The 137,666-nt window shown below is 45.0% G+C and overlaps 5 protein-coding genes, 3 long non-coding RNA genes and 9 other non-coding genes across 34 annotated transcripts; 4 read left to right on the top strand and 13 right to left on the bottom strand.

Annotated features, from left to right (window-relative positions):
• Positions 1-14,033: 14,033 nt before the first annotated feature.
• LOC121016630 (uncharacterized) lies at positions 14,034-15,803 on the bottom strand. Its single transcript, XR_005784388.1, has 2 exons — positions 15,664-15,803; positions 14,034-14,243 (listed from the first exon to the last, which is right to left on the bottom strand). It is a non-coding gene; the product is annotated as an uncharacterized LOC121016630 (long non-coding RNA).
• A 30,887-nt stretch (positions 15,804-46,690) lies between these two features.
• TRNAP-UGG (transfer RNA proline (anticodon UGG)) lies at positions 46,691-46,762 on the bottom strand. The gene has a single exon. It is a non-coding gene; the product is annotated as a tRNA-Pro (tRNA).
• A 2,520-nt stretch (positions 46,763-49,282) lies between these two features.
• On the bottom strand, positions 49,283-49,355 carry TRNAT-UGU (transfer RNA threonine (anticodon UGU)). Its single transcript has one exon. It is a non-coding gene; the product is annotated as a tRNA-Thr (tRNA).
• A 1,913-nt stretch (positions 49,356-51,268) lies between these two features.
• On the bottom strand, positions 51,269-62,201 carry TRIM7 (tripartite motif containing 7). Of its 7 annotated transcripts, XM_040454345.1 has the most exons (8): positions 61,214-62,197; positions 60,196-60,291; positions 57,555-57,785; positions 56,325-56,347; positions 55,916-56,031; positions 55,399-55,434; positions 55,052-55,160; positions 53,815-53,995 (listed from the first exon to the last, which is right to left on the bottom strand). In XM_040454345.1, exons 1-8 carry the CDS (start codon positions 61,718-61,720, stop codon positions 53,935-53,937), a joined length of 1,179 nt encoding a protein of 392 aa, XP_040310279.1. In that variant the 5' UTR covers positions 61,721-62,197; the 3' UTR covers positions 53,815-53,934. The 7 variants fall into 7 exon arrangements, with proteins under 7 accessions (XP_040310278.1, XP_040310280.1, XP_040310281.1 ...); XM_040454344.1 differs by lacking the exon at positions 55,052-55,160 and having other exon boundaries at positions 51,269-53,995; positions 61,214-62,039; XM_040454346.1 differs by lacking the exon at positions 55,052-55,160 and having other exon boundaries at positions 51,269-53,995; positions 61,108-61,219.
• A 2,037-nt stretch (positions 62,202-64,238) lies between these two features.
• TRNAA-UGC (transfer RNA alanine (anticodon UGC)) lies at positions 64,239-64,310 on the top strand. The gene has a single exon. It is a non-coding gene; the product is annotated as a tRNA-Ala (tRNA).
• A 449-nt stretch (positions 64,311-64,759) lies between these two features.
• TRNAK-CUU (transfer RNA lysine (anticodon CUU)) lies at positions 64,760-64,832 on the top strand. Its single transcript has one exon. It is a non-coding gene; the product is annotated as a tRNA-Lys (tRNA).
• A 6,545-nt stretch (positions 64,833-71,377) lies between these two features.
• TRNAV-AAC (transfer RNA valine (anticodon AAC)) lies at positions 71,378-71,450 on the bottom strand. Its single transcript has one exon. It is a non-coding gene; the product is annotated as a tRNA-Val (tRNA).
• Positions 71,451-74,834: 3,384 nt separating this feature from the next.
• TRNAK-CUU (transfer RNA lysine (anticodon CUU)) lies at positions 74,835-74,907 on the bottom strand. The gene has a single exon. It is a non-coding gene; the product is annotated as a tRNA-Lys (tRNA).
• Positions 74,908-75,357: 450 nt separating this feature from the next.
• TRNAV-CAC (transfer RNA valine (anticodon CAC)) lies at positions 75,358-75,430 on the bottom strand. Its single transcript has one exon. It is a non-coding gene; the product is annotated as a tRNA-Val (tRNA).
• Positions 75,431-75,953: 523 nt separating this feature from the next.
• Positions 75,954-86,750, top strand: TRIM41 (tripartite motif containing 41). 6 transcript variants are annotated; one of them, XM_040454342.1, is made up of 7 exons: positions 75,954-78,149; positions 80,206-80,253; positions 82,405-82,500; positions 84,241-84,504; positions 85,068-85,090; positions 85,291-85,418; positions 85,830-85,989. In XM_040454342.1, exons 1-7 carry the CDS (start codon positions 77,340-77,342, stop codon positions 85,880-85,882), a joined length of 1,422 nt encoding a protein of 473 aa, XP_040310276.1. In that variant the 5' UTR covers positions 75,954-77,339; the 3' UTR covers positions 85,883-85,989. The 6 variants fall into 6 exon arrangements, with proteins under 6 accessions (XP_040310276.1, XP_040310277.1, XP_040310272.1 ...); XM_040454338.1 differs by having other exon boundaries at positions 75,991-78,149; positions 85,861-86,750; XM_040454339.1 differs by having other exon boundaries at positions 75,995-78,149; positions 84,274-84,504; positions 85,861-86,750.
• A 1,554-nt stretch (positions 86,751-88,304) lies between these two features.
• Positions 88,305-92,818, bottom strand: RACK1 (receptor for activated C kinase 1). Its single transcript, XM_040454352.1, has 8 exons — positions 92,590-92,818; positions 91,397-91,568; positions 90,711-90,858; positions 90,370-90,465; positions 89,863-89,973; positions 89,309-89,449; positions 88,811-88,921; positions 88,305-88,427 (listed from the first exon to the last, which is right to left on the bottom strand). The coding sequence occupies exons 1-8, from the start codon at positions 92,696-92,698 to the stop codon at positions 88,362-88,364; spliced, it is 954 nt and encodes a 317-aa protein (XP_040310286.1). The 5' UTR covers positions 92,699-92,818; the 3' UTR covers positions 88,305-88,361.
• On the bottom strand, positions 91,012-91,090 carry LOC121016710 (small nucleolar RNA SNORD96 family). Its single transcript, XR_005784410.1, has one exon. It is a non-coding gene; the product is annotated as a small nucleolar RNA SNORD96 family (small nucleolar RNA).
• Positions 92,228-92,295, bottom strand: LOC121016711 (small nucleolar RNA SNORD95). The gene has a single exon (XR_005784412.1). It is a non-coding gene; the product is annotated as a small nucleolar RNA SNORD95 (small nucleolar RNA).
• A 1,696-nt stretch (positions 92,819-94,514) lies between the features above and the next one.
• Positions 94,515-107,842, bottom strand: TRIM52 (tripartite motif containing 52). Of its 4 annotated transcripts, XR_005784393.1 has the most exons (3): positions 106,975-107,822; positions 101,368-101,553; positions 94,515-95,546 (listed from the first exon to the last, which is right to left on the bottom strand). XR_005784393.1 is itself a non-coding variant. In XM_040454354.1 (2 exons), exons 1-2 carry the CDS (start codon positions 107,791-107,793, stop codon positions 95,071-95,073), a joined length of 861 nt encoding a protein of 286 aa, XP_040310288.1. In that variant the 5' UTR covers positions 107,794-107,822; the 3' UTR covers positions 94,515-95,070. The 4 variants fall into 4 exon arrangements, 3 of the variants coding, with proteins under 3 accessions (XP_040310288.1, XP_040310287.1, XP_040310289.1); XM_040454354.1 differs by lacking the exon at positions 101,368-101,553 and having other exon boundaries at positions 94,515-95,112; XM_040454353.1 differs by lacking the exons at positions 94,515-95,546; positions 101,368-101,553 and adding an exon at positions 101,979-103,357 and having other exon boundaries at positions 106,975-107,842.
• LOC121016645 (uncharacterized) lies at positions 95,546-104,860 on the top strand. The gene is made up of 2 exons (XR_005784394.1): positions 95,546-96,257; positions 103,789-104,860. It is a non-coding gene; the product is annotated as an uncharacterized LOC121016645 (long non-coding RNA).
• Positions 107,843-113,251: 5,409 nt separating the features above from the next.
• LOC121016639 (uncharacterized) lies at positions 113,252-116,777 on the bottom strand. Its single transcript, XR_005784391.1, has 3 exons — positions 115,829-116,777; positions 114,095-114,226; positions 113,252-113,972 (listed from the first exon to the last, which is right to left on the bottom strand). It is a non-coding gene; the product is annotated as an uncharacterized LOC121016639 (long non-coding RNA).
• Positions 116,778-116,874: 97 nt separating this feature from the next.
• On the bottom strand, positions 116,875-131,252 carry LOC121016637 (H-2 class I histocompatibility antigen, Q10 alpha chain-like). 4 transcript variants are annotated; one of them, XR_005784390.1, is made up of 9 exons: positions 130,699-131,252; positions 130,191-130,362; positions 126,957-127,064; positions 121,752-122,012; positions 120,366-120,641; positions 118,311-118,586; positions 118,087-118,197; positions 117,715-117,997; positions 116,875-117,454 (listed from the first exon to the last, which is right to left on the bottom strand). XR_005784390.1 is itself a non-coding variant. In XM_040454335.1 (9 exons), the coding sequence occupies exons 1-9, from the start codon at positions 130,738-130,740 to the stop codon at positions 117,390-117,392; spliced, it is 1,344 nt and encodes a 447-aa protein (XP_040310269.1). In that variant the 5' UTR covers positions 130,741-131,252; the 3' UTR covers positions 116,875-117,389. The 4 variants fall into 4 exon arrangements, 3 of the variants coding, with proteins under 3 accessions (XP_040310269.1, XP_040310270.1, XP_040310271.1); XM_040454335.1 differs by having other exon boundaries at positions 117,715-117,747; XM_040454336.1 differs by lacking the exon at positions 117,715-117,997.
• Positions 131,253-137,666: the final 6,414 nt, after the last annotated feature.

Raw genomic sequence — 137,666 nt, 5'->3', positions numbered from 1 at the left:
ACTTTGCTGAATTCACGTATCATTTCTAGCAGGCTTTTGGTGGAGTGTATTGGCATTTCCATGTATAATATCATGTCATCTGCAAAAAGTGAATGCTTGACTTCATCTTTGCCAATTTTGATGTCTTTGATTTCCTTTTGTTGTCTGATTGCTGATGCTAGAACTTCCAACACTGTATTAAACAACATTGGTGAGAGTGTACATCCCTGTCATGTTCCTGATCTCAGGGGGAAGGCTCTCAGTTTCTCCCCATTGAGGATGATATTAGCTGCGGGCTTTTCATAAGTGGCTTTTATGATGTTTAAGTATGTTCCTTATATCCTGACTTTCTTGAGGGTTTTTATTGAGAAAGGATGTTGAATTTTGTCAAATTCTTTTTCTGCATCGAATGACAGGATCATATGGTTCTTGTCTTTTCTTTTATTAATGTGATGTATCACATACATTGATTTGCGAATGTTGAACAAGCCCTGCAGCCCAGGAATGAATGCCACTTGATCATGGTGAATAATTCTTTTTATATGCTGTTGATTTCGATTTGCTAGTATCTTGCTGAGAATTGTTGCATCTATATTCGTCAGGGATATTGGCCTGTAGTTCTCTTTTTTTTTGCTGGGTCTATGGTTTGGGAATCAAAGTAATGCTGGCTTCATAGGATGAGACTGGAAGTTTTCCTTCCCTTTTTATGTTTTGGAACAGCTTGAGAAGGTTAGGTATTATCTCTGCTTTAAATGTCTGGTAGAATTCCCCAGGGAAGCCATCTGGTCCTGGACTCTTATTTTGGGGGAGATTTTTGATGACTGATTCAATTTCTTCCCTGGTTATGGGTCTGTTCAAGCTTTCTATTTCCTCCTGATTGACTTTTGGTAGTGTGTGGGTGCTTAGGAATTTGTCCATTTCTTCCAGGTTGTCCAGTTTGTTGGCACATAATTTTTTATAGTATTCCCTGATACTTGCTTGTATTTCTGAAGGATTGCTTGTAATAATTCCATTTTCAATCATGATTTTATCTATTTGGGTCATCTCCCTTTTCTTTTTGAGAAGTAAGGGCCTTCCTTTCTGAATAATTTCATTTACCATTTCTGTCATCAGATGTTTAAAAATGTTTGCTTTTAATTCATGATTAAAAACTTTTATTTTTTTTTTAATTTTTTTTTCAACGTATTTATTTATTTTTGGGACAGAGAGAGACAGAGCATGAGCGGGGGAGGGGCAGAGGGAGAGGGAGACACAGAATCGGAAACAGGCTCCAGGCTCCGAGCCACCAGCCCAGAGCCTGACGCGGGGCTCGAACTCACGGACCGCGAGATCGTGACCTGGCTGAAGTCGGACGCTTAACCGACTGCGCCACCCAGGCGCCCCTAAAAACTTTTAAAATAAAGGGAAGATTGAATCATATATTTCTTTTCTGTATGGGGTTGTAAAAGTTTTGTTTTTTCATCATTAAAAACAATATTCACAGGGTGTCTGGGTGGCTCAGTTAAGCGGCCGACTTTGGCTCAGATCATGATTTCACAGTTTGTGGGTTCGAGCCCTGCGTCAGGCTCTGTGCTGACATCTCAGAGCCTGAAGCCTGCTTCAGATTCTGTGTCTCCTTCTTTCTATGCCTCTCCCCTGCTTGCATTCTGTCCCTCTCAGTATCTCTCAAAAGTAAATAAACATTAAAAAAATATTAGGGACACCTGGGTGGTTCAGTCAATTAAATGCCGGATTTCGACTCAGGTCATGATCTCATGGTTCATGGGTTCAAGCCCCGCTTCAGACTCTGTGTTGACAGCTAAGAGCCTGGAACCTGCTTGGAATTCTGTGTCTCCCTCTCTCTCTGCCCCTACTCCACTACACTCTGTCTCTCTGTCTCTCAAAAACAAACATTAAAAAGTGTTAAAAAACCCAATTCTCATTCAGTATCAAATGAACATGTGTCAGAGATTTTATGCAATTCATTAATTAATGGGAAACTCAAACAGGAAAGGTCGTTCCATGAGCAAAGGGGGTTTATACAGGCCATTAGAAATTTATTTTGAGAAATCAAAGAATGGATTGCTGGGAAGATGGTGGAGTAAGAGGACCCTAAGTTAACCTCGTCCCACGTATACAACTAGATAACACTCACATCAATGTAAATAACCCAGAAAATGACCCAAAGACTGGCAGAACAAACTCCACAACTAAATGTAGAGAAGAGGCCACATTGAAGGGGGTAGAAAGGCAAAGACAGAGTGGGAAGTTTAAATGTACCTATAGGATTTCCTGCTGGTATAGAGAAGGGAGAGAAACAGACTATCACATCAAGGAACCTACACAGAGAAGATAATCGACTTTGAAAAGGAGAGGGGCCAGATTTTGTAAGTTCTTACAAAGAGCGGGAATTAAAACCTGCAATTTTATTTATTTTTTTAATATAACTAATTGTCAAATTGGCTTCCATACAACACTCAGTGCTCATCCCAATAAGTGGCCTCCTCAATGCCCATCACCCACTTTCCCCTCTCCCCCACCCCCCATCAACTCTTAGTTTGTTCTTTGTATTGTTCTCTTATAGTTTGCCTCCCTCCCTCTCTGTTTGTAACTTTTTCCCCTCCCCCTCCCCCATGGACTTCTGTTAAGTTTCTCAAGATCCACATATGAGTGAAAACATATGGTATCTTTCTCTGACTGACTTATTTCACTTAGCATAATACCCTCCAGTTCCATCCACATTGCTGCAAATGGCCAGATTTCATTCTTTCTCGTTGTCATGTAGTATTCCATTGCATATATGAACCACATCTTATTTATCCATTCATTAGGCTCTTTCCATATTTTGGCTATTGTTAAAAGTGCTGCTATAAACATTGGGGTACATGTGCTCCTATGCATCAGCACTCTTGTATCCCATGGGTAAATTCCTAGCAGTGCTATTGCTGAGTCATAGGGTAGTTCTATTTTTAATTTTTTGAGGAACCTCCACACTGTTTGCCAGAGTGACTACACCAGTTTGCATTCCCACCAGCAGGGCAAGAGGGTTCCCCTTTTTCCACATCCTCGCCAGCATCTATAGTCTCCTGATTTGTTCATTTTAGCCACTCTGACCAGCGTGAGGTGGTATCTCAGTGTGGCTTTGATTTGTATATTGGGACCTCATGAAAATAAAAAGTTTCTGTACTGCAAAGGAAACAACCAACAAAACTAAAAGGCAACTCATAGAATGGGAAAAGATATTTGCAAATGACATATCGGATAAAGGGCTAGTATCCAAAATCTATAAAGAACTCACCAAATTCAACACCCCCCCCCAAAAAAATAATCCAGTGAAGAAATGGGCAGAAGACATGAATAGACACTTTTCCAAAGAAGACATCCAGATGGCCAACAGGCACATGAAATGCCGCTCATCATCAGGGAAAAACCTGCAATTTTAAAAATCAATGGGCTTGGCTCTGGAAGAAGCAAGAGGGTTAGAGAAAACAAGCACAAAAAACAGCCCATGGAGTTGCAGCAAAGAAGTCACAGTTTGAAAAACACCTGGGGCATATGGAAGGACATAGTTTACATATCTCAGAGCATGTTCTGGAAGGACAGAAATGGTGGGGAGACTCTTGCTGTGATTTTTAAAGAATGTTTATTTATTTTGGGGGAGGGGAGAGAGAAAAGAGAGAGAGCACATATGTATGAGTGGGGGAGGGACAGAGAAAGAGAATCCCAAGCAGGCTTCACACTGTCAGTGCAGAGCCCTATGTAGGGCTCACCTTGAACTCATGAACTGTGAGATCATGACCTGAGCTGAAATCAAGAGTTGGGCACTTAACTGACTGAGCCACCCAGGCACCCCTCTTGTTTGATTTTGTCTTGTTATTTCATTTGGTACATGTTCTTCTATCTCTTCATTTTGCCTGAGTCTCTCTGTCTGTTTCTGTGGGTTAGGAAAGTCAGCTAAGTCTCCTGCTCTTTAAAGTAGTGGCTTTATGAGGATGAGATCTTGTAATGCCCTGAAGTTCAATGCTCCCTGTTAGCCTGAATCTGGCACTTCAGGGATGTGTCCTATGTGTTGCATGCATCCTGCTGTTGTGGCTGAGCCACTTTTTCCTTCAGTCCAGTCATCTGCAATGGCTCTTTACCTCTTGTGGGCTGTGTGATCCCTGCGGTGTTAGTGGGCCAGTCTAGAACTGCCTTAGGGTTGGGGCGCCTGGGTGGCTCAGTCGGTTAAGCGGCCGACTTCGGCTCAGGTCATGATCTCGTGGTCCGTGAGTTGGAGCCCCGCGTCGGGCTCTGTGCTGACAGCTTGGAGCCTGGAGCCTGTTTCAGATTCTGTGTCTCCCTCTCTCTCTCTGACCCTCCCCCATTCATGCTCTGTCTCTCTCTGTCTCAAAAATAAATAAACGTTAAAAAAAATTTTTAAAAAAAGAACTGCCTTAGGCTTGAGTTGAGGCAGACCAGGTGTTTGCGAGGTATAGTAACACCAAATTGCAGGGGGCTTTCTGTGTATTGTCCACTGAGAAGCTTTCATTGGTGTACAAGGCCCTTGCTGGGGCCTCCATTTGACTGGTGTGTGGAGATTTTCCCCTCTCCCTGGAGCAGGAGTCTTTTTGGAGTGGTGTTGGCACATGTCAGGCCTACTTGCACATTGCCAAGCTTGTGGTTCACTTTGGATGGTCTCTGGTAAAGAGAGTATTGGAGGGGGACCCACAGCACCAGGAGTAAAGCAGGTCTGCTGGAGGAGGTAGATCCACCAAAGCACAGGGAGGGTATGTGGCTGTGTTAGCAAGTTAATGGGTCAGTGAGTGTTGGCACCTAGCTGGTACCCACAGATGGCATGTGTTTATGCTGGGTGGTTGGCGAGAAAAATGGTGCCTGCCAGCTCCTTTGTTACTCAAAAAATACAAAAATACTAATTCAAAGGGATACATGCCCCCCAATGTTTATAGTAGCATTGTCTATAATAGCCAAGATATGTAAATAGCCCAAGGTGTCTGTCAATTGATGAATGAATAAAGAAGACGTGGTTTATATATACAATGGAATACTACTTGGCAATGAGAAAGAATGAAATCTGGCCATTTGCAGCAGCGTGCATGGAACTGGAAGGTAATATGCTGAGTGAAATAAGTATGTCAGAGAAGGACAGATACCATATGTTTTCACTCATATGTGGATCTTGAGAAACTTAATGGAAGACCATGGGGGAATGGAAAGGGGGGAAAAAGTAGCTACAAACAGAGAGGGAGGGAGGCAAACCATAAGAGACTCTTAAGTACAGAGAACAAACTGAGGGTGGATGGGGAGTGGAGGAGAGGGGGAAACAGGTGATGGGCATTGAGGAGGGCACTTGTTGGGATAAGCACTGGGTGTTGTATGTAAGTGATGAACCATGGGAATCTACCCCAAAAACCAAGAGCACACTTTACACACTATATGTTAGCCAATTTGACAATAACACACACACACACACACAAATGGAATGCTCTGTGAGAGAGGCAAACCAAGAAACAGACTCTTAACTATAAAGAACAACTGATGGTTACCAGAGGGGAGGTGGGTGAAGGGGTTGGGTTAAGTAATGGGAATTAGGAGTGCACTTGTTGTTACCAGCACCAGGTGTTGTACAGAAGTGTTGAATCACTATATTGTATACCTGAAATAATATTACACTATATGTTAACTAACTGGGATTTATATAAAAACTTAAAAGAAAAAAGGGAGACTCTTTGAGTGGAAAGGAGAGACCAAAAGTGACAGTATACAGATAAGACACACAAAAACAGTAAAAATCAGTCAGGGAACTCACAGAAGAGGATGTAAAATATACTACATATACCTAAAACATGGGGAGAAGAGATAAGAATGGGTTCAAACTTAAATGACCATCAACTTAATATAGACTGCTAGTGCAAAAGAGGTTTTAGACAAACCTAATGGTAACCACATATCAAAAAACACTAATAAATATACAAAAAGTAAACAGAAAGGAATCCAAATATGTCACTAAAGAAAATCAGCAAGGGGGCACCTGGGTGACTCAGTTGGCTGAGCGTCCAATTCTTGATTTTTGGCTCAGCTCATGATCTCAGGGTTTGTGGGATCAAGTCCTGTGCTGGGCTCTGTGCTGACAGCATGCAGCTTGCTTGGGATTCTCTCTCTGCCCCTCCCCCACTCTCTCTATGTCTCTCAAAATGAATAAGCATTAAAAAAAAAAAAAAAGAAGATGGGGTGCCTGGGTGGCGCAGTCAGTTAAGCGTCCGACTTCAGCCAGGTCACGATCTCGCGGTCCGTGAGTTCGAGCCCCGCGTCGGGCTCTGGGCTGATGGCTCAGAGCCTGGAGCCTGTTTCCGATTCTGTGTCTCCCTCTCTCTCTGCCCCTCCCCCATTCATGCTCTGTCTCTCTCTGTCCCAAAAATAAATAAACGTTGAAAAAAAAATTAAAAAAAAAAAAGAAGATCAGCAAAATATGAAAGACAAGAAAGGGTCAGAGAAAATCTTCAGGAACAACCACAAAACAAGTAACAAAATGGCAATAAATACATATCTATAAATAATTAACTTGAATTTAAATGGACTAAATGCTCCAATCAAAAGACATAGGGTGACAGAATGGATAAAAATACAAAACTCAGGGGGCACGTAGGTGGTTCAGTTGGTTAAGCATCTGAGTCTTGATTTCAGCTCAGGTCATGATCTCACAGTTCATGGGATCAAGCCCCACGTTGGGCTCTGCACTGACAACATGGAACTTGCTTGGGATTCTCACTGTTCCTTTCTCTCTGTCCCTCCCCCATTCATGCTCTCTCTCACAATAAATACATAAATAATTTTTTAAAATACAAGACTTAGGGTGCCTGGGTGGCTCAGTCGGTAAAGCATCCAACTTCAGCTCAGATCATGATCTCACAGTATGTGAGTTCGAGCCCCACGTCAGGCTCTGTGCTGACTGCTCAGAGCTTGAAGCCTGCTTCAGATTCTGTGTTTCCCTCTCTCTCTGCCCCTCCCCTGCTCATGCTCTGTCTCTCTCTGTCTCAAAAATAAAATAAAAACATTTATAAATAAATAAATAAATAAATAAATAATTGAAATTTAAAAAAGAGAAAAAAGAAAGTGAGGGGATGAAGAAACATTTATCATGCAAATGGATGTCAAAGGAAAGCCAGGTTAAGAATCTTTATATCAGAAAAATAGACTTTAAAACAAACACTGTAATAAGAGACACTAAAGGACACTATATAATTATAAAGGGGACAATTCAACAGAAGATATAACAATTATAAATATTTATGAACCCAACATGGAAGCACCCAAATATATAAAACTGTTGATAACAAAAATAAAGGAACTAATCAATAATAATACAGAAGTAGTAAGGGATGTTTATGCCCCACTTACATCAATGGACAGATCATCTAAATAGAAAATCAACAAGGAAGCAAAGGCTTTAAATGACACACTGGACCAGATGGATTTAACAGATATATTCAGAAGATTCCATCCTAAAACAGCAGAATATGCATTCTTTTCAATTGCACATGGAACAGTCCCCAGAATAGATCACATACTAGGTCACAAACCAGGCCTCAACAAATTCATGACAATTGAATCATACCTTACTTCTTTTCTGACCACAATGCTATGAAACATGAAATCAACCACATGAAAAAATCTGGAAAGACACAAATACGTGGAGGTTAAATAACATTCAGGAAATCAAATAAAAAATTGTAAAAGTACATGGAAACAAATAAAAATGAAAACACAATGGTCAAAATCATTGGGATGCAGCAAAACCTGTTCTAAGGGGAAAGTTTATAGCAATACAGGCCTACCTCAAAAGCCACAAAAATTTCGAATAAACAATCTACCCTTACACCTGAAGAAGCTAGAAAAATAACAACAACAGCAAACCCAAAACTGATAGAAGGAAGGATATAATAAAGATTAGGGAAAAATAAATGAAATAGAAACTAAAACAACTATAGAACAGATCAATGAAATCAGGAGTTGATTCTTTGAAAAGATTAACAAAATTAGCCAGACTCATTTAAAAAGAAAGAACAAAAGAAAGAAAGAAAGAAAAAGAAAAGAAAGAGAGAGAGAGAGAGAGAAAGGACGCAAATACAAAGTTACAAATGAATGAGGAGAAATAACAACCAACACCACAGAAATACAAATAACTATAAGAAAATATTATGAAAAATGATATGCCAACAAACTGGATTACCTAGAAGAAATGGCTAAATTCTTAGAGAAATATACAGAACTGAATCAGGAAGAAATAGAAAATTTGAACAGACCAACTACCAGCAATGAAATTGAATCAGTAATAAACTCCCAAAAGACAAAAGTCCAGGGCCAGACACCTTAACAGGCAATTTCTACCAAGCATTTAAAGAATTAATACCTATTCTTCTCCTCAAACTATTTCAAAAATAGAAGAGGAAGTAAAGCTTCCAAAAATCATTCTATGAGGTAAGCATTACTCTGATACCAAAACCAGACAAAGACTCAAAAAAAACAAAAAAACAAAAAAACAAAAAAACTACAGGCCAGTATCTCTGATAAGCATAGGTGCAAAAATCCTCAAGAAAATATTAGCAAACCAAATCCAGCAATATTTAAAAAATCATTCACTGGGTGTTGTATGGAATTGTTGAATCACTGTGTTGTACACCTGAAACTAATATAACATTGTATGTTAACTATACTGGAATTTTAAAATATAATAAAATAAATAAAAATAAAATCATGTTCAAGTAAGATTCCATAATATAAAAGTGTTTAATGTCCTATCAGGCAATAAATCAGGCCTTTGCAATCATGTTTTTCACTGGACATAAACCCATAAATTAACATGGCCCTCCCCAGTGTTTGGGCTCAAACCAGGTAGTAAATTGCAAACTCAACAATAAATGCAGATGTCTGCATCTGACAGACATCATCACCACTCAAACCATGAATCCAGACTCAATAACTGCTGCCACCAAAGGGGAATAATTACTATGTCTGCACAGAGCCTGAACCAAACTTGACCAGTAACCAGAAATGAAAACAGGACACAAACACACAACACCAGAAAAGAAGAAGAGACACAGTAAAATAAATTTCTTATGCTTCAGGAAGCATTCTGGGTGCCCACATGACACATACTTGACATACTTGGGTTTAGACAGTCCATGAGGTGCACTTCTTCAGCAAAGTGTATCTGTTCTCTCAAGTGAGTTCACACAAGCAACAAAAATTTTTTAAAGGTAAAAACCTGAACCTTGTACAAATATAAAATAAATATGTGTCAAAGATTTTATTCAACTTATACTGATTAATGAAGCAAACAATAATATGGTAAAGATTCAAAAGCACTCGAGAAGTTGGGATTTATAAGCAATCTAATAAAGGAATGATCAAATAAAACTGCAAGGTTAGGTACAAAACTGGTTAATGTCCTCAGGGTAATTAATTAAATCTTTTCCATCAGACAGAAATTTAAAAGTTAATAATGTAAACTCACAGTGCTTGGGCTCTAATCAAATAGTAAATAGCAATGACAAACATGGGAATACTCCCCTACGGTATTTATAACTTGGGTGTGAGCCTGTGAAACAATAACGTTAAAAGAATATGTATTTATCCTCCAGATTATTTCCAAATTTGTGGTAATTTTAACTCAGAATATAGATGATACTTAAAGCCATGAGACTGAGTGAGATAGTTAATGAGCCTTGTGTTGCCTAAAAACAGGACAGTAGGGGCTCCTGGGTGGCTCAGTTGGTTAGACTCTTAATCAGACTCTTAATCTCAGATAAGATCTTGATCTCAGGATTGTGAGTTCAAGCCCTGTGGTGGAATACATAGATAGATAAAAACAGGAATGGTTAAGAAATCCCACCACCCTGGGGCGCCTGGGTGGCGCAGTCGGTTAAGCGTCTGGCTTCAGCTCAGGTCACGATCTCGCGGTCCGTGAGTTCGAGCCCCGCGTCTGGCTCTGGGCTGATGGCTCAGAGCCTGGAGCCTGTTTCCGATTCTGTGTCTCCCTCTCTCTCTGCCCCTCCCCCGTTCATGCTCTGTCTCTCTCTGTCTCAAAAATAAACGTGAAAAACAAAATTAAAAAAAAAAAAAAAAAGAAAGAAATCCCACCGCCCTTTGGGTTTCCAGAAATGGTTAAGGAGCTAATCACAAAAGACCAATCCTGCTCTCGCACAGTCTAAGATAAAACCTGCCCCTACCCTTCCTTGGTGAACTCCCTAGTTTTATAAACCTTAAGTTTCCCTCCTCTTCTTTGAGACTTCCCTCATCACCAAATGTTTTCCCTATTACAATAGCTTGAATAAAATCAACTCTTTAACTATTGAGTGCATTTTGTCTTTGATAATCATTTATGGATTAATTATAGTAAAAGAAGAGTCTTTGCTTTGTCTATGAAACACTCCATTCTTTGCCTATATTTCTCCAAATTAATTATTAAAGTAAATTACCATGTGCATTTTTAAAAGGTATCAAATCCAAAACATAGGAAAGTATACATAGTGAAAAGTGTGTCTCCTTTTTACTTCCTCCTGCCGCCTGGTTGACCTCCAAAATCAACCACTATTACAAGTTCCCTTCATACTTTTCAAGAGGTGCAATGTTTTTCACTGTGTGGATGGGCCATAATATATTTTACTGATCATCTACTGATAGCCACTTATATAGGGCCCAGGTACCAAATTAGTTTTAAGTTATATAATATTAAGTGTCTTTCTAGTTATACTCTTCATTTTTAGCCCTCTTTTTGCTTTGTCCAAATTTCAATTTGATCCAAAGTCTCCTCTTCCAGGAAGCATTCCCTGCTTAAACCCATGTCAACTCATATCTCTCCAGGATTTTACACCCCTCAATCATAAGTATCTTGGATGTGTCAACCAGACTATCTATAATCATAGGACCTCTAGACTGGAAGAAAATTCAGATAACAATTTAGCCAAATCCATTAAGGCAGGAATTTGCACTACAATCACCCAAATACATGTTTTACAGTCTTTGCCTCTGCTGGTGATAAGAGATTTCTATTTCATTTTACTTGCATTTCTTGGCATAGGTTTTGTGTCTTTAATTCATTTCCTTGGACAAGGATCAGGTTTTCAATTGAAAAATACCTACTAAATACTTAGGACCCAGAAATGTGGTGAGTTCTAGGTTACAAAACGTTCCCATAGGATTGCCCTCATGTTCAGACACATGATTCAATTAACTAACTGAAATTAGTTGTAATAATCTCATAACTAGTCTCACTGTGCACAACTCCAAACTTAGAAGTTTGTTAAAATAAGGAAATGAGGGAGAGGGAGAGAGAAAGAAAATATGCATGAAAATAGGAGAACAAAGGAACAATCTGGCTTAGGAGGACAAACATCAGAGTTTGAGATAATTTTTGTGTATGCTTGAAATTTTCTTAATAAACAGTTAAAAAGAATCATAGGCCACTGGGGTTTGCCTTTATCAATACCTTTCCCACCAAGTTTCCAGTTCAGCTCACTGGGGGACTTTGGGGCACATGTATAGCAAATCTTCATCATAACCAGATCAATTTTTTTAATGAATATAAAAATTATTTTACACGTGAAGTTGCAGACTGTTTGTGTTTTAGTTTATTAAAGTATTTCATTAAAAATTAAAAACCAGGATCGTATCTGTCATATTCACACTTTACCCCATAATCTGACCCTTGGAAAACAAACATCTGCCCTTGTGCACTAGTTGGGATCAGAGATTTCCCTTCCCTGCTCAGGAAAACAAGCAGCCAACAGAGGGCAGCAGAGAGCCAAGAATCCAAACAGGCCAGACAATAAATCGTGGGTACCGGTTTGGGGGGAGGGTGGGGTGGGGGGGGAGTTGTTTTTGTTTTCGTGAATAAACGCAAATCATGGGTCATTTCATCAAAAAAGTAAAGGTGAGATTAGACACAAGAAATAGGATTGTTGGGTTTTTTGTAAAGCGTTATTATTCACATTAGCCTGCTAGCTAGAGAGGCTTTCGTAGCCATTGGAACTAGGCCTAGAAAAATAAATCTAGTCTTTGGTGAAAGAAAGAGGAAAAGGGAGTCCAGAATATACCATCTTTCCTGTCTTCTTCCCTGGACAAGCTTCCTAGCCTCTCTGTAAATCAGTGTTCTCCTCTGTAAAATGGGGATAGTAGTACCTACTTCAGAAGGTTGCTCTAGCAGTAATATGAGTGAAGTCTGTGAAGCACGGGCCCAGTACATAGCAAGACTAGGTGTTAGTTCTTGCCTATTGTTATTAATCTTAGCAAAGGCATGCTGGTAAAGATGGGTGTGGTGGGACTTGGTGGAATGGGCACTTTGAAGGGTAGTAGGAAACATGCAGGCAGAGAGGATGAGTCACAATTGTTGGAATCTCAAAAGCCAAACCAAGGATCCTGGCCAGGGTAAGCTGGTGAGCAAGGGGCTGGAATGGAGAAACTTCCAAATGCTGCTGAGAGTTCCTAATGGGATGACCTCTCCTCTCCCCACCCAACAGCCACCATTATTCCTGAGTTTCTTGGGACTACAGTATGTCCATGTACCTCCTGAAGACCTACTGTGGTAGCTATCAGAAGTCCACAGGGCTGAAGACCTACTATACCTAGGACAACCTGGTAGGACAATTCTGGGCCTTTCTATGGAGCAGGCATATTTACTCCCAGCACCCCCCTTCCAGGGCCATTCAGAAAAGTCTAGTCTATTTGGTTCTTTCTGTGTGTGGTCCTGAGCTAGTACCTAAGAGTTACATACAACCCTTCACATACTATAAAACAAAGCAAAATAAATATCATCCTGCCATTAGCAGCTCAAATTCACCATCCCACAAAGACAACTGCAGGAAGGAAATGGTGTGAGTCACCCACAAATACTTTAGCCTGTCAGAGTCCCCAAGCTCAGAAGGTTGTAGAGGCTTTGGATAACCCCACATAAGGGGCACAGAATGGAGAGGCCATTCTAGAAGGAAGGGAAAGTGCTCAGGGGAATAGTGAGGCAAATGGCCAGTCAGCTGAGGTTCCAAATGTGTGAGAAAAGTAGCCAGCTGGGACTGTGGTGTCAACCTTAAAAGTAAGCATCCAGTCATTTTTCCAGGAAAAAAAAAAAAAGGATTTATTCAGGAATAGCAGAAGAATTGTGATTTAGGGCAAGCAAGCTATAGAAAAAGCCATAGTTAAGTCCCAAGATCAAAGGAGAGAAATCTTACTGTAGAGAGTAATGAGAAGTTGGGAGGGACTGCTTTGAATGAAAATCCATTGGAAGAAAACAAGAGTTCAGGGTGGTAATGGTTTCTCATTGGCTGAGTTGTGGTATTTTCCTATTGTCTGAGCTTGTTGCTGGACAAGGAGAAATTTTTCCTTCCCCCTACGTGAGTGGTAAAGTAGGCTTCTTGCTGGGAATGCAAAGTACTTATCTTCCTGTTGGAGTCTATGGACCAGGACTGGTGGCACGTGAGAGCGCCCCCTTCTGGCCTCCCCACTCCATTTTATTTATTTGGGTTTTTTTTTTCTTTTGATGTTATAATTTTAGTTTTAATTTTTTAAAATTTTTAACTATTTTTTAAATTTATATTTGAGTTAGTTAGCCTATAGCGCAACAATGATTTCAGGAGTAGATTCCTTAATGCCCCTTACCCATTTAGCCCATCCTCCCTCCCACAACCCCTCCAGTAACCCTCTGTTTGTTCTCCATATTTAAGAGTCTCTCATGTTTTCCCCCTCCCTGTTTTTTATATTTGTGCTTCCCTTGCCTTATGTTCATCTGTTTTGTATCTAAAAGTCCTCATATATGTGAAGTCATATGATATTTGTCTTTCTGACTAATTATTGTTTGTTTTTTGTTTATTACTTTTAATGTTTATTTTTTTTTTTTGAGAGAGAGAGTGTGAGCAGGGGAGGGGCAGTGAGGTGGGGGGGGGCGGGGACAGAGGATCCAAAGCGGACTCTGTGTTGAACACAGTTAGAGCGATGCAGGGCTTGAACTCGTGAACTGTGAGATCATAACCTGAGACAAATTTAGACACTCAACCCACTGAGCCACCTAGGCGCCTCTCCCCACTCCATTTTAAATTAAGTTTCTTTTATTCAGTTTCACAATGGGCTGGAACAAGACTGGCACGTCAGGTCTGAAAAAATGAGCACGAGCTGAGGCTTCATGGTAGACAGTGACTGCTCAAACTCTCTCCTTGGCACATGCCACCAAGAAATCCTCCAGGGTGGGGTGGGAACCAGGATCTTCAGCATCACTGGGGGTGGGCAGCCATGTGGAAAAGCTGAAAGACACACACAGGAAAGGGGAGAAATGGGAAAAGATTGAAGGCACATGCCATTTGCACATGTTACAAATCCAGGCACCCCAGATTAACCTACAAACATGCTAACATGTCAGAAATGTCAGGGGAGGGAAGTGGGTGGGCCATGAGCATAACAGAGAATAAATAACTGAATTTGAAGAAGTGAATAAATTTAAAAACTAGAGAAAGGGCTTGCACAGATGAAGCTGGAACAGAAATGAACTGAGGAGTCTAATCAGCTTTGGGCATGAAGTCCCAAACAGGTGTTTTTAAATCAGGTCCTAGAGGCAGGTGATCAGGAAGGAAAGAGGTCAGTTATGACCCAGATAAGAAACATTCCCACGACCTCATCCTTGTAAAGGCTGGAGGATAGAGGTGGCCCATGATTAGCCTAGTATTTTCCTGGTCTCCTCACTTGTGAAAACTGGAAGCAGGGTACGCTGTAAGCATTTGACAAAATAACCTCTACATGTTATTCTCTCCTGTTCACCAGGGCACTTTACACCATTCATTTTCTTTCCTTGAATTCTTGCCTTTGAGGACTGGCTGATGAGAAGGACTTTTCTGGCAAACTCACCCTGACTCTCTCATAATGGGAATGAGTGGGAGCCCAGTCTCCTCATGTTCTCCCTGTCTTCAAGGATACCCCTATGGGTCCTCCTGAGACAATTACCAGCTTTGTCCAAACCCAGGGCAGGGAAGCCAGTGGTTGGAAGAGCTCTGAGGACAAACAGCTCTTTCTCTGAACTCCTACTATGTCCCAGGTCCAGGCCAAGAGCTCCAGGGATCAATTAGATAGGAAGAACAATCCCAGGAAGGGGTACTTGGGAAACATTTGGGGATGGGTGCCCTATCATATGTCACATGGGTCACCTTATCTAACTGTAATAAAAGCAGTCCAGAAAATATACTCTTTATCTTGGCCTTAACCCACCCTGATAATGGGCAGGATATTCAGCAAAGATGTTGGAAACAGGACAAATCGAAATTCCATGAAAGTGAGGTATTTCGGAGTCAGAAGAGACCTTTTGAGATCACCCCATTCTACCTTCTTATTTTACAGATGTGAAAACAGACTCAGATAGGTGTGACAGGCTCATGTCTCAGAGCAGGTCCTCCCTCCATGCTCAAGGCTCTGTCTATGGTCTCTCAGAACCATGCATTCCTGGAACTGAATCCTCATGGATTTCCGTATGGTCAGTGACCAAGCCAATCTGGTTTCACCCTGGATGCTGGACTTATGATGGGTCCCTCCAAGTCTGGACTCTGCCTCTGTGCTGAGCTAGAGTACTGGTGAACAAAAGTCACTTTCACAAGAGACCTCAGTACTTTCAGGTACAGTCCTAGAGTATGGCAAGGCCCAAGGGAAACTTTGAGGAACCCTGAGCCCAGCACCCACCTTCAGGTCAGATGAAGTGAGTACATAGGGAGTTGGTCTGAAGCCTTCTCCAGAAAGCTGCCTGGAGTCCCCAGGTGGAAGATGTCACTCCCCCCACTCCTTCAGTATCTTCTCTGTCCCTCTTTTGGCATCTGCTTCATTCTATCCTGTACTTACACAGTAAGTAAGACACAGTACTTACATTCAGTTAAGTTTTGGAAACCAATGAACACACCAAACTCCCTCTCATCCCTAGAACAACACCAAGAGTGGATGACCAAGGTTATGCCCCCATTAAAGAGCCCATCCAGGAGAGAAGTAAGGGCTGTGGGGTCTGGGCCAAGTAAGGAATGCTGAGGGATCATTCTGGCCAGCAAAGGAAGGATCTAGCAGAAAAGGGCAGTTCCTGTTCCTGCAGTGGGCACAGTAATGCTTCACTTCACCTTTGGAGCCCTGGCAGGTCTCCCTGGAGCTGTTGCCAAAGACATCTGGCTTCACGCCAGCTGGAGGCTCTGGGTCCTCTCCCACCGGAGACACAGCTGACACACTTGCTTACATCTACTCCCTCTAGCAGACTTGCAGGCCCAGTAAGTTTCTTGGCATAACCAAGGGCCTTGTTATGGTTCCTGAGAGATGCTTGCCTCCCTGGCAGCACACCTGTTAGCAACTTTGGCATTAATGAGCCCTGGAGGGAGGCAGGATGCAGAAGGAACTGGGGGGGAGAGGGTGGTGGGTAGGGATTTGAGGCCTGAGGAACAGGTGACCTCAACCCTCTTGGGCGTCATATGCCACTTCGGAAGCTCCTAAAACAGCTTCAAGAATGCCAGGCTCTGAGCCACCTGCTTTACATATGCTCTCTCAGTTAAGAGAAAAACAGTTTAGGCTGCAAGAAATGGGCCAACTCCCAACACTTTTATTTTTTTCTTACTATCATTATTGTTGTTGATAATCACACTAGCCTCAGCCCAGCACCCCCAGCCTCTCTACCTTTTGTCTTACCCTACCCTTCTGATCTGGTCAGACCTTAGATGTCCCCCTCCTACCCGCCGCGCCATCACTGAGCACTCTTCATTCTTTTTGGTCTGTATATTGTATCTTCCATTGTTCCTCCTCCCAGCCTATAAATGCTGGTCAGCAGGTTCCTTCTGCCTCCTTTCCTCCCTGCTGTATCCCGTGGGCCTAAACAGTGTCTTCCTTGACACACCTGATGATTCAGTAAGCATTTCTCAGTCCTGACTTGTGCTTTGCACACACTAACTCCTTTAACCCTCCTCACCACCCTATAAGAAAGGTGCTACTATCATCCTTTCTCTAGATGAGGAACCCAGGACCTCCAAATGAAGCCTTACTTGCCCTGGACCACCCTGACACTGAGAGATCTCACATACTCAACACCACAACTGCTCCACACCCCTGAGTGCTCATAAACAAATCTTTTTTATTATTTATTTTTAAAATTTTTTTAATGTTTATTTATTATTGAGAGACAGAGACAGAGCATGAGCATGGGAGGGGCAGAGGAGGCACAGAATCAGAAGCAGGCTCCAGGCTCTGAACTGTTAGCACAGAGCCCGACATGGGGCTCGAACTCACAAACCACGAGATCATGACCTGAGCCGAAGTCGGGCACTTAACCAACTGAGGCACCCCAACCTTTTTTTTTTTTTTATTTAAAAAGACAGATACAGGAAATAAAGGTGAAAGCCCCCCCTCCACCCTCACCCTCATTCTGACACACCACGGGGTGGACTTATTGTCACCATAAATTCATTCATTTTAGGGGCAGCTGGGTGGCTCAGTCAGTTGATCATTGGACTCTTGATTTCAGCTCAGGTTACAATCCCAGGTTCATGGGATCCAGCCCTGCATTGGGCTCTGTGCCAAGTGTGGAGCCCGCTTAAGATTCTCTCTCTCTCTCTCTCTCTCTCTCTCTCTCTCCCCTTCTGCCTTGCTCTCACACACTCTCATAAATAAATAAATAAATAAACAAATAAATAAATTTGATCACTTTATGCATCCACACTTCATTTCTATGACATGCATTTTCCTTTCGTAAATTTATCCCATGGCAAATTTTCCATTTTGGCAATTTTGGATTGGGTGATTTCTATCACCCCCATTCAACTTCTCTGGTCTTGCAATGGCCACTCACCTCCTTCATTTAATTGGGATTTCTTTAAATTTACTTATATCTTTATCACTTCCATAACTACTTTAGCTTCAGCACAAGCAGTATTATCAATAAGTTCAATTTTCAAGACATAAGCTACATGTCTTCTAAACTACATTAAAGCATTACATAAACAGTAAGGATGTCTCTGCATCACTGAAATCATTTTGAACACTACAATTGTCACCTGTGCCATTCCCTGGGAAACAACTGCTTCCTTGTAGTTTAGTTTTTCTGTTTTGTTTTAGCATTTCATAACAGTTTTATTGAGGTATAATTTTCATGCAGTAAAATTTACTCATTGTTGGGGTACCTGGCTGGCTCAGTTGGTGGAGCATGTTGACTCTTGATCTCAGGGTTGTAGGTCTGAGCTCCACATTGGGTGTAGAGATTACTTTATAACTAAAAAAAAAAAAAACACTCATTGTTAAGTGTACAGTTTAATGATTTTTTTAGTCAATGTTCAGAGTTCCACGACCATTATTTGAATCCATTTTTACAACAGTTCTATTACCATAAACATTTCCTGCATGTCCATTTTCAGTCAATCCTGGCTTGCACCCTCAGGCCCAGACCCTACTTATCTGCTATCTGTCTCTATGAATGTGCCTTTTCTGGAAATCTCACATAAATAAATGGTAGGAGTGGAATTGCTAGATTGTAAGCTTAACTTTGCTATACCAAAATGTCAAACATAGAGTTTATACTATGCTAAACTATACTATAGCCAGCAATTCCACATCTAGGTATATACCCCCCAAAATGGAAAACATATATTCACTTAAAAACTTATACACAAATTTTCATAGTAGTATTATTCATAATAGTCAAAAAGTGAAAGGATAAACAAAATGTGGTATATCCATACAGTGAAATATTATGCAGCCATGAAAAGAACTGATACATAATACAATATGAATAATCCTCAAAATCATTATGCCAAGCGAAACAAGCCAGACATAAAGGCTGCATATTTCATGACTCTACTTATATGACATATCTAGAAGAGGCAAATCCATAGAAACAGAAAGTAGATTAGTGGTTGCCAGGGACTTGGGGAGGGGGGGTTGAGAATGGGGAGTGTCTGCTAATGGGAAGGATGACAGATAGTATCTTTTTGGAGTGATGAAAATATTCTGGAATTTAATGGTGATGGTTGTGCAATGTTATGAATATACTAAAAACAAATTATACATGAAATATACTAAAAACAACTGAATTGTACCCTTTTAAAAGGTGAATTTTATGATCCATGAAATTTTCTCTCAATAAAAAAGATGCAGCAAAGAAAACAGACTATTGCATGTAAAAACATGAATAAAGCCCAAAAAATATATAAAATTAAGAGAAGTAATTCTAACACCAAGGGATACATACTAGATCATTCTATTTATGTAAAGCTCAAAAACTATTCAAGGTGTTAGAAATCAGGATTGTGATCACATTTGAGGATAGCAGGGTATTGACTGAGAAGGAACACAAGGGGAACCTCTGGGCTGCTGGTAATGATCTATTTGTTAATATTGATTTGTCACATAAACTTAAAAATTATATTAAAATATCAAGAGAAAAAAAATCAATTGACCATAAATGTAAGGTCTGCTTCTGGACTTTCTATTATATGTCTTTTTTTATGCCAGTACTGCCTATCTTGATTACTAAGCTTCATGAAAAATGTTGAAATTGCCATACTCTTTGTTCTTTTTCAAAGTTGTTTTGGCTAATCTCAGTCTATTGCATTTATATATCATTTTTCAAATGAGCTGTTCAATTTCTATGGTAAAGTCTTCTGGGATTTTGATAGCAGTTTTGATGAATCTCTGGAACAATTTGGGCAGAATTGCCTTCATAAAAATAGACTCTTCCATTCCATGAACATGGACTGTCTCTCCATTTTATAGACCTTTATCTCAATAATGTTTTATAGTTCTAGGAGCACAAGGATTGCAATCCTTTGTTTATATTTTCTATTTCTCCTTTTTTTACTGTTTTATTTATTTTTGAGAGAGAGACAGAGACAGAGCATGAGCAGGGGAGGTGCAGAAAGAGAGGGAGACATAGAATCTGAAGCAGGCTCCAGGTTATGAGCTGTCAGCACAGAGCCCAATGCAGGGCTTGAACTCATGGACTGCAAGATCATGACCTGAGCCAAAATTGGACCCTTAACCAACTGAGCCACCCAGGAACCCCTGTTTATATTTATTCTTAAGTACTTTTTTTTCTTTTTGATGTTATTGTGAATTGGATTGATTCTCCAATTTCATTCTTGAATTATTTATTGCTAGTATAAAGAAATCCAATTGATTTTGTATATTGATCTTATATTCTGAAATCTTGCCAAACTCATTTATTATTTCTAATACAGGTTTTTGTATGTGTGTTTTAAAAAAATATTCCTTAGGATTTAATACTTGCAAGAGCATACTGTCTGCTAATAAAGACTGTTTTATAAATGCCAGGGTGCATGTATCCCTTTGAATTAGTATTTGGGTAAATATCGACAGTGCAATTGCTGGATCATAGGGTAGTTTATAGCAGCGTTATCAACAATAACCAAGTTATGGAAATAGCTCATTTCCATTGACCCATTGACTGATGAATGGATAAAGAAGTGAGATAGATGATAGATAGGTAGATAGATAGATAGACAGACAGATATAATGGAATATTACTCAGCCACTAAGAAGAATGAAAGCTTATGGAACAGAATAGAGAATCCAGAAATGGACCCACAAATGTATGGCCAACTTATCTTTGACAAAGCTGGAAAGAATATCCAATGGAATAAACACAGTCTCTTCAGCAACTGGTGCTGGGAAAACTGGACAGAGACATGCTGAAAAATGAACCTGGACCACTTTCTTATATCATAGACAAAAATAAACTCAAACTGGATGAAAGACCTAAAGGTAAGACAGGAAGGCATCAAAATCCTCGAGGAGAAAATAGGCAAAAACCTCTTTGATCTTGGCCGCAGCAACTTCTTACTCAACACGTCTCCGGAGGCAAAGGAAACAAAAGCAAAAATGAACTACTGGGACCTCATCAAAATAAAAACCTCCTGCACAGCAAAGGAAACAATCAGCAAAACTAAAAGGCAACCGACAGAATAGGAGAAGATATTTGCAAATGACATATCAGATAAAGGGTTAGTATCCAAAATCTATAAAGAACTTATCAGACTCAACACCCAAAAAACAAATAATCCAGTGAAGAAATGGGCAAAAGACATGGCTGGACACTTCTCCAAAGAAGACATCCAGATGGCCAACTGACACATGAAAAAATTCTCATCATCAGGGAAATACAAATCAAAACCACCATGAGATACCACCTTACTCCTGTCAGAATGGTTAACATGAACAACTCAGGCAACAAGAGATGTTGGTGAGGATGCGGGGAAAGAGGATCTCTTTTGCATTGTTGGTGGCAATGCAAGCTGGTGCAGCCACTCTGGAAAACAGTATGGAGGTTCCTCAAAAAACTAAAAATAGAACTACCCTACAACCCAGCAATTGCACTACTAGGTATTTATCCAAGGGATACAGGTGTGCTGTTTTGAAGGGACACATGCACTCCCATATTTATAGCAGCACTATCAACAATAGCCAAAGTATGGAAAGAGCCCAAATGTCCATCGATGGATGAATGGATAAAGAAAATGTGGTATATATATACAATGGAGTACTACTCAGCAATCAAAAAGAATGAAATCTTGCCATTTGCAACTACGTGGATGGAACTGGAGGGTGTTATGCTAATTGAAATTAGAGAAAGACAAAAATCATATGACTTCACTCATATGAGGACTTTAAGAGACAAAACAGATGAACATAAGGGAAGGGAAACAAAAATAATGTAAAAACAGGGAGGGGGACAAAACAGAAGAGACTCATAAATATGGAGAACAAACAGGGGGTTAATGGAGGGGGTGTAGGAGGGAGGATGAGCTAAGTGGGTAAGGGGCATTAAGGAATCTACTCCTGAAATCATTGTTGCACTATATGCTAACTAATTTGAATGTAAATTTAAAATAAAAATTGAAAAAAAGAAGAATGAAATCTTGACATTTGCAATGACATAGAAGGAGCTAGAGAGTATAATGCCTAATGACAAGCAAAATAAGTCAGAGAAAGACAAATGCCATATCACTTCACTCATATGTGGAATTTAAGAAACAAAATAAATGAGCAAAGGGGAAAAAAAAACCAGAGAGAGAGAGGCAAACCAAGAAACAGACTCTTAACCATGGAGAATAAACTAACAGTTACCAGAGGTGAGGTGGGTGGGGGGATGGGTGAAATAGGTGATGGGGATTAAGGAGTGCACTTGTCCTAATGAGCACTGGGTGATGTATGGAAATGTTGAGTAACTACATCGTACACCTGAAACTAATGTAACACTGTATGTTAACTAACAAATTTAAATAAAAACTTTTTTTAAACGATTTTTATTTCTTCATTTCCAGTCTGTGTTGCGACCGGCGCAACAAACACCGAGGTCAGGGTCCTGAGGGTAGGGGAATGCAAGAAAAAAGAGAGAAGAGAAAGTTTGGGAACAGGAGGGTCCCCTGGGCTGATGGCCCAAGTGACGGCCTTATTGTTGCTGTACACAATCTTTTATAATATAAGACTCTATGGATCAGGTCATTCTAAGAATAAACAGGTTTCACATGATCACTGCCAGCCAAAACATTTAGTTCTGTATATCTTGTGAACCTTGTGAACGGGTCACAAGACCTTGTTGATAGATTGCTAGCAAAACACAGTTCCCATGTTTGTGTCTATCTGACTAGGGGTAGAAAAAGGGAGGTAGCATTACTGCCAACACCTGCAGACCACAGGCTTCAGGAATTAACTCTCTCAGCCTTGACAAGGCTTTCGTATGCTCTTGAAAGTGGGGGAATGGGAGGGGGAACCACCGGGTTGGCTTGAGTCAACAGGGAACGTTGCTCGACCCGGTCTCAGCCTGGCACCGGGGCCCGGCCCCCCACAAGTCTGATACCTTCAAACTTCTTTTTCTTACCTCAGGTACTATGTTGAAAAAAAAAATGTTGAAGATATCCTTGTCTTATTCCAAAATTTAGAGGGAAACATTTGGTCTTTCACCATAAGCATGAAGTTTGCTGTAGATCTTTTGTAGCTGCACTTCATCAGACTGAGGAATTGTCCTTCACCTCCTACTTTGTTGAGGGTTCTTCTTTCGTAGGCAGGAGTAGATAAGACTAGATAGAACTGGGAATGAGGTGGGAGCTGGAGGATGAGCACTGAGGAGGTGCTGGGTATGGGGGTGGGATGAGTTGACACAATAAAACAGTTCATAAGGGGATGTTGGTTCTGGGGAAGGGCCATTTCAATGTTTGCACAAGGGTGGTCAAGGTCTGGGGGCCTTTGGGGAGGGGGAAACCTGACTAAAGTTTACTCAACTCAATTTAACAGGCATTTTGTACAGATTGGTCAGTTCAGCTAGTCGTTTCTGAATCTGGGTCAGCCTTGTTCACAGATACATAAGATCATCTCAAGTGACATGGGGAAGGCTGGTTTTTGGAGAGGATTTCCTAACTGTTGTTGTTTTCCAGGAACACTGCATCAGGTAAAATTCAGTGTCAGAGACACTGGAGACCTTCCTTTTTTGCGCCCCCCCCCCCCCCCGCCGCCAGCCAGGCCTGCAGCACTGAGGAGGTCTCTCCCCAACCCCAAACATATTTGAGGATGGTTTTTATGTCTCCCTGGGCCACCTGTCCTGCTTTCCCCTACTCTGTCTCTCTCAAATGAAATGTTCTTCCCCTAGTTGTGGCCAAAGGCCATGCCCTCCTCAAATGGAATAAGAGTTGCTCATGCCTGCTCCCAGGTGACAGTTACACAGAACAGTTCTCTCTCCCCTAGCAGTTCTGAGACACAAGGACAAGGTTATCTACCTGTGTGCCCAGCACACAGTGGATTAAATGGTCATTTGTCTTTTGTTCATTGTTTATAAACTTTTATTGAAGCCTAAACGTATTCAGAAAAGTACACAAATCCTAACTGTACAGCTCAGTGAATTTTCACAAAGAGAATGCATGATGTAACCAAAACCTATATGAATAAATAACATTACTAATATCACAGAAGACCCCTCATGCCTATTCTACCCTGTCTATACCCGATTGTAACCCCAGCTTGAATTCCTGTACCATAGATGAGTTTTTTTCTAAGCTTTAGGTGTAGATTGTGGTATTTTCATGTGACTGACATCTCTCTCTCAACATTATGCTTGTGAGACCCATCCATGTTGTGGTGTGCAGTTTGTAGTAGTTTTTCACTGTTAATACTGTATCATACTACATTGTACAAATTTACTGTCAAATAAAACACATCTTGATTTAGGTAAGGAGAGGCTTTCTTCAAAAGAACCATTGCAACAAAGGGAGGAACTATTGCAGGAGAGGGAAGGCTCAGACAGGTGAGATCTCAGAGTTCTCAAAGATTAGGCAGAAGGAAGTTACTCTGATAAAAAAAGCTCAAGAGAACTGCCTGTTAGTGGGTCACCTGGTTCTTGTCCCAGGTGCACCAAAGAATCGGAGGCCTGAGACCAGAATGGGGAGAGTTTATTGAGTAGATTAGTACACTTTCAAAAATGAAAGTGGGCCATTGCCAGAGCAAGAGTGGCAATGGCCCCAAGAAACTCTAGTTTCATTCTTTTAAGCCTGCTTTATGTGCATGGAAATGTGGCTTTGATTGACAGCTGGTGGTTATATAACATTTTGGCCTGCACATGCACCTACCCATGATGCATTCTGTTATAATTGTATTTATTTATATATTGCATATTTATAGACTTTTAATGAGTTTTGTGGTGACCTTAAAGGTATTTAAGGGCAAGTTGCAGTTGCACCCTTTGTGCACCTGCTCAGCTCTTAGAAGTCCCCTTGTGGCTTTTGAGCCAGCTCTGTGGCTAGGCCTTTCCTGTTATGTTAGCACTTAGAGGTGATTCTGAAGGTGTGGCTGTATCCCTCGGGGGTGGCTCAGAGGGTGTGGCCAGCACCTGTTTTATATTTCCTTGCTCAGATCTAACTATCACTGCCTGTGGGCTGGTGGGATGAGAGGGTGAGTGATCAAGTCACTGAACACATGTTTTTCTTTGTGGTCAGCCATTGTCTATAGCTGAGGCCCTCTGCAGGAGTTGCCGAGGGGGGAAGGGAGCTGCCTCACCCACGGTTACCCAGAATCCAAAGATGGATTGGGCCTGGCCCACTCACCTCAGCCTCACCTCAACTGGGACATTTCTGCAGGTTCCTCCCAGTTCCACAGCTCCTCATGAAACAGCTGAGACCTCAGTAGTAACTTCCTTGCAGTTCAGCTTCTCCCTCTGCACATTCCTGCCTGCCTGCCACCCTTACTGCTGTTGATCTTACAACTTACTGTTGATCTCGGGAGCACTCCCCAACAGACTTCCTGCGCGCAAATCTTTGCCTCATGACCTGTTTGCTTGGGGCACAAACTTTGAGTCAAGTGTGAGTTTCCATGGGGTACATTCCAGGTGTGGCACTGGGGCATCAGCCTGAGGTCTGGCTTGGGTCCAAAACACACCCTGAGGCTCAAGCAGAATTACATAACTGCTCTGAGCTTGGGTATCTTCACAGTAAAGCATAGTACAACCGCCTAGCTAATGACTGATGATTCCAGTAATGATGCCTGATAATCAGCACTGTGAATGCTGTTGTTACACAGTTAACACTGCCATCCAGAGTGTGTGCTGTTGAGGGGCTCTGGTGCCTGGCATCTGCTGGTCAGATCCTCTCACCACTTCCTACATGACCATAAACTCTTCCTGACTCACTCTGCTCATCTATAAACTGGAGCTAATAGAATTTACTTCCTAACGCCGTTGTGAGAGTTAAGTGGGTTTGATGCCAGCAGTGGGTTTGATGTAGAGTGGGGCCCTACAGGACTAGCCAAGAGGGTCCTTGCCTTTGCAAAGGATGGGAATCAGATGCGAGCCAGCAGGAGGTGAAAGCAGAGTTTATTCAAGATATACATAGAAAGAGAAAGAGAACAAAAAGAAAAAAAATATCTGGATAGAGTGTCTGGAAGACTTGGAAAGGAAAAGAACATGCTTGGGGTCTGGGGTTTTTATTGGGGATTGTGGTGTGGTGCACATGTTCTCTTAGGCATCCAGGAACTGGTCAGAACAAGGACAGAGTCCAGGTGTGCTTCATAAACCATTAATTCCCGGGGCTCCTGGGTGGCTCAGTCAATTGTATTCAACTCCTGATTTCAGCTCAGGTCATGATCTCATGGTTCATGAGTTCAACCCAAGTTGGGCTCTGCACTGACAGTGCAGAACCTGCTTGGGATTCTCTGTCTCTGCCCCTCCCCTGCACACACACACACACACACACACACACACACACACACACACACACACTTTTTCTCTCTAAACAAACTTAAATAAATAAATAAATAAATAAATAAATAAATAAATAAAATACTCATTTCCTGAAGCCAGAGGTCTCGTTAGGGTGTTTGGACTCACAGTCTTGGAGAATGTTTATGAACACCTTGCCCCATCACTCCTTAGATGTTATCTATGTGCTGGAAGATTCCAAAGACATCATCTCTGTCTCTTATAAAGAGGACATATGCTATTTGCATCACAAGACATATGTAGAGTAATAGTGGGGTGGGGGTACAGGCCCTAGCAAGAATAGAAACTGAAAAGCAGTGAAGGAAAAAATGGCTTTTTCCCCCCATGGGGTCCCTTCAATTTCCCTGTCCCAGATTGAACCAAGTCAATGAGTTGAGGAAAACGGATGGGTCTCTTGAGTGCTTGGCAAAGGGTGGCCTTTATTAAGTGTGATCAAAAACAAAATTCAAGATTTTATTTGCTTAAAGATCTTATTGGCTTTATTCATCAAAGATTCATGAGTTGGGTAGCATTCAATCTAGTGAATGAAAAGGAGCTCTGAGGAGTCATCCAAAGTGAAAGACATTTGTAGGCAAAGGAGAGAGGGAACAAGGAAGCTATGCTAAGCAAAAAAAAGTGAATTGGTTATGGCAAGATCACCTTTCTTTAGGAGATGGCAGGGGGGTCTATCAGGCAGATTACTTAACTAGTGCTGATCAAGCAATTCCCGACTGGCTGGTTAAAATTCTATTTCTGGGAGAGTCAAAACTATAAATAAATCTCAGTTCAGTGACTGAGGCTTAGCATAAGTGACTCCATTTGGGGCCTGTTGTTCTGTTTTTAACAAGGGCAAGGGTGTTTCCCAGGATTGGAAGGACCTCAGAAGTGCAAAGTACTCATTTAAATCAGGCTGTGTCTAGGGACACCTGGGTGTCTCAGTCGGTTAAGCGACTGACTTTGGCTCAGGTCATGTTCTCATGGTCCGTGAGTTTGAGCCCTGCGTTGGGCGCTGTGCTGACAGCTCAGGACCTGGAGCTTGTTTCAGATTCTGTGTCTCCCTCTCTCTCTGATCCTCCCCTGTTCATGCTCTGTCTCTCTCTGTCTCAAAAATAAAAATGAAAAAATGTTAAAATTTTTATAAATCAGGCTGTGTCTAGATGGACACTGGATGCACCTAGTATCCTATCCAGCCTGGATCCACTAGGAGAAGGTGATGGAAGTTGGTGGGACTCCACGTGGCAGTTGCGAAATTTCTTTTTTTTTTTTTAATGTTTGTTTCTGAGAGAGAGAGAGACAGAGCACAATCAGGGGAGAAACAGAGAGAGAGGGAGACACAGAATCTTAAGCAGGCTCCAGGCTCTGAACTGTCAGCACAGAGCCCAACATGGGGCTCAAACCACAAACCATGAGATCATGACCTGAGCTGAAGTCAGATACTTAACTGACTGAGCCACCCAGGTGCCCTTAGAGGTGAGAAATTTCTGATTTGTCAGCAGTCTTTGGGGCTCAAGCCCTCAGAAAAGCTAATGGTGAAAAACCCTTGAGTTTTGGAGTCAGAACACTAGGGCTTGAATCCTAGTCCAGTTATGTCACTTCTTAGCTATTATGAAGTTACTTAATCCTTCTATCAAGAGTACAATAAGGAAACTATGCCTACTAATGGGGTTTTAGTTAAGATTAGAGTTTAACTATTTATTGTGAATATCTGACATGTAGCAGCGACTTAAATAAATAGCAGCTAGTGTTAAAAATCATCAGGAATTTTCTATAGGATAAAAATCTTTAGACCCAAGTGCTGTCTCCAGCTAGAACCCAAGATTTGACCTTTACCTCTCACCTGCTTGTACTTACCAGCCTTTGTCCCACATTTTCTCTTAAGCTCTTCTTTCTAGCTTACCTCTCAACTCAGGCAAATGGAAAGTGAAACCACCCCTCAAGCAATAGTGACTGCCCTGGCCCAGACCACCCAGACTAGTTTGAGCTTAACCCCTGACTCTTGCCTGCACAGATGGACCATGGAGTGACCTCGAGGGTGACCAACAATTACCTGTACCTCATTAATATAATACTAAAATCTCCACCCAAGGAGGAGCTCAAGCCTCATTTACATAACATACAATGTATGTATAGGTATGTTTCCTTAAGGCGCACACACGACCTTATGCCTGCCTCTACATAGGATGACAAGGCTTCCCTATCTAAACATTCACCTAACCCTAAATAAAAGGAGCCCATCCACCCTTGCTCAGGGAGTCCTGGCTTTGGAAGCTATTCCCTGTGATGTCCTTATTTGCTGCAAATAGTTTCTTTTGTATGACAACTCAACCTGGCACAGTGTCTGACTCATCAAGGAGCAAACTCAGTTGGTTTGGTTATAATACCAGCATATTCATTCTGGTCTATGGGACAAAGAGGAAAATATTTCACATTAAGGCTATCCCAGGAAATCTAGGACACTTGACACAGAGAGTAAAAAGAGACCACGACAGCTTCTGAGAAGTTACATGCACACACACACACACACACACACACACACACACACACATACACATACACACCAGAAGCCCCGACTTTCAAAAGCTAGCCAGGTACTCACAGGTAGGTCATGTTGCTCGCCTATTTGACATAAGTCTACAGAATACCAATCTTAGGCGAGATTATTCTGAGACTGTGATAAAATGAAACAAAGCAAGGCCATTTTTCATTATGTCTAAGCACAGACAAAAACAAGGTCCCAGTGCCACTCACATAAGACCAAACACCCCCTCTCTTGGCCAAAGTGAGTGACTGTTCCCTCTTTGCGTTATCTTCACTCTAGTCTACCTTCTCTACACATAAGATTTATTGAGATACCCAATGTTAAAAAACAAAGTACAACATAGTAAATTTGAAAATATATTGGCTTTATTCAACAATTCATGAAATGGCAGCACTCCATCTTCGTGTACAGAAAGAAGTTCTGAGGAGCTGTACAAAATGGAAAGCTTTTATTGGCATAAGGGGGTAGAAAAAAGGAAGTTTCTATCAAAAAAAGTCTTGTCTCAGGCAGAGTCACCTTCCTTTGAAGGAAGGCAGGGGTCTATCAGGCAAATTTTCTCACTAGCGCTGACCAGCTAATTCCAGATTACTGGTTAAAGGTTACATTCCTGAGGGGCTGGAACTGCAGTTAGGTTAAATATTAAGTCTTCAGGGGTGCCTGGGTGGCGCAGTCGGTTAAGCGTCCGACTTCAGCCAGGTCATGATCTCGCAGTCCTTGAGTTCGAGCCCTGCGTCAGGCTTTGGGCTGATGGCTTGGAGCCTGGAGCCTGTTTCCGATTCTGTGTCTCTCTCTCTCTCTGCCCCTCCCCCATTCATGCTCTGTCTCTCTCTGTCCCAAAAATAAATAAAAACGTTGAAAAAAAATTTTTTTAAATAAATATTAAGTCTTCATTTGCTGATGGAGGGCTTAGGGCAAGTGACTCTTATTATTTCTTTTTTAACACTTATCGCAGAATTGCCCTGGATTTTTGACAATATCTAATCCAGAGCACCTGGGCCTGGAGTCTGGCGTGCTATCCCACTGCTGCACTCTGACCTTCCCATGTTCCTGAGATCTCGTCCTTCTCCCTTTGCAGCTGCCTGCCTCTCCAGCCTCTGCTTACTTGTTTTGCAATCTGAACAGATGTCTTGCCCATGAGTCCATGAGTTAACTCCCTGAGGGCAGGAATCTTTGTACCCTTAGGATCTAGACTAGGACATGCCAGAGACAGGAGCAGATCATATAAATGTTTGCTGAATAAATGAATAAGTGAAAAGTTAATACTAATAATAATAATAGGCAGTAATAATCCTTTATTCAACAAGCAAAACTTTTGGGGCCAGGGACCCCTTGGGAAGTCTGGTGAAAGTTATGAACGTCTTCTCAGAATGTTTTTATATGTACAAAATACATAAGATTACAAAGGAGTTCAATTCTATGGAAAAGTAATCAAAAATGTTTTTAAGAATCAATTTGCAATATAGAAATAAATGTGCTGATTTATTGACACACTTAGTAACAAGATATAGAAGCTTATCTAATAATTTCCATAATTTTCTAAATACTAAGGAGCATAAAGGGTAATTCAAGGTATCTACATCAACTATGATGTGATATGAAAACTTCTGACGTTTCTACCGGCAATGAAGTTACAAGTCCTGTTAATCTTACAGGGATCTGTAGCTTGAACTCATAATAAAAGACTGAATTTCAGTTAGTGATTAGGAAAAATATGAGTTCTGCTATTTTTTCCCCCATCCAGGTTCACAGACCCAATGACTGTTACTGACCACCGCCAGAATAAGCAAACCTCTCTACCCGTAACAGGTGTTTTTCACTTCCAATGCTGCCACCACTGCCTGTCCACAGTAGAGGGAGCCAACAGCAAGGCTCTCCCCCTGCACATCGGAAATCGAATCCCAAATAACTGGAAGCATTAGTTAGAGCCTGCAAGCTGTGACTGAAGAGCTTGCAGTGATTAGGAATGTCATTATAAGTATAACTAAGAATTTTTTCTCTAGATGATTGGTTGTATTTTACAAAATATGTGCATTGAGATAGTAAATTATTCACAAGGTTGGGAGGGATTAAGTCTGTCCACACAGCTGCCCCCTGCTCTGTCCAGGCAAGAGGGTGTGCAGTGCCTGCTCTTTGCTTACTTATTACCTTCTGGTTTCCCCTTGTTTCCTAGCACTCATCATGAGTGTCTATTCTGTTTTATTTCTCACTAAAAATTCTTGGGTTTGCTCATGCATCCCTTTGAGCTTAGTTAATGGAGTGAGCACAGAAGAAATGACACCTTTCTGATGTGCTGGTGGTAGGGGGTGTGAGGGTCCTGACTATAGGGTGTGTCAATAATCCTGGAGGGAGATGATTGTGGCAGTGGAGTTGTCCAGAGCTACCTAGTGGACATGAAAAGCCAGGAGCATGCTGGCATCATTTCCAGAAGGGGGGAAGGTGCAGAAGCTGCTGTTTGGAGAATGGAGAGGGCATGTGTTTGTTCTGGTGTGAATCTGGAGCTTGTGGGGTGGGAGAGACTTGGAGTGGAAGTGAAAGAGGAAGCCAGGTGACAGATCTGAGCTAGAGTTAAAAATCAAGAGCTGTTGATCCTACTGACAGGCATGGAAGGGGACATGAGAAAGAGGCCCAGACCCTTGTCCTGCAGAATCCCAACATGGAGGAGGAGAGTCAGACACAGAGGCTCAGGAGGTGGGACAAAACTAGATGTGGTATCATATTACAAACACAGTGTGTTGATGCTTCAGAGAACTGAAAAGGATGGTAACTGAATAGTGTTCATGGCTCTTACTATACGGAGGTCACTGGCAACCATTGTGAAAGGTGTAATGTGTGTTGGGTGATTCCCTCATCAACCAACAGGGATGCTGTTACTTCCACCCTGCCTGAACTTGGGGTTACAAGATGATCCAGTAATCCCACTTCTAGAAATATAACCAAAGGCAATATAATCAGTATTTTGAAAGATATCTGCACCCCCAAGTTTATTGCAGCATTATTTGTAGAGGCTACTTTTCGGCAAACAGGCTTGAGCAATGAAATTCAGACAGGCCCATCAGGCAACCCACCTCAAGATATCAATAGGCCCTAACTAATCAGTGGGCTACTTACAACTAGGCACAGTACCAAAAAAGGGAAAATTCTTTAGGTCACCATACTGCCTCACCTTCCAGCTTTAAGAATGGTCCCCACCCACTGCCTCTTTGCAGACCGCCTCTCCTCTGCTGTCCTGCCCTTGCGGGACCCCATTTCCTTGCAGTGTGTCCAATAAACTTCTATCTCCTTTGTTCTGCCTCAGGTGAATTCTTTCACCTCCATGCCATTTGTTTCCACCTGATCATCACTCCACATTTGGGTGGACTCCACAGTTATCCAACTGAGACACCATAATTGGTGGCTAGCACAGGGAGACTTTGTGGCCACCCTCCCCCTGCCACATCTGGGGGAACCCCACATGAGGAGCCTTTGCCAGAATGGGACTCTCCCCAGTTCTCCGGGAATTTCCCTGGACTTTTCCTCTAGTATTCCTTGGGGAACTGATGACTACCCGCCAATGTTACTTTTGGGTAAGAATTCCAAGCCCCACAGGGGAACCAGCCAGACCTCCCTTGCCCTAAAGGGTGAGAGATCTCCCTTTTGCCCTTGCAGGGACCCCTCCTTCACTCTCTTTTCTCTTTCTGGCCCTTCAGCAGTCTAACCCTAGTACCTCGCAGACAACGAAGGCCTTCAGCTAGGGCGGCTTCCAGTGTGGTTTAAAGGTCAGAGAGTGAACAGGACCGACACTACCTTCAGATGAGGGTGAAAAACCCCTTTCCTCTGCTTTCTCACTCCGTCCACTGAAGTCTGCTCCCAGAGTCTAGGGCAACTGACAGCTCGCCCAAGGTGACTTCACACACGTTACACACTTTGTTAGGACGCTTTCTTGATGCTAGCTGCTCTCAGCTGCCTCACTTCTTTGGGCCTCTGTCTCTTTCCCTCTGTTCCCACAGATCAAGCCACCATTTTGATCTGCAGGCAAGCACGTTCCCACCCATCTGAGTGGTGAGTCCTCTGCCTCCTTTTTCTGACCGGGTTGGCCAAACCCCTATCTGGCTCTCCCTGGTGCCACAGGACGCCCCAATAGGAAGTGTCATGCCATTTGCCGTGACCTTCTTTTGGTGGGACACCCCCCCCCTCGCTCCCAACTGGATGAGATGCCCCAAGAGTCAGTTGCTCCGTATTTGCTGTGACCCTCTTGGTGGGACGCCCAAAAAGAGTCAGTCCCCTCATATAGGTCCAGTCCTTTTCCAGGTCAGCGGGACGCCCTGAGCGAAATCATGACCACCAGTAAGAGCTCCATTCCCTTTGGCAATCAACAAGCGGGTCTTACCATGGAACCCCTCTTCTTCCTTCCACCTCACCCTTGGACTGTGTTCTTAAAAGGTGGAACAAATTTGACAAACTCCCAGATCAAGAGGTATCGCCCTCCCTGGGAACTCTCTTTTCTAAGAGTAATTTCCAGCTTGCCCTCCTTTTCTGGAACTCCTCCAGCAAAGTGGAAAGTCCCATAACTGTTTTGCTCTGTTTCATGGCCCTAAATCAGGACCCTAAGAGCCTATTAGGGAATGTGGTTGGCCACTAATCAGGCTAAATAAACTTCCTTCTGACATATTGGAGGCTCTCTCACTGTTCCTTCTCCTAACAGACCCAGGTTACTCTTGCTGTATTGTAGGGGCTTCTTCCTCATTCATTTCCTGGGTTAATATGCTATGATTGGAGCCAACTGTCTCTGGTTAATTCTACCTCAGGAAAGGGACTCTATGGGATAATCCCAAGCAGCTGCACAGAGCCTGGCATGGGGCTCAAACCCACCAACCAGAGATCATGACCTGAGTTGAAGTCGGAGGCTTAACCAACTGAGCCACAAGGCACCCCTAAACTGATTGACTTTTGAGTGGACCCAAGTGGAACATAATTCAATATTTAAACTAACTGAAACTTTTACTCTACCAAAGTTTACTAAAGGTGAAAAATAAGATTGTGTTATCTCTGTTGCAATTTGTCAGCAAAAAGATGACCTGGAGCACCTGGGTGTCTCAGTGGATTAACCGTCCAACTCTTGATTTCGCCTCAGGCCATGATCTTATGGTTCATGAGATTGAACCCTATATTCAGCTCCTCTCTGAGAACAAGGAGCCTGCTTGGGATTCTGTCTCTCTCTCTCTCTCTCTCTCTCTCTCTCTCTCTCTCTCTCTGCCCCTACCATGCTCAAACATACACACTCTCTCTCTCAAAATAAATAAACATTAAAAAAAAAAAAGATGACCTAAAATGATGGTTAGTTTTATCTGTCTCAAATTTTTCATGGGTATTGTTAAGATAGTCTTTGCTAACCTGAAACTTTAAACTTTTGCTGGATGATAAATTGAGGTTGAATTCATTGGACATCTAAGTCTTTTCCAAATGAGATAAAATACAAAATCATTGATTACTGAACATAGGTTTGTGCTTTTGACTTCTTATTGCAGAGAAAGTAATGATATTTGAGTCTGTTGTTAATCATACTTTGTGCTTAGTTGATTCACAAATTTGCCATCTAACGAATTCTGGTGTAACAGTTCACAACTGGTTACTACTTAGAAACCTTAGTCTCCAGTGAAAACTAAGAGTTAAGACTGAAGGAAATAAGGGAAGCAATACTGTATGTAGGAAAGTGGGAGATATGTAAGAAAGTCATAAGGAATGGGATTACATTTTTGTTGAAGGTAAGTAATTTTGTCCTAAAATGAGACTGATGGCTTGGAGAGAAATGGCTTGGGATAAAATCTGCAAAGGGAAGTTGTAGACGGTCTTTGTGAAGGGAAATCTTTGGAAAGGAATTTTATGCTGTCAGGACAGACTAAGGTTAAAATGAATGGATTTTAGAAGTACACTGGTGTAAGATTAAAATTCTGCTTTTCTCTCTGTGAAAAAGGCAAAGTTTTCTTGCATCATTGGTTTGCTTTTAATAAGAAAATGTAAACAAAGTTGTTTTCTCTTTTTTTGTCTGCCCAGAAAAAACAGTTTCTATGTTTTGTGCTTATCAGGTCTTTGATTTTATCGGTAATCCTATTCAGGCATGTGCTTCAAAACTTTCTAAGGTTTATAACAAATTTCCCTGAGATTTAAATAGTGAACGAAGTCTGAAATCTCTTTGAACAGCTAGGCTTGTTTATTTGGTATTTTAGTTTCAGGTATAAGGTCATCACTTGATATTCTGGGTTTTTAAGTGTTATGGGGCACAGAAATAACCAAATTCCCTTGTCAGCTACTTCATAATGAACTCTCATATCAGATCATTAACAATGTCTGGTTCTGAGTTTTTGTCATTTATAGTTATTGTTCTGATGCTCTTACAAAAGGAATTTTGTCTTCAAGGAGATTCATGAAAAATATTTTTTTAAGTCTTAATATCTTTAAGATAGTAAAAGTGAAATGGGTAAAAATTTCCAGACCTAACTAAAAAGCTGCATTCAAACTGACCAAGAATTAGTAAATGGTACTAAATGAACTGAAGACGATGATTATAGTTTTGTGACTCTTGTTTGAAATGTTGCTGGTTTCTAATGTTCTTCCAGATTAAGGAAATTTTCTCATAAGATATCTATGACTTATAAAAATGTGGTAAGTATTCATTTGTGAATTGAAACATTTAACTTTTCTCTACCTGAACTCTCTAAAATTCAAACAGTCTCTAAGTATTTCTTCTTCCATGGCAATCATATCATTTGCATAAGTTCAATAAGAATCTGTTCTCCTTGTAACAGGGCACCATTGGAAACATTGGTTATTTTACCCAGGCTTTGACTGGAATGTCCTATTTGAGAGAGACATCCATAGACTCAGATATGACCAGACAGCTTTAAGGAACTGAAGTTAACTTTATGAAACATGGGGTCATAAAGCCTCTTGGAAATGTTGGCCTGATACCTTGTTGACAGAGTTCCTAGCAGCCTTACCAGGTGAGTAAATAATGTCACTTCCGGGGCGCCTGGGTGGCGCAGTCGGTTAAGCGTCCGACTTCAGCCAGGTCACGATCTCGCGGTCCGGGAGTTCGAGCCCCGCGTCGGGCTCTGGGCTGATGGTTCGGAGCCTGGAGCCTGTTTCCGATTCTGTGTCTCCCTCTCTCTCTGCCCCTCCCCCGTTCATGCTCTGTCTCTCTCTATCCCAAAAATAAATAAACGTTGAAAAAAAAATTAAAAAAAAAATAATGTCACTTCCTGGCAGGTGCAGGAAACTCAGGATGTTTGGGGAACCTCGAGAAGAGAAATTCACCCAAATCTGAAGGTATTGCAGGCATGTCTAATGTCAGGTGTTTGGTTAGGCTTCTGGTCTAGAGAGACTACTAAAAGTTCAATTGAAATTCCTTATAAAGAGTTCCAGTAAAGCAAATTTTCTTTTTAAGTTTATTTTTTATTGTTATTTATTGAGAGAGAGAGCAGGGGAGGGGCAGACAGAGGGAGAGAGAGAGGATCCCAAGCAGGCTTCATGCTGACTGTGCAAGGAACCCAAGTTGGGGCTTGAACTCACTAACCGTGAGATCATGACCTGAGCCAAAACCAAGACTCAGACACTTAACTGACTGAACCACCAGGTGCCCCTCTAGCAAAGCAAATTTTAAAAGATCTATATGGCTAATCACTGTTCTTGCTGAGCTTATGTAAATAATTAAGCCAAGTTTATTAAAATTGGATTGTTTTAAAAGTGTCTTGATTTGGCTATCTCTGGAATAAGGGTGATTTTAGAGAGAAAAAATATGTTTTGGGGCACATAGATGGCTCAGTGGGTTAAGCTTCTGACTCTTGGTTTCAGCTCAGGTCATGATCTCACAGGTTGGGAGTTTAAGCCCTGCATTGGGCTCCGTGCTGATAGCTACAGAACCTGCTTGGGATTCTGTCTCCTTCTCTTTCCCCCTCCCTGACTCGCTCGCTCTCGCTCTCTCTCCCTCTCTCAAACTAAACATTAAAAATAAATAAATAATATGTTTCAATAACACACCTTTGTGGATGTTAAGTTCTAGTTCTGATTATCTTTAAACGTTTCTTGCCTCAGCTGGACAACTTTGAAGTAAATTGCCACAATAGCCCTTGTATGGACATTCTTCATGCTGGTTATTCTGTGGGGATAATAACGGGACCTGATGGCATATGATTATTTAAAGAGCTGGAAAATGAAATGGATTCCCCAACAATTGTACAATTTAGCTAGCACTTTGACCATTTCCATGTAGCTAGAATAACAAAATTTCTCCTTAAAAGTCAGCATATACCCCACTTGATAGGATTAACTATGGGTTTGTGAAAATAATGGGTGGCCGGCCCCACTTTCCTTATGACTAGATTGGGTGATGCACTGGGGGATGCCCATATCCCCAGACAATTCTTCTTCTATTTGCCAATGATTCTCACAGTTAGGACATTGTTACACCTAGACATCAGAGAGCTTCTTGATGGTTTTATCCCTTAGCCATATTTGTCCCAGAAGCCACCTCTATTGATATAAAATTGTAAATAGAGGATTTAGCCAAGCATTCAGCAGCCACCTTTAACTAAACTCAACATGCAGTTATGGACAAATTCAAACAATGGCCCTTAAATCCTGACTGCAGCTCAAGGAGGAACCTATGCTTTATTGAAACAGAGTATTATGTATATACTCCAAATTACCACAAAAATGTGACTGAGTTACTAACTGACAAGAATACTCAATTGGTGCTTTAAACAATCCCTCTCTTTCCTTTAATTATTGGTTGGTGTTCTGGTTTTTGTCAACTATCAAAGGACCCTTAGTTGGGCTTCTTTTTCTTTTTGTTTTCTAATTAGTGTGTTATATCCCTAGGGCAAACTGTCTCCACCTTTAATGACCACCAAAACCAGCACAATTCAAAACCTAAATCCTCTTTCTCAGGTAACATACATCCAAAGTTTACATCCTGGGATTGGGTATACCTTAAGACTGTTTCACAGGACAAAAAGCCTATCTGCACCAGGCCTGATCAGGTCCTCTTGACCACTCCAACAGTAGAAAAACTTCACAGCTTCTCCTCGTGGATCCATCTTTCCAAAATCAAGACCTCTCTGGCCCCAGATAAGGAGCCCTTTGCTAAGCGAAGCTGCGAGCAGGTGGGAGATCTATGCCTATTATTCAGAGGAGACCCTGGTGATACACACCCAGAGGCCTAGAGGCCCATGAGTCTGGCCCATGGCCAATCTCTACTCTCACATTCAATCATTCTATGATATTCTCTTAGAAAAACGCCCCTCGATACTTTCCTCCCAAAACTCTTACAATTTCTCCTTCCCAATTCCAAGACTTCATTCTCCACCTTTTTCTTCAGGGTGACCTCTCTGAATTCACTTGGTCAGAAATCATAACTTACCTGGAGCTATTCCTCTCCCCAATCCCTTGATGTCTTGCTCTCACAATACAATCATCACCCCTTTGGGGGCTAAGTTTTGTCTTTCTCACATCATAACCTTCTTTTGGTTTCCTCCTTCCTGGACCATGCAACACAAGGATGGTTTTCCTGGAAAGGAACCCTGTTCATGACTATCCTAATTCCTTCCCTTCTTAGGACCCCTGGCCTCAATACTCATACTTGTAATTATTGGTCCTCCCCCCTTCTTTAATCTCTTTGTTAAATCCGTCTCTTCCAGAATCCAACAATTCCATATATGAATGATGGTTCAACAGGGATTCCAGCCCATACCATCAGAGGGCCCGTTCTCACAAGTCCCATGGACCTGGCCACCAAAGAATTTCACTCAAGTTGCCTCTCAGCACGTTAACATAATACCATGCTCTGGTCTATAGCTGCACAGAACCCTTGATGAACCAACAAGTTTAGGTAGGGACATCTCTACACCCCTTATTAAGCAGGAAGAAGCTACTGGGGAGGAGACCTCCACCCAAATGCCATAGATTCTCCTTGTTGATCTATCGGGGCGGAGGGTGGGGGGGAATGTAGAGACTGCTTTTTGGCAAACAGGCTTGAGCAATGCAATATAGACAGGCATATCAGGCAACTCACCTCAAAAATATCCATAGGCCATGGGGCACCTGGGAGGCTCAGTTGGTTGAGTGTCCAACTTTGGCTCAGGTCATGATCTCACAGCTTATGAGCTCAAGCCCTGCATGGGGCTCTGTGCTGACAGCTCGGAGCCTGGATGGAGCCTGCTTCAGATTCTGTGTTCCCTCTCTTTCTGCCCCTACCCCTCTCACGCGCTGTCTCTGTCTCTCTCTCAAAGATAAATCAGCGTTAAAAAAAAAAAATTTTTTTTTAAATATCCATGGACCTTAACTAACCAATGGGCTACTTACAACTAGGCACACTTACTAAAAAAGGGAGAATTCTGTAGGTCACCATGCCTCCTCACCTTTCCTTTTAAAGAATGGTCCATACCCACTGCCTTGTTGCAGACAGCTTCTCTGCTTTCCTGCCCACTATTCCCTTGTGGTGTATTCAGTAAACTATCTCCTTTGTCCTGCCTCAAGTGAATTCTTTCACCTTCCATGCCATTGACTTCCATCTGATCATTGCCCCACATTTGAAGGTCCCTGTCTGACCGAGAGACACCCCACTTAGACACCACATTATTCACAATAGCTAAGATGTGGGAACAACCTAAGTGTCCACTGATGGATGAATGAATAAAGAAAATATGATATATTTTTAATGGAATATTATTCAGCCTTAAAATATAAGGAAATCCTGCCATTTGTGACAGCATGGATGAACCTGGGAAACATTATGCCAAGGAAAATAAGCCAGACACACAGAAAATAAGTGCTGTATAATCTCACTAATATGTGGAATCTAAAAAAGTCAAAATCAAAGAAACAGAGTAGAATTGTGATTACCTGGGACTGGGAGTTGGCAAAATAGGATACATTGGTCAAATTTTCAGTTATAAGATGAGTAAGTTCTTGAAACTTAATGTACAGCATAATGACTATAGTTAATATACTGTAGGGGTGCCTGGGTGGTCAGTTGGTTAAGCATCTGATTCTTGATTTCAGCTCAGGTCCTGATCTCATGGTTCAAGAGATAGAGCCCCACATCAGATCTGGTATCAGGCTTCACGCTGTCCTTGCAGAGCCTGCTTGGGATTCTCTCTCTACCCCTCCACCGTGCTTTCTCTGTCTCTTTCTCAAATAAATAAACTTTAAAAAAATATGTATATAGTATACTTAAAATTTGCTGACAGTAGATCTTACATGTTGTCACCACACAAAAAAATTATGTAAGGTGATAGAGGTGTTAATTAGTTTGTGATTATTTCACAATGTTTGTGTACAAACATTGTATTGTACACATTAAATATGTACAATTTCTATTTGTCAACCATACCTCAATAAAGCTGAGGGGAAAAGATGGGTTATGGAACAGCACTGTCAGCAGGGTCTAGGGATACAGGAGCTTACACACACAGGAGAGCCAGACAATAAAACAACAACAACAACAACAACAACAACAAGTGACCCAGATGATTTCAGCTACTGATAAAGGCCAGGTTAACATTTGAAAAATCAATCAATATAATTCACCATATTAACTAAAAAAGAAAAACCATCTTATTATCCTAGTAAATGCAGAAGAAGCATTTGACAAAATCTAATATTATTTTTTTAGGGACATTTAATAACAGGCTTTACTTATTCTCCAGTAGAAACTTACATAATGTTTATGGCTAAACAACAAGATATAAAGACTACACAAAACATTTTCTGGATTCATAACTTTTTTATTGAGGTATAATTGACTTATATTCGTTTCAGGTGTATAACATAATGATTTGATAGTTGTATATTTGATAATGTAGTATATACTACATTAGTACCTGTTTTCATTAACCAAAAGAAATCCAAAGATTTCATTTTTAAGGGAAAAGCTGTGACCATACTGTTATGCCCAGAATTCGTGATCCCCAAAGACCACTAGGGAGCCGAGTCCGATGCAAAAGCAAAGAGCCTTTATTCGAGCTAGCTCGAGCTCAATCCCCTACCTGCACCGACGCAGCGGTGAGATACCAGGGAAAGAGAGCGAGTTTCAAAAGGACAAAGGTTTTATTGGGGCCTGGGGGCAGTTGGTGAGGTAATGGCTATGGCCTCAACCGATTGGCTGGGAAAGGGTCCTGGGGAAGTGTCCGAGTCCTGTTAGGCAGGTGAGGGGGGGTTACTCAAGGGGAGGAGGTGTGGTCAAGGTGAAGGACACAGAACAAGATGGAGTCGGCTGGCGTAGGCCCGCCCTTTCACATACAAATCCAGGTCTTTTGTAAAATCAAAGTAGTGTAACTTGAACTTTCAGAAAGTGGGCAATACTCCTCACTTTATGCCAGTTTGGTTTACCAAAGGTCTCATAGGAACATTCTATTTTCTTTTTTTTTTTTTTTAATGTTTATTTATTTATTTTGACAGAGAGCAAGCTGGGCAGGGGCAGAGGGAAAGAGAATCCCAAGCTGGGTCCTCACTGTCAACACAGAGCCCGAAGTGGGGCTCTATCCCACAAACCGTAAGATGGTGACCTGAGCTAAAATCAATAATCTGACGCTTAACCAATTGAGCCACCCAGACACCTCTACAACATTCTATTTTTGGAGAGCAGGGAAATCTATACTGCAAAAAGTCTAGTTAACATCTGTCACCATACATAGTTCTATTTCTTTTTTCTTGTGTCTAATGTCCATTTTTGATAAAACTCAGCAAACCAGGAGAATTGACTCTCAACCCTAGAAAGGGCTATCATACTCAATGTTGAAAGTCTGAGAGCCTTCCCCCAAAGAAGAACAAGGATTTACACTCTCACCACTTCTATTTAGGATTGCTTTAGACATTCTAGCCAGTACAACAAGGTGAGAAAAGTAATTAAAGGCAACCAGATTGGAAAGGAAGAGGTACAATTTTCATTCGTCACAATGATGTAATATCTATGGGGAAAATCCACCACAATCTCCCCCCCACACACACACACACACAAATACTAGAAGTAAACGTGTTTAGCAAAGTTACAAGATACATCATCGATAGCTAAAATAAATTGTGTTTCTATATACTAGACATAAATAATTGGAAATCGTTTTGTTTTAAAAAATAAAAGAAACTGCTGAATTCCATTGTGTTACTTTTAGACATGACTGAGAAACAACAAGTTGTGCGTAATTTCTGAAGTATTATAATGAGGAAAATGGTGCAGACACAATCTGCATTTTGCAAGCATTACAGAGTTACAGCATGCCTCAACAGCTGAGTACTCACGGTTTGGTTTTGTTTTTTGGAAAAACCTAAATAAATGAATCATTTCCCCATGAGCTCAGCTGGCCCATTCACCACAGGCTCTAGACTTTGGATAGCCTCCAGCTAAGCAGGTTACCTGTGAGAAAAAAGACTCACTCTCAAGACTGGCTGTGATGTTTCTCTCCTTTCTCCTCTCTTTCTCTTATAAATCCTACATGTGCCTTTATTTGAGAAAATCAACCAGTTGATTGGTCTCTGTCATATTCCTGTGCAAGGGGATCTCAACAATCTCAACAAGTGAGTTTTGGAGCTATTTCCTGACTCTTCACACAGCCCCTCCTAATAGGTTGCAGTAATTCCTTAAACTGGCCACTGGGTAAAAGGTGAAAGGCTTATTTTAAAACCATCTGAAGCTTCTTAGAAGGAGCTGTGGACAAATACCAAATAACGTGTTTATTTTTTTAAAGTTTTTATTTAAACTACAGTTGGTTTACAGTGTAGTATTAGCTTTAGGTATGCAATATAGTGATTCAGTGCTTCCATACAACACCTACCAGGTGCTCATCACAGCAAGTGGAGTCCTTAATCCCATGACCTATTTAACCCATCCCCTTTTCCACCCATCTCCTTTCTGGTAACCATCTGTTTGTTCTCTATAGTTAAGAGTCTGTTTCTTGGCTTGCCTCTTGCTCTTTTTTCCTTTGCTTATTTGTTTTTTTTTTTCCTTAAATTCCACATATGAGTGAAAATATATAAATAAATAAATAAACTTAAAAAAAAATCCCACATGAATGAAATCACATGGTATTTGTCTTTCTCTAACTGACTTACCAAAAAAAATGTGTAAATGAGCTTCTTTGGTTTAGTTCCTAAGGGCTACACCTGACCCACCTCCTTGGCCTATTGCTTTCTGTTTAAAATTTCATAAAAGTAGGGTGAAATGATGTAGAAGGAATTTATGGCATGAAAGTATAATAATCACACTTCTTGAATATTTTTACAAACCAAGTTACAAGACAGTGCAAAGTATTTTTGTTAAAATAGTGTGTGTATTAAAATATGCATGAAAAGAATCTGAAAAGCTCTAAGCAAAATATTAACAATTGGGTGGCATTGTTGAAGGTGATTTTCATTTTCTTTATGCTAATTATTCTTATGCCTGTCTAATTTTTCTATACTGTGCACATATTGATAGAATAATCCTTACGTTTCTAAAAATACAAATGGAAGTCCTAAGGAACTAAAAGAACTGGAGGAAGTTGACCACCCACATGACACAAGCAGCAGGGAGAGCACCAGGGTGCACGTTGGCCAAGGGTGCCTCTGTTTCTGCCCACTTTGGTGCAGTGTAACAGCAAGCCCATTTAGTCTCATGTTGCCAAATAAAAACAGAAAGTTAGCATTGACACACAGGAAGAAGGGAAAGCCAGAACTCCCTCTCACCTCACTGCAGGGTCACATTTTTTTTTTAATTTTTTTTTTCAACGTTTATTTATTTTTGGGACAGAGAGAGACAGAGCATGGACGGGGGAGGGGCAGAGAAAGAGGGAGACACAGAATCGGAAACAGGCTCCAGGCTCTGAGCCATCAGCCCAGAGCCTGACGTGGGACTCGAACTCACGGAGCGTGAGATCGTGACCTGGCTGAAGTCGGACGCTTAACCGACTGCGCCACTCAGGCGCCCCTAACAAGTTACTAAAACAAAAAGACTGAAGGAACTTGGAAAGGCTCTTATGCTGGGAGATGCTTCCATATCTGGTTCTTGTGTCTGTAACTGCAGTAGGCAGAATTCAAAGATGGGTCCCAAGTTTCCCATGCTGGTGTACATACCCTGTATACTCCCCTTCCCTTGAGTAAATACGAAGGGATATCATACCCATGATCATGATACATTTTATGGAAGAAGCAATTTTGCAGATATAATTAAGTTCACTGGCCAGTTGACTTTGAATAAATCCATTTTGGGTGGGCCTGATTTAATCAGGTGAAACCTCAGACAAAAGTGAAGTACCAGAGGAGGTTGCACTCTTGGCCTCAAGGGAGAAGTAAAGTGTCCTATTGTGAAAGGGTCAATGAGCCAGCAAGAGGGCTCTGAGAACAGCATCCAACAAACAGCCAGCAAAGCAATGGGGATTTTAGTCCACAACCACAAGGAACTGGAGTCTGCCTACAGCTAATAAGGTTGGGAGAGAATCCCGAGCCTCAGAGAATATGGCAGCAATGGCCAAAACCATGATTCCACCTGGTGAAACATGAGGAAAGGACCTTGCTAACTTGTCCCCAGACTCTTGACCCACCAAAACTGTATGATAATAAATTTGTGTTGTTTCAAGCCACTAAATTTGTGGCAATTTGTTATGCAGTAATAAAAATAAAAAATGGCCTTTTGAATTAAGGAACCCCTCTTTTTTAAAAAATTGTTATTGTGAAAAATATCTTTGTTGTGCAAATATTTTTACATGTGCAAAGATCTTAAGCACACAACTAAGTGAATACACACACACACGTGCCCATCACCCAGATCAAGGTAGTATGTTTCCAGCACCCGAAACTGTTACCTCCTGTCTCTCTGCCATCAGTACCTGCACTTCTTTCCCCGAAGTAACAGTATTTCTAACTTCTATCAGCAGAGATTAGTTTTGTTCATGCTTGAATATCTTATGTATGCAATCAACAGAAAATAGGATCTTTTATGCCTGACTTCTTTGTTCAGTATTAATGTGAGTGAAATCTATTGATGTTTGTAACAGTAGACTTATCTACTTCTGTTTGAGCTGCCGTAACAAAATACATGACTCAAATCTGTATCTATAGGAGGTAGACCTACTGGTGCAAGAAAAAGTTAACGGAGAATATTGATACTGATCACTAAATATTGATAGTTGTTCCTGAGTTGTGGGTTTTCTGGTGAATTTTTTTCTATTTTTTTTCCCGGATTTGCCGAGTTGATTTTACTTTTTTAATGGATTTTTATAATGGGGAGGGAAGGGAGGATACCCTGTATAGGATTCAATCTAGCGTGTTTTTTCAAGACCCGATACCTCCAGCTGAAACACTTGTTTAAAGGGCGGAAATCAGGGCATTCACTTTCGAATGTCCCCTCTCTGTAAACAGAGCTTTACTACTATTCTTACTTTCTAATCTTATACTCTAATAAACTTTTGCTTGCTGTTAGGAAGGAAGGAAGGAAGGAAGGAAGGAAGGAAGGAAGGAAGGAAGGGAAAGAGAAAAAGAAAAGAAAAAGAAAAAGAAAAGAAAAAGAAAGAAAAGGAGGGAAATCTTAGGTAGCAGAGTTGCACGGGTGGAGGCCTCTGAGATCTCAGCCACTTCTGAAAGTGCTGGTGCTATTGCCAACAAAAAACGTTATGGTTTTTTTTTTGTTTGTTTTTTTTTTTTTTTTTAATTGAGAGGGGGAGCAAGATTCCTACGCATTAATTTCTGAAAATAATATACACTCACAGTTTAATTTGAAAAAAAAATTAAAAACAAGGTGAGATTATAGAAGGCTTCCTCTGCGTTCAGGCCCATTCCCCAAAGTGAGAGGTGGGAGTGACTTGAGTGTCTTTCCCAAAACCAAGGCGTGGGGTGTGCGCTTCGCGTACCCTTCTCTGACAGCGCTCGTGGAGCTCAGGTTCCCTGCCTGTGACTCTGGTTAAACTAATCTTTCCGGTCGGGATACGGTTCTGTTTTAACCTGTAAATTTTCCTCAATGCTTCCTTTTCCTGAAAAACCCTTGAAAAGTTATCAGCAGTGAAGACACCCAAAGGGACTTTGCAGCAGGGTAGTGTGGCTGAGCGGTCTAAGGCGCTGGATTAAGGCTCCAGACTCTTTGGAGGCGTGGGTATGAATTCCACCGCTGCTAGTTCCTTGACGTGCTTTATGCTATTTTGCTTTGGGTCACAAAAGAGGAATGAGGCAGAATTGGGAGCGCTCCGACCTCAGTGTCTGGGATTCCGTTTTAGCAGTGTGAGTCTGCTATGGATTGTCGGATGCTCTGTGCGGTCTCCGTGCGCTCTGGTGTCCTAGACAGTGAGTGGGTTGGGATGAGGTATTTAACAGGCGTACGTGGCTGAGGCGGAAAAACGGCTGTGTAGATACCGTTTCTCTCCAATCTGGAAGATCGCGCGTCTCTGTACAAGCAGAAGTGATGTGGAAGTCCTGAACTGGACCCTGGTATGTCCCATAGAGTCTCCAAGTGTACCCCAATGTAGTAAATTGCAAGTAGTAGATGATGGTGGATGTTCTAAATCAGGACCAAGTTTGATTTACAGAGTCTCCAAATGTTAAGTAGTAAGAAGAAAAATGGCAGGGGAAGCCCCACACATTGCTTTGGCCCAGCTTTGAACCGAGAACTTCCACGCGTATTAAGCGAACGTGATAACCACTACACTACAGAAACTTTTGGCTGGGGAATCCCTGTAAGACCTTTGATGATTAAGAGAGCCTCCCTGGGTACACTAGATGCAAAGTTCTACGACTGAGAAAAGATGGGTCCAGGTCCCATGCTGGCGGAAAACAAAGGCGAACGGCTCTGCACCCAACCCTTCACCTGCGACCCTCAGCTCTGGAACGGCTCACTCACTCTCCTACCTGCTCTTCTTACTAAACCCCAGGACACTCAGAGCTCCGGGGTATGCCAACTCTGTTCAAGGACAAAACCATCCACATATGGGACCTAGCTAGAAAGTTAGTAGAATTGAAAAAGCGGGCTCGTCCGGGATTTGAACCCGGGACCTCTCGCACCCAAAGCGAGAATCATACCCCTAGACCAACGAGCCACCTTGTACTGAGCTCTTTTTTGCTCAGCTTATAATCAGATTCTCCAAGAAGTAATTTTTATCACCGACGGAGATTTTTATTTTTGACATATTGAAATTGCTCTCTGGATCTGAGTCTCCCACACCCAACGCATCCCTACTCCACAGTCTGGGCATCTGCCATTAATCTCATCCGTAGATAGCTCGCCCAGCGTAAACGGTCCGTGTCCCTTGGTCCCTCTGTATGTAATCTGGAATCCGAAGGAGTGCCTCACTAGCAGCAGGTAGGAGCAGCAGGCAGGGGCAACTTTCCGCTTTGGGGACCGGGAGCCCCTGCCCAAGGGAGCCCAAGCAAGGCGCAAGTCTGGAGGCCCAGGGTCTGGGCTCAGAGGCCGGGAGAAGCCCAGGGCTCCTGGAGAGAACCGCGCCCGGGATTTGGAGGGGACGCGGGACTGACTGGGTCCTGAGCCGCCACAAGCGAAATGAAGTCGAGGTAGTAGTCCCTTCAGGTGGGGCGCCTGGTAAAAGGGCGAGAGCTTTTCTTTTATTGTTTTATGAAAACATGAAAAGCAACACACCCTTATTTGCAAAAGCTTCACAAAATGTAGGGAAGTGTAAGGCAGAAACAAGATGACCGGAAACCCCGTTCCCTTGGGGTGGCTGGCTGAAGTGGTGGTTGCGCAGCCCTGGAGGCTCGCACTAGAGCGCGCGCGCACACTGGGCACGCAGGCTGAATGCCCCGGCTCTTCGTCCCCGAAGCTTTGTCCCGAGATTGCACTGGAGCAGCCATCCGCTCCCGCCAAACCAGGGTCCTGGGCTGTGCGGGCGCTGTCCTCCCTCGTCTCAGCCTTGCTTTCCCTAAAAAGACTTTAACTGCGCTGGATTATTCAGTAGTAAAAAAACAAAAACCAGTGATTCTGATTTCCTGCTGTAAAATTCACGAAAATCCACTCAGAGCTGGTCCAAAGGTTTATTTTTGTGCAGCCAGCAAAGAATTTCCTACACAACGGCAGTTATAAAAAATGAGTGGGAGACGAATGGTGGTTAACCTCCTCCAAGGAAAAAAGTGCTAATTTATCTACTGCCACTCCACGATCTTGCTCATCCCTCTGCATTGACCGCTCCATTCGCTGCTCCTCTCGGACTTTTCCTTGGAAAACACAATGCTAACCCGCCTCTTCGCCACAAGGCGTTGGCGTTGTCCTCGTCTCTTTTCGAGACGCACAAAGCGTTAGATGGGCTCTCTTCTGCCCTAGGCCACCGTGTGTCCTCGGCCTCCGTTACTACCACCTCCATGTCGTAACCATTTGCTTCTCTTCTCTATGGAATTATATAACGAAAAGTACAAACTTCCACAATTAGTAACACCTGCCCTAAAGACTATAATTGTCCCATTTACTTCCGGCCTTTTTTTAACCATTTAGTTTTTCTTTTAAACAAAACAATAAAAACACAACTGCTGACCTTCTGACTTTATTTATTTATGCTGTTAAAGGAAGTCAAGTGTACAAAATGAAACTAAATCCCCAGTGAATAACTGGGGCGCTGCCAGATAGGCAGAGCCAGGCTCACGGAGGGTCTAGGGCACCATCCCGCCACGGCTTTCGCCCGCACTACCCTACTAGGCAGCCGTGGCTCAGGCAGAGGCGTGACCATGCCCCGCCGCGCTATCCCAGCCCGCAGGAGTCCTCTCTCCAAGTCAAACGGGACCTTCAGAAAAGTCCCCACGTGGGGACGCGGCTGACTCCTGGCAGCACTCTATCGCGATTCGGGTTTCGAAAACAACCCCGGCCTGGGGCAACAGAGTGGAGAAAACCGCTTGCGGAAACCTGGGTAGACGCCGGAGAAGAGGCAAAGGGAGTAAGCTGGTAGGGAGCGTGGTGGATGGGGGCCACAGGCTTTTGCACCGGCCGGCTCCCATCCAAAGAGCCTAGAGTGTTTCAAGACCCGAACAGACACGCCCAGGATAGGCCAGGAGCGTACCGGCACCTTCCGGCACCTGCGCGTCCCGGGCTCCTGGAATTCGTTGACCCTATGTTCCTGCCCCACTGGACAACCACCTCACTATGGAAGCTAGATTGTGGAGAGCAATGGCGAGCCAAGGGTAAGGCTTAAACCTAGTCCCCCTCCAGACTAAAATAGATTCCCAGGGTGCGTTGTTAAGAGGTGGGCACAGACAGGTGGTCCCCACTTAACGAAGAAGACAGAGACCAGGGCGACTCCCTGGCCTGAGTGGGTGAGAGGAGGGGAACGGAAAGACCTTCCACGAACTTGCAGAGAGCCTGCGAAGGATACCAGCGAAGGACCGCTGTGGAGAAGATGCGCGGAGCCAGCGGAGCCTGTGATCGAAAGGTCACGGACGCAGTGGGTTTGGTTCTTGAAAAAGTAAAGCCACTTTTAGTCGGTGGGCATCTAAGTGTCAAGGAACAGGCAGCTCCGCCTAAGGCCTGGTCTCTAAGAAAAGCGGAAATTCGTGTTGGCTCAAGCATCTTCTGCTTTTCCACCTTTGAGGAAAGGGTGGGGAAAAAAAGATGCGCAAGCAGGCCCCAGCGAGATTTGAACTCGCGACCCCTGGTTTACAAGACCAGTGCTCTAACCCCTGAGCTATGGAGCCAACCGTAAGCTTTGTCTCTGCGCAAGAATACTTGATGCTGTCATCGTCTGCCGCGCAGCCGCAATGAACCACAGGAAGGAGCTAAGCAGTAACAAGCCGGCCGGCGTCTCTCCACGAACTAGGGCCCAGTTGGGCCCTCGCTGCCTCTCCGGGGACTTCAATAAGTGTCAGTGAGGCAGGCCAAACCGCAAATCCTGGGAGACAGGGCAGATCGTGTGAGAGATAGGGTGAGAGCACTACCCGACGTGGGAGGGGGCGGGGCCTCCAGTGGGCGGAGCTGTAGGAAGACCCGAGGTCCTTCTCCGGCTTGGGAGTCGGGGGCAAAGACGGTTTGGATAGATAAATCCAAGGCTTATTCTGTATGAGAATGAGTCCAAGGTCAGGGCTGCGAGGGAGGAGTTAGGGTAAGGGTGTCAGTAGGCCTGTTCCGAAGGAATCCAGGTCCGGGCTGGTAAGGTGGGCTGTCAGTGGGCAGTGAGTGAGAGGCTGAGAGAGGGTGTTGGAGAAATCGGAAGGTCAGAGCGTGAGGAGGTGCTGGTGGGAAAAGGACTGGATCAGGGGTGGGGTTCCCTAGCCCCTGAGGCACCTTTAGGCAAGTTAGGAAAAGGCAACCTTTTGTAGCAACCTGGATGGAACTGGAAAGTGTTATGCTAAGTGAAATAAGCCATACAGAGAAAGACAGATACCATATGTTTTCACTCTTATGTGGATCCTGAGAAACTTAATAGAAAACCATGGAGGAGGGGAAGAAAAAAAAAAAAAAAGAGGTTAGAGAGGGAGGGAGCCAAAACATAAGAGACTCTTAAAAACTGAAAACAAACTGAGGGTTGATGGGGGTGGGTGATGGGTATTGATGAAGGCACCTGTTGGGATGAGTACTGGGTGTTCTATAGAAACCAATTTGATAATAAATTTCATATTAAAAAAAAAATAAAATAAAAAATAAAAAAATAAAAACTTTCAAATAGTTAAAAAAAAAATAAAGGAAAAGGCAACCTTTGGGGCCCACCTCAACTTTGGAGGTGCTGGTTCTGTAAAAGTTCCTAAAAGCCCAGGGGATAGAGAGCAGGGTGAGAGCCCAGGTGAGAGACAGGAGCCCTAGCCCTGCAACAGTCAGGAAGTTGCGGCTGTACAAGATATGGAAGCAGCCCAAGTGTCCATCATTGATGAATGGGTAAAGAAGTGGTATATATATACAATGGAATGTTATTCAGCCATAGAAAGGAATGAAATTTTGCCATTTGCAAGCACATGGATGGAGCTAGAGAGTATAATGTTAAGTGAAATAAGTCAGAGAAAGGCAAATACCATATGATTTCACTCGTGTGTGGAATTTAAGAAACAAATCAAGTGAGCAAAGGGAAAAAAATAAGATCAAGAAACAGACTCTTAACTATAGAGAATTAACTCATGGTGATCAGAGGGGAGGGGAGGGGAGGATGGGTTAAACAGGTGATGGGGATTAAATAATACACCTGTCATGATGAGTACAGGGTGATGTATGGTGTTGAATTAACTATACTGTACACCTGAAACTAATATAACACTTTATGTTAACCAACTCAAATTAAAGTAAAATTTTAAATTAAAAAAAAGAAAGTGACTGCTGTAAGTGATGGACCTTGCCCTGGTGGCCCAACCTGCTTTATGGTCCCTGCAAGGCCAGGTGACTTAGATCCATGGGCACCCTCAAGTCTGTATGCTGAGGAACCATTTAAGGGTCTGTTGTCAGGGAACTAGCTCATGCAATTCACAAGCATCTGGGACTAATGGGTGAGGTCAGAAGGACCCAAGCTAAGCCAGTCATTGCTTTCAGAGACCTGAACACCTAACAGATCTTAGGATCCCAAAGGATGGAAGAGAAAATTGCATACAATCACACATACCCTCACACCAGCATTGTGACATCCAAAGTCACTACATTGCCTTGTTGACCAAAAGAGAACATCTCAATGTGTGATTGTTACTGTAATGTTACTGTAACTGTTGTTATATTTCTTCAGATATATAGATGTCTATGTAGTTATTAACTCTGCAAACACATACTTCGACAGACACACAATCACATTCACAAACACAAAAGCTGAAAATATACACACAGACAGCCACTCGTACAGTCCCCAGACCTGGCCCTACAGGCACCTCCACCAGACACCCACCTTCTGTGACCTGTAATATGTGTTGCAATACTTCAGCACAGTTGTTATGTGACCTTAAAGGTAACTGTGATACTCAGTCCAAAAGCCATATAAGCCCAGATAATATCAGGGCTTGACGATAACATTAGGCGATTTAATTAGCAAGTGAGTGTTAAAATAAAGCGGGGGGGGGGGGGGGGCCCCGGGTGGAAATGAGTAGTATTCAAATACATGGATTGGCTGCAGCGTTCTAGAACTTCTCCATATTTGAACACAACATAGGATTCACCCTCTGGAATGATACAATTATACTGTAGGCTGGACACTTATATGATCCTGACCCAGGCCCATAGGACATTGGATTCAGATTTCCTGGTGCTATGTCTGCTGTGTCTGCCTCTAGAACAGTGTCATGCCTCCCCTGTAAGACCCCTGTATTCAAAGTGTGCTTGGAGCATCTCAGGGACAGAGCACAGAAACCCCATGACACTTGCAGACCAGGTTATTCAATTGTCACTGTCCCTACATGCCAACATATCTGTCTAAACAGATTCATCTAGCCAGTTAGCTAGGTAGTGGGGGAGGAAAACCATGACCCTCACCTAAATGTGGAGTGGCTAATATTTAACAACAAATGAAAAATAGGGTATTACCAAATTGACCTAGGTCTGTTTGCAATACCTAAACCTATGCATGTGCTGATAAAACTGCTCTCCAAAATCCACACAAACCCCTGCCCCCTCAATCTGAGATATAAACATACATGCACACATTCCTCACACATTTAAACACACCTGATCACCCAGTCTAGCAGAAACCTTCACTACTACTTGTGCTCTTGCACTCAGACTGGAGGAGTCAAGAATGAGCTAAGCCATCCTACAAATGAGCTCAGAGTTTGTATTTCCATCTCCTCATCCCCTTTCCCTGGGTAGCACTAAACAGGAAACTGCCCAAAACCCCCTCCCAGAAGCCCACCCAAACAGAAGCTTGGGAACAATTAGCCAAGGGAATAACACCCCACCAGGGCACAGGCTGAGCAGACCTTGGCACCAGGGTCCTCTGCTGTTGGCACACATTTGACAAGTTCCAGGAAGGGTATATCAGGGGCATGTTTGTGCTCTGTGCATTCCCATGCTGATATTAGTTGCATCTGTAAAATCATAAGTGTTGTTTTGTGTTTCAAAATCCCATAGCCTTTGGTCTCCTTACTCAAGGGAGACTATACTTTGGCGTTTAAAAGGGGTTTAGGCATGTGTGAGAACACATGGCTGTCACTGTGGCAGAGGATGTACATATCACTCTGTATCATCATTAAGGGGTATTGGAAGGTAGCCATGATAAATGCCATTGTCCTGGGCTTTCCTCTCATGTACAGGTCAAGAATCTCCTTTCAGTTCTGTCCCAAGCTGTTCTCTGACCTGGGAGTGCAGTGCTCCTCCCTGAGTAAATGACCTCAGGCCAGGTGGATCCAGGCGTCTGAAGGCAGAGCTAGAAGCTGACAAGAAGGCAAAGCAGAAGTGGTCATGAACTTGGCTGGCTGGGCCTGAACCTGCCCCCTTGCACCTGAGGACAGCACTGTACTTGCTATTGCTCCAGAACCAGAGGCCCTGCTAAGTCCAGGTAGAAAGTCCCAGTGATGGGAAACACCTCTGTCAATAGCTGGGCTCCTGTCCTCACCCACCTCCAAGTCCTCACAGCTCAGGCTAAATCCACATGTCGACAACAGGCAGAGGACAGGCGCCAAGGGTCCAAGGCATCTTCTCTTCTACTCAGTTGACCACAGAACCCTTTTCCACAATCGCCCGTTTTCTGTCTCCAATGTTGTGATCTGCAGGAGCCCCTCCAAGGCAGCCAGGGGCCAATCTGGAAGGCAGGCCCACAGTAACCAGGAGGCTCCGATAGAGGGCAGCATTGCTTCCCATGGGCAGCCCGGATGAGGAGGTATTCACCCTGGACTGATTCACCCTCTCTGGGAGGTCAAAGACTCTCAAGGCCAGATTCGCAAGTAGGTGCCGGTGGAGCAGACAGAGAAAAGGGGGAACACTCGCTCGTGGAAGTTGACGCGGAAGGTGTAGAGGTGGCGCATGTCCTCCACAGCGTAGAAGGACACGGCACCCACCTCTAGATCCAGGGCCACCCGCACGCGGGACAGGTGGCCACAGCTGAGGGGCGTCCGTTCAGGGCTAGTCACTGCCCAGTACTTCCCGCTGTTGAGCTGCAGTGCCCAGACGCCCTCCTCAGGGGTGAAGGGCGTGAGGCCCTTGCGGCGCACGCTCTCTCGCGCCACGCCGAAGGCCCAGCCGTCCTTGGAGCCCACTTCCACCTCCCAGTGGTGCCGCCCGGAGGAGAAACCACAGGACGCCAAGACTCGCGTGTTGGTGTCAAAGCGGCGTGGGTGGCAGGGCAAGTCCTGCGCCCGCTGTCCAAGGCGCACGCTCTTAAGATCCAGAGAGAGGATGAGGCGGGGGTTGGCAGTGTCGGGGTCCAAGGTCAGCTCCACTGAAGGCAGAGACAGGGAGAGATGTCCCATGCAAGCCCTCTCCCCAGCTCCCGTCAGTTACTTCTCCTCCACCATCCCCCCAAAACATGTACAAGTGGAAGCCAAACAAAAGGAATGTGTGAACCTAATTTGTATCACAATTAGAACAGATCGACAAATACAATTTAAAAGACAACTGGAGAATTTCAAACACTAGGTGTTGGAAAGAAGCATTACTTTTTCTAATTGTGATTATGGCTTTGTGGGTTTTTTTTAAGTCTATCTTTAGAGATAACATACTGATATTTATGGAAATAACTTATCCATGATTTGCTTCCAAATAATCCAGTGGGAAGAAGCAGGTAGGGGCGTTTATAAAAATATCAGCTGAAGGTCTATGATGAGAACAAAATATTCATTATGATCTTCTCTCTAGTTTTGTATATATTTAAATTTTTTCATAATAAAAACTTAAAATATGCACACTTGTTATAAGTACTATGTTCTAGGACTATTCTAGGCCCTGGGAATCCCACGGTTCAGTATCCCTGCCCTCCTGCTTCCTTTCTGGGGGGAAGGAAAGAAGAGACAATAAATGGTAAACATGGACAATAAGAGGAGTCAGAAGAGAAGGCTGTAATTTCAATTAGAGTGGCCAGGGAAGGTGAAAAGGCCTAGGTATGCATTTGAGCAAAGACATAAAGGAGGTGAGGAAGCCAGGCATGTAGCTGTCTAGAGGAAGCATATTCAAGGCTGAGGCCAGCCAGTGCAGTGCAAATGCTCTGAGGTGGGGGTGTGCTTAGTGCATTTGAGAAGCAGCAAAGAGCACTTGTTGTGGCTGCACAGAGTAAGCTAGAGGGAGAGCGTGCAGTGAGTTCAGAGCCTATGAAGCCTTGAAGACCATAGAGAGGACATTATTGAATGAGAGGGGCTGTCCTAGGGTTCTGTGCAGAGGAGGGTCATGATCTGACTTGGTTTAGATCCTTCCATGGTAAATTCTGACATAGCTTGATCAATCATTAGCATCATGAATATGTGCCCCCCTCTGCCCTCCTGCAGAGTTGGATCCCACTCACCCCAGAGCTCTGCAGTAGTAAGAACCTCCTCCCTTCCTGTCTTCAATCTCTTCCTGCTTTGCCTGACCCCTGCACACAAGCCCTGTCCCCAGGAGAGGTCTCTGTTTGTCTGGAAGGGGGAATGGGGAGAGAGGCTCATCCAGGTGACTGGTCCACAATTTATAGGCCTAAAGGTCCCACTGAGGCCTGAGGGAGCCAGAACTGGGAGGCAAGGATGAGGGGAGGGCAGAGGCAGGCAGGTAGAAGGAACCAGCCATTCACAAAGCCCAGAGAAACAATCATGGGGAGGCAGTGGATTCTCTACATGGTCAAATAATGGGAAATCACGATCACAAGAACCATCTTACCTTTCTCCTCTTTCTCTAGCTCTCCACGAAGATCCTCTGAGGAGGAGAAACAAAGCAGGATATTCGTAAATGACTCAGAAGATTGTCTATCTGGCAATAATGGTGAATATCACCTCCTCTGACATTTACAGCCAGATACCCCGAAGGCTGAGAGTTGATGTGTAGACACTGGGTCAAGTGTGAGGGGTCAGGAAGGGGCAGTATCCTAGCTCTACCTCTTCCACTTCCCTCTCTTTTGCCTGAGCTAGTCTGAGCTGAGCTCTCCCTCCTCATCCTTCTTCTTGCCCCAGTAGCCCTCTACCCTGCCTGTCCCTGGGGGAATCTTTGTGCTCTGGGGAGCAGGGGCTGCTGAATGGATTTGCCACCACCATCTCCCTGCGCCAATCTGTCCTTGACACACCCTAGCTCCTATTTTCTAACAAACCTTCTGGAAAGACACATTCCCGGGCCCCCAAACTACCAGAAACACACCATGGCCACCAGCACTGCATGGCCCAACCCCAAGCACAGGCCCTACCTTTGAACTTCTTGAGCAGCCCCTTTAAGACAAAGGTCTTGAGGGAAACATTCCAGACTTTATTCTTCATCTCAGAAGAGACTGTGGTTGGCTTGGGACCAGGCACATTGCTGCATCTGCAGGACAAAGAGCCCGAGGAAGGCCCACAAACACTGTCCCACTCCCACCAGGCTGTGACAATTAGGATGGTAAGGTCCTCTTGGTGGGGAGAGGTAGGAAAAGAGAGGCTGATCTTGCAGCGGAATATCCACAGCCAGGCAGGTGGACATTTGCCTTAGAAGGTACATAGGTAAGGCAGTGTGGGAACTGGGAGTGTGAGGTCAGGGATGAGGGGATGAAGAGAGAGAGCTCAGTGGAAAAGGAGAAGAGCCAGCTTGGAAAGACCTAAGGAAATCTTAGGTCCACTCACCTGCTTAGTGTATTTTTGAATTCCTGGAAAGAAAGATGAAAGAAAGCCAAATCAGCACGAGGTAACCTCCAGTTACTTTTGAGAAAATAAAACTGACCCCTTGTGCTGCTTCCAGAGGAATATGCAACTTTTTTTATTTTTATTTTTTTAGTAGGCTCCACAAGCAGTTTATAGCCCAAGGTGGGGCTTGAACTCACAACCTTGAGATCAAGACCTGATCTGAGATCAAGAGTCAGAGGCTTGGCCAACCAAGGCACCCAGGGATCTAGGTACCCCCAGAGGAATAAGCAATAAGGTGTACTACCACTCCCTACCACCTTTATGGGCCCAAGTGTCAATGGCTTCCTGCTGTGGCTGGTTTCTGGGTGTCTTATCAACTCTCTGCCCACAGCTTTGCAAATGCTCTCTTCATTACAGAATCATCACTGGAGCTTTGTGCTGGGATCCAGTGTTGCCTACCCTCTCTACACCACCCCAGATAAGTCACAGCTCTTATGCAATGACTGGTTACTCATACCAGCACTTTTCAAATGCCTATTCTTGACCAATTTGTGGATTGTGACTATTTATTTATTTTGAGAGAGCCCATGAGCAAGTGGGGGAAGGGCAGAGAGCGAGGGAGAGAGAATCCCAAGCAGGCTCCTTGCTGTCACTGCAGATCCATACGGGACTTGATCCCACCAACCATGAGATCATGACCTGAGCTGAAATCAAGAGTCTGAAGCTTAACCAAGTGAGCCACCCAACCCCCCCCTTTTTAAAGTTTATTAATAATTTATTAGTAATATTAATAAATATTGAGAAAATGAGCAGGGGAAGGAGGGAGAGAGTGTGACTATTTATTTTAAAAGGAAATAGAATAGAAAATATCAAAGTACATCCGGTGTAGTAAAGTATTATTTTATGAGACTTTTGGCATAAGGTTTACATCCTGGAATATGACATAAGCCTTGCATATAGCTCTTTGGAACTCCTTTCTGTCTGCTAGATTGGATGTTGCTCAATTCATGTCGTTGAGTAAAGCCAGTAAGATCTTTATTGTGACTCGAGGTCAAGAAATTTTTATCACAACTTTTTAGACCTTTAACCCCAGAAGAATCAGGGCAGTTTTCTCCAGTCCCCTTCTGCTTGAGTATGTGATTCTACTAAATTCACAGGATCTAACTCTGTTCTCACTGTTTATGAAGTCTTAGGATAAATGATCCATACCTCTGGCCAAGCCAGACTCACCTGGAGAAAGTCAAGGTCAGGCTTTCGAGATGTCTCCTGGATCTGGCTGCTGAGCTTGGAGAGCTGGGTGATTTCACCCTCAAGCTGAGCTATGTTCTCATTTTGCTTCTGTGTCACCTCCCGTGACAGCTCCTCCAGGCGGCCCAGGAGCCGGCCCTCCTGCTCCACCAGGAAGGCCCGCAGAGCCTGGAACTCTGCACCCACCTTCTCTCGCTCAGCTGCCATCTGCTTCTGTCTCAGGAGAGAAGTTGGAGAGGCAATGGGGCACAGGCATCAAGATGTGGCATTTGGATAGGAGACTCTGAGCCATCCCACAGGACAAAGTTCCATCCCCCTCACTGGTCAGGGGTCAGAGACTCAACTACACATACCCACCAAGCACAGCCTCTAATTTAAATATCCCACCTCTGAATGCAGAGCAGCTTCAACACATGCTCTCATGTTCCCTGTCACAGATGTGCTCTCCCATCAATCTAGGACAACTTATACTTGCCTCAGAACCACCCTGGGCTGCAGTTTCCTCATTTGAAAAGTAGGAGGAATAAATTAGTGCCTCCTAGAGCCACTGCAAGAATTAAACTGAGGTCACTCCCTCCCACCCCCGAACACATTTATTTTGAGTTAAAAACCATCCTAAAATTTGTATGGAACCACAAAAGACCCCGCATAGCCAACGTAATATTGAAGAAGAAGACTAAAGTGGGAGGTATCACAATCCCAGACTTTAGCCTCTACTACAAAGCTGTAATCATCAAGACAGCATGGTATTGGCACAAAAACAGACACATAGACCAATGGAATAGAATAGAGCCTCCAGAATTGGACCCACAAAAGTATGGCCAACTAATCTTTGACAAAGAAGGAAAGAATATCCAATGGAAAAAAGACAATCTCTTAACAAATGGTGCTGGGAGAACTGGACAGCAACATGCAGAAGAATGAAACTAGACCACTTTCCTACACCATTCACAAAAATAAACTCAAAATGGAAAAAGGACCTGAATGTGAGACAGGAAACCATCAAAATCCTAGAGGGGAAGACAGGAAAAAACCTCTCTGACCTCAGCCACAGCAATTTCTTACTTGACACATCCCAAAAGGCAAGGGAATTAAAAGCAAAAATGAACTATTGGGACCTCATGAAGATAAAAAGTTTCTGCACTGTAAAGAAAACAATCAACAAAACTAAAAGACAGCCAACGGAATGGGAAAAGATATTTGCAAATGACGTACGAGACAAAGGGCTAGTATCCAAAATCTATAAAGAACTCACCAAACTCCACACCCAAAAAACAAATAATCCAGTGAAGAAATGGGCAGAAAACATGAATAGACACTTCTCTAAAGAAGACATCTGGATGGCCAACAGGCACATGAAAAGATGTTCAGCGTCGCTCCTTATCAGGGAAATACAAATCAAAACCACATTGAGATACCACCTCACGCCAGTCAGAGTGGCTAAAATGAACAAATCAGGAGACTATAGATGCTGGAGAGGATGTGGAGAAACGGGAACCGTCTTGCCCTGTTTGTGGGAATGCAAACTGGTGCAGCCACTCTGGAAAACAGTGTGGAGGTTCCTCAAAAAATTAAAAACAGATCTACCCTATGACCCAGCAATAGCACTGCTAGGAATTTACCCACGGGATACAGGAGTGCTGATGCATAGGGGCACTTGTACCCCGATGTTTATAGCAGCACTTTCAACAATAGCCAAATTATGGAAAGAGCCTAAATGTCCATCAACTGATGAATGGATAAAGAAGATGTGGTTTATATATACAATGGAATACTACTTGGCAATGAGAAAGAATGAAATGTGGCCTTTGGTAGCAACGTGGATGGAAGTGGAGAGTGTTATGCTAAGTGAAATAAGTCATACAGAGAAAGACAGATACTATATGTTTTCACTTATATGTGGATCCTGAGAAACTTAACAGAAGACCATGGGGGAGCAGAAGGGGGAAAACAAATTTAGAGAGGGAGGGAGGCAAACCATAGAGACTCTTAAAGACTGAGAATAAACTGAGGATTGATGGGGGGTGGCAGGGAGGGGAAAGTGGGTGGTGGGCATTGAGGAGGGCACCTGTTGGCATGAGCATTGGGTGTTGTATGGAAACCAATTTGACAGTAAATTTCATATTAGAAAAAAAAAAAAAAAAAGACAAAAGGCCCAAAATGGAGTCACTCACGCTAAGTCCCCCATCAGGAAACAGAGACTTAATTACAGTTTCAGTTCTCCCAGAAATAGAATCTTAAACCAGTCAATCAGGAGTCACCTGATCAGCATTAGTTGAGTAACTACCTGACAAACAGGGAAAGTAATCTTGCAATAATCCATCTGCTTTTTGGCCCAGTATAACTTCCTTGTTCCTGCCCCCTACTGCCTATAAAATCTCTTGGCTTGCATAGCTTTTCAGAGCTCTTTTTCTATCTGCTAGATGGGATACTGCCCAGTTCATGAATCACTGAATAAAACCAATAAGAACTGCAAATTTTACTCAGATTTTGTCCTTTAACATTTGTCACCCCTCCAACTTTCACTCTTCACTTCTTTTTAAAGATTGCACATACAATGCCAGGATGGTGGGGTCCTCTGTTGTCACCCAAAGAGGGCCCACCTGGAAAGTGCCCTGCTCACCAGGAGCTCCTTGCTCTCCTTCTCTTCCGTGGAACGAAACACCTCATAGTCTTCCAGATCCTTCCTCAAGACCTTCAGCCTAGACTCCAGGAGCTCCTGCAGGAGGGTGAGAAGGGAGACATTATGGGAAGAGGACTCTGGAAACCCTACATGTGCCTTCCCGGAGCCATCCAGGAGAAAGACAAGGCCTTATTAATTGAAGAGGAGGAGGCAAGGTTGAAGACCTGTCTGGACATCGGGATAGCTGACAGCCTGCACAGACGCACATAGGGGTACGGGGCAATTGAAAGGTGACTCCAAAGACCTCAAGGTCTCACTTCCCCAACCATCTGTGCACAATCCTGGCTGAAATGCAGGCCCTTTGGCAGCCCAACCTGCCTAGTTTTGTCCTCTGATCTCTTAATCACCATCAGAAAGACGTCTGGGAGGGAGTGCTGGAGCGGATTAAGGAGGAAAGAAAAACTGGGGGCTGTGTGCCTGAAGCCTCCGTGCACACCCCAGTAAGGAAGTGGGAAAGAGAAGTGCCTCAAACCCATATCTTTGACACAACCAAAGACAGCTTTTCGTGCTCTATTCAACCCAGAAGTCACCCACTGCCTTACCCCAACCTTTTTGGAAGGTCGTCCCACTCCAGGACGCGGAGACATTGCACAGAGCCACGCCCAGGGAAAGGGCGGGGGCTGAGAATGGGGGCAGAGGAAGTGGGGGTGTGACGGAGACACCGCTAGAAGCCAAGGACAGACAGAAAGAAAATCGCGAAGTCTGGGGGCATCAACTAGGCGATCCAGTAGGGAGCCCAGAGGGAAGCTCGAGGTGGGTGGTTGAATGGTACTGGTTGTGTGTGGGTGACCCAGCGAGTGCTGCAATCAGTCCCAGAGCCAGTGGAACAGGAAGAAAGAGGCAGAGTCTCACCTGGGTATCCTGCCTGCCTGCCTGACAGAGGTCTGCACTGTCTGCGCGGGAAGACAGGACCCGAACTGGGGTCCTGAGGCTCTGCATGGGTGGGGCCCGCCCTCACCTTAGCTTCCTGCACAGCCTCGTCTAGCGGCAACACTGCATGCGCGCGGTGTTCGCGGGCGCGGTCGCACACCACGCAAATGGCGCGTCCGTCGTCCTGGCAGTAGAGCTTGAGCGGTTCACCATGCTGTACGCACCCGGCCACCGCCGCCTCCGGGGGCCGGTGTTCTCCTGGCGCGGCCGCAGGCAGGCTGAAGCGCCGCAACAGCGTGGCCACTGAGGCCAGCTGCCTGTTGGGCCGCAGCTGGCCGGGACGCACGGGCTCTCTACACTGTGGGCAGGGCAGCGGACAAGGCAGCGCGCGCGGCACTGTGGTCGTTCCTGTGCCGGGGCGCTCCCAACAGCGCGCGATACAGGAGCGGCAGAAGCTGTGACCGCAGTCGACGGATACGGGCTCGCGGAAGAGCTCCAGGCAGATAGAGCATGTGGCCTCGCCCTGCAGCTCTGCCGCCAGTGCCAGCGCCTCGGCCCCGGAGCCGGGGCCAGTCCGCGGCCCCACCGCCGCCATGCGCTTCCTTAGCGCACTTAATTCCAGCAGTGCTGGAGAAGCCGAGGGACCCGACAGTTCGCGGCGCGGAGTGGGGAGGCCCAGTAGGGGCCTCCGAGCACCCACTAGGAGAGGAAGGGCGGAGCTGACGCCGGGCAGGCGGAGACGTAAGCTGAGGGCTGGCCGGGCCGGGAAGCGGAGAGAAGAATGAGAGTTGTGGGCGGGCCAGACCGCACTGCTCGACTGGATCCAAGCGCCGGCCAGCTCCCTGCACCTCTGCTCTGGGCCACTCAATCACTGGCTTTGGTCTGCGGCCTCCTCGGTCCCCTGGCGCCCTCTCTCTGTCGCCCCCCCCCCCCCCCAGCCCAGCCCGTCAGCAGTCCTCTCTAAGCCACCCACAGCCTGGCCCAAGCAGCCGTGGGAAACAGGCCCGGACAGGTGGGAGCCCACACCCAGCCGGGCACAACTCGTCGTGGCTGCCTGAGGCCAACCCAGCAGGGCCAGGCCTTGGGCCTAGCGCCCGGGCCACAGTGTCAGGTTCCCAGAGTGCAGGTTTGTCCTGGTCCTGTGCTGACCTAAATTTAGTGTCTGGAACCTGGCTCTTACCCCCACCCCCAAGCCTGGCATAGTATCTATTTCCCACTGTTGTTCTCCCCCTTGTTTATTCTTTATTTAATTTTTGGCTTTGAATAAATAATACATTTACAATGAATTTTCCCACTGTAATCTCCCTCCCAAATAATTCAACCCTCTACTGTCCCTCCAGAACTACCTGATGTATTTGTTTCCACCCCCTTTCCTCATTCCCTCTGGAGGCCACTCAGGGCAGGCTTTAGCGACCACCCTCCTCAGAAACCACTCTTGTCAAGGTCACCAGTAACCTCAGCAATCCTAACCTAAAGGCATAGGCTCCTTCTCCGGCCTCACCTCATCTGCCCTTTTCTCTGATGCTTCCTCCTTGCTGACACTCTTTCCTGGCGCCTTCCAGGTTACTGTACTCCCTGGCTCTCCACCCACATCCCTGGCCTCCTACCTTTTTCTTGGTCTCTCTTGTGGTTTCCTCCTCCTCTCCCCGCACTTGCTCAGCCCTTGGACCTCCGTCTATCCTCACTTGTGATCTCTTCCATTTTCTTGGTTTGAAATACCCTCTCCTTGTGGATGCCACAATACACATCCCCACCCAGGTTCCCTTAGGATGCCTGGCTCCCACATCCATCCCCAGGTAGCATGTCCTAAGGAATATCACTCCACACTCACTGTATCCACAACTGTATTTCTAATCTGCTTCTCCACCTGTTCCTTCCAAAGTCTTCCCCACCCCACCCCACCCCATTTAACAGCAACTCCATCCCTTCAGGTGCTGAGGCCAAACTGGGGAGTCCTCTATGACTCCCAAGAGGAATACATTGCCCACACTCCACCCTCAGTTCCTCAGTGTGTCCTCCCTCTCTCATGTCCTCCACTGCACCATTTCCAATGATCTGATGATCACAATTCTCTCCCCTTCTGTCACATTGTTCTACCTTGTCTTCTCCACCCAGCTGTGAGAACAGTCCTGTTAAAATGTTAAGTCAGATTAATGTTAAGTTCTCCTCTGCTCAAACCCTCCATTGGCTCCCACTTCTCAAAGTCAAAGTCTTTACAGTCCTCCAAAGGCCCTATCCATTCTTTGACCCCATACCCTGCACCCAGCCTCTCTATCCGCATCTCTTGTCACTCTCCTTTGTTGACTCCTCTCTTTCCATATGGACCTCCTTGCTATTCCTGCACCATGCCAGCAAGATCCTATCTCAGGGCCTTTGAACTGGCTTTTACCATTACTTGGACTTCTCTTTTCCCATACTTGCATGGCTTACTTCTCACCTCTTTCAAGCCTTGTTTCAAATAACCTCTCAGCGAAGCCTGCCCCCACCACACTGTTTAAAATCGCACCTTACCGCACTTTAATCTTCAACGCGGGCTCTATTTTCTAACACTCTACTCCCTCCTCTGGAATTTGAGCTATTGAAGGGGATGACTGTGTCAGTTTTGTTCGCGGCTGGACCCCCAGATTTCTAGAGCAGTTCTTGGCACATAGTAAGCGATCGGTAAAGTTTTCTTGGAATGAACTGATTTAACATTGTTCAAAATTCAGATATACACAGCAGTTCACAGCGAAAAGTGTGTCCACTGTCTACGCTCGAGTCTCCTCCCCATCCCAAGCGATCACCTTTGCAATTCTGAATTACTACACTCCCTTTCTTTTTGTTTAACAAACGTAGCAGTCTGCACACTGTCTTCCTTTCTTCACTTTTTCGGATCACAGTTCATTTGGGGCATTGTGCCCAATGACTTCCCCCCTGCCTTCAGGTGTTTATTCCGGCCCGGTTCTTCCAGCGAACGTCCCCTCAGTGGGGACAGTGGAGGACTCGGAAACACAGCTCCAAGCGCTACGGTACCCGCTTTGCAGCATCTGGGCTATCTCGCTCCTCCATTTGCGCAGCCGCTCTCTGTGCTAGTATACAGTCAAGAGAGCATGTAGAGATTCCCTTGGCCAGGTGGGGATGTAGCTCAGTGGTAGAGCGCATGCTTTGCATGTATGAGGCCCCGGGTTCGATCCCCGGCATCTCCAGCGCGGGTTTGCGTGAAAGCCTCTTTTTCATTAAGTTTTGAAACTAGGCGTGTTTGCAAAGCCTGAGGGGCAAACTTCCTATCTTGGAGTTTGCACAGCTTGGAGGGGGCGACCGTGAGACCCACCTACTCGATTTCCCAGATACCACCTCTGAACTCCAGGTTAAAGTATCAGAGTGAGCATGCCAGCGCCATTAGAAAGAGTGCGTTTGCCGTCCTTCGCCCCCTGCACTTTCGGGGAATGGAAAAAGTCTAGGTCGCGGGCACACCAGAGTAAACAGAAAACAGACTTAGGTGGGAGGGGCAGTCAGGCATGATCTACAGGCTTTACGTTTCCCGGGCTAAGGAACCATTTGATTAGATCACAACCAAACCGACCTTTAAATTTGGAGCCACAAACAGCCTGAATAGTACCTTGAAGTAAGAATTGTTGAGACGCTTTTCCAGGCCGCCCGGCTAGCTCAGTCGGTAGAGCATGAGACTCTTAATCTCAGGGTCGTGGGTTCGAGCCCCACGTTGGGCGCGCGGTGTGTCATCTTTTCTTGTATTTCAATTGATGATAACCGGTTCACTACCTCTGTGTTCTGGGACAACAAAAACCTCATTCTGGAGATTTCCTGTGTGCAGCAGTCAATTGGCCTTTTTTTGTAGCTATACCTTTGTTCGTGGATTAATTTATGTTTTACCGCTAGCAAAGTGAATTTTACATAAGTATATGTTAATTATAATTTTTTAAAATAGTTAAAATATGCAAAATAAAATTTACCATTTCAATAGTTTTTACATGTACAGTTCTGTAGCTTTTCACACATTCACACTGTTGTGCAATCACCATCTATCCATCTCCAATCGCTTCTCCGCCTTTTGGCTAAGATCAAGTGTAGTATCCATCTCCAAACTTTCTCGTCTTCCCCAACTGCAACTCTATCCAGGAAATACTATCTCCATTCTCTCCTTCCTCCAGCCCCTGGCAACCACCATTCCACTATCTCTATGACTACTCTAGGGGCCTTATACATATATTTGTTCTTTTGTGACTGGCTTATTTCACTTAGCACAGTGTCTTCAGGGTTCATCCGTGTGTATCAAAATTTCTTTCTTGTTAAAGCTAACTAATATTCCATCATATGTTACATTATTTTTAACTGTTCATCTGTCTACAAACACTTGGTTAGTTTCCTTCCATTTTTTGGCTCTTGTGAATAATGAAGCTATTAGCATCGGTGTGCGAATACCTGTTTGAGTTCCTGCTTTCACTTCTGTTGGGGATATACCTAGAAGTGAAATTGCTTACCATATGGTGTTTATTTTTTTCTTTTTAATTTTAACTCCAGTATTATAACATATGGTATTCCTATGTTTAATAGTTTTGAAGAATCACTATACCATTTTCCACAGAAGTCCACAAAATAAGTTTTTAAATATCTTTTGAGTAGGTTACAAACTGTACTGTTCAAAAATTGAACCATATATAAAAATATTCAGTGAAAACTGTCATCTTCTCTCCTTAGGTAACAACTTTTGTTTCTTTGTATATATTCTTCCACAGTTACATATTTTTGATGCAAATATATTTCTGTTTTCCTCTATTTTATACAAAAAGATAATTACAACTCTTACATTTGGGGATCTTTCCATCTCAAGACATAGGAAACTTTCTAAATCTTTTTTTTTTTCAGCTGCATCATATTCCCCTGTAGATGAATCACAGTTTATTTAACAAATCACCTACTGATGGACATTTATGTTGTTTCTAACCTCTTATTATTATAATCAATTCTGCAGTTAATAAGGATACTGTGTTGTTATTTTGCACTTTTGCACTCATATCTGTGGGGCAAATTCCTAGAAGTGAGATTGCTAGGTCAAAGCTTAAATGTGATTGTAATTTTATAGATGTAGACAAATCACTGAACTGTGGATCTTACAGGCTGATATTCCTTCCTACCAGCCATGAATCAGATTGCCTGTTTCTCCACTACTTTGCTGGCAATGGACTGCTTTAACAAATCTAACATGACTCCACCCCCCTTAAAATTGCCAGGGTCCCTCACTGCCTGTCCTAGATAAGATGATACCCATTGCAGGGCCTACAGGGCATGGCCTGACAGGAAGAGAGACCCTCCTTTTGCCTCTCAGAGGAGCATACTCAAGCAAAAGATTCTGAAGATCACAGTGTCAATCCATTTATGGCTTCTAATCCAATTCTATAGGACAACATTATTTTTTTCTTTTTTAGGCCTGGTTCTGTGAAGACTATTATGTTTCCTTCATTTGCAGAGCCACGACATCTTTGGAAAGGCAAACTCGTTTATTTCTTACTCTGCAAATTTTCTCCCTTGGACAGGAAGAAACCAACCAAACACAAGAAATTAAATTTGTATGTGATTTTCTATTTGGTCTTGATATCACATGGGGCATGTATAAATTATTAGATCATGGGGGTGCCTGGGTGGCTCAATGGGTTAAGCTTCCAACTTCCGCTGAAGTCATGAGCTCACAGTTTATGGGTTCAGGCCCTGCCTTGGGTTCTGTGCTGACAGCTCAGAGCCTGAAGCCTGCTTCAGATTCTGCGTCTCCCACTCTCTTTGCCCTTCCCCTGCTCATGCTTTCTCTCTCTCTCTTCCAAAAATAAATTTAAAAAATATTATTTATTAGATCATGCATGAACTTGTGGTCTACAATAATAATTATATGTAATTTATATATAAAGTATTAATTCACCATAGACTTGAATATTTTTATCTAAAACCTCATTTGAAACAGAAAATTATCTCCAGGTTTAAAATATTTATGGCTATTTTCTAACTAGTCTAAAAATACTCCAGTGTCAGCTGTTTCTTTAACAGTCAGTGGTTTCCTTTTACTAGCTTGACAAAGTCATTCTCCTAGGGTCTGTGTAGAATCAGGAGAAATGGCTCAACGACCAACAAATACCCCCCTGTTATTTCAATGCTGTTTACATTATATCACATTTGTTAAGGGTACAAAGTCCCCTAAATAAAAGGCAGGTTTCAGTCACATACTGGTGTCCTGGGGAATGTGAATTTGGGGTAAGTAGGAAGACAAAATGTCAATCAGAGCAACCTAATTCTGGAGGACTGCATGCCAGAGGAAGAGTGACCAAATAGATGACCCAGAATGACCTGCTCCTCCATTCTGTGTCAGGACCAACTGGATTAAAATCACTGGATATTTTTGGCAACTGCTGTCATTTGAGATGTTTAATGTCTAAGGACTAGGGAGGCTTTAGAATATGGAAAAGAATACACACTTGTTCTGTGATTAATATTCAATGTATTACAGTTGTCAATGTTAAAGCCCAGTTTTTCTCAAGGTTTTAAATTCAACTTATAAGTATTGCTGTTTTTCTTATAAAGCTAGCAAATTTTGGAACAGGAAAATCACTAGGTCCTTGCACTCATTACTTCACTAGTGCCTTCATGAATTATGGTTATCGAAAGGCATCATCCCAAACATCTCAGCCATTGGTGATAGTTTCTCTTAGACGTTTCAGGTGACAGTTGTAGATGTACCTATCTGAACCCTCATTGAGTGTGGAGGAGAGGGAGGCACTGATTAGGTTACAGGTGCAGTGTAGAGCCAGTACCTGAACCTTGGTTGCTGCTGCCATCTCCCTGCTTCAACCACCAACTCACAGCATTTAGAAACCCCGGGTGTGTTGTCTATTTGCAAGCTTCTGAATGAAGCTATGTGTTTATTCATCTGTCCTTAAAAACTCCACATTGAGGTCCTACTGTATTTCTCATCAGCCTGGGAGTCCTCTAAGACTACAGATCTAGTGTCTTCCATACCTTTTTCTATCCACTTGTAAATAAATACAGCAGCTGATGTGGATGGAGTCATCAGAATGCAGAGCCAAGGAGTTATAGCTGTGGCTCCTTATCCTCCAAGTCCCTGGTCTTCCTTCACTCATTGAACCCACCAAGCACACTCCTACTTCAGAGACTTTTAATCCTCTGCCCATCTCCCAAAGGCTTCTTCCCAAGATCTTTGAAAGGCTGGCTCCTTTTTATCTTCCTGACTCAGCTTATTGTCACCTTTTTTTTTCTTTTTCTTTTTAAATTTAAATCCAAGTTAGTTAACATATAGTGTAATAATGATCTCAGGAATAGAATTTGGTGATTTATCACATATGACACCCAGTGCTCATTCCAGCAAGTGTCCTCCTTAATGCCCCTCAACTGTTTAGCCCATCCCCCCATCCAGCATCCCACCAGCAACCCTCAGTAGCCCATCTCTGTTTGCTTGTCACTCTATCAGATATCCTTCATTTTCTCACAGTCCTTATCATCCGCTGAGACAGAGACAGTGAGGTGGGAAGTGATGGAGGCAGAGATAAAACTGGAATTGTGGAATAGAGGAAAATGTTGAAGCTGGGTGATAGGTACTTGGGTTTCATAATATCATTAACTCTACTTTGAATTTCCTAATAAGTTTTTTAACAAATAAATGAAAAGGAAACATAATTACTTATGAGTGAGAGATTAAAATTTTAGGTAGATAATTTTGTAGAATAATGATATTGGGGCTTATTTGAAAAAATGTAAAGATCTAGCAAAGCGACAATTACATAGAACCCTGAGTGTTAACTCATGTCCTTTAAACTATTTCCCTGGGGTACTCAGAAGCGGGGGAGCCAGAAACCTTGAGCTCCATGCACTGTCCTGGCACCTAGATTTGGCCTTTTTCTTTCACTCTTCGCTGAAAAAAAAAAAAAAAAAAAAAAAAAAAAAAGGGAATCTCCCTAAATATTCTCCTGCGTCCTAAGGCAGGAAAAAATTACAGATGAATCCAAAGCATGAGTAGTTTTCAGGAAACAAGGATGCTCTCAAATGGTCAGGGCAATGCTGAACAGATAAAGGGGCCAATGTGAAGGGGCTCCCACTGACAAGCAGCTACAATTTAAGTATAAAAAAGAGAATAATAATTAGCATTAATTGAAACAAGATGAGCCTAGGAAAGCTTTTAAAACCATAATGACAAGTTAGCACTAAGTGTAATCCCAAGAAATATGACTCAAAGCAGACGGCTTCCTGCACAGCTTGTTGCCCAGCCCAGCTGGGTTTTTGGTGTTAATTGTGTTGCTTTGAATTTGTTTACTATCTCCACAAGGAACAGGAATGAAAGCTCATAGATAAGCTGCGGCACAAACCAAAATTCACCTGGTGAAGAGTAACTGAGTGATGGTGCTGGCCTCTCAGAGTTCTGGGGCCACCAAGAAGGTCAGTTTGGGGGGGCGTGCAGGAGACACTCTAACAGTGCAGAGCCTGGAGTGAGGAGCATGTACTGACTGACTTGCCTCAAATCAGTAAAACATGAAAAAAGAAAGAGAAAGAGGGAGAGAGAGACAGAGAGGAAGGAAGAAGAAAGGAAAGAAAGGGAGAAAGAGAGAAAGGAGGGAAGGAGGGAAGGAGGGAAGGAAGGAAGGAAGGAAGGAGGGAAGGAAGGCAGGCAGGAAGGCAGGAAGGCAGGAAGGCAGGAAGGCAGGAAGGAAACAAGGAAACAAGGAAACAAGCAAGCAAGCAATGGGGTCAGCAGGGGAAGGAGAAGCTTTCTCCCAGGTGTGATCCAGAATCCTTCACTCTTCACCCCTCTGGGTCTCTAAGTTCCATGGCTGGGCTGTAGCCTTTCTGGTTGGGTGAATGCATCTTTAAGTTCTGGGAAGTTATACAAATAAGTGTGAAAGAGCAATGATAAAGAAATGGGCAAGATAATTGATTTTTTTCTTATGCTATTTTTGGTTATGCTTTGTCTGCATTGTGTGAAGGTTTAAAGACAATTTGATTTACAACTTTGATGTTTTATTTGGCTTTCCAGTTTGACAGAAGTGCCGAGAAAGAAGTTGCTCGTCAAATGTTTAAATGTGCCCCCATCAGTTATGAAAGCGTGAACCCTATTTTCCAGGGCGTGAAAACAGACTGCGCTGCAGAGGTCCACAAAGTGTGCGTCTCTACGGACATCTGTCAAGCCTGGAACATTGGACTGGGGGCCCAGAGCACCTCTGGACTGCTTCTCTAAAGACTTTTCCCCTTGACCTCTAAAGCCTGTTTCCCAACACACGAGGCGTCTCACAGGATGGAGGCCGACGAGCTGCAAGTGAGGATCAGTGAAGAGGGCACCTTCTGGAGAGAGGGATGGTCCTTTTGACTGCTCTCCATCACTGAGGACACACTGTACAGTGGGAGGGATGCAGGGTACATACCATGTGGGTCTGCATGAGGGGGCGCGCGGGGAGCGAGAGGAAGGCACCACTTGGAGGAGCGGAGACGGTCCCACTCAGGACAGGTGGATGGGTAGGCCCCAAGCTGGAAGTGAAGCCAGTCGGTGTAGAATTGTTCGTGGTAGTGTCCATAGTGTGGATGGTGAGGCCATTGCCTTTGGTTCCACCTGGTCAATCACCAACGGTCCGCAGGTAGGACCAACGTTGGGTTCCTCTGCTGTGCTTACTTGAATTTCTCTACGTGCCTTGTTTTCCTCTTCTCCATCCTTTAGCTCCGACTTCTATTCCTCTACCTCACGATTCCTCACCTTACGTGATGTGTCTGTCCTCAGAGGCGTCACCTACAAACTGGGAACAACAATATTAAGTACCCTGCAGGATTGTTAGGTTCCTTTGAGGCAGACACCTAAAACAGGTCCAGACAAGAGCAACACAACGCATTGTAGGTGGTGTGGTCATTACCGCTGCAACGATCTTCCCTGTGAATACTTTCCCCTGGCCTGACTTCCACCATGCATTTCCAGCTCATTCTTTCTTGCACTTTTCAATATTTCATTTGTGGTTGCGTGACATTCCTTCCCTTTTCAGTCTTTTAACCGGACAGGATTTTAAGTTCTTTGAAGGAAATGTCTAAAGACATAGACCACCTTCTTTGTACCACAGATTTAGAGAGCTGGACTGTGTTGGTTTAAGTGAACTGGTCATGAATTGGAAAAGACAAGAGTACATGAAAAACGATTTATCCATACATATTTGCACATATATTCCAAGGGCAAAAGACCGACGTAAACAAATTCGCTTAAATCAAAAGCACATGCCCGCGATGTTTCCGCCCGGTTTCGAACCGGGGACCTTTCGCGTGTTAGGCGAACGTGATAACCACTACACTACGGAAACACACAGTAAGCCCTGCCTTCCTTAATCCTTCTAAGACGTATAGTCCTGCGTACTGCCCCGGTCTCTGCACGGGACCTGAGAGACCTCTTGGAACCCTTTTTTCCTAGTTTACCAAAGGCCCTCACTTCCCACCGTGGCCCTGGGTAATAGTACTGTCTCACTACCGAGCGCGCGCGACCCCTTAGTAGGTCCTGAAACCAGTCACATTCTGCAATTAAAACACCCCCCAGAACAGTAGTGAATAAAAGCAGTGGGCCTCTCTAGAAGTAGGGTAAATGTGGCTTCGGATGTTTGATACGAGATAATTGGCTCCATTTTGTCTCTTCTAGGGAGACAGTGGGAGGGTTTAAATTCTCACCCAATTTGTGCTGGATTGAGATTGAAGATTTAAAGGATTAAAGAAATGCTAAATGCATTCAAAGAATACGAGACTTGAATATATTTTGTTAAAATGTAAATATAAATAAGCCAAAAATAAAACTGGTTTTACCTTATGCTTTCAAAATAATTGTTTCCTCTAAGTTATGTAAAATTATCTATTAAAAATAAAGGGGAAATTGAAATTAATAAATATCAAACTTTAACTCAATGTTATTTAAATAAAGCTGAATATTTAATTAAATTTTGTAATGTAATGAAATATTTTACGTATTTCATAAAAATAAAACTAATCAATTCTATCATGGAACATCCAGAATTGGATGAGGCTTAATGCAGGTATATGTAGATCTATATACATACAAATGTAAGAGCAGTATAGATTATTTAATATTGCAAAACTTTTTTTTTTTTTTTTTTTTTTTTTTTTTTTTTTTTTGGTCACCTAAGCTGATTCCAGAAGACCTGCAGAGCCAGGAATTGGATTGGAGGCTGATTCCTACTGAATTGGGATCCTTGAGTTGTCTGCAACTGGTAAGCCCTTCTTCACCAGAGCACAAGGTGGAGGCCCTCTTGTCCAAGTCTGGCTCTAGGATCAAGGTCACCAGGGGCTTGCTGGTGGCCCAATCCATAGATGTTTTACCACCTTCCCATATTACAACATGTATGGAATTTGACTCTACCAATCTGTCCCTCCTTTTTTGCACATCTTAACTCCCTTGGCCTCTGTGGAAGCTTTGCTGCTAGCTTTACTCCTATTCTGACTCCTTGTTCATCTATCTACAGATGGCCATCTCCCTGGAGAGTCACATTGGCATTGACAGTTTGACCCAGCCTCTACCCCTATGTCTGTGGCTCCAGCAATGACCACTCTCCCCAAGCTTCAAATCCACAAGTCTTGGACATAACCTTTTAGACATCTCCCAATCTCTTCAAGACAGAACTCATTACTTCTCTCTCACCTCTCACCCCACTCCTCAGTGTCAGAAGGTGGAAAGTCAGTACAAGCATCCTCTAAACTGAGAAGACGGAAAAAAGGAAGCAAGCTACTCCATTATGGCTTTCACAGAGTTTTATTCAGAGTAACTTAACTGAAAGGGAGAGTGGGTGAGCACAGACCACCCAGGCCTTACCAGGCCATTCTCCATCCACATTCTCCACAGCTATACTCCTCCCAGTCCAGACCTTAATCCCTAGATTTTATGTTATGAGGGGCATTCCGGTCAGGCATACATTAACCTCCAGGGCACTGGAACACGTAGTGGGAGGGAAGTCATTGCCTGGCTTGAAGAGGATGGAGGGCCAAAAGTGGGTCAGTGTTGTCAGTACTCTTACACTCAGTCTCTGATCTCTGTTACTAAACCATCTAAAGCAGAAACCTGGGATCTCCCTCTCCTGTCCACATATAAACCATATGCCCCTAGCTCCTTTACCCTTCTCCCTTCTGGCTGCTGTCTTGCCACTGCCAGGTCAGCCACTTCCTTTCTAGACCATGGCTGTGTCCATCCAGTTCCTTCTGTCTAATGCAGTCTCATTCCCATCACACATCCTGCTTATCATTCCTAAAGGAATCCTTCTGGAATGTAAATCAGAGTGAATCCTACTGCCTCCATGGCCTCCATAGCCAAGGAGGAAAAAGACCAAAGATCCTAGTAGGGTTCCTTCTGTTTGCTGAATGTCTGAACTGATGAACACTTGACTCCTTTGTTCTAAGAGCAGCCTGCATCGCCTACCAGAGGGGATTCCAAACCAGGCCTGGCTGGAGGGGCAGCGGTGGAAAGGGTGGAGAGGAGAGAGAAGCAGAAATTGTAGCAAAAAGCTTGGAAGGGTGTGGCCCCAGCTTGTTGGGAGATGGACCAAGAAGCCTGCCACTTGGGCTTCCCTTTAATGAAAAGCCAGGATCTTTTTTAGGTATGTTTTCCTTTTCCAGTAAAGATTGTTAAAAAACAAAACAAAAACGTGAAACCACAATTTGCAAATGAATCCATATTTGTGCAAGAGAAAATGTCAAAGTTGAAACTCTTGGGACTCACAAGTTTATTTAGACCCATTAATTCCAAGATAAGACCACAGTAAAAGTAACTCTCCAGGAAGGCACGAGTGAGCTACGACTTACCAGCAAATCTACCTATTTTACAAACTTTGATCAATTCCTGTCCAGACTGCCCTTATAGGGTGTCATGTGAAACCCTCCCTAATTCCCATACACTTTGAGACCGAAGGAGATTCAATTCTTTGCTTAGCAAGTTTAGTAAACCAGCTTTACATGATCAAGACTTCTCCTATGGTCTGGCGTGTGAGGGAGACTTCTACATTCGGAAAACAGAAAATAGGCTGAATTTGCAGGACTAAAAAAAAAAAAAAACAAAAACATTTAACGTAACGGAATGAATTTCAATTGAAGTTAAGGAAGAACTTCATGATAAGACAAGTAAACTGAGGATGTTCATGTTAGAGTGTTCCAAAATAAAGGATATTTTTACATTCCTCTCTGTGTGGGGCAACATTTCACAAAAGATGGACCCTTAAAAAGAGAATTTGGGGGGTCTCAGATTACGAAGAGTACCTCTTTCCTGACGAAAACAAACAAAAAAACCGGCGGCGGCAAGAGCTCGAGAATGCCAGCTTTTAAGTCACTTAGTAAGGTGGTCGCCACTCTGGAGGCCCTTGGGTCTCCTCGCACAGAGAAGCCACGCCGTAACCCTCCCTCTCTGCGCAGCTCGCCCTGGACCAGACGCCTAATATGGTTGACCATGGACGAATTTCAGCAAGCAAAACGGTGTCCTGAGGAACACGTCCTGGGGCATTTGTCCGCTAGCAACCAGCACTCATTCACTCCCTTTTGGCCAGCAAGGGCCTATGGCTGGGGCATTCTTTTATTGGGCTACTGGTAACCACCCGTCCAGTTTCCGTCTGCTTGGCCAAGGATGCAGAGGAGGACCCGCTGTCGAACGGGAGGGAAACTCGATACCTGCATTGCGCCTTCTTCCTTTCAAAAGGAACCTGCGCCCAACGTGGGGCTCGAACCCACGACCCTGAGATTAAGAGTCTCATGCTCTACCGACTGAGCTAGCCGGGCACACACGCAAGTCTTACATTGTACCTCAGAAGACTGAAATCTACATGCAGGGATGAGGACACACTTTAAAAAGTAATTGCATAAGTATTATGGAGCACCTACTGTGTGCCTGATTGTCCTAGTGACTAGAGCCAGAGGATCCGAAGCCTAGCATCCCTGAACCTGGGAGAAGTGGCTGCGCGGGTTCCCGAGGGGGAAGAGCAAGAGAGCTGAGGTGCCAGATCTGAATTTACATTAGAGAATTTATGGAGGGCGTGCTGTGAGCTCTGTCCTGCTGGGGTCTGGCTTCACTGAGCGTCTACCAGAAACAGAAATAGACATACACGTGTCCTTCCCTCTGTGTGAGGGCAGTTCTTTCTCCTACGGAGGCAGAAGCAGCGTGGACGAGGAGGTAACCCTTTAAATGAAAGGGAGGCTAAAAACAAACAAGAAACACCAAAACTGAAATCCTGTTTCCGCCCGGTTTCGAACCGGGGACCTTTCGCGTGTGAGGCGAACGTGATAACCACTACACTACGGAAACCCACATCACTGGCGTTTGACTAACCTTACCTAGAAGCTACACTGGGGCGATTAAGGGGCTGAGAGAACCGAGACTTCCAAGTAAGTGACTGGCGTTTTCTGAGCTGCCGGCTGAACTGTGTTCAGGTCTCGTATCCACACTTCTTTTGGTGTGGCTTCCTACAGTTGTTCACCAACGAGAATTCGCGATTTTAGCGTTTCAGGCCACCCCTCCGAGGAAGCAGGCGTTCACTCCGAGTTTCCCTACTAGGTGGGAAGCGCCTCGAGAACAGGGTGAGTTCTGCGTGCGCAGCCCTGGCATTCCGCAGCGTTTCGCATTCACTGAGACTTCTGTACATGAATCACTGAGACTTCTGTACATGTACACTGAGACTCCTGTAACTCCCCCTCCAGTTTTTGTTTTCTTTTTAAAAATTCCTCAAGTATTATTTCAATCGCCCGAATAATCTATTTGGCAGAGATGCTCTACGTACGAAAGCAGCATCTTTGGTAGCATAGTTCTACAGCCTGGATGAGATTCTCTAAATAAATAAATAAATAAATAAATAAATAAATAAATAAATAAAAATAATAATAATAATAATAATTTAATACCACAAACCGAACTGGAGCCCATTCTCTTAGACTGAGACTCCATGAAGACAGACCTCGAGGTAGTTTGGACGCGGAGCATGCATGGTGCCCACTCAGAAAGTGCTGAATGACTTAACTCACTATATGTTAAGCGACATAGCTTTGAAATTGTATTAACTCTAATTTCACAAAACCCTCTGATGGCAACTATTATACTTATTTTATACGAGTAAACACAGGACTACAAAGATATCAAATACATTTTTAACCGCCCCCCCCCCCTTTTCTACACTTTTCAGCACCTTGCTTTTCTCACTTCAGAGTAAATCGTGAAGGATTCCCTTTTTACAGATAAAGAGTGTTCCACTGTGTGAATGTTTATGTGACGGTTTCACTACTCCTTTATTGATGGGCAGTTAGAAAAGTTCATCTAAACGCTACGACAGTGACCAGACGGCAGTTTCTAATGCGCGTGGAAATGCCAACTACAGTGGGGAGGTTGGAGAAGATGTCCGGTCGCCTTCTGGATCCCTGAGGCACTCTGAGTTCCCAACCAACAAAGTCCTCGGCCTAGAAGGGCCGGAAGTACTTGAGGGCGCTCACCGGGACCCGCCCCTCCGCTTCCGGCATCAGCTGTGGGGAGTCCCTGGCGTTGTCCTCCTTGTCCGGTTAGTAGGATGGCGCTGGGCCGACGCAGTCATAGCACCGAGAGCGGACGGCCGTTAAGAGCCTCAACCTTTCCCCGAAGTTTATCCCCAGTGGCGGGGGATGGAGGAGGCCGGTCCTTCCGAGTTGTCCGCGTTCCCTGCTCCTTCGTATTACAGAGACGTGGGCCTCCATCGTTGTAGCCCTCCCGTCCTGTTCCCGTGTGCCTGCTAGAGCGTCTCCTCGCCGTTTCCTGTCGCCCAGGGGCCCGAGAGGAAAGAAGGGGGCGTAGCGCTACCGCGGGGTGAACTCGCGAGCTTAGGTGACTCGCAGACACCGGAAGTGTTGAGAGGGAGGCCGGAAGTGAGGGGGCGGAGCCAGGAAGTGAGGAGGGGCGGGGGTTTATGAGGAGGCCAAGGGAGCGTTGGGACAGATTTGCACTCAGGGCCACCTGAGGGACTTGGCTGTAGCGCTCAGCTCTGTCCCCTCCCCTCGCAGAGACACGGTTGTCGTCTAGGAGTAGGGAACTTTGTGGAGGGGGGGTTGTCGGGAGGACCTTTCTGTGTCTGCGATTGAGGCAAGGTGTGGAGAGGCGGGGTGGGGGTGGGGCCGGGTCGTCAAGGCGTCTGAGAGGGAAGACCCCCGCCCCCGCCCCCCCACCGCCCATCTACACTGGCTGACTGGACACTAAGATGGCTGCCGTTGCCATGACACCCAACCCTGTGCAGACCCTTCAGGAGGAGGCGGTGTGCGCCATCTGCCTCGATTACTTCACGGACCCCGTGTCCATCGGCTGCGGGCACAACTTCTGCCGAGTGTGTGTAACCCAGTTGTGGGGAGGGGAAGATGAGGAGGACAGGGACGAGTTAGACCGGGAAGAGGAAGAGGAGGACGGAGAGGAGGAGGAGGTGGAGGCTGTGGGGGCCGGTGGAGGGTGGGACACCCCCATGAGGGATGAAGACTATGAGGGCGACATGGAGGAGGAGGTCGAGGAGGAAGAGGAGGGTGTGTTCTGGACCAGTGGCATGGGCGGGTCCAACTGGGACAACATGGACTATGTGTGGGAGGAGGAGGACGAGGAGGAAGATTTGGACTACTACTTGGGGGACATGGAGGAGGACCTGAGAGGGGAGGATGAGGAGGACGAGGAGGAAGTGCTGGAGGAGGACGAGGAAGAGGAGTTAGACCCCGTCACCCCACTGCCCCCGCCTCCAGCCCCTCGGAGGTGCTTCACCTGCCCCCAGTGCCGAAAGAGCTTTCCCAGGCGGAGCTTCCGCCCCAACCTGCAGCTGGCCAACATGGTCCAGGTGATTCGACAGATGCACCCAACTCCTGGTCGAGGGAGCCGTGGGAACGAGCAGGGCATTTGTCCCAAACACCAGGAAGCCCTGAAGCTCTTCTGCGAGGTGGATGAAGAGGCCATATGTGTGGTGTGTCGAGAATCCAGGAGCCACAAACAGCACAGCGTGGTGCCATTGGAGGAGGTGGTGCAGGAGTACAAGGTGAGAGAAGTAGAAGATGGGAGTTTTGTGGGGGTGGAGAGAAGCTGGGAAAAGGCAATATGTCCCCTCCCACTCCCCAGAACTTCATGCACTGATTCTCCTTTTCTAAGCACTTAGTGGCATCAAGGTGGGTTGGAGTGAGAAGGATCCTGTACACTGGGCTGCATGTCTTGGGGAAAGCCACTGCTGTTTCACACTTCCATTGTCCCTAAGTGTAGGAGTACAGGTGACAGGTCCCTCAGGCTTTACCACCAGTCTCATTTTCCTCTGGGTAAGTTTTCAGTCTATCCTTGACTTGGACCCTGGAGATGGAAAGGACTTGAGGCCTCAACAAGAAAGGGCCCTAAGGAGCAGGAGTGTAGAAATGACTACTAGTGTCAGACCCAGATGCTTTGCACTTGCCTTTTAATGGGTTTCCTACCTACCCCATGATACGGCTTGGTTCTGTCCTTGAGGACTTTTGTTAAATCTGCATCAGTTGGATGTACTGACTAGAAGTTCTTACCTTACCTGAGAATGCAGATAAAAGGGAGAAGCTTTTAAGTCAGAAGACCAGGCTCTGCACTCACTCACCCAGGCATCTCTAAAAGCCTTGGAGCATTAATTTTTCCAGGGTTAAAAGTTAATATTTACTGAACACTTAACTTACTATGTACACCAGGCACTGTACTAAGCACTTTTCATGGACTATCTCATTTAAAACTTCAGACAACCCTGTGAGTTTGATATGGTTTCTGTCCCTGTTTTACAGATTAGGAAATAGACTTAAGTAATATACACAGGTCCACATAGCTACTAGTAAGTGATGGACTTAGTTATGACCTGCCCCTGTGCCCCTGCATACTGTTAACAAGTGTCATCACCATTTAGATGTCTGTCGTTAGTTTGACTTTACTGATATGTGACTTCTTGGAGTCTGATTCTAGTTTGGTTAATACTTTGCACCCTACTTCTGGCCTTTACTCTTTTGGGATACAGGTAAAGGAGATTGGTCTGTGAGACAGCCAGCACAAATAGCACAACTTAGTGAAGGCTGGGAAGGGTTTGAAACAGTGGGACCAGGAGGAAGAGAGGGTAGCTCCTGTGTGGTCTGTGCATTACCCCAGTTTTAGAGTAACAAGTCTAGAGCTTCGCAGCTATGAGTGGTACAGCTAAGACAAACTTACATCGTCTCATGACAAGAAACTATGTCTTCCACACAGTGATACTCCCAATTACTAGGGGGGTTTTCAAAAGTACAGTGGGCCCTACCACTAGAGATTCTGAGTCAGAGACAGGGAGAGTGTCTTTAAGAAAGCCCAGCCTAGCATTGGCATTACTGCATTGGTAATATCACCTGTTGTTTAGGCTCTGTGTTGTTAGGGGAGGTTGTGATTTCCTTTTGTCCTTTTTATCTCCTCTTGGCTCCTCAGTGTACAGTTTGTTAATTAAATGTTGGGATGGACTATTCATGGACATTCCACTTGTTCTCCACCCTCCTTCTACAGGGCTCTTCTGAAAGGCTTCTGAAACTGGATTTTTATTTGTGAATTTGTGTTAGCCATGTCTGTTGTATGCCAGCCTAGTAGGGCTCTGCAATTTGAGGAGGCCACATAGATGCAAATAATCTGCCATTAACTGATCAGCAAATGTAAATACATGGATTTTATTATTTAGAACTAATTTGAGTGATTCCTTTTTTAATTTACAGGCTGTTCTATAGGTACGTAGTTTATTCTTTTCAAATCTGTACACTAACTAGCACTAGTTTGGAACAGTGTTGTTTTATAGAAATATTTTTTATTGAGTAGGTAATAATATGGATGATGTATAAATAAATCTCCTAAAAAAGTGAAAGTTCTTGAAAATTTCTCTTAAAATAGTACTCTGTTTGGACTTGTGCTCATGAATTTGTCAATGATTTATGAAAATTATTAAATGGGAAATTTAAGCATCATAAATTCTGGACAGGATTGGAGAAAAATAGAAGGTAATATCAAAAAACAAAATTTTTTGTAGTTTATGCTACTTTCATGTCAGGGGTTGATTGTAATATTATTAATGTAATTTTTTCTAGAACCACTCATCCTGTGCAACAACCACTGCCTTTTGTACTCTTCTCTGGGTCAGTAACCTCTTTAGTTCAAGGGTCATTATCAGGTTGTTATTGGCAGTTTAGACATAGGTAGAGAATACTAGATAACATTTATTGATCTTTACTATGTGCTACTGTGTGAAGCATACTGTCCATAACATGCATTCTGTTATTCCCAATTCCCATGTAAGATGAGGAAATTGGAAGTGCTGCTTGCCTCAGTCACCTGGCTACATTTAGGTTTAGATTGGAGTCTAGGCTTGAGCTCTTCTGCTCTGTATTACCTCTCAAGGAAAAAGGCAGAAGTAGTAGGAGACATAAAAAAAAAAAAGGAAAGAAAACAGGTTGGGCCTATTTCTGGTCTCTAACAGCCCTTTAAAGAAAAAGATTCTGGGGGCACCTGGGCGGTTCAGTCGGTTAAGTCTCTGAGTCTTGATTTCAGCTCAGGTCATGATGTCACTGTTCCTGAGATAGAGCCCCACGTCTGGGGGCAGGGAGCCTGCTTGGGATTCTCTTTCTCCCTCTCTCTCTATCCCTCCCCTTGCTCTCACAAAATAAATAAATAAACATTAAAAAAAAAAAAAAAGAAAAAGATACCGTTACAAGAGATTGGAACATAGAGCTCAAATGCATATTTGCTGTGAAGGTTAAAATCTTAGGAAGAGAGAGGTTTTGTTTTCCATTTATATTTATTTAATAATAATTAAAAAAAATTTTTTTAATGTTTATTTTTGAGAGAGGGAGAGTGTGACCTAGGGGAGGAGGAGAGAGAGGGAGACACAGAATCTGAAGCGGGCTCCAGGCTCTGAGCTGTCAGCACAGCATCGAACTGATGAGTGGTGAGATCATGAACTAAGCTGAAGTGGACATTCAACCAATGGAGCCATCCAGGCGCCCCAGTAATAATTTTTTTTAAGTTTGTTTATTTTGAGAGAGAGCTCGTGTGAGGGTGGGACAGAGGGAGGGGGAGAGAGAAAATCCCAAGCAGGCCCAGTGCTCTACTCAAGGCTTGAACCCACAAACTGAAATCATGACCTGAACCAAAACCGAGTCTGTCTCTTAACTGACTAAGCCACCCAGGCACCCCTTGTTTTCCATTTAGTAAGTGAGTGAGAGAGAAAGCAGATGGACAAAGAGGCATAGAAATTAAAATAAGTAAAGTGGGGGCCCCTGCCCCACAAGGAGCCATTGTGTCCTGGCAGAGACATATTTAAAAACCATTAAAGTGTCTAGGAAGTATTGTAAAGGTTGTATTCATGTTCCTTGGGATGACAGAGGAGGTTGGGGCAGGGAGGACCATGGTCAGGTAGCTGGTATTTAAATTTTTTTTTTTTTAACGTTTATTTATTTTTGAGACAGTGAGAGACAGAGCATGAACAGGGGTGGGTCAGAGAGAGGGAGACACAGAATCTGAAACAGGCTCCAGGCTCTGAGCTGTCAGCACAGAGCCCAACGCGGGGCTCGAACTCACGGACCACGAGATCATGACCTGAGCTGAAGTCGGCCGCTTAACCGACTGAGCCACCCAGGCACCCCAGGTAGCTGGTATTTTAAAGGAAGAATGCCTTGGGCCAGGTGAAGAAAGGAAATCCCAGAAAGAGGGAAGAGCATGTATGAAGATAATAGAATTACATTCGGGAAAAGACAGTTTTATGTGGCTAAAACTAAGAGTCTATGTCAGAAGGGGTAAGTGTAGTAGAGAAGTCTAGAAATGTAGAGGCAATGAAGGAACCTCATATTTTGCAGGTGATTGAGAACCACTGAAAGATTTTTAGCACAGGCACAAAATCATCAGAGAAATATTTAGAGATGAAAGTTATGAGGAAGATTGCTTTTGAGGGCTGGAACATTTCATATGGAAGGACCTTGTGTGGTGAGGGGCTCAAGCCAGGTCCACCCCAACTCTGGGTATGGAGCTCTATGGTCACCAGGATCCTACCAATAGAGAACACACTCAGCGGTGTGTTCTTCTATACATGAGTGCAGGCAGAGGGTTGGAGGCCTTTGTCATCATCTGAAGAGAAGAGAGGGGAGGAAGAGAGTATGATGCTCATCTGATACCTGTGATGGGGGTCAGGCTTTGAGCCCCAGTCCAATGCAGGGAGGATGGGGGAAGTGGGCACTGAAAGCAGGTGCCTCTCCTATCCCAGGCTTCTAACCTTCCTTTTCTCATTCCCTCAGGCCAAACTGCAGGGGCATGTGGAACCACTGAGGAAGCATCTAGAGGCTGTGCAGAAGATGAAGGCCAAGGAGGAGAGGCGGGTGACAGAACTGAAGGTGGGTGAATGTCCTTGATAGGGCTTACTGGCTCTGTGATCAGGGCAGGGAACATGGGTTGTCTACTCTCAGAAGTGGTGACAAGATTCCCTGAAGAGGGACCTGGGAGAGAGGTAGAGACATTCCCAGGGTTTTGAAGAGAGAGGGGCCTTAAAGGGTCAGGGGGCACATTTATTCTAGGTTCCCGAATGGAGTGGAAACAGATCTAGTGTAGAGAGGTTGGGTCCGTGGCCCAAGCCTGAAGAACAGGCTTACCACCCCAGACACCTCACTTCAAGGCCTGTGCCCACCAGGCTGGATAGCACAGAGGGCAGAAGTGGGCAAGCCAAAATCTACATAACAGCCATCAGAGAAACCCCAGGTCCCAGGACAGATGGTAGGTGGTAGGTAGAGCAACCCTGAGCATGAACGGGAAGGGGAGGGCATGGTGTATAATAGAGGATAGAATGTTACAGAGACCTGGTCTTCTCTAGTCCAGTGTTTCTCAGCTGTTTTTCTTGATTGATCACCCCTCCCCAAGGAGTATTTTTAGATATTTTTTCCCTAATACCACCCTCCCCACCCCCAACTCTGTACGTGTGTTTGTAAGGTCAGCAGAAACTGGAATGGCCTGGCACTGAGCTTTGGAGACCAAGACAGGACATCCTTCTTGTCTGACCTCTTCCCTCATCTTTCCCTGGCCAGTGGGTGGGTCTTGCCACTTCCCAAGTCTTGTACTTATTTTTTTGCCACCTACACATTAGGGACTCTGCTGCTGGCAATTGCCACATACTGAGTGTGTCTGGGAGCCAGGGGGTCCTCTTAGCCAAATGCTCAGATTGAGACTTCTGGGGTCCTGGGATGCAGAGAGAAGATGTCCAGGTCTGCGTATCACTGGGACAGAGAGTGAAGCAGACTTTCCTTCACCGACTTAGCCAGTCAGAACTTCCTTCCTCACTCTGGCCTGTCCCTCTTTGTCCCAAGAATGTCTCTAGCTGATGATACCTGCATGGAAAGCATGCCCACTATCTGGGATTGCCCAGTCCAGGCAAATGGGGTGAGATTAGGCAGAAGTTTTCTCTGATTATATATAGACTACAATCTACACAATGATATCCATGATTTTGCCTTTTGGCTTTTAAAGTGTAAAATAACATTTGGCCGTTTACAGAGAAAGTTTGCTAGACTCCTGATCTAGAAGGATTCGGTGACTTTTCCAAAGTCATTAGTAGTATAGTCAAGACCCTAACTTGATATCTTGATTCCTGAATTTTTAATTTATTCATTGCAAAAAACTTTTACTAAGTACTGGTGCTGTTCTGAGGTCTGAGGATCCTGTGACAAAAAACTTATGCAGTGGTGGAAAAGGATGTTAAAAGATACTTGAATGTAAACAACATTTCAAATTAATATTAATGCTGTGAGGATATATAATGAATGATATTTATGGGAGATACGATGGTATTTATGGGGGTAGTCCTGATTTAGATCTAGTGGGGAGAGAAGGCTTCTCTCAGGGAATATTTTTAAATTTAGATCTGAAGAATGAATCAAGTTAGATAGCCAGGGTGGAGATAAGTTGCAGGCAGAAGTTAGTGAGTTTGAGACCAGTGTGCTTTGGAGTGTGGGAGTGGTGCCTGGTAAGGCTGGGAGGTGGTGGAAGGGACAGGGGCCCCTTTCCATTTGGGATGCAGAGCTCCATTACCTTGGATTGAGGGGCAGCAGTTGCAAAATTGGAAGTTTATGTTTCTGTGTGTTGAGGTGGTATCCACCATCCCCTTTGCATCATCCCAGAGCCAGATGAAGTCAGAGCTGGCAGCTGTGGCCTCGGAGTTCGGGCGGCTGACACGGTTTCTGGCTGAAGAGCAGGCAGGGTTGGAGCGGCGCCTCCGAGAGATGCACGAAGCCCAGCTAGGGCGTGCAGGAGCAGCGGCCAGCCGCCTGGCGGAGCAGGCTGCCCAGCTGAGCCGCCTGCTGGCGGAGGCCCAGGAGCGGAGCCAGCAGGGGGGCCTGCGGCTGCTCCAGGTGAGCAGTGCCCCCTTCCCTGTCTCCCCCTGCCTTCCCCCCAGCACCCTGTATTTGCTCTGTCAGGCAGTGCTTACCAAACATCTGTTCAGAGCTGCCTCTCTTCTCATTGGGAGGACCCATGATAATTTAACCTAAGACCAAAAGGTTTTTTGAGGCTGGGGACAGGGTTAATGCCAAATGTGGTGTGTGTGTGATTATACCCAGTGAAAAGAAAGAAATTCAATTGTATAAAGAGGGTTTTAAAGTAGTCAAGGAAAGAATTTTTGACAGAGACATCCTGAGAAAGATGCCTAAGTCATGTTGTAAAAATTCTTTTACTGGGGTTGAAAATTCTATTATTGGTCTCACAGCAGGATGAGATAAGTGTGCTAGGGCATAGGGATGATTGAGATGGATACACACTTACTGAGGGTCTTGAGGGTTGCTTTTTCTTACTCCCTGTTCAAGTTCAGTCCTTTCTCTGGCTGGAATCAGATTGAGAGAAAGGAGCTGTCTGTGTGCAGCTGACTCTCTCTTTGTCTCTTTTTCCCTCTCCCTCTTTTTGTTTCTGTTATTCCCAGGACATCAAGGAGACTTTCAATAGGTGTGTTGCCACCCTTTATCCTTTGTGACCCAGTGGCATCTGGTTCCCCATCCCTACCTCTCTTGGATATCCCGCTCCTTTCCTTCCTTCCCCAGGACCCGAGTTTCTGCCTCCTGGACCCTCCTCTCCTTCCCCTCAGCTTCTGCTCTTCCCTCTGGGAATATCATGGTCCCACCCCCTGCCCGGTCCCCTTCCTCTAGGTGTGAAGAGGTACAGCTGCAACCCCCAGAGGTCTGGTCCCCTGACCCGTGTCAGCCCCATAGCCATGACTTCTTGACAGATGCCATCGTGAGGAAAATGAGCCGGATGTTCTGTCAGGCTGCCCGAGGTAGGGAGGTCACCTGTACGACCTTCCTTTTCCTTTCCCTTCACAGACCTGAGATTGGGTTCTGAGGAGGAGGTTGGGCCTGGTGGGGGGAAGATTGGGGCTAAGGTGGAGCAGGATACAGGTAGGCCGCTTGGGGCTTCAAGCTAAGAGTAGTTTTTGACCTAGACCAGGTAGGTGTTGATGGTGGGAGTGGAGGGTGGATAGCAAGAGCCAGGGCCAGAGGGAAGACTTGTCCAGGGTCCTGGAAACAAGAGTCGGGGAAGAGGTGGAGCTCATAGGAACTAAAGTCTGGTCTCTAGGATGGGGAGGGGTGAGGACAGCTGGAAGGCAGGCAGGGAGGGAGGCAAAGGGGAGGGCAGCAGGAAAGGCTGAATCTTGGAGTTGGCTACTGATGGGGAACAGTTGTTCCAGCCTTGGCGTATTTGTCCTCCCCCTCCACAAGTGGACCTGACGCTGGACCCTGACACGGCTCACCCGGCCCTGATGCTCTCCCCTGACCGCCGGGGGGTCCGCCTGGCAGAGCGGCGGCAGGAGGTTGCTGACCATTCCAAGCGCTTCTCAGCCGACTGCTGCGTATTGGGGGCCCAAGGCTTCCGCTCTGGGCGGCACTACTGGGAGGTAGAGGTGGGAGGGCGGCGGGGTTGGGCGGTGGGCGCTGCCCGTGAATCGACCCATCATAAGGAGAAGGTGGGCTCTGGGGGATCCTCTTTGGGCAGTGGGGATGCCAGCTCCTCACGCCATCACCATCGCCGCCGCCGGCTCCACCTACCCCAACAGCCCCTGCTCCAGCGCGAAGTGTGGTGTGTGGGCACCAATGGCAAACGCTACCAGGCACAGAGCTCAACGGAGCAGACACTGCTGAGCCCAAGTGAGAAACCACGGCGCTTTGGCGTGTACCTGGACTATGAGGCTGGGCGCCTAGGCTTCTACAATGCGGAGACTCTAGCCCACGTGCATACCTTCTCAGCTGCTTTCCTGGGCGAGCGGGTCTTCCCTTTCTTTCGAGTGCTCTCCAAGGGTACTCGTATCAAGCTATGCCCTTGATTAGCCTGCCACCCGCAGGGGCCCCTCTGGTCAGCACTTGAGGGGCGGGTGGTGGTGGAGGGTGTCCCATAAGTTTAGGGGCTCAAAGGCTCCTTCCACTGTTTGTTGCTTCCCACTCCCCTTTGACCCCAGGCCCGCTTCTCCCTCTAGGAGCCTAAAGAACCTTCCTGGCCTGCAGCTCTGCCTTCTCTCACCTGCAATGTCTGTCCAACAGGTCTGCATGGGTCCCTGATGAGAACAGCTGCCTGGTTTTCCTTCCCTCTGTCCACCCAGGGTTTTGAGTAGGAGTTGAGGGGAGATTTAACTCTATTACTTAACTTCCCTTTCCTTGCCCCTACTCTTCACCTTTCTTGTCAGTTCCCAGGCTGGGATATTTGGGCAAGACTCCTCCTGTCTGCCCCAAATTCCATTTTCTGATGCAAATTTTAGCTAAGGGATTTGGAAGCTTTGGGGGGAGGCGGGTTAGGCAAAAGGGTAGAGCTGGGTAATAAATGTCTATTCTCTGGGGGAGGTAGGAGGGATTCTAGACTCCTTCCATCCCCAATTTCTACCTCCATAGACTGGCCAGAATTTAGCTTGAGATCTGGAATGGTCAACACAATTGAAACTACATACCATTGTATTACCCAATAAATTATTTTCTCCCCCACCCTTTTTCCAGCACTCACATTAGGAGTAAAGCTCACCCCGCCCATCCCCTCCAGGTCTTTTCACTGCCAGGCTCCTTTCCTCTTTGTCCAATGAAGTTCCTTGTGTCAGTATCCAGCCTCATATATTAGTTCTCTCCATCTGGTGAGCCCTGACCAGGAGCCTGGGGACAGGGGTTTGGATCCCCAGGAGAGCCTTGGGTATAATCTATTTTTCTAGTAACCCCTTGCCTTCTGTCACTTGTCAGCTTTTGTCCTTTGCTTTGATGGCAGAGGTCAACTTCTGTTCCTGGGGGAAAGGGAAGACGGGATGTGTTGTGGAAATAAAGTTTATTTGCTTCTTTTGTGGAGTCCTTTCCTTTAGGTGAGCAAAAATAGAATGTAGGGCCAAGGTTTCTTCCACAGTAAGCCAGTCTCTCCAATAAACGTAATGACACAGAACTGAGGACTGATTGTACCTTCCCCATAACCTGCGTTTTACACCATTCATGTTATTTCCATAGATTGGGATATTCACTCTCACCCCATTTGAATATCTGCATAGTTTTATTGGTACCCTCTTCAGCATGCACTTTGAAAATTGTTTGCCACTTGTCTATCACTGCTTTGAGGTTTTAGGATTCTGGTTTTCCCAAGAATCTTTACATTTCTAAAGTCTTTCCATGTGATTGCATCTAGCTGAAATCCCATAAAATTGAAGCTAAAGCCACAGTAGCCTTATCACCATTAGGAGTTGATGGCAAAGGAAACTGTACAGGCTACTTCAACATGCTACATATTTACTTAGCCACTACCTGAGAAAAAGCCAGCTGTGATTGTATTTATGAATACCTGCAGACTACATAATTTTTAATCTCCAACAATGGAGGGAGTAAAAAGGACCTGATCTTAAGCAGAAACTCTTTTGGAGAGAGTTGCCTTATCATAGACGAAGGGTTCCAAAAAATCTCCATTTTAACAAAAAGACAACTTGACAGACTACACGAACTTGAGTTTCAAAATATATTACCTTGAGGAATGACAAATGCCTACTCAATTATTTATGTTACAGATTGAACTGAGATTTTACTATTCCCAACGAACATTTTCTCCAGGCTTAAGCGAGGCCCCAAGGATCTATACCTGAGACACAGTACATTGTGATGCAACCCAGCATTAGAAAGCAGTTTTGCTTATCAGAGAAAGACACTATAAGTCAGCAAACCAATGTTTTATTTCCAAAGTTCTGCCCTCTATTTCTCTATTTCTATTTCTAGCGGGTGCCAATGGTCACCTGCCACACTCGCACCAGGTTGTCCGTGTAGCCAGCAAACAGAGTCTGCAAGGGAGAAATGACAGTGATAGGTCATGTCAGAGCCATGGAACTCTGCATTCCCTTCTTTTAAGACCCCCAATCTTCTAACCACCAGGTTGTAGGTGGTATGTATTCCTAGAGGAAGCAACAGCTGGTAGTAAGGACTCATACTCTTGTAAAATGATTAAGTTATCCAAGTGTTAACTGAAGGTAGGTAATCATTGCTTGTTAGATCAATTTTCCTTCCAGTGCAGGAACATGTACTCTGTTCACTGGTAGAGCTAATTTGGTTCTCTCAAATCAACCTGGCTAGTTTTGTCATTTCATTTTATGTCAAAGACATTCCAAGAGCAAAGAGGGGGAGAGAAAAGGTAAAAGATGAGTCACTTAAGCAGAGACCCACTTACCTGGCCATCAGCAGACCAGGCCAGAGAAGTACACTGGGGTGGCTCTGCCTTGCTGCTGGTACTGATAACTTCCTGCTTCAGTTCATCTACAATGATCTTGCCTTCCAAGTCCTGGGAAAGGGGCAAAATCAAGGTAAGGAGGGATTCTACTACAAGCATCCAAGGAATAGAGGCCAAGGATGTTGTGAAACAGCCTAAAATGCATAGGACTGTCTCCCCTCCCCCCACCAAATTATCTAGACCAAAAGGTTGATTATGCTGAGACTGAATAAATTGCTGTAATTTGTGACACCCTTTAGTAGGTAAGTATCGTGCACCACTGCAAATCCCAATCCTAGCAAGTTGTAACTTGCTCTTCCTGGGTCTCCACTGATAGCCTGATGGTCAGCAGTTCAGGAAGCTCGAATCCCAGCAGTGACATATCAGGAAATCACAACATTGCCATGGCTCACAAGAATAAAGCCAGGAGCTCGGCCCTCAACTGTAGCCCATACTCACCCAGATCTTGATGCTGGGGCCTGTGGCAGCACAGAGCCAGTATCGGTTAGGACTGAAGCACAGGGCATTGATGATGTCCCCACCATCTAGTGTATAAAGGTGCTTGCCTTCATTAAGGTCCCACAGCATAGCCTGGCCATCCTGAGAAGAGGAAAGGGGAGTCAGGATAATATGAAACCTATTCCAGGTGTTAATCTCAACTGTCAAGATTCTGTCTTAATCCTTATTCTCCCTCCCACAACTTCCCCAAAGCTAATGATTCAAATACCGGTATATCTCTGAATGCCCCTCCGTTAATGCATGATACCCCATCAACCCTACCAAGGCCCTGACAATTTCTAAAATCACTACAATCAGTTCTGAAAACAGAATTCTAATATCAACAGCTTTAAGAAACCAGCTTTACTGAAAACAATCTTTTAAACAGTATGGTGTATATAATTTTTAGAAAACAATTTTCACAAACATTTACTCTTGGATTCCTACCTTAAGTATTTTTTCAAAAAAAAACACTGTCCCCCATTGAGTAGAATACTCCCAGCTCCTGAACATACCTTCCCTCCAGAAGCACAGAGGGATCCATCTGGAGAGACTGTCACAGTGTTCAGGTAGCCTGTGTGGCCAATGTGATTGGTCTTCAGCTTGCAGTTTGCCAGGTTCCATACCTAGATATGGGAGGGTTAAGGGTAATAGGTGAAAAACCTGGCTCCAAATCCACTGGGGTCAGGAGGGCTCAAGACAAAGGCATGGCACCTTCTTTAAAAGCATTTCTGGATATGGTGGCCATTTTGCATTCTACCAGTAACAAAAAAGGTTAAAGAATTTGTCTTGGTCACCTAAGGACAATCAAGATTAAATAAAGAATGCTTCGTTGCTCTACAAGGGATATTGGGTTCAATTAGCTACTCCACACCAAGTATCAAAAACTAATAGTTAGAAAAAATAGCAATAGGAAACGTCAACTGAGGAATAAAGCTTTCAAAGTTAGAACTTATGACCACCTACGAGGCAATGGAAACATTCTGGCTGGTAAAAGCTCTACATCCTGACTTCAAGCTCACCTTGACCAGCTTGTCCCAGCCACAGGAGACAATGATGGGATTGCTGCTATTGGGTGAAAAGCGGACACAAGACACCCACTCCGAATGGCTCTCATCCTAGAGGACAGAAAAGAAGTAAGGAGAAACTATCCTGTCCCATGAAACTAAACCCCTCACCCCTTCCCTCAGTTACATGGGAGGTACACTGATGGCTTTGCACTCACATCCCTGGAACACAAACCTTTAATATCAATAGAACCCCTTTGGAGCCCAAGCCAGGCTTGAAATCACCACATAATGCCAAGGTTATGAAGAATGGGAGAGAATCTTCATGTGCTTTCTGCATGTGCCTTCACTGTTACCTGGACAGTATATTTGCATACACCCAGAGTATTCCACAGCTTGATGGTTTTATCTCGGGAGCCAGAGACAATTTGGCGGTTGTCGGAGGAGAAAGCCACACTCAGCACATCCTTGGTATGTCCTACAAATCTGCGTGTGGTGGTACCCCTAAGGAAGAGGACTTGGTCAGTCTCTAGACTCTGCAAACATTCTTCCACATCAGACTGTTTCCCTGGCCTTCCCTGGTCTTACTGGAGCTGCCATTACTCACATGACCCTGGACATGGGTCTGATCACAACATGGTTGAGCATATGCCAGAGAATCCCTTCAGAATTGCAGGACATGTCCTCACTCCCACATGGGGATTGGCTGACAATGTCATCTGTCATCACTAGGATCCTCCATTATGCCTGACCATCCAAAGACTGAGCTCCCAAGATAAAACATGTTCAAACCCTTGCCTACTCTCAACCACAGTATGTGGCAAAACTGCTCAACCAGCCCACTCTGAAGCAACTCTGCGAAAGTAATTAAAAGCAGCAAGGATGGAAGCCAAGCAACCCAACTATCTTCTCTATGTATGCCCTGCCTTACAGTTCCCACAATGAACCTCACTGTCCTTTGGAAAACACCTCCCAACAGCATCTACCTCATTTCTGCCCAGCTTTTTCCCAGTGCCCCACAGTTAAATGAGCAGCTACTTGCGTTGTGAGATCCCAAAGACGAAGGGTTCCATCCCAGGAGCCTGAGAGGGCAAACTGGCCATCTGAGGAGATGACCACGTCACTAACGAAGTGGGAATGACCCCGAAGAGCACGCTGTGGGATGCCATAATTGGTCTCATCCCTGGTCAGCTTCCACATGATGATAGTCTTATCTAAGGGGAGGTAACACAGAAAATCCAGTGAGGAATCCCACAGCCCACTCACTGACCTACTGGATAATCCAGGATCCCTCAAGGTCATTGGTGGATTTACAAGAAATTAAGGACACTCCAGGGGGGAGGGGACCCCCAAGCCGAGAGTGCTGTCATTAGTCAAAGCTAAGTGATTCATTATTCTAAAAAAAAGTCAAGTAGAAATAAGCAACGCCACTAGAATTAAACTTAGGTGTGGAGGCCTTTAGCGGATTATGGATGCCTTTTTGTGACATTCGTAACAGTCCAATGTCTGAATCTTATTCTGAGGTCTAATACATAAACACTGCTGCTTGGGTGTGGGAAGACTGAATATGGGCTTCCTACAACTACCACTGAGGATGCCAGAAGTACTGGATTTAGTTGATTTACACACTACAAGGCTGGAAGCTTTCACTGAAAGGTGTTGGACTCGACACGCTTTCCGATTATGCGTCACACATGATCCTAACCTCAGACTGTTTTTAATAGCGTGGGGGCAAACAACAGCGTGTTCATTCAAACAAGAGAATGACAAGAAAAAAAAGGCAGAAAAGACAAGACACGGGCTTGCAAGGAGATTGGCGTCAGGACTCCCCTTGGGAGTCCATCCAGGAAAAACTAGGCACAGGGCCGGGCGGCAGCTCAGAAACAGCCTCTGGGTCTCAGCATGGGCACTCAGATGGCATGTTGGGGTCATCACCGCCCCGCCCGACTCGTATAGGCTCTTGCACACGTAGCCACATCTGCGAGGAGGCGGGCAAGAAATAAAACCCCAATCCTGCAATCCTAGCAGCCACGAGCTGATCTAGGTCTCGGCCTTTGCAAAGTGGAAAATGCCTCACGGGCTTATCCAGGCTGAGACTTAGGCCCGGGTCCGCATGCCCCACCTCGCAGGCGGACGGAGTTTTCCGGGCCGCCAACTCGCGATCCACTGGAAACAACAGGAGACACGCGCAACCCACTTATCTTTCAACCCCTTGCCCCGCACCTCAGCCCGTACCTCGAGAAGCGGACAGTATCATGTCCGGGAACTGGGGGGTGGTGGCGATCTGAGTCACCCAGCCGTTGTGGCCCTTGAGGGTGCCACGAAGTGTCATCTGCTCAGTCATGGCGGCGGGGAGTGCGGGTGTCGCCGGGGCGACAAGGATGGAGTTGGATAACTCAAAGACTAGCACCACAGCCGCTCGCACCGCGGCTCTGCAGAGGAAAAGAGAGAGAAGGAACCCCACCGGAACCGGAAATACCCGTCCTCTCCAACAAAATGGCGGCCCCCATGATTCATTTCTGCTTAAGATGGCGGCGCCAGGCGGGGCATAGGGACAGGTGAAATGATAACACTTCATGGTCCCCTTCCGCCACGCATTATAGTTTAGCAGTGCCATACAAAAACATTCTGAAACCAACTCGGTCAAGTGTTTTAAAGAACCCATCAAACGTTCACTGGGGCGTGATGTCTAAGAAGCCGAAGAGGGGAAGTGCACGGCACATTCCCGTCAGGATCGCCCAGCACCTTTGGTATTCCCACGTGGCACAGCCCGAGCCCCGCCCTTTCCGCAGGGTGGCTCGGAGGGCAAAGCTGAGGGAGCTTAATTTCTGGGTGAGAACTGCAAGTAATGGTAAGCGATATGAAAAATATGGTATTAAATTTTTTTAAATACACTGTGCTCAGGTGAATTATTAAACCCTAACAGACTTCTGTCTCAGAGGGCAGCTCTTTCATCAAGAGGTTTTTGCTGGGGAATTGGCTGAGGCACTCCCTGTTCGGAAGGGCTTAGTCCAGGCAGGAGTTAAAACGAAAATGGGTTACGGTGCGGAAAAGCGGGAAGGAACGAAAAATCGGTCCGTGGGCCGCTTATCGGTCACCGAGCTCTCGTCTAGGCAGGAGTGCAGAGAGCCGTCATAGAAACTGAACGGCCGCGAGAGGAAAGGCCTCCGGGTTCTGAATTCTGGGGACTCGGGTCCAAAGCCGCTCTGGGCCTAACCACCTCACAGGCCGGCTGGGGGGTCCAGGCGTGCCCCCAAGGAGGTGTCCTCAGACTGGGAAGCAGTGGAACATGGTTGCCTGGCTGGCTACCGCCCTCCCATTTAACCTCCTGGTATGTGAGCCCGCTATGGCACATTCTTGAAATTAAGATATGATGCTGGCTGGCAGCGCCTCTCTCAAGTATTTTTAATTTTATTTTTTTAAAGTTTATTTATTTTAAGAGAGAGAGGAAGGTGCACATGAACGGGGGTGGGGGCAGAGAGAGAAGGAGAGAGGATATTCAGGCAGGCTCCATGCTCTCTGCAGAACGCTGGACACTGGGATCGAACTCACTAATCCTGAGATCATGACCTGAATCAAAATCCAGATTCAGATGCTTAACTGACTGAGCCACCCAGGTGCCCCTCAAATATTTTTTAAATGGGGGAGGGGGGGTTGCACAGACCAGGATGATAGCAGTGACTATCATTTATGCAAAATAAGGGGGGATTATACATAAATATTTTGTTTGTAATGTGTATTATTTTTAGTTTCACATCTGTAAAATGAGGTTGGAAACAATAGTATCAGCCTAAAACGGTGTTGAGGAGAGTAAGTGAGTTAGGTAAAGCACCCAGGGACGCCTTGGTGGCTCAGTCAGTTAATCGACCGATTCTGGATTTTGGCCCAGGTCATGATCTCACAGTTAGTGAGTTCGAACCCCATGTCCAGCTTTGCGCAGAGAGCATGGAGCCAGCTTGGGATTCTGTCCTCTCTCTGCCTCTCCCCTGCTTGTGCTCTATCTCTATCAACCAATCAATCAGTCAGTCAATAAATGTAAAGCTGCCCAGAATGGTGCCTGGCAGAGTAAATGCAGGCAAACTTAGCATTTCTTTGGTACCAGTTCCTGTTTTAGGTGTTGGGGGGAATACACCTGTGAGCCAAGACGGTGGGGACCTGTTTTTTGTTTTGTTTTGTTTTGTTTTGGTTTGGTTTACATTTGATGGGGTGAGTGGAACGGAGATTGAGAGAGAGATTGGAGCAAAGAGAGGAAGAAGTAGGATACAGCCCTGTGGCTATATGGAAAGTTAATGTTCCAATAAGGGAAAGTATGTGGGAGGAAATGTAGTTGGAGAGACAGTCAGTGCAAAAGTTTTGAACTGGATTGTTGCAGGTGCTGAAACTCAAACCGTGAGATGGAGGTAAGGGGCAATTGACAAGAGGGCCAGCAGGCTTGGGGAAGAATCATGGCTCTTCAGGACACTGTCCTGACTGTGCTTCAAGGGTCCCAGTCACGTATGTCACCCGCCACCATAGCACCCCCAATTAGCTGTCTTCTTGCTTTTCCAACACTATAGTCCAACTCGACTTCGACCCATGTATTTTGTTTCTCCTCTGGTCGTGGGAGACTCTTACCTTCACCCACACCAATATCCAGCTTGCTGTTCATAACTGGGGTCATGCCAAGTGCCCTGGGCACTTGGCACAAATGGAGAGGTGAGAGATTCCACGCATCATCTAGTAGAGATGCTCAACGCAAGCACTCCCCTGGCTGTTGACCTGTATATGCAGAGGATTTCCTCTCAGTTCAAGAACACGAGTTCTTCGTCTCCTATCTCCACTCCCTAAAGAGATCATTGCTCAGTCACTTTATGTTTACTCGCCTGGAGAAATATCATTTGGCTCTCAGTTTTCTTGAATTTTGACAGGGAGCTGCTGTGGAATCAGCATCCCTGAGGCAAGGCCAAGGGTGCAGGTTTAAAACGAGCCTTCCAGGTCTTACACATGCTCAAGAACGATGCTTCTAGGCATCTCTCAGTTCCTTTCCAGAAGAGGGTGGTTCCCAGGCTAGCCTTGCCCTCCCCCAGTCCCATCTTTGGCTGGCCCCTTCACGGAGTCCTCCCTGCCGCCTACCGAGCTCGAGCTCGAAATTTCTGGAAGTGCCCTTGACCTCCCCTAATTCCGTGGGCCTCTTCGTACGCCAGCTCCTTGCTCTGTAAGAGGATTGTGTTAGCGCCCCATCCTATGCGGCCAAAGGGGGAGGGTAATTCGCGTTTTCTCCTGGAGCCTATTAGTACCGGTCTGGCAATGCCAGAGGAGAAGGAGAAATGGAATGTAGTGGACTTCCCCGGACGACCAGATTACAGGTTTTGGGCTTTCCACCTCCAGACTGGAGTTTACCTCCAGTTACTGCCTGGCCTCCTGGCAAGCCACAAAGTCATTGAAGAGCATTCCTGAACCGAGGGAGGCATGGCCCCGACTCTGGGTGTAGCGAGGGGCAGGAAGGAGGGTGCAGCGGCAGCCTTTCCTTCTCAGCCCCAGCTGGAGTTGAGCCCCATACACACCTGCTTCCCTCTGGGTCCCCATGGTTCCCTGTTAGGCATATGGGCTCACCTGGACTCCTCATACCTCAAGCCCTGCCCCTTCCAGTGGGATGACTCCCCTTGGCTACAGGATGCACAGTTCCCACAACGGGTCTATTGTGGCCGGCCTTTTCATTCCAGATGTCTTTGATCTGGCCTCTAGGAGGTGGAAGTCTGCTGGAGGGCCCCACCTGGCCTTTGGGAGAATTTCTCTGCAGAGCCTTCTTTCTGCTCCTCAGGCTGCCCCTCCTGAAGGGTTCCCCACCCACTTCTAGTCCCAGTCCCTGGGCTGCTCCCTTGTCTCCCACATCCTCACTGGCACCACTTCCTTTCCCACACAAGGTAAGCATCCTAAGGGAGAAATTGGAGATGCTCTTTTAAGGAAGTCTGTCTTTTCTGCTGGGCATTCCTAAGACTCATACAGCTGGGAGAAGCCCCTCTGGTTTCCCTGCTAGAGGTCCATAGCCTCTCTTTTAGGAACAGACCTCCATTCCCTCCTGTCAGCATTCAGGAGGTGAGACAGGTCTTCCCTTGAATGTGGTGGTGATGACTATTGTGGGTGATAGGTGAAGGGCTGAGGGAAAAGGATGTGGCCAAGGCCAGAGGGCCCACTGCCAGCTAAAGCGGATGACTTCCCTTCATTCTGTTTCTTGGCAGTTTCAGTGTGGTTGGCTCTGGCCCATACTTACTTTTTTTTTTTTTTTTTTTTTAATTTTTAATGTTTATTTATTTTTGGGAGACAGAGAGATAGAGTGCAGGAGGGGCAGAGAGAGAGGGAGACACAGAATCCAAAGCAGGCTCCAGGCCCCAAGCTGTCAGCACAGAGCCTGATGCGGGGCTTGAACCCACAAACCGTGGGATCATGACCTGGGCTGAAGTCGGACACTCAACTGACTAAGCCACCCAGGTACCCCTGGCCCATACTCCTTTTGTGGGTACACTGTCTCTCCCCTGCTCCTCCCAACTATCAGTTCTCTCCTACACAGAACACACACCTTGTTCTGCCGGGAAGGCCCACCATATTCCATCTCCACTGTTCTTTTCTTTCTTTTTTTAATGTTTATTCATTTTTGAGGGAGAGAGAGACAAACTGTGGGCAGGGGAGGGGCAGAGAGAAAGAGAAACACAGAATCTGAAGCAGGCTCCAGGCTCCAAGCTGTCAGCACAGAGCCCAACAGGGGGCTCGAACTCACCAACCACAAATCATGAACTGAGTTGAAGTTGGATGCTTAACCGACGGAGCCACCCAGGCACCCCTCACCCCCACTTTTCTTAATCTAAGCTTCCTTCAGGTCTCAACTCAGGTTGCCACCCCAGAGAAACCCTCTGTGACCCTCAAGTCTAAGTTAGGCTTCTGGTTTCATACCCTCATAGTGATGGTGTGCTGGGCCTTCATAGCCCTTAGCTCAGTTTCCCCTTATTTGAATCCCTCAGGGATTTTCTCAGTGCCCTGAGGTCAGGGACTGGTCTGTTTGGGCTCATATGCTGCATTTGCTGGTAGAGGGTTTGGTTGTAGAAGATTCCAATCTTGGTAACTAGCTTCACAGGCTAAGTAGTTAAGGGCAAGTAGTTAAAGGGTGTTCCAGGCAGAGGGATCACCATGGGGAGGGGTTAGAGTGTTTGCATGCAGAAGTTTTGGAGGGATGGTTTCAAATGGGAAGGTAGGAGAGAGTGAAACCCAAGGTGGCCAGAGAGCCTCTATCAGGAAGGAGTTGACTACTAAGGAATCTGGATTTGTCTTGAGGCCTAGGTCTTTCTCTTTAGGATTATCTCATCCCTCTCCTGCCTAGACTTGATTTTGTTGTAAAGTGTTTGGTCTCAGAATGGAGGGTAGGTTGAAGGTTGAAGGAAGACTAGAAACGACAAGAGTTCAGAAGTCACACAAGGGGGTTTGTAGGAGGGTCATGAGAGTCCTATGAAAGGAGAGACTGAGTGAGGACTTACCAATGGCCTTATGATGAGGGATTCAACATGTCTAATCCATCTGTCTCCTCCCTACCCCACCTTCTTCACTCCAGTATCTAGAATTGGGCTCTGATTATAGAAACTAATTCATGATTGAGGCCTAAAGAATTAAGCTGAAAAAGATTAGAAAGAAACATGGCAAGTTCTGTTCTTATTGTAGGTTCTATTGCCTTCTTCCTGGTGAGAGGCAGGGATATGTTATTAAGTCAAAGCCAGGAAGAGATCTTGCAAAAAATCACATATCATTTCCTTATGTCTCTGGATAAATATTCATTGCCCATCTTAGGCAGAAATCTGAAATCTAATAGTGAAAGCTGCTAAGGCATTCTGTTGGGTTTTCCCTGGGAGAGGGACTGTGGGTTCTCCAGGCCCTAGGTACTTCAGCAGATGTACAGCGAGAGGCTGTGGAAGTGGGTGTGGTCCAGGCAGGTGACTACAGGCCAGGTAGAATTATAAGACATGCTAGGAGAAGGCAAACCTCTGGCTTGTTAAAGGATTTAAAACAACATTAGGTGGTAGGAAGAAACAAAAGATGACCCAAGGTGCCTTTTTTCAGCTTTCTCCTGGAAGACAATTTCATATGAACTAGGGTTGGGAAGGTATGTTAAAATGGAACCTTAAGACTGGCTAGCTTACCACACTGTAAGAGGGCTGAAGAGAAAACAGTTCTTTCTACTCACACTTGGATTAAATAGCCAGAGCTTGCTGAGAAATTCCATCCTTTGCTGGAGAGGGTAGACAGGGGATTCTATCTGATTAGGAAATGGCAGACAAAAAAGGGCAGGACCCCTAGGGGTCTTCTTCCAGGTGACCTGGGTCCTTCATCTTTGTGGGGCCCTGCTTCATACCAGGTGGAATAGTCAATGAGAAGTCTCTGACCAACTCTGCTGAGTCCTTTAGGATGGGGTAAAAGACTGGGAAGGCCTAAGCATGATCCTCAGTAGCTATGGAAGAATAAGCCTCAGTAGCTATGGAAGAATAAGACCTATTCTTTAAGGCTATTTCTAGCTCAAATCTCTGAGGTATCCATTTTCCTGCTTCTTTGGAAGGGATAGAAGTGGGGAGAAGAGTAGTAACTTAGCGGCCCATTTCCTTCCTTCTTTGCTGGTCTCCTGTCACAGCTCCTACACTTCTCACATTGTAAGATGAGCTATTTCCCTATGCCTGGGGTTCTCATACTATACTTCTGAGGACTCTGGTTTGTGGGCAAAGACTATATAATTAAAAGTTAAATTTGTCACCACTTTTAGCTCTCCTCCTTTTCAGCCCTGTTATTCCTAAAACCTCTCACTTCCTCTTTTCTTATTTAGCACTGCCAGCACAAACTGCTTTCCCTTCTAGGACTCCATGATCTCCTTACCACTCTCTGTCAGGATTTAGGTGTGAGAGGAAAAAGGGAAGAACCCACTTACCTACTTTAATGCTAGGTTTTGCCCCACATCCCATTTTCAAAAAGTCAGGCACCAAATAAAACCTTATTTATACTTCTTTCCCCTCCTATTTTGAGGCCCCAGCTTTGGCTTTTTTGGGGAAGAGGGTAATGCAGTTTCTTTTTTAGCTGCCTTCCCATTAGAGTTCCTTATCACATTTCTCACATGTGATCCACATGAATCACAAGTGGAACTGTTCAAGGTTGTTTTAGTCAGATTTAAAAAAAAAAATGTAAGAAGGCCTTTATTTATTTATTTTAATGTTATTTATTTTTGAGAGAGAAAGAGCGTGAGCAGGAGAGGGGTAGAGAGAGAGAGGGAGACACAGAATCTGAAGCAGGCTCCAGGCTCTGAGCTGTCGGCACAGAGCCTGATGTGGGGCTCGTACTCACAAACTAAAAGATCATGACCAGAGCCAAAGTCGGATGCTCAACTGACTGAGCCACTTTCTTTTATGTATTTGCTTCTGTGCCAAAAAATATCACCTTTGAGCCTGCCTCTTCTGATGGGGAAAAGAAAGTTGTCTCATTTCTTTTTCATCTTTCCTTTGGACTTGCCTCTATTCCTGAGTCCTAGGAAGGACCAGAATTCAACATGCCTTCTTTCTATAGAACTATACAATTCAATATAACTTGATAGCCACTAGTGGCTATTTCAAATTAATTAAAATTAAATACAATTAAAAATTCAGTTCCTGAGTTGCACTAGACACATTTCAAGAGCTTAAGTCATATGTAGCTACTATATCAAATAGCATAGATTTAGAATACTTCCATTGTTGCAAAGTTCTTTCAGAACTGGTATAACAGCCTAATGTCTTGTGTCCCCCTTTTTGTAATCTTTTATCAGTCAATAAATATTTGTAATAACTTTCAGTGTTCCAGGATTAACTTTCAGAGGGGGTCAGGAGTTGGGGGTGGGACATAGCATAGAATCTGTAGGTCCTATAAAGATTTCTGGAGGCATGGCATAGGGGCCAGAGGTTGGTGGCTAGTAGAGGAGACTCAGGTTTTAAGGAAGTGCTTTAGGGGTTGACGTTATACTTATTAAAGCAGGGCCACCCCACTCCACCAGGAGCAGGCAGGCTCTGGTTTTGCAAATTCTGCATAATACTTAAAAATCAAAACAAAAAATGACTGCCCTGTAGCCCTGCTGAAGTGATTGTCTTTTATTACTCATCATTTCTAGATCTTGATTTCATACACTGCTTTATCTGTCATAGGCCTTGTTCTCCCAAATGGCAGTGACATATGCAGCTCTGGCTTAAAAAAAAAGTTTGCTGGGGTGCCTGAGTGGCTCAGTCGGTTGACCGTCCGACTTCGTCTCAGGTCATGATGATCTTGCACTCCGTGAGTTCGGGCCCTGTGTTAGGCTCTGTGCTGACAGCTCAGAGCCTGGAGCCTGCTTCGAATTCTGGGTCTCCCTCTCTCTCTGCCTCTCCCCCACTCATGCTCTGTCTCTTTCTCTCTCTCTGTCAAAAATAAACAAACATTAAAAAAAATTTTTTTTTTTAAAGTTTGCTGACTTTACCACCTGCCTGCCAAGAGCTGGGAGAAGTAGGGGTCATATCAATTAATACACTGATGCTAAGACCGTTTAATAAGATTCTAGGTAGGTGGAGCTATTTTTCCATTGAACACTTTTTTTAAAAAGATAATATTAATTTAAATTTAATTTTACAGAGCACAAGCAAGCAGGGGAAGGGCATAGAGAGCAGGGGACAGAGGATCCAAAACGGGCTCTGTGCTGACAGCAGACAGCCTGATATGGCGCTTAAACTCACAAACCATGAGATCATGACCTGAGCCAATGTCAGATGCTGACTGAGTCATCCTGGTGCCCCACTGAACACTTTTAAACACCTATGTCAATCACTGGCTATAGGGCATAAGTAAAGCTGGTAATGGCACATCTGTGGATTTGACCACTTTCCCTGAGTCTAGACCAATGATTCTTAACCATGGATGATTTTGCTCCTGTCACCCCTCTCCATAAGACATTTGGAAATGTTGGGAGACATTTGTGGTTGCCACAGCTGATGGAGGGGTGCTACTTACATCTGGTGGGTAGAGTCCAGGGAATGCTCCTAGGCATCCTATAATGCACAGGACAGCCCCAACCTGCAAAGAATTCTCTTATTCAAAATGTCATTAGTGCTGAGGTTGAGAAACGCTGGTCTAGACTACAGTGTGGATCCGTTCTTCATGCCAAGACTAATCATGAGGTCCAGGCTCAGCAAGAATCTATTAAATTGGGAAAGAAAAAAATTAGGAGTCAGTGAACTGTGGCCTCCACAAAACTGAAGAGCAGGTATAACTAGAGTGTGTTTAACTGCATTAGGAGGCAAAGAGCTAAGGTCATAGTGCAGTTTAAAGTGAGGGTTTCAGACATGTAGCAAGTCTGTAAAGATGAGGTCCCAGGTACAACCATAGGAGTAGTGAGGACCAAGTTTAAACAGTCTAACTTCTGATACAACAGTCAATAGCTGAACCTAGTAGGGAAAACATTCAATAAATAGATGAATATCTGGTGAATATGGATATACCAGTTTTTCCTCAATGTTTTTGGAACTCATAGCTCTACTTTTCATATACATAAAAATTTCACATTTTCCCTCCAGTGTTATTTAAAATTTCACAAGTATCATGACTAAAAATCAAAGCAAGGGTAATTTTGGAAGGCAAAAATTTATTCAGATGATGTGATAACTATGTCACTGTTAAAAGCCTTATCTTTCTTGGGTGGTGTAGAAGATATAACAAAACACAAGCTGCTTTAACAATACTCTTGTACTGTTTTCTCCCCACAGCTAGATATACTCCACCCGCCCCCCCCAAAAAAGCTTTTAAGATGTAAAGAGAAAATGGAATAACAAATGGAACAAAGTCTTCACATATGCTTAGACATTTTATATCCCAATTTCTCTAGAGTATTTATCTGGAAGTTTCTAGTCAAAACAAACAGACTTAAAGTTCCACATACTCCTCTTAAAGGAATTGAACCAACCAACAGTTGAAAACATTCTTTATAAAAGCGACCCCAGGTAGGTTTTAAGAACAAGGTCAAGAACAATCACCCAAAATAGTTATGGATATTTCATATTTTTGTCTTGAAATAACATTCAGAAATCTAGTCCTTGAAAGATTGGCCAAGCAAGTTAGACATTTTTAGCATGAGTTTGCTATGTGTAGCTGGATTTTTGGCAAGTTTTGCTTAAAGTATTTCATAATGAGAGTGATGTTGGTGTTTGCCTTTTGACATTTCAGGGTCAATGTATTTTAAGCTTCAATGCATTACATTCTGTCAAAAGTTTTAATTTTTGAAATTTTAAAGAACAAATTCTCTTTAGATGGTGTTCCAAAATCAGAGGGTTATTTTGTCATTGGTGTTTCAAAATTAGTTCTGTCCATAAATTCAGCTGAGTACAGTTCTTTGACAACCAAGGAACCTTAGTACGTAAGAGAAAACACTCTCAATGGCATTCTGAACAGATCTTCAAAAATCAAGGCAAACTGGGATCAAATCTACTGTTTTTCACAAGGGTTATGCTGACAGCAAGGTGAAGATTTCCAGTAGATTATGGGCCAATCAATGGAAGTGGATGCTTGGTGGGGATTGCTACAGTACATCTTACACACAGTTTTCTTCAGTTCTTGCCAAAAACCCAGATTTAGAACATTCCATTGCTGTAGCACCACCAAGTATACTCGTATAATTTTCTTCCAACTCAGTTCATTTGATACAGCTTCAAAAATACTGTTTTTAGTGGTCAAGTATTACGTTTATGAAACCACCACATCCACAGTTTTTAAAGCTTTATTTTTAAACATAAGCAAAGCACACTTTTTTTTTTTTCAGTAGATTCATCTCAACAGCAAAGAAAGATGAGCTGAAGTTTTTAAAACCTGAAGTTTGATATGTTCAGTCATTATTTCAGAGTTAAGACTGTAGAAGTAGATGAAGAAAGTCTGGAATTCCTCAATTTCCTCTCAAAGTTGTGGCAGCACTTGGAATGCAAGGCTTCACAAATTTCTTCATTTTTTTCTCCTTTGCAATTAAAAGGGCTATTTAATATTATGCTTTCATAGCTTTTGGAAGATTGCTGTTAATATTCCAATACTGTCCAATCTTAAAGCTTCAGAGAACTGTGCTTTGCAGAATACTCCACTGTTTTTTTTTTTGTTTTTTTTTTTTAATTTTTTTTTCAACATTTATTTATTTTTGGGACAGAGAGAGACAGAGCATGAACAGGCGAGGGGCAGAGAGAGAGGGAGACACAGAATCGGAAACAGGCTCCAGGCTCTGAGCCATCAGCCCAGAGCCCGACGTGGGGCTCGAACTCACAGACCGCGAGATCGTGACCTGGCTGAAGTCGGACGCTTAACCGACTGTGCCACCCAGGCGCCCCAATACTCCCCTGTTTTTAATGGCATAAATTTAACAGTGTTTGGCATTGTGTCACTGCCCAACATTGTCAGGTAACTGGTAACTCAACTGAAGAAGATGACCCTATCTTCTGCATCATAAGGTGAATAAAAGCCTCAAATAACTTTTTGGCTGCCATCTTTAGCTACCTCAAAGGAGAAAACAGAAAAAGGAGTACTGATGAAGGAAGCATCTGGTCCCTCTTGCAGAAGGATGAATGATTTTATTGGCGGCAGCTGGGTGGCAGGGCAATACAGGCACCCAGTTGTGCCTGAACCCCAACAAGTGAAATCTTTGTTCATTTCCTTTTTATACACCCATCTGCCGCCTAAAACCTGACACCATTTAATGGTGCCCTTGGTCAAATCTAAATGCTTTTACTTTCATAATCCTCTGATTCTATCTTGAAGAGTCAAGATGAACTCTAACTCATGGGATGGACAAAATGGAAGATGTAAATAAGTAAGCTTTTCAGAGCTAAAAAGCCTCTTTTTATACAAAATTAAACTTTAAAAGTACATTGACCTCGAAACAATATAATTGTCTTGGATATGCAAGAAAAATAGCAGTATAAATATTTAGCATCATACCCACAATGAACATCTGTGGCTACCCAACCTGTTCATATGCCTCATTAATTATAGGCCTTACTCTGAATGTTTCTTGTTCTATCTTTGTATTCCCACCAGCCAAGGAGTTCTTTTATAAATTATAACATTCCCCATATGTGCAATGCTAATATAACTTGTGGAGGGAGAGAGAAAGCCTTTCTCTCCTATTCCTGAAAAATCACTGACCTATTCCTTGAGTCTATGAGTAATAACTCCCTACTCAGTCCCTAAAACTAAAAAGTTTGATCAGCTTCAAAGTAGGTTAAAAAAATGTGTTGAAGTGGTAGCTGACAAGAATTCACTGTAACCAGAACTGTGTGATGGATAATGCATAATATGAAATAAACCTTTATACAAAAATAGTTCCTTATAATGTTACCTATCATGAGAGTTTTCAGTAAAATTGTAAATTATGCTGCTGGTATATGTTGACCAATGAAAGACAGTAACGAAACTACATTACCAATTACTAAAAGTTTATACATACATAAAATAAAAGTTTTTAACATCTTCATTGTGATTCCTATGTTTGGCAGTACCATCTACTTAAATTCTGGTATGTGTTTGAAAATAAAAGTTTTATTTTCTTTTAAATATTCTATATTTTGAAAGGAATTATCCCCAATTTGTTTAACTTGGTTTTGCTGTTTATGTTTTACTGGTATGTTTTATAAATAATTCAAGTTTCAAGTGAGTGTTATCTGGCTTCCCTAGTTGAAAAGACCATCTCTTTTAACTTTCAGTGAAAATTGTGGTTTCAAAATCCTTACAGAAAATTCTAGCAGAGGAATGAAAGGTTACCTTCTTTCCTCAGGTTCACTGTACTAAAAACCAGAAGTATAGGACAGAGTTTCTTCTGGAGGCAAACTTTATTACCCTGGGGGAAAGCATGGTGCTAGGGTTGTCCTTAAAGTCAGGTTTGTATGATGAAATTAGCAGTCATTTGTAGTTAAGATTGTAGTGTCTCACTGTGCACTTACCAGTAACCAAATGGAAGGGTGATGATAATAGCTAATGTATGATGCCTTAGGACAACGTTTGTGTTTTGACTGCAACCCAGAGTAAGCAATACGTTTTACTGTGAGACCAGGTATACACAGGTGTACATATAATTTAAAGCTTTCATAAGACAATGTTTACCTTACTATGTTCCATGAACCCTGATATTTTCTGTTTAATTTTATTTTTTTATTTTTATTTATTTATTTTTTTTAATTTTTTTTTCAACGTTTTTAATTTATTTTTGGGACAGAGAGAGACAGAGCATGAACGGGGGAGGGGCAGAGAGAGAGGGAGACACAGAATCGGAAACAGGCTCCAGGCTCCGAGCCATCAGCCCAGAGCCCGACACGGGGCTCGAACTCACGGACCGTGAGATCGTGACCTGGCTGAAGTCGGACGCCTAACCGACTGCGCCACCCAGGCACCCCTCTGTTTAATTTTAAAATAATGCTGGGCATGACACATTTATTTTAAGACCCACTAATTGGTCAAAATCCACAACTGGAAAACCACTGCTGTAGGAGAACATGAGGAAATAGATTTTACAAACTGTAAAGCACACTGAGATGTGAGCAGCTGCTAATGAATATCCAAGATAAGACTTTTGGGGCCTGAGATATCCTCTCCTTCCTTGGGTACTGCTAGAAGTCACATTCACCTAGGCTTTTGGTAAGGAAGACATTATTTATGTGGTCATTGAGATAACTCTCTACTACTCAGGTCAGGAAAGCAATGTATTAACTAAATCAGAACCCAAAGCAAAGACAAATTACAGGAAAATCAAATAAAAGCAAACATCTGTTTAGATGGTTTATAAAACCATGGTTTTATAAAAAACTTCATGGTTTATAAAAAACTTTCACATACGTGGTCTCTTTTAATTTTAACAAGCCTAGGGGAAAAGTAAAGGTAAGAGATGGAGACCTGCCCAAGTTTAGACAGTAAGTGGCAGAGCCAGGTCATCTCATCCTAAATCCCTCACTCCTTTCATGATAAAATACCAGGAAAGGAGAGTGATTAAGGACATGAGACTTCTTTTGATCCATCATAAAGATGTTTATGTCCTCTGCCTCTCTCTACAGGGAAAACAGACCCCACTGAAGGTGAGGAAGCAACCTCAGATTTTGGGAAGGGGGTATGGCCTGTTGCACTTAGTCTATGACTCCTACCTGGCGTTTCAGCCTACCAAAACCAGCAATGTTTGTGTGTGTTTCCCCAGTCATCTGTTTTGACACTGCTTGTGCTCTGAGGTTTCAAATGTCTATTATGGTTCAAGTACTTGATGGCTTTCCATTCCTATGTGTTAAGGGTCTTGGAGTCTTGGTCAGGTACACCCTCAGTACTCAACAGAGTGAAATTTGGTACTAGGGACATGCCACTGATACTCAGATTGAAAGGGAATAACAACAGTGGTCAGCTTTGGTGCCTCTGCTCAGCTTCCTTTGGGGAAGCCAATCAGCCTCAGCCATTGTGTCTCTTGTCCACATATGCCCATCTCTCTCCACTACTGTGCCCTTATCTCTCACAAAAAAGATTCAACTAGCAAGTATCTGCCTCCCAGCTGCCCTTGTTTTTCTCTCCACTCCCCTCACCCCCCCATTCTCCTATCCCCCTTGTGCCTCTCACCTTGTACTCCTGCACCACCTCCTCCATTGGCACCACGCTGTGTTGTTTGTGGGTCCTGGATTCTCGGCACACCACACAGATAGCCTCTTTGTCCACTTCACAAAAAAGTTTCAGGGCTTCCTGGTGTTTGGAGCAGATGCCCTGATCATTCCCCCGACTTCCTCGATAAGGAGTGGGGCTCATCTGGCGAATTATCTGGACCATGTTGGCTAGCTGCAAGTTGGGACGAAAGCTGCGACGCTTAAAGCTCTTTCGGCACTGGGGACAGATGAACTGACGTGGAGGGGGCGGAGGAGGGGGGGGAGGTGGAGGAGGAGGAGGCAAATGGGTGTCAGGATACAGCTCTTCCTCGTCCTCGTATTCTTCCAATATCTCCTCTTCTGGGTAGACGTCAATTCTCAGGTCATGTCTCAAGCTTCCCAGGTGATAGTCCTGATCTTCCTCCTCTTCTTCCTCCTGGTCCCACACATAGTCCATGTTGTCCCAATTCCTGACGCCACCGTCACCAACCCAGAGTTCATCTTCTTGGTACTGGAACACCTCGTCAGCACTGCCCTGGTACAAAACCTCTCGAATAGAGTTGTCCCATCCACCGGTGGCCCCCTCCACATCGTCGCCCTCGTCTTTTTCCCATCCATCTTCTTCCCCGTCCCTGTCTTCCTCATCTTCCTTGCCCCACAGTTGGGTCACACATCCTCGGCAGAAGTTGTGCCCACAGCCTATGGAAACGGGATCCTTGAAGTAATCCAGGCAGATGGCACACACCGCTTCCTCCTGAAGGGTCTGCATGGGGTTAGGAGTAGTGGCACAGCCAGCCATTTTAATGCGCAGCCTGGAGGTGTGGATGCGTCAACTCCGAGCTGAGGAGCGGGGAACGTGTCTGCAGGCTACGTGTCCAAGCTACGCTTGTGACCCAAGGTTTTTCTCTACACTGCTCTTCCTCCTCAGGCCGGCAAAGGAGCCTTACTCCCCTCCCTCAGGCTCTTCCCAGCTCAAGGCGCGAAAGCCCTCTAGCGCTGACTCAGCCGCCCTCCAAGAGGAGCGGGAGCGGAACCAGGCTGCAGCTTCCACTTTCCTTCCAGCTTCAGCTTGCAAATCCGGGTCCCGACACGTTTCTTGCCTCCCTCCAGGTTTGCCCGACCTGGTGGCGGCACTCCCCACCCAGCCCGAGGCGACCGAAAATGACGTAGGCACTCTAACCCACACTCGGAAAGGATAGACTGAGCCAATGGAGGACTACGTTCTCTATGATGCCCCAGGGGACGCGACAGTTGGGAGCCCTGACGGCCATCCAGCCGGTCCTGATAGGAAAGACGTGAGAATGGGCAGAGGTGGAAAGAGAATCAACAGACCATTACACCGCTCCACACCAGCCAGACACAGAGTGTCCAGCAGTCCCTCAGCCGAGGCAGTTCCCCGGACACGGACCCAAAAGGGTGGGGAGAGCGGCGTCCAAACTCGTGCTCTCGTGCACTTTCGGCCCTTATAGCCTGAACCCTTTGTGGTAGTGAGAACGCCCTCTCCACGGAGGCCACGCTCGAGGGTGTGGCCTGCAAGAACGCAGTGGGGTGGTGCTTGCGGTAGCGTGGAGTGGCTGTGAAATCAAAGATCTCGCGTGGGGACTCGTATACCTCCAACTTTTCTCCTCAAACCAATTAATCCCTTACTACCAGCAGAGCCTCGGCTTTCTAGCCCTCATCTCTCCCGTTACGACTTCTATGTCCATCTCCACTGTCCTGCAATTTCTCAGATAACCTCAGACTCAGCATGCCCTACGCTGACTTATTCTATAGATCTTTTTGTCTTCATCAATAATGCTTCCATTCACCATCCCCTCACTTATCTATGCATGCATGCATGCATGAATACATCCACCTGCCCATTCATTTAATTAATGTCCATCATTAATTCATTTAATTCATCCATCTATCACATACATGCATAACCCATCCATTTATCCATCCACTTTATTATAGGAACAAAAACATGAGTAAGGCATGATCAGTCCCTTCAAGGTGTTCAGAGTTACAGGCCTGTGGTTATCCTTAACCCAAGGTTTTTACAAGGTTTGTTTTTCTTTCTTTCCTTGGCCCTCATTAAGAAGTGCATTGCACATGTTAATCTAATACAGACTTGCACATATGTAACAGAAATAAGATTTCTGAAAATTGTTCTTTCCCTTATGGCAGTCAAGGCACCCTGATATGTTCTATTCTATTTTGCTTCGGTAAAATGCTGTTCAAGATCCACTGGTATGATTGCACCCCTCACTAATTGGTCACTATTTGGTTTGAGGAACACCACCTGCCCTAATGGAATCTTCAAGGCACCCTGGAACCCCTGCTGTCCCTCTCTGAGCCCAAACTTGAACTGTAAATTCTACAGAGCAGGGATGGTAAATGTGCTGTTAACATTGTACATGCAGCTCATCTATCATAATGCTGAACATACAGCCTATCTGCTGAATAAATAGTAAACAAACACAACAAAATGCAACCATCAAGTCCTGCTGATTTTTATCTCCCCAAACCTAAGCCGATTTCTCTATCTCTTCCTGTCATCCTAGATCTGACCCTATCAGCTTCCAACTGGATACATTTCCTAAAGGGTCATTTGCCCTCATTTCAGTCCATCCTGAAGCCACCAGAACCATCCACCTGAAATGGAAGTCTGACACACTCATGCTAGGCTGTTGGCCTCTATGTCTTTGGGCATGTTCTTCCACCTGGAAGGCTTTTGTTTCACTGGTTCACCCAGATATAGCTCCTTAATTATCCTTCAGGTCTCTGCCTAGGCATAACCTCTTGAAGGAGATGCTTCCCTGAGGCTCGTCCCAGACTGTGTTAGCACTCCAACTCTGTCACTTAACTCTGTGTGTGACTTTGGACTAGTTTCTTAAAAACTGTGCTGCTATATCCCCATCTGCAAAATAAAGTTGACAGTAGCACACGTATATTAGAGTTGTTGTGGAGTTGGAATAATTGACATCTGTAAAGTAATTGGAACAGTGCCTACTGGGCCTATCTTTGTATCCCCATCACCTACTATTATATGCCCTTCCTGTAGTAGATGAGCCATAGAAGAAAGTCCTCCTCTTTGAAGCGTCAGGAGATTGGGACCCTGTGGTGAAAAATATCCTACTGCCTGTCGTTTAGTGGTTTGGAAAACCTTATGTTTGGAGAGGGAGGGAGTTGAAACCCAGGCCTGGCCTGCCTACAGTGGGGCATCTATTGGTAGTGTTTATTTGTTAGGAAACTAACAAGTAAATTCCCAGTATACAATCTGGGAGCCTTCCTAGAGGTCATGACCGAGCTGAGGAGCCATGAGGGGAAATCTGAACAAGAAGAACTGAAACTGCATTTCAGGGCTTAAATACTTACCCATCTCTGAATGCAGGTTGTACCCTACACATAGAATGGTAGGGGAACCAGCTGGGGAGTAGAACAAAAGAAGAGGGGGCTGCTCAGAGTTGCATGCTCTTTGGACCCAATCAGCCATGTGCCCCTAGCAGAATTTTTAGGTTGGAGAAGCCCACACAAGAGTTCAACTGCAGATAATTAAATTCCAGTTCATGGTAACAAGGCAAGCCCTTGTCACAGACACTGGGGACCATTTGTCAGAGGTACTAGAGAGGCAGTCTAGCATTGGTTATGTTGCCCAGGGGTTGACAAATCTGGCCCTCAGTTTCTTTTTGTAAACCCCAAGAAGTAAGAATGGTTTTTAAATTTTATTTATTTTTAATTTTTTTAAATTTAAATTTAAATTAAAAAAATTTTTTTAAGTTTATTTATTTTGAGAGAAAGAGTGCAAGCATGCATGCATGAGTTGGTGGGGGTGGGGCACAGCAGAGAGAGAGGGAGAGAGAGAATCCCAAGCAGGCTCCACACTGTCAGCACAGAGCCCAAAGTGGGACTCAATCCCACGAACTGTGAGATCATGACCTGAGCTAAAATCCAGTGTCAGGGGCTCAACTGACTGAGTCACCCAGGGCACCTCAAGAATGGTTTTTAAATTTTAAAGGAGTTCAATAAAGATGAATATGTGGATGGAGACTATATGTGGCCAGAGAAATCTAAAATATTTACTCTCTGATACTTTACAGAAAATGTTTGCTGACACCTGGGCTAGGAGGCATGGAATAGAGGATCTCTAGAGTGTCTTTTGATGTGATTCTGGCTTGTTTCTCCCCTCTGGGTTCAAGAGCCAGACTCTTTCCCTAGCACTCCCTTCTTGAGTCAGATTACAAAGGACCTAGCTGGACAGGTGAGTGTGACCAGTAGGTCTGCCTTGAGTCTGGTTGTGGGTTTGTGGGTGGTGTCACTGTTATAGACTCCAGAAATACTGGTAGTTCTTTCACTCCCCTCCACTTGAAATGTGACATCCATACAGAAATGCACAAATCATAAATTTATAGCTCCAAAAAAATTTCAAAGTTATACATTGAGAACAAGAAATGGGCATCCCCAGAAATCCCATGTCCACTTCCACTCATTCCCCATAGCAGGCAAGCACTATCCTGACTTCTGTAGCCATGGATTAGTTTTGTCTTTTTGTGAACTTCACCAAAATGGAACATACAATGTGTGCTTTTATGCTTGGCTTCTTTCATTTTACTTAATGTCCAGGGGATTCATCCATGCTGTTGTATGTAGTAGTAAATTCTTCATTCCAATTTGGTATAACTGCTCCATTGTGTAAGTAGAGCAAATTTGTTTACCTGTTCTTCTGTTGAGAGGCATTTGGGTTGTTTCCAGTCTGGGGCTATTATGAACAGTGCTTTGAACACTTGAATCTGTCATTTAGTGAACATATGTATGGATTTTCTTCTTCTGGATGTAAGATTTAGGAGTCAAGTTACTAGGTCAGAGGGATACATAGGTTTAGTTTTGAGTACATCCTACTTAACTGTTATTATTTAAACCTTGGAATTAAGAGCCCCCTGCACTTTGGTTATTTCACTGGGATGGGTGGGGCTGGACCAGAGTGGGACACTGAGGCTGAGTGAGAGGTAGTAACTAGGCCTCTGGAGTGCTACCCCAGGCCTCTCCTTGCTGGCACCTCCCCAGAGCAGACCAGGTCAGCTAGCATGAGGTACCAGTCCTCAGGCAGCACACAAAGTTAGGGATCTCAGGAGCAGCCTGTTGTCATTATCAGGAATTTTAGGGGACACCTCAAGCTCAACCTGTCCCCCAACTCATTTCTTTCAAAGGGCATTCTCTTCACCTCACCACCTCCTTTCCAGCTAGCCTTTAGAGTTGAAGATGATGAGTGCCAGGCACCCCATTTCCTGATGGGGACAGATGCTGGATGGAAGACATATAATCCAGGACAGTTCCCCTGTGTCTTCTCCTCTGGTGTCTTGGTGGGGAAGATCAGGGAGCCTGTGTGGGTAAGAATCCACCCTCCCAACCCCCCAATCCCCATCTGATTCATGGTCAGGTCTAACTTGGAGCCTGCAATATTCTCCCTGCTCCCAACATTCTCAGACACTCCCTAGCTCCCTCCTGCTGGCTGTTTCTTCCCAGGCAAATGTCTCAGGAGGTGGTTGCAAGGACAGATTTTGCCTTCTGAGCTTAGTACTCTGTGAAGGGAAAATGAGTTTTGGCACAGCCTTCATCTTCCTTAACTCAGGCTCAGCTTCTCCTCCATTTTCACTGCAATGCTTTGGCTCTCTGGATCTCTCCCTGTCCTGGATTTGCTCTAGCATGTGGCTCCGTCAATGTGGCCAGGAAGCAGGACTAGAGAAACCTGAGGGTCAGCCTTTTGGCATAGGGCAGACTGGCAGACTGACTCCCTTTTCCCTAGCTGTTTGTCTTGAGGTGAAGCTGTGTGATTCCATTCTGGAACTTACTATTCAGTTACGTGGCAGTCTAGGGGCAAGGCTAAAGAGACACAAATGAAACAGCCTGTGTCTTCAATCCTCTTCTGTTTACATTGGTCTGTGAGCTTCTTCAGGAAGTTAGGGGATTAAAAAAAAAAAAAAAAGACTCATCCAGGACTGGGCCTTCCTCCTGGTCTTTGTTGCTGGCCAGGCCCTGACTGCCTGGACACACCCGAGAGACATGTGCTGTGGGCATCATGGAACCTCAGAGCAGGGATGGCTAGGAGGGCTTCTGGGAGCATGACCTGAGCACAAGTCTCAGAGAATTCCTGGAGGCTGTGGGGAGAGTAGGTGTGGCATTCTAGGATTGGAACATTGCAGTTACTTACAGGACTGAGGCTGCAATGGGGATGGCCTGTAAGGAAGCCTTGTATTTGGTGGACATAGAAGCTAATATTCATCGAATACTCATAATTTATTATTTATTAATCAATGCATTCATTCATTCGAATCATCACAAAGCACAATTCCAGGCCACACTGAATTCTGCCCTAAATATGGTGGTCTGGAAAAAGTCGTGGTTTGGGACTAGAGTCCAGAGGGTTAGCAGGTAAGATCTGTGTCAGTGGAGGGGTATCTCAGTGCAGCCTGAAGACTAGAGAAGTCTGATGTAGCATTCCTCCCGTGGGGAAGATGTCTTGGCCTCTGTGAGTGAGGGGATGGCCTGTGGATGGAGATCCCATGGTTCTGACCCAAGGCCAGGCCAGTCTGGGCTGAGAGAGAGAGGCAGTTCTCAGGAGCAGCTAGTGGAAGTATTGCCCTGCTGGGTGAGAAGGTTGCTATTCCTGTGGGTCTGTGATTTTTTGCAAAGCTGTCTTCCTGTCCTTGCCAGATTTGTAGGCCCCTTTACTGCTTCCAAGTGTGCTTAGAACCCTCCTCACTTGCCCTCCTGCCTCTGTCTACTCCTAAGACTGTGGTAGTAATCAGGGGGCACCCAGGGGAACACTTGGGGCTCAGATTAACTCCCTCTGTGTTTGCCTTCTGTCCTCTCACAAGCTTCTCTCCAGGCAGGAGTGGCTGAGGAAAGAACCAGGGAGGTAGGCAGGCAGGGCATCTAGGCTGGTCCTGCTGGGTCCAGAGCCCCTGTCTTTTGGTTGAGATCACTGACCAGCCATTGCTAAGCAGAGAAACAAAAATGGGAGAGGGAGCAAGGCCTGGGTTAAGCGAGACCACCCTATTTTCTGGGCCTGTTCATCCCTCTGGGGAGTTAGACTCAGGACTCCCAGGTTCACCTCCTACCTGGCCATGAGGTGCTGGTGCATGTTCCTTTGTCTCAGGTTTTGCAGGTGCACTGGACTATGCTTGGGGTGTGGGTGGAAGAGAAAGAGAGCTGTGCACTGGAGACAGCTGACATCCTGGACAGGAAGGACTCTAACATGAGAAGCAGAAAGAGGTGGCATGATCATGGGGTTTGTGGGGGAGAGTGTGTCAACCTATCAGGGGCTTGTAGGGTGCTATATGGGGTTCCTTTAGGTCTAAAATTTATTTTATGGTTCCATGGGCAAAACACTGAACTAGTCTGTAAAGGAAATATGATTGAAACAAAATAAAGGTGAAGGATGCTCAGTTGCCAAGATCTCATAATCCAGTTATAGAGCAGATACTTCCTGAAGGTCAGAATGGTGGTGCCCTTGGCAACAAGAAGATCAGATTCTTTCAGGGGTGTGAACTAGAAGTTATTGGGTTAGTAGGACTCAGGAAAGGGGAGAATAGCCCCCCCCCCATGTTAGGGGGCAGTGTAGTGGCCACCCCTCTCCTCAAGATATTTTTGTCTACCAGGCCCTGTCCCCAGAGTCCCAGGTTCCCATGCAGATGTCAGGTTCCCAACTACCGGGAAGGTCAGGTAGGTGGAGGTTGAGGAAGGCCATCAGGAAAAGGAAGTGAGGTGAAAAAAAGGAATGGTTATCTAGGGCAGATACAGACAGCATAGCCCAAGCCCTCAGGCAATTTCTAAACCAAGTAGCCAATGAGGCCACTCTGATAAGTGGTGACCCTACCCTTTGGGTTGTGGCAGGTGGCTGGGGCTCTGCTGCCATCCTGTAGGCACTGTTCTGAAACTGTATCAGTCCATGGCCTTTCTGCCCTCTCTCCTCATCAGAGAGATGGTCCTACAATCCTGCAGCCCAAGAAGTTCTCAGAGTTCTGCACATAGAGATGCGCAGAACTGAACAGGAAATTCTAGCCCATTCTGCCCAAGGCTCACACTTATAGAAGCCAGTGTCAGTGGGATGAGTACCTCGTCTAAGGCTCCCTGAATTTACAAACCCTCTGTATCAAAGAAGCCACACAAACTGCTGGTCTAAGGCCTATGCTTTACTAGGCAGGACCAATGCTGGAGGATGGGGTGGGTAAAGTTAGCTGTGGGTGAAGGAGCCTGATGTCTTTGGGGGTAGGGGGACAGAAATGTGACATAGCTATACTAATTCAAAGTGAGACTGACTGACCAGAGCCTCCTCCCATCTGCTTCTCCACAAATACACTGGGCCCTCATGCTCCTCAGGGATGGAGTTTTGACCTTTGCTCTGGAGATCCTAAGCACATCTTCAAAGGTCAGCACAGGCACTTGTGCCTTCCATTGGTGTGGGCCAGACCCACCTTGTGCCTCAACATTTTCACTGTACAGACAAGTGTAAAAATAAAATATTTATTATCACAAAATCTTATTAATACAGGTCCACAGCCCTTACCTGAAACCCTGGGGGCCAGATGTATTTAAGAATTTAGAATTCTTTGGGCTTTAGAAAATGCCAAATTACAGATGCTGAATGTTACATAACATCTCCAGAGTTTGTCTGGGGCACCACTCCATAATCAAATATATCAATATATCTGTGGAAAATTGTGAAAAGGCACACTGGCCTATAAATAGCCTCACTTCACTTCAGGTTGTGCCAAAATAAGGAAGGAACTTCTGGTTTTGGGTTAGGATTTTCACAATTGCAGATAAGGGATTGCAGATTTGTGCTTACGTACCCATTTACAGAATGGCACAGATGTCATTGAGGTTTTTGGTGCAGTAGTGAAGTGCCCAGACTGTAGCCACAGACTTCCTGGTTTCATGTCCTGGCTCTGGCACAAACCAGCCATAGGACCTTGGGCTTCAATGTCTTCACCTGTAGCACAGGATTATTAATTCTCCCACACAGGCGTGTTATGAGGATCACACAGTTTAGTACATGTAAAAGTGCTCAGAACCAGCACAGCATGGATCCTGATGGCAGCACTAAGACAGGCAGACAGACATTAGAGACACATTTTCAGTGCAATCACATAGTTGCAAGCTCACTGCTGAGGTTCTTCAGGCTACCAGGGCAGGCTGAATCTGTCTAGTATCACAAATCTTTCACATCCTTCAGCTTGGGGCCTCCCAGGGCTGCAGACATGAAGATTTCAGAAATCCCCACAAGAGGCTTAGTCATGCCTTGGGGCTCTACAGAGAGGCAGAGGGTGCCCTGTTAAGGGCCCAAGCTTGTGTCCTTTATGCCAGTGGAGTGGTCCCTCTGCTGTGGCTCTGGAGTCCTCTCCCTTTGCACATCTGCTGGCCGGCCATGAGACTTGAACTGCTCTCTGAATAAACAAAAATGTGTGCTCCCCAGGAGATTCTTATTCACAAAGGAGACGTAGGGTTTCTGCTATACTGAAATTCAGAGAAGGAGAGGCTGGACCTTCCCAGACACATCCTTAACAAGAATTCTTAACAAGCATTTCCACAGGACATAGTGAAACTTCTCTTCCCCTTATTGTAAAAGTAACATGTACTTATTGTAAAAATCCAAACCATTCAAGAGGACAGGATGGAAAATGCTGACTGTATTGTTTTCCATCCTTCAGCTGCCCTGGGCTAACAGGTCCCTGGGCACCTGTCCCTTGAACTTCTCATACACACAAAGTCACCCCCTGCCACCCCCGCCCCCGCTCATACACCGTCACTCCCTACACACCATCACACACATCATGGACCCCCTTGTCCTCACACACCCACCCTCACCCTGCAGGAACCACATATCCTCACACCCCCCAACACTCCAATCTTCTTTATAAAAGAAAATATACATACACACAAGAACACATTTATAAAAGGAGGTAGGCATTTGGCCATGCTGCCCCCATAACTCCTTGACTGTTCTTCTGGTTCTTCCTTAACTTCCCATAGCTGTGGTTTCCATGTTGGGGAAGTGGCGGTGAGAATACCATCACCGAACTCACAGAGTACCTGAGAGGCTCAGGTGGGATTTACACTTTACATGAAATTATCGTGCAAATTGTCAAGTGTGAACCGATCTGAGGAATTATTACTGCCCTCCTTCCCACGCCCCCAAACTGGAGACAATTAGACTTTTAAAAGGACTTCAGGAAGATGGCAAATCTTACTGGCCCAGACTGCTTGTGATGAGGCTGATGGAGCTGAGGAGGGCTCAGTTTTGAGGTGGGGTGGGCCCTTCAGAGTTGGATCACCACTGCCAGCCAGCTAGCACACTGGATGCCCCCAAACCCTCTATAAAACACCTCCTTGATCTGTGACAGTGAACTTGTGTCAGCAGAGCAGCTGAGCAGTCTCCACGCTCATTGGGTTTTGGGAATTATGAGGCTCCTCTCCACCTGCAGGGAGAAAGTAGGGAGGTGATCCAGACTGCTCCCCAGCCCTCTCCCAAACTCAGCAGTGGCTCAATGGAGTGCTCCCTGCCCCCTCCACCTGGCTCCCAGGTGGTGGGAGGGAGCAGAGGGTGAGGGATGAGGCCATGCTGGAGACAGAAAGCTTCCGCCCACCACCCTGCCTCCAGTTTTGGTTTTCAGGCATCTTAGCCATGCTTGGGAGCACCTGGGGCTTCCTCTCCCCAACCCACCCATCCCACAATCACCTGGGGCTTGTTTGCAAGATTCCTTATTCCTGGCTATGGGAAAAAGAACACAAAAGGAGAGACTAGGTGGGTGGTAGGCAGAGGTGGGGGTCCCAGGTACCCACCTTCCACTCCCTCTCCCCCTCTCGGGTCTTTTGAAGGTCAATCCTAGTGGTCTTCCCTGGCTGTGTGATCCACAGTGTCTTTAGGGCAATGTATGGCTATTGGGTGGGGGTACTTGGGCTTTTCCACAGATGGGGACAGGTGTTCAATAGTAGTTGCTTCTCCCCAAGAGAGAACAGTTCTGGTGGAAGGGATGGGAGCAGAGCATTCCTCCCTATAGGGTTGAGCTGGCTGTGAGGACCCTCCACTACTTTTTTCTTCCCTACCTACCTTGAGAGTACTGCTTGATGAAAATCAAAACTCCAGCCACCAGCAAGAAAGTGATGGTGAAGATGATGGAGACAACCTTGGCACTGGTTATCCACTGATGAGAGGGTGCTTCTAAGGACGGCAGAGAAAAGGGGGCACCAGCCCCATGCCATGGGACTGTCTCTGGGTTCCCTGGGACCCTCCCCTGCTCCTCCTCATCCCCTCTGCCAAGCCCATCTCCTCACCCCAGGCCACAGTGAGTGTATGGTTCAAGCTGGAGTGCTGCACATGGCAAATGTACCCATTCTCCATCCTGGCTGGCACCCGCACGGCCGCCCATGTCTGGTAGGTACCATCTCCACCAGGGCGTGTCTCCACATACTCGGTCTCTTGAACCAGCTCGTCCTCCCCCAGCCACCAGCTCAATGAGATGTCCCGTGGGTAGAAGCCCCGGGCCCAGCATCTCAGTGTGATGCTCCCATCCTCAGCTGTGTGTCTTGTCACCTGCACTTTGGGCGGCTCTGCAGAGAGAGGTTGAGGGAAGAAAGCTGGTGAGAAGCTGCTCTCTGCTCATTCCTCATGCCTGATCCTGGGCTGCTCTAGCATTTTCCAGGGTGGAGGACACCCCTTCTGCCCACAGAAACCCTGTGGCTTTCTCAGAGACTTTACGTACTTCCTCCATAACTTCTTGCACATGGTAGGTGTCTAACAAGAAGTGAAGGCAAGAAGGATGGTCCTGCCCTCACTTTGGAAGGAGGTGGTCATGTGTGTAGCTCTGGAGCCAGACAGCCTGGAATTGAAGCCCAGCCTGACTCCTGTCCACAATCCTCCAGTCTCTCAGGGCCGGATGGGGATTCTTTGTTTTTTCCTCTCAGGATTGTTCCAAATGACATAATCCGTGAGTGATGGTCCATTTTATGTGTCAACTTTACTGGACCACACTGTGCCTAGGCATTTGCTCAAGCATTATTCTGGGTGAGATTCACATCTGAATCAGTAGACTCAGTAAAGCAGATTGCTGTCCCCAATGTGAGTGGACTCCATCCAATCACTTGAAGATCTGAACAGGGCAAAAAGTCTGAGTAAGAAGAAATACCTTCAGCTGGCGCATCAGTCTTTTCCTGACTATAGTTTCAAACTGAAACACTGGCTCCCTTAGGTCTCCAGGTTTGCCAACTGCAGATCTTGGAACTCCCGAGCTTCCACAATCACATGGGCGGATTCCTTAAATATGTCCCTTTCTCTTTCTCTCTCTCTAAACATATCCTGTTGGTTCTGTTTCTGTGGAGATTCCTGATGAATTCATCAGGTGATATGTGTGTAGAACATCCTCCTGCTGCTGGATGAGAGCTCAACACTCATTTAAAACACCAATATGGTGCTTCTTGGAGGCAGGGGCTATTGTTACCATCCCTGTAATACTAATGAGGAAACTCAGGCACAGAAAGGGCAAGTAACTTGCCTAAGGTCACACAGCTAGCCATTCCTGGAGCCAGGACGTGGATCTGCAGGCTAGGCTCCAGTACCTGAGCCCTGACCACCGCCCCCCCCACACACACACACTCTACTCTCATAATCACATCTTCTCTTGATGTTATTTTCCCTGCCTTCCCTTCAAGGAATGTCCTCCCCATTGCCTCAGCTGATTCACATCCCACCAGTCCATCACTGAACATCCATGGTGTGTTGGGTGTTCTGACCAGCCCTACCCACTAGTAGCCAGTGAGGCCTCTGCCTCAGCACCCCCATGCACCCACCTTCCCTAGGGTCCATCCTAGTCCTTGTATCTCCAGCCCCGCTGGCTGGAGTCAAGAATTTAGGATGCACCTGGAGTCTGAGGAGCATGTTTAGCATGAGGGGTGTGGGGACAAAGAGCCTCAGATTCCCTGACAGTCCCCAGTAGTCCAGGGACTGGCCTAGTGATGGATGCTATCCCCTGGGGCCTGAGGTGCATTTCCCAAGGAGAACCACAGGATGTTAAACCCGCAAAGGACTTTATGAGCCAACTAGTTTAACCTACTTATTCTATAGATGAATAAAATGAGGCCCAGAGTCAGAGCCTCATTCACCAAGACCATATCATGGGGCATGAACTCCCCATTCTACCTCACCTGGAATGAGGGCCCAAGGTCCAAGCTTCTGTGCTGCCCTACTTGAGGAAGGTGTTGGCTAGTCAGCCTTCTTTCTGGGGCCAATTGGGCTTGTCTGAGCCAGGGAAACACAGCCTATCTCCTCACCCCACCAAGATCCTCGAGAACGGGAGTGTGGGCCCCTCTGTGTTGCCACAGGCTGCGCCTTACCTTTCCGGGTGAGGCTCTGGCTGCCCAGCTCCAGGTACCTGTGCAGGGAAGTGAGGCAGAGGCCCTCCAGGTAGGCCTTGTCGTATTCGGCATAGCAGCGCTCTGTTTCCCACCAACGCTTGGTCTGCACAGCCACAGGCTTGGCTGACACCCAGCTCAGGGTCTCCAGGTCCAGTGACAGGTGGTCCTGGCCATCAAAGCCAAACTGCCAGAAGCTGCTGGTACAGCCGTCTTCCCGGATCTCACAGCCGAACGTTCGCTGAGTGCTGTGTGTGCCTGGGCATGTGGGCAAGCAGGCTGCGGTTTGCCTGGGCTATAGGTTGTATCCCTGAGGCTGGGGAGAAGCCCACCACCCATGGGTGCCTCTGAAGGATGGGAGGGGGTCAGAGTGGTGCCATTTACAAAAAAATGCTCCCTGGGTAATTTTCATGAGCAGGCCAGGGCTGAGAAACCTGTTGGGCTTCTCACGTGAGAACACTTGCATACATAACTACAGGCATTGTTATTAGAAGGAAAACTCTGCTACTTATGGAAGTAAGATGTCCTTAAAATACACTCGTGGTAAGATGAAATCACACCCCAATTTCAGAGATGTGAAAGAGATGTTAAAATGTGAACCTGGCTGCTGCCACAGCACCTGGGGGCTGGTCATGCTTATTATTCTGGGGCCCCTGGGCTAATGTATAGCTTGTCCCAGCCTTGGGCTTTTAAATCTACTCCCTCTGAGGCATCTGGGACCTGAGGCTTCAGTTTGGGTTTCCAGGGACAGGATGGGAAAGGGCTGAGAACAAGTGCCCCACAAGCACACATGCAGCATTAGCAGCAGCCATCAGTAGGCATGAGCTAGCCTTTGCTGAGATAAGGAAGCAGAAGCCTGAGAGAATGCTATACCTAACACTGGGTAGAGCAGGGGTCTTTAACTAGGTTCTCTTTCCCACCCTGAGCTGTCTGCCTAGTTCAAGTTCATTTGGTTTCCCTCCCTGCATGGCAGAGTTGGTGTCTGAGAGCCTGGTGGGTGGGTGTGATTTAAGTGTTTGGTGAGGATGAGGGATGAGGTAGGGAAAAGCCTCTGCCTCTGCCAGTCTGCAGAGGTCTGGAACCATGGGTAGCTGAAGGGGAGGTGTTGTGAGTCCCTAACTTCTGTGGATGCTTGCTGTGCTAGCCCAATGGGCTGGCCACTGGAGCCACAACTTATTCTGAAGGCCCCTATGGCCCCTGCTTGGTCCTTGTGGTGGGAAAGCTATGCATCAGGAGCATGCCTTGTACCCTCTTATGGGCTCAGTGGAGTGACCTCTGTTCCCAACTGGAAGGGCATGGCTGCCCAGAGGGTCAGCATTGAAAGTATGAAGGAAGGAGGATGTGGGGTGGCAGGAGCCTCTGACGCACCACTGCTCTGGTTGTGGTAGCCCATCACAGTCCATGTCTCCACCTGCTGCACCTTTGCCCAGGCTCTCTGCTTCTGGGTCTCTGTTTCCCAGTACTGGGTGTCCACAGCTGCCATCCACGGGGCCTGGGGCTTGGCTCTGTCCACACGACTGTCATAATGGATGAAAGGCTGGTCGTCCACGTAGCCTACAGCCAGAAACTGAGGAAGGCCCGGGCCTGGCTCTGATAGGGCCAGGTAGTGGTAGTGGAGAGAGTGCGTCCCTGTGAAGATATGAAACAATAAGGCTCCTATGCACTGCCAGGATCTGCACCACAGGTTGGGTGACTGATGGGATTGGCGGTGGAAACCTATCCAGAGTAATTTGCTTATCAGTAAGAGCAAGAACTGAGAATTGCAGTTAAGAAAATAAGTGTATCCAAATAGTTTAAATAAAGAATCAATCAATCAGGCAAGCAAGCAAACACTGAGGCCAAAGTTTATTTGCTCAGGCTTGTGGACTTTATTTTTAGGAAGTTTCTCAGCTCCTGACTCAGGCTTACTTGCTCATGCTTTACACTCATCTCTGTAAGTATGATTACTGTTTTTCCGTCTCACAATAAAAAAGGTATGATTAAAAAAAATTGATTGTTTTTAAGCTTAATTTACGTGAAGTTATTCATTCCCCAGAGATGCCTGATGAAGCTGAGCCATCACTCCTGGTTTGAACCATTGCTGCCAAGTTGGTGGCATCTTGACTGCACTCTCCACTTACTCCTGTTCCCGTAGCAGACAGTGCTAGTCATCTCTTCTCTTTATGTCCAAATGCTGCCCTAATATTTGTTCTCCACTATCTCCAGAAGCACCAACTCATCCATTCAACTTGATGCTGGAGATGAAATCTATTTAGCAGCCAGGCCTGACTCAAGCTACGAAAACAAATGCTGTATCTTTAAAAAAAAAACCTCAGTCCACCTTTCTCAGAGATTCACCCAGGGCTCACTCCCTTAATTTTTTAAAAGGTCTTGCTCAGGAGGCGCCTAGGCGGCTCAGTCGTTTAAGCATCCGACATCAGCTCAGGTCATGATCTCATGGTCCGTGAATTCGAGCTCCGCATCAGGCTCTGTGCTGACAGCTCAGAGCCTGGAGCCTGCTTCAGATTCTGTGTCTCCCTCTCTCTCTCTGCCCCTCCCCCATTCGTGCTCTGTCTCTCTGTCTCAAAAATAAATAAACATTAAAAAAAAAAAAAAACAGGTTTTGTTCAAATGCTGCTTTCCCAGTAAAGCCTTCCTTGCCCACTCTGTTAAATACTTACAACCCCAACACTCCCAACAGTGTTTTTCTCTAGGGCATTATTACCACCTCCTAGAGAACATGCACTTTATCTGTTTATCTTGTTCATAGTCTGTCTCTCCCCTGTAACATCCATTCCCCAAGGGCAGAGATTACTGTAAGGATCATTCTCCTGGGGCACCTGGGCTGCTCAGTCGGTTAAGCATCCTACTCTTGATTTTGGCTCAGGTCATGATCTCATGGGTTCATGGGGTTGAGCCCTGTGTTGGGCTCTGCACTGACAGCATGGAGTCTACTTAGGATTCTCTCTCCCTCTCTCTCTGCCTCTCGCTTGTGCTCTCTCTTTCAAAAAAAAAAAAAAAAAAAAAAAAAGGATCATCCTTCTTTCCCAGCCTGCAACAGCTGCTGGCACACAACAGGTGGTTAACATTTGAATATTCAGATATTAAGGGATGAGTCAAATGCATCCCCATCCTCACAACTCCTTCTGCTATCTTATAACCACATCAAACTCTGCCCAGGCGCTTTGTACCTGCAGTTCCTGCTGCTCCCTCTCTTCTCTCAGCCAATGTCTCCTCAGCCCTCAGGTTTGAAGGTCAGCGTCCCTTCCTCCAGGAACCCCTTCTGATTCCACCCAGATATCCCTCAGGGGTCTCTGGGCTCCCTATGAAACTCCATGAAGGCGGGCAATACATCTGACTGTGCCACTAGTGTTTCCACGGGTCTTGGAAGAACACCATGCCTGGCATACAGTGGACACTTCCAGCGTTTACTGAGTTGGACAAAAAACAAGAACATGAAGGGCAATGATGATGATCAGAGCTGTCAGTTTTGGACAGTGACCACTGTGTGCCCTACACCAGTCTAACTGCTTTTCATTCACCATCTCAGTTGATCCTTAGGATAAACCCGAGAAGTTGATGTGATTGGCCCTGTTTCGCAGATGAGGGAACTGAAGCCCAGGGGAGGGCAAGTACAGCACCCAAAGTCGTAACTAGAAAGGGAAGAGCCCAGATTCTCTCCCCAGAGCCTGCTTTTTCTTTTTCTTTCTTTCTTTTTTTTAAATGTTTATTTATTTTTGAGAGAGAGAGAGAGAGAGAGAGCGAGCAGGGAGGGGCAGAGAAAGATGGAGACACAAGCTGAAGCAGGCTCCAAGCTCTGAATTGTCAGCACAGAGCCTGATGTAGGGCTCGAACTCATGAACTGTGACATCATGACATAAGCCGAAGTTGGATGCTTAACCGAATGAGCCACCCAGGTGCCCCAAGCCTGCTTTTTCTGAGCTTAGGAAGAATACAGAGGAGCCCTTTTCTCACACTGATGAAACCTCCTTATGGGAGGTGAGAGGGACCAACGTTGAAAGTGTTTGAGTGAAGAACTGATACCAGGTCTGGACTGGTGTGGGCCTCTTGGGAAATGACTGAGTCTCAGGGTGTTGTTTCCTTGCAAACCACTGAGTTAAGATTAGTGGGATGCTCCTGGGTTGGGAGCTGTAAACAGGCATGCAGGCCTTGAAAGGAACAGAGGTTGTGGCTTCTCTATGTTAAGGTGACCCACCTTCTCCTTGGCTGTGATCTGCAGAAGCTCTGCTTGTTTGTGGGGTGATGGAGGGCAAAGAGCCTGTGCCCTTGGGTAGCTGCTGGGCCTCCTGAGTGGTGGGGAAGCCATGCATGTTGTAGTTTCTGTCCTGCCTCCTCCACAACTAAGGGAGTACAGTATGGTAGCTGAATCATGCCCCCCACTCCCACAAGATATCCCTAGAACCTATGAATGTTACCTTATATAGTAACAGGGATTTTGTAGGTGTGATTAAATTAAGGATCTTGAGCTTAATGATGATTGTAAAAAAAGATAATAAAAAAGGTTAAAAAATAAAATAAATAAAAAATAAAAAGAAATAAAAAATTAAGGATCTTGAGATGGGGAGATCATCCAGGATTATCTAGGCAGGCCATAAATGTGTTGTTATGAAACGGAGACAGAGGAAGATTCCATGACTATCAGAGAAGATGATGTGAAGATGGAACAGAGAAAGAGGCAGGAAGGTGCCATGAGCCAAGGAATGCAGCTCTAGAAGCTGGAAAAAGCAAAGAAATGGATTCTTCCTGAGAGCCTTTGTAGGGAGCTCTCCTGTGGCACCTTAGTTTTAGCCCAGTGAAGCTCATTTTGGACTTCTGACCTTCAGAAATCTAAGAGAATAAATGTATGTTGTCTTAAGCTACCAAGTTGTGGTCCCCCCCTCCTTTTATTTTAATTTTTGTTTTAATGTTTATTTATTATTTTTGTGAGAGAGACAGAGTACGAGCGGGGGATGGGCAGAGAGACAGGGAGACACAGAATCTGAAGCAGGCTCCAGGCTCTGAGCTGTCAGCACAGAGCCGGACGCAGGGCTCGAACCCATGAACAGTGAGATCATGACCTGAGCCCAAGTCAGACGCTTAACCGACTGAGTCATCCAGGCACCCCGTGGTCCCCTTGTTATAGCAGCTATAGAAAACAAATACATATAACATGAGACTAAAGTCTGTTGTGTCTTGTGAGTTTGGTGGGCAGTTCAAACCCATGAGCTCTGGAGGCTCTGCTGCCCTGAAAAGGAGAGAAAGATGCACAGTCTGGGAAGAGAGATGTCCTCTGAAAGCTGTGCCAGTCTTTAAGCTGCCACTAAGACTGAGGCCTGGGGAACGCAGAGTGAGGGTGCAGGGACCCTGGTATTCCCACCACTGAAGCAAAGAGGCCGCACAGGTGCTGACATGCTCTTTCCTAGGTGTGGGAAGGTGGGAAAGAACAAGAGATCCAAGTTCAGGCCTGCAGGAAAGACACCAACACACATCTGGTTGTTTCGTTGGGGCAAGTGCACAATTTGCTTCCTAGGTAACATTTCTATTTATTAATATTAGCTGCTCTAGTAGCCAGTTACTTTAGTTTAAAAAATGAGGGGAAGTCTATCAATGTATTATTTTTTTAAATCACAAAATAGTTATAAAGCACTTAGGTGTTGGGCCCTGTCCTGAGCACTTTACAAAATTTTGGCTCCATTAACCCTCATGACAATTTTATCAGGCAGGTATTGTGCCACTACTATTCCTGTCTCTGGGGAAACTGAGCCCCAAAGAGGCAAAGTCAACTGCCAAGCTCACACCAGTAGCAAAAAGCAGGGCCAGACTGCATTATTCAGATTCTCAAAGTGTCCCCTGGCCTGCACCTGCCCTTTAGTGAACACATTATAAAGACTAACAGTGTGTGGCTGGCTGGGGGCACAAAAGTGGCCACATGCCCACTGCTACCAAAGGCTCTGTGTCATCATCCACCCCTTCCCTCACTGCTGATTCCTGGTTACTGGGCCACATTACCCACCCCTCCCACCCCCCACACACAAAAGGGGCAGTCCTGCCCTCTTATGCACAGCCTCCCTTTTTCTCTGACTATGGTGGGGAATGAGGTACCCTACCCCTTTCCTGCCCCAATCTCTGTAGACGTTTTTGTATCTGCCCCACCTCCCTACAATCCATGTGGATTACAACTCTCTAGCTGTGTGACCTTATTTCACAGCTTCCGGCTTTGGTTTCTTCCTCTGTGACCTGCTCCACTGGAGCATTTGGTGAGGTAATAAACACAAAGAAGTATAGGCATGGAGGAAGGGTTCTGTGGACATCATTTTCTTAGCCTTAGTTCTTTCCTATCTGGTAGGGAGAGGTGGGCATGGGAAAAAGAGAGCTGGAGTATGGGGGGGATGAGGGTGGGGAAAGATACCTAAGTGAAGCCCCCCTGGGGTACCTTCCAGAGGGTATGGCCTCTGTGTCCCCTACCTAAGCAAAGACAGTCTACCAGGTTCCCAGACTGTACATGCCCTTCTGTAAGCTTGGGGGGTGTGTGGGGGGGGAGCTCCTGGTCTCTGCCATCTTGCCTCCTTTTTCATCACATGGGCAGAGCCTTACCTCCAGGCCATGGCTTGTTTTCTAACTTCAGGTCAGCCAGTTCTGCCATCACCACCTTTGCTAAGGAAGCTGGGCCATCAGCTACCACAGGCAGCCCCCAGGGACTCTCTGCATGGGGGAGAAGGAAAAGGGAAATATGAATCTCAAGGCATAAACATCCTGCACATCCTTGTCTCTGCTTGGAGAGATGGCATGAAATGACAAAGAGGCACATTGGAAGGGAAGAGGGACATAGGAGCCTTGCCTCAGGAATGACCAGAAACTTCCTTAGCATGCAAGTATAAAACCAAAAGGGCTGAGTTCTGGGTCTTGGTGCCAGAGCTTTATAAGGATTAATTCATGATATTTTTACTGCATTTTTGTGAGGTAGGCTGTTCCCACTTAAGAGGGAAACCAGGGCTGGGTTGCTCATACCTCTGCCAGAGGTTTTCCAACCAGCTGCCCCTGTACCTCCTGGCAGCTTTGACAATTCTGCTACGGACACACATTTGGTTGGTTTGGAGGGAAGAGGCACTGAAACCTCCCAGGTAATGCTCATGTGCTGCCAGGTGAAGAGCCCATGCCCTCTTGGCTCTGCCTGGCCCTGCCCAGCTTTGTACACTTGCTCACCTGGGCCAGTCCTGACCTCTCCCCTTGTGACATTACTCATTTGGCAAACATCTGTTGAGCACCTACTACTATGAGCTAGGCACTGAGCTAGGTGGGGGTGTGTGTGGGGACAGAGAGAAACCAAGACAGACATGGGCCCAAGGAAGCTCAGGTCTGACAAGGAGGTGGCAATTGAACAATTAAATAAGTAGGTCCAATAAGGTGAGCAGGGCTGATGAGCGTTGTGGTGCAGGAAGTACCAGGCTCCAGAAACACCCTGGGGTGGGAATGTGCTGGGGTCAGGGGCCTTATAGGCTGAAACCTGGAGGGGATCTCACCAGCTGTGAGTTACCAGGCAGTGGAGTTGGTGAGGAGGAAAGAACATTCTAGGCTAGTGAATCTAGTGTGGTTCCAGGACCAGCTGTATCAACATCACCTAGGAATTTTCTAGAAATGCAAATTTGCAGGACCCAACCTAGCCCTACTGAATCAAAAGCTCTGGGGGTGGGGTCCAGCTTTCTTTAGTTCAACAAGTCCTCTAAGGTTTGGGCCACTTCAAACTTCCCTGCTGCAGCACTCATGATAACTGCCCCATGAAAGCCACTTCCTCATTCCCTAGCTTCTAAAGGGAAAGACTGGCATCCAGGAGTGTTGTGAGCAGGCAGCCAAAAACCTCTGGCTACCTCCCCTCTTGTGTGCCATCTCCCTCCCACAGTTTGGTAAACCCCGTTTGGTAAACACAGTTTGGTTATCCTCCACTCCTTTCCTCCTCTTTGGTTTGGAGTTCTGTCTCCCTAAGTCAATCCCGGCCATTCCCTACAAAGGCTACAGGGCCTTTGTGCCCACACTCATGACCATTCCTGCCACGCAGAACTAGAATCACCCATATGCCCCTGTATCACACCTGAGGACTTGGGGGTGCTGTAAGTAGAATCTCTAGAGGCTGTATGTAACTTGAAAACCAAGACTGGTTATACAATCTTGGCCCAGAGACACAGTGGCCCATGCCCTTGGGGTCACTATTCCAAGGACCAAACTCTTCCCCAATCTTCTTCCCAGACATCCAAGCTGATTCTCCTTCAAGTGTTTTCCATGGGGAGCTGAGGGCTGAATCCTTCTGTAGATGCATCCTGTTGAGTTTTGGAGCCTCAACTTGGAGGGAAAAAAATAACCTCTTTATTTTCACTAACCTCTGGCTGAAATTTAGCTTTTCTCTCATGATGAATGAAGGCAACAAAGCTCAGCAGGATTAGCAGGGCCTGTGCTTTGTTCTCAGACAGAAGTCACAGGTGTTTTTGAATCACAATCCAGTTGTTGCAGACACCTGGAAATATGCTTTAATCTCACTACTTACAAATTCTGGGAATTGTTGCTATTCAGTGCGTTATTAAACGTGTTAACTTAGAAGCATACATTCTACATCTCACACATTTATATTTCTATTTAAAAGATTTTAATAGCTTTGTAGAAACAATCAGATTCCTTTGTAATCTTATATATTTCATTTTATGTATTGAAAACATTCTGGGACCGGGCCTAAGGCATAGAAAAGGTTAAGAATTCCGACTTTTGGGGCTCCTGGGTGGCGCAGTCGGTTAAGTGTTGGACTTAAAAACTCAGGTCATGATCTCACGGTTCCTGGGTTCCAGCCCTGCATCAGGCTCTATGTTGACTGCTCAGAGCCTGGAGCCCACCGCAGCTTCTGTGTCTCCCCCTCTCTCTCTGCCCCTTCCCCGCTCATGGTCTCTCTCTCCTTCAAAAATAACATTAAAAAAAAAAAAAAAAATCCGATTTTTGATCCTGCCACCTAGCGTCCTGAGCCGTACATTAAATCTGTAAACAGTAAATTGAGAAGTGTTCTGTGAGTTGAAATGGCTTCTTGTATGTGAAGTACTTAAAATAGAGCCTGGCGTAAGGGTGACCAGCTATTGTTACTTCTATGATGGTGGACATTTCCCCGCCTGTGCTAATAAATGTTCGGGTATACATGCGGCCCGGATGGGCAGTGCCCTATGGGAGCCGGGGGCGGGGTGGGGGAGTCCAGGATGATGTCAGGCCCAGCTACCAATGCTGGAAGAATTAAAATTGGGAAAGAATGGAAATTCCGGACCAGGTCAGAGAAATCTTCCTCACCCAACAACCCACGCCAGGGGATGCTCGGGTAACCCAACAGAGCCTCGCTAAGGCTCCAGGGAGACTACCGCGAAGGGCGGGCGCCTGCCCCAGCTAGATAGCAGGGGAAGTGCCAGCCGCTCTCACATTCCTGACTCCACAAGGGCTTCACCAGGGCCTTGTTGGAGGACCTGGCCCCAGAAACCGAGTGGCGTCCAACAGATGTGCCCAATGGCACTCCCAAGAAGGTATGGCATCGGCTGCGTCCCAGGCCAGGGTCACCGCCAGCACCCCACGTCCCGCCGGTTTCCCGTATACTCTAATCCATATCCCAGTGTAACCGTGGGAGCCAGCAAACAGGAGCTCTAACGCAGGGCCTAGCGTCTCCTACAATCCTGGGTCGGCTCTCCCACCATCCTCGTTCCCCAAACCCGGAAGTGGCCTATCTCTCCCTGCCTCCCCCAGCCCCACCCGCGCTCTGCTGGGCAACGATTGGGGTTCTGCCCCTGGCCCCCAGACTCTCCGCCCAGTCACCTGCCGTGAGCTCCCGCAGTAGAGACAGCAGTTGCAGCAGCAGCAGCATTGTCCGCGGCGGCGTCCAGACGTGCGCGCTCCCGACGACCGCCAGCCGGTGTCCGCCAGCCTTGCGCGCGTCCCTAGGGCGTCGATTTCCCCGGAGTCGGTCTGCAGCTGTGGGGTCGGTGGTCTGGCGCCAACCGGGGAGAGCGAGAGAGCTCAGCTTTGGGAAGGCAGCGCATCAGCGACCTCAGCCCGCCTCGCTCAGCTGGAGTTCCAGCCCCGCCCCTTCAGCCTCGGGCTCCGGCTCCCACGGCCATTGTCACAGCTTCCCCCACTCCCCCGCGTTGTCCCCCACAGCTCCTCGACGGTCCCCTTTATATATACATAGGAAAACCAATCGTGTTGGTAATTGGCCAGTGAGGATCACCTGGTTTCAAGGGTGTTTAAAGGTCAGAGGACTTCTGCCACTCCTGCTACACCGTGTGCCCATAGTAACCTGAAAGTGGAACTGGGGGTGCAGCACCTGCAGCATCAGGAGGATGTGTCCAGACGTGCAGAGAAGCATGGCTCTGATCACTTCCAACTGGAGGACAGCAGTACAGCATCAACAACAGCCTGGACATGAGGGTACTCTGGCTGGAAGTTCTGGAGAGGGGAGGGGCAGGGAGCCTGGCCTCCTCAGGTTCTTGCCTGCCCTGTTCTGCAATCCCACATCCCTCCCTCTTCTTTCTTCTCTTTCTCTTCCTCCACTTTCCACCCTGGGATCTATAGAGAGGTTCCTACAGGCCTGCGTGTGTCACTAGGCAGGTATATCTCAGCCCCTCCTTGGATACAGTCTCCACTGTCGCTCACTTCTAGTAGCTGAGTCTGGTGTCTGGAGACTCCTACCAGGTCATGTCTCCATGTACTCTGTATCTTGGGTCAGCTCTTTCCTGTCTAGTAGTCATCCAAGCATGATATCTTGAGGGAAGGAGCCAAGAGCTCAGGCTTTAAAATGGTTTCTTCTACATCTTGGTGAGTGTGTGCATATATGCACGGTCACCTATGCTGATGGAGAACTGGAGTGGAGCAGAAGAAATGAAGTTAAGGTGAGGCAGAGACTGGAGGGGCTACCCTGGAGCTTTACTCCCCACTCCCATAAACTGGAAAATGGGGGGCTGGATTAGGAGAAACCACTTCCAGAGCCAGACTATTTTCTGAGTTCCTGACCCCTATTAAGGCTGTGGCCCACATGCCAGGTTAAAGGAGGAGTGAGGAGTTAGAGCTGGCTGCTCAAATAACCAACATCATTCATTACAGCTTCAGTATAGTTGGAAACAAACCCAAAGTACATCTGTGGAGGCTGGCTGCATATGTAATGACACATTATGGATGTAGGTACAGTATTATTTGTCATGAAACAATGAGAATGCTCTATGTATGGACATGGAAAGATCTCCATCAATTGTGAGAATGAGTGTCTGTTATGTTACTTCTTCTGGGCAAAAATAAGAATTCCTATTTATTTTCTTTTTTTTTTTTTTAATTTTTTTTTTCAACGTTTTATTTTATTTTTGGGACAGAGAGAGAGCATGAACGGGGGAGGGGCAGAGAGAGAGGGAGACACAGAATTGGAAACAGGCTCCAGGCTCTGAGCCATCAGCCCAGAACCCGACACGTGGCTTGAACTCCCGGACCGCGAGATCGTGACCTGGCTGAAGTCCGACGCTTAACCGACTGCGCCACCCAGGCGCCCCATATTTATTTTCTTATATATGCATAAGGGAATTATATAAGATATTTGGACAAGAAATTAAAGCCAACATACAAAGTAGACTTATACCATATTCACAGATCAGAAGCTTCACTAGCTGTCAGTTCTCCTCAAGTATTCCTTTAAAAATATGTCCTCTAATTTTATTTTTTTACTCTTTTAAATTTGAGTATAATCAGACAATGCTTTTTAGTTTCAGAGGTACAACATAGTGATTCGACAAGTTTTTATATTATGCTATATTCCCCGCAAGTCCTCACACATTGCTATTACAATATCACTGAATTTATTCCTTATGCTGTGCCTTTTATTCCTGCAACTCATTCATTTTATAACTAGAAGTCTGTATCTCCCTCTCCCCTTCACCCATTTTGTTCAACCTCCTACCCCCTGTCCCTCTGGCAACCATCAGTTTGTTTATGTATTTATAGGTTTGATTCTACTTTTTATCTGTTTATTTATCTTTATTTTTTAATTCTTTATTTTTTTTTTTTTTTTGGAAAGAGAGAACGAGTGCACGAGTTAGGAAGAAGGGCAGAGGGAGAGAGAGAGAGAGAATCTTAAGCTCAGCCCAGAGCCCAATGCCAGGCTTGATCCCACAACCCTGGGATCATGACCTGAGACAAAATCAAGAGTCAGATGCTCAACTAACCGAGCCATTCAGCTGCCCCCTATTCATTTTTTTTCAGATTCCACTTATGAGTGAAATCCTATGGTATGTGTTTCTCAGTCTAACTTATTTCACTTAGCATAACACCCTTTAGGTCTATCCATGTTGTCTCAAATAGTTAATTCTCCTGTTTTATTTTATGGATTCAATTCGATATCAATCAAAACCACAGCAGGATGTATGTACGTATGCATTATTTTTATTTTATTTATTTTTTATTTCAAGTTTTAATTTAAATTCCAGTTAGTTAACATATAATGTAGTATTAGATTCAGACATAGAATTCAGTGATTCATCACTTACATACAACACCCATTGCTCATCACAAGCATCCTCCTTAATACCTATCACTCCTTTAGGGGCATTTAATCCATTCACAATGTTATGCAACCTCTATTTAGTTCTAAACAATTTCACCGGAAATGTTCCAAAACATTTCCATCACCTGAAAAGGAAACCCTGTACCCAGTTGCAACTGTTAAACAGTTGCTCCTACTTTCTGCCTCCCCTTGACACTGGTGACCGCTTGTATTTTTTTCCTGTGACTGCTTTAAACAGAGGACCACAATTTGGGTGTCTTAAAACATGAGGAATTTATCCTCTCACAGTCCTGAAGGCCAGAAGTCTGAAATCAAAGTGTTGGCAGAGCCATGATCCTTCCAAAGGCTCTAGGGGAGAATCTTTCCTTGCCTCTTCCAGCTTCCTTGGTTTATGGCAGGCTCATTCCAATCTTTGCTTTACCTCTGTCTTCATGTGGCTACCTTCCCTCTGTGTCTCTTCTCTTTTTATAAAGATACCCATTACTGAATTAGGGCCCACTCTAGTTCAGTACATCAGCAAAGACCTAATCTCCAAATAAAGTTACATTCACAGGCACTGGGGCTTAGGGCTTCAGCATATCTATTTGGGAACACTATTCAACCCATTCTACCACCAATATGAATTCTATCTGTGGATTTACCTATTTGGGGTATAAGATTTCTGCACCCTACAGGCTAATTATAAAGTTACCACTCATCCTGGAATGAAAAGCCACTGTACTTTGAACTCCTAGTTTGCTCCAATGGACTTTGCTTTTATAACAGCTCCTCCCACCTTCCCCTTTTTCTCTGTAAAAGAGCAGCTCTCTCCTTTGTTCTCCAGACTTGCCTATGGTTTTGCCATAGCTTGCTTGTCCTAAATTGTTATTCTTTGCTATTCCCCAATAACCCATTTTTTGCTGATAAAATAACTGACAGTTTTATCTTTAAGGATAACAGCTTTTTACTAAGTCAAGTCCCATTCCTGTTCCATCCCTTCATCCTACTCTCCTCCCACACAATGGCATTTGTCTGCTTTGACATGTATCATTAAATTCATTTGTATCTTTGATAAGTCTGTGTTGCAGTTTATATTTTTATTTTATTTTAAAATTTTTTTATTTTATTTTATTTAAAAAAATTTTTTTTTTCCAACGTTTATTTATTTCTGGGACAGAGGGAGACAGAGCATGAACGGGGGAGGGGCAGAGAGAGAGGGAGACACAGAATCGGAAACAGGCTCCAGGCTCTGAGCCATCAGCCAAGAGCCTGACGCGGGGCTCGAACTCACAGACCGCGAGATCGTGGCCCCTATTTTATTTTATTTTAAATGTTTATTTATTTGAATATATTTTTATTTTATTTTATTTTAAATGTTTATTTATTTGAAAGAGAGAGAGAGAGAGAGAGAGAGAGAGAGAGAGAGAAGAGAATCCCAAGCAAGCTCCACACTATACAGAGCCTAACTCAGGGCTCTACCCCACCAACCATGAGATCATGATCTGAGCTGAAATCGAGTCTGATGCTTAACTGAGCCCCCCAGGTGCCCCATGTTTTTATTTTAAATTTACACAACTAGTATTATTCTCTGGAACAGGTTCTTTTTTAATTTTTCTCTTATAATCTGTACATGCCCATTTTGCCATGAGGACAGTGGGAACAGAGAATTACAAAATTGAGTTATAATTGCAAGGGGGTCCCAAAATGGAGCTGGGAGGTCATTGGAAACACAGAGCTTATGCACATCCACACCCTGATGGAAACTGAACTCTCACACTTGGGCCTTAACCACTTAACCATATCCTGGAACATTTCTATGTATTAGATAGCTTAAACTTTGTCAGCATCAATCATAATTCTTTCAAAAACAGTTTATATAACCTTGCAGTTTTGGCCTTTATAACCCCTAATTTCTTCCCCAAATTGGAACATGCATTCAATTCCTCTTGAATCTGTGTCTCCTGGAATTGCAACTCCTAAGACCCCCAAAAAAGTGCATTGTTAGTTCTTATAGCCTCAATCTGAAATTTGTTAACAATAGATACCTACATGGTATTCCACTGTGGATCTCCCTGCATCATCTCCCCTCACACATGGCCTCCTCACTTTTCTCATCTTTGATAGGCATAGATGAGTGCCCCACTTTTGTTTTAGTTTCCATTTTTCCTCATGACACTTGATTTTGAGAAATCTTTCATATATCTGTTGGCCTTTTAAGTTTCTCCTTGTGTGAATTGCGTCTTCATAGTCTTTATTTTTCCATAGTACTTCCTGTTCATTTCTCCTCAAGTTGTATAATATATTCTGGCCATTGGCAGTTGTTTTAAATATCTTTTTCTCATCTGTCCTCTTCTGCGTGTATACGGTGACTGTCATTAAGGAGGAAACTTGAGTTTTGATGTCATCAAAGCTAATTATTTTCTTCTATGTTTTTGCTTTAGGGATTAAAAAATATCATCTATTTTATTATTAATTTTTTAATAAAACTTTACTTTGAAATAACTGTAGATTCATTTCTTGTGCTTTTAAATTTTTTTTCCAACGTTTTTTTATTTTTATTTTTGGGACAGAGAGAGACAGAGCATGAACGGGGGAGGGGCAGAGAGAGAGGGAGACACAGAATCGGAAACCGGCTCCAGGCTCCGAGCCATCGGCCCAGAGCCTGACGCGGGGCTCGAACTCACGGACCGTGAGATCATGACCTGGCTGAAGTCGGACACTTAACCGACTGCGCCACCCAGGCGCCCCTCTTGTGCTTTTAATTTTAGCTATTCTGACAGGTGTGTGGTGATATCTCATAGTAGTTTTGATTTACATTTCTATGATGTTGAGTGATATTGAGCATCTTTTCATGTATCTGTTGGCCATCTGTAATGCCTTCTTTGGAAAAATGTCTATTCAAGTCCTATACTCAGTTTTTATTTAAAAAATTTTTAAATTATTTTTTTTTCTTTTTCAAATTTTTGTTTATATTCTAGTTAGTTAACATATAGTGTAATATTGATTTTAGGACTAGAATTTAGTGATTCATCACTTACATATAGCACCCAGTGGTCATCAAAGTGCCCTCCTTTATACCCATTACCTATCTAGACCATCCCCCATCCACCTCCCTTCATCAACCCTCAGTTTTTTCTCTATCGTTAAAAGTCTCATGGTTTGTTTCCCTCTCTCTTGTTTTTCCTTTCCATATGGTTTGTCTGTTTTGTATTTTAAATTCCACATAGAGTGAAATCATATGGTATTTGTCTTTCTCTGACTGACTTATTTTGCTTAGCATAATACACTCTAGTTCCATCCATGTTGTTGCAAATGTCAATATTTAATTCTTTTTGATGGCTGAGTAATATTCCATTGTATATATACTACATCTTCCCTATCCATTCATTGGTTGATGGACATTTGGACTCTTTTCAGCAATAGCTTGGCTATTGTTGATAATTCTGCTATAAACATTGGGGTCCATGTAACCCATTGAATCTGTATTTTCATATACTTTGGGTAAATATGTAGTAGTTCCTATGCAGTCCTTTTCTTCATAACTTATTTATTTTATAACTAGAAGTTTGTACCTCCTACCCCCTTCACCTATTTCACCTGTTGCCACCTCCCCTCTGGCAATCACCAGTTTGTTCTCTGTATTTGCACCCAGCTGCATGGTATGCTCATCTCTGCACTGTCTTAAGAAAGAGAGAGATAGGTTGCCCTGGTGCTCAGTTTTTGTGTTTGGGTCCCTCTTTTACAGTAGTTTTGCCTGTACCCTAGTGATACCATGTCTTTTATAATTAATACATTTTATTATAGTTCAATTAATAAAATTATACTGTTATTGTTAATAAATAATAGGACATATGTTTGACTGATGACTGTGTCAGAAGGAATAAAATAGATATATGCATATGAACATAGAGAGATGCCTGAAACAATACTGAGTTACTAAGTCAGGAACTGACCCAGTTAGGGGTTTTCATGGAATCATAGACATGGTTGATGAACTCATTGGCCATTGGTGATTGAACTCAGTCCCTGGTCCCCCTCACCTCCCTGGAGGTTGGCGGGGGCGGGGAGGGGGGGGTGGAGGTGGGAGGGGGTGGGAGGGAGTAGGGGTTGGGGAAGGAAGGAAGGAGGAGGCTGAAAGTTCCAATCCTCTAACCTTGGGTTGGTCTTTCTAGCCATCAGCCCCCATCCTGAAGGGTCTCCACCCCTGAGTCACTCATTAGCATACGAAAGACACTCCTATTGCTGAAGAAATTCCAAGAGCTTTAGGAATTCCTTCTAGGAATCCCCTCACCCCAACCCTCCTGTACCTTCTATGAAAGTGAGATCTGTGACAGTCATCTAACCAGTTCATGACCACCTCATCTGAAATTTCTATGTGACGGTTTGCCTTGAAATGGAGCAGCAATTGTTTCCATGCCTCAGCCAAAAGTGAGAAAGAAAGTATGAGTCCCATTCTGATGTCTGTTACACTTATCTTTTTTTTTTTATATATATGAAATTTATTGTCAAATTGGTTTCCATACAACACCCAGTGCTCATCCCAAATGGTGCCCTCCTCCATACCCATCACCCACCCTCTCCTCCCTCCCACCCCCCATCAACCCTCAGTTTGCTCTCAGTTCTCAACAGTCTCTTATGCTTTGGCTCTCTCCCACTCTAACCTCTTTTTTTTTTTTTCTTCCCCTCCCCCATGGGTTCCTGTCAAGTTTCTCAGGATCCACATAAGAGTGAAACCATATGGTATCTGTCTTTCTCTGTATGGCTTATTT

This window comes from Herpailurus yagouaroundi, unplaced genomic scaffold (assembly GCF_014898765.1).
Source record: "Herpailurus yagouaroundi ecotype Mexico unplaced genomic scaffold, PumYag 212, whole genome shotgun sequence".
NCBI lineage: Eukaryota > Metazoa > Chordata > Mammalia > Carnivora > Felidae > Herpailurus > Herpailurus yagouaroundi.
The sequence above is the reverse complement of the archived record's forward strand: the minus strand, read 5'-3'. Positions and strand labels throughout refer to the sequence as shown.

Coding starts and splice junctions, on each gene's coding strand:
- TRIM7 (XM_040454344.1), bottom strand. CDS start 61,720: ATGGCGGCGGTGGGGCCGCGGACTGGCCCCGGCTCCGGGGCCGAGGCG. Junction 60,292..61,213: donor AGGCTGTGCAGGAAGCTAAG/GTGAGGGCGGGC, acceptor ACCCTCCTGCAG/GAGCTCCTGGAGTCTAGGCT. Junction 55,435..55,915: donor GCTGCTCAAGAAGTTCAAAG/GTAGGGCCTGTG, acceptor TCTCCTCCTCAG/AGGATCTTCGTGGAGAGCTA.
- TRIM41 (XM_040454338.1), top strand. CDS start 77,340: ATGGCTGCCGTTGCCATGACACCCAACCCTGTGCAGACCCTTCAGGAG. Junction 78,150..80,205: donor AGGTGGTGCAGGAGTACAAG/GTGAGAGAAGTA, acceptor AATTTTTTCTAG/AACCACTCATCCTGTGCAAC. Junction 82,501..84,240: donor GGCGGGTGACAGAACTGAAG/GTGGGTGAATGT, acceptor CTGTGTGTTGAG/GTGGTATCCACCATCCCCTT.
- RACK1 (XM_040454352.1), bottom strand. CDS start 92,698: ATGACTGAGCAGATGACACTTCGTGGCACCCTCAAGGGCCACAACGGC. Junction 90,859..91,396: donor CGTCTTTGGGATCTCACAAC/GCAAGTAGCTGC, acceptor CCTCTTCCTTAG/GGGTACCACCACACGCAGAT. Junction 90,466..90,710: donor TATGCAAATATACTGTCCAG/GTAACAGTGAAG, acceptor TCTGTCCTCTAG/GATGAGAGCCATTCGGAGTG.
- TRIM52 (XM_040454353.1), bottom strand. CDS start 107,793: ATGGCTGGCTGTGCCACTACTCCTAACCCCATGCAGACCCTTCAGGAG. Junction 103,358..106,974: donor AGGTGGTGCAGGAGTACAAG/GTGAGAGGCACA, acceptor TTAATTGCAAAG/GAGAAAAAAATGAAGAAATT.
- LOC121016637 (XM_040454335.1), bottom strand. CDS start 130,740: ATGCTTCTCTGCACGTCTGGACACATCCTCCTGATGCTGCAG. Junction 127,065..130,190: donor ACTGCGGGAGCTCACGGCAG/GTGACTGGGCGG, acceptor TCCCCCATGCAG/AGAGTCCCTGGGGGCTGCCT. Junction 118,587..120,365: donor CCAGAGCCTCACCCGGAAAG/GTAAGGCGCAGC, acceptor CTCTCTCTGCAG/AGCCGCCCAAAGTGCAGGTG.